General features: G+C 42.7%; 19 protein-coding genes, 1 long non-coding RNA gene and 1 other non-coding gene across 31 annotated transcripts in view; 11 read left to right on the forward strand and 10 right to left on the reverse strand.

Annotated features, from left to right (window-relative positions):
• Positions 1-14,667: 14,667 nt before the first annotated feature.
• Positions 14,668-20,032, reverse strand: LOC4325051 (protein S-acyltransferase 8). Of its 2 annotated transcripts, none has more exons than XM_066306190.1 (5): positions 19,763-20,032; positions 18,536-18,721; positions 18,150-18,443; positions 17,288-17,319; positions 14,668-15,627 (listed from the first exon to the last, which is right to left on the reverse strand). In XM_066306190.1, the coding sequence occupies exons 1-5, from the start codon at positions 19,823-19,825 to the stop codon at positions 15,561-15,563; spliced, it is 642 nt and encodes a 213-aa protein (XP_066162287.1). In that variant the 5' UTR covers positions 19,826-20,032; the 3' UTR covers positions 14,668-15,560. The 2 variants fall into 2 exon arrangements, with proteins under 2 accessions (XP_066162287.1, XP_015621925.1); XM_015766439.3 differs by having other exon boundaries at positions 17,288-17,521.
• Positions 20,033-23,790: 3,758 nt separating this feature from the next.
• LOC4325052 (DNA polymerase alpha catalytic subunit-like) lies at positions 23,791-34,063 on the reverse strand. Its single transcript, NM_001428175.1, has 31 exons — positions 32,865-34,063; positions 32,280-32,447; positions 32,115-32,198; positions 31,928-32,002; positions 31,794-31,858; positions 31,593-31,683; positions 31,289-31,474; positions 30,900-31,063; positions 30,701-30,815; positions 30,436-30,615; positions 30,250-30,363; positions 30,030-30,149; positions 29,645-29,956; positions 29,428-29,520; positions 28,272-28,390; positions 28,104-28,176; positions 27,934-27,990; positions 27,161-27,253; positions 26,680-26,799; positions 26,507-26,604; positions 26,382-26,427; positions 26,082-26,195; positions 25,897-25,977; positions 25,552-25,665; positions 25,380-25,469; positions 25,211-25,290; positions 24,909-25,131; positions 24,779-24,832; positions 24,505-24,624; positions 24,354-24,428; positions 23,791-24,266 (listed from the first exon to the last, which is right to left on the reverse strand). The coding sequence occupies exons 1-31, from the start codon at positions 33,996-33,998 to the stop codon at positions 24,120-24,122; spliced, it is 4,605 nt and encodes a 1,534-aa protein (NP_001415104.1). The 5' UTR covers positions 33,999-34,063; the 3' UTR covers positions 23,791-24,119.
• A 1,172-nt stretch (positions 34,064-35,235) lies between these two features.
• On the forward strand, positions 35,236-36,636 carry LOC112938796 (aspartic proteinase nepenthesin-2). The gene has a single exon (XM_026025217.1). It carries the CDS (start codon positions 35,236-35,238, stop codon positions 36,634-36,636), a length of 1,401 nt encoding a protein of 466 aa, XP_025881002.1.
• A 2,827-nt stretch (positions 36,637-39,463) lies between these two features.
• Positions 39,464-41,405, forward strand: LOC107276860 (aspartic proteinase nepenthesin-1). The gene has a single exon (XM_015778099.3). It carries the CDS (start codon positions 39,536-39,538, stop codon positions 41,000-41,002), a length of 1,467 nt encoding a protein of 488 aa, XP_015633585.1. The 5' UTR covers positions 39,464-39,535; the 3' UTR covers positions 41,003-41,405.
• A 3,577-nt stretch (positions 41,406-44,982) lies between these two features.
• On the forward strand, positions 44,983-47,361 carry LOC136355505 (subtilisin-like protease SBT3). The gene has a single exon (XM_066308168.1). The coding sequence runs from the start codon at positions 44,983-44,985 to the stop codon at positions 47,254-47,256; it is 2,274 nt and encodes a 757-aa protein (XP_066164265.1). The 3' UTR covers positions 47,257-47,361.
• A 2,350-nt stretch (positions 47,362-49,711) lies between these two features.
• On the forward strand, positions 49,712-52,391 carry LOC4324925 (subtilisin-like protease SBT3). The gene has a single exon (XM_026025231.2). The coding sequence runs from the start codon at positions 49,848-49,850 to the stop codon at positions 52,128-52,130; it is 2,283 nt and encodes a 760-aa protein (XP_025881016.2). The 5' UTR covers positions 49,712-49,847; the 3' UTR covers positions 52,131-52,391.
• A 1,015-nt stretch (positions 52,392-53,406) lies between these two features.
• Positions 53,407-59,238, reverse strand: LOC4324926 (uncharacterized). 3 transcript variants are annotated; one of them, XM_066310158.1, is made up of 13 exons: positions 58,862-59,007; positions 58,521-58,761; positions 58,338-58,391; positions 58,088-58,236; positions 57,811-57,958; positions 57,524-57,628; positions 57,236-57,393; positions 56,698-56,860; positions 56,134-56,270; positions 55,017-55,704; positions 54,659-54,771; positions 53,905-54,160; positions 53,407-53,818 (listed from the first exon to the last, which is right to left on the reverse strand). In XM_066310158.1, exons 4-13 carry the CDS (start codon positions 58,099-58,101, stop codon positions 53,486-53,488), a joined length of 2,115 nt encoding a protein of 704 aa, XP_066166255.1. In that variant the 5' UTR covers positions 58,102-58,236; positions 58,338-58,391; positions 58,521-58,761; positions 58,862-59,007; the 3' UTR covers positions 53,407-53,485. The 3 variants fall into 3 exon arrangements, with proteins under 3 accessions (XP_066166255.1, XP_025878143.1, XP_015621413.1); XM_026022358.2 differs by lacking the exon at positions 58,862-59,007 and having other exon boundaries at positions 58,088-58,227; positions 58,521-58,661; XM_015765927.3 differs by lacking the exons at positions 58,088-58,236; positions 58,338-58,391 and having other exon boundaries at positions 58,862-59,238.
• Positions 59,239-59,391: 153 nt separating this feature from the next.
• Positions 59,392-60,905, reverse strand: LOC107277444 (cadmium/zinc-transporting ATPase HMA3-like). Its single transcript, XM_066310163.1, has 3 exons — positions 60,430-60,905; positions 59,990-60,324; positions 59,392-59,903 (listed from the first exon to the last, which is right to left on the reverse strand). The coding sequence occupies exons 2-3, from the start codon at positions 60,077-60,079 to the stop codon at positions 59,742-59,744; spliced, it is 252 nt and encodes an 83-aa protein (XP_066166260.1). The 5' UTR covers positions 60,080-60,324; positions 60,430-60,905; the 3' UTR covers positions 59,392-59,741.
• Positions 60,906-62,093: 1,188 nt separating this feature from the next.
• Positions 62,094-65,135, forward strand: LOC4324927 (magnesium transporter MRS2-E-like). Its single transcript, NM_001396860.1, has 6 exons — positions 62,094-62,583; positions 62,780-62,959; positions 63,408-63,536; positions 63,641-63,789; positions 63,950-64,088; positions 64,674-65,135. Exons 1-6 carry the CDS (start codon positions 62,230-62,232, stop codon positions 64,977-64,979), a joined length of 1,257 nt encoding a protein of 418 aa, NP_001383789.1. The 5' UTR covers positions 62,094-62,229; the 3' UTR covers positions 64,980-65,135.
• Positions 65,136-65,292: 157 nt separating this feature from the next.
• On the reverse strand, positions 65,293-79,808 carry LOC4324928 (sister chromatid cohesion protein PDS5 homolog B). The gene is made up of 32 exons (XM_015766840.3): positions 79,580-79,808; positions 78,180-78,377; positions 77,777-77,958; positions 77,557-77,677; positions 77,189-77,401; positions 76,896-77,112; positions 76,661-76,806; positions 76,430-76,587; positions 76,203-76,352; positions 76,071-76,116; positions 75,809-76,000; positions 74,383-74,562; positions 73,901-74,052; positions 73,376-73,505; positions 72,276-72,422; positions 72,095-72,163; positions 71,496-71,620; positions 70,670-70,787; positions 70,281-70,415; positions 69,996-70,183; positions 69,730-69,886; positions 69,508-69,645; positions 69,342-69,416; positions 68,879-69,241; positions 68,691-68,755; positions 68,559-68,610; positions 67,724-67,810; positions 67,589-67,617; positions 66,313-66,399; positions 66,165-66,232; positions 65,766-65,860; positions 65,293-65,635 (listed from the first exon to the last, which is right to left on the reverse strand). The coding sequence occupies exons 1-32, from the start codon at positions 79,670-79,672 to the stop codon at positions 65,600-65,602; spliced, it is 4,212 nt and encodes a 1,403-aa protein (XP_015622326.1). The 5' UTR covers positions 79,673-79,808; the 3' UTR covers positions 65,293-65,599.
• Positions 79,809-80,353: 545 nt separating this feature from the next.
• Positions 80,354-82,138, reverse strand: LOC4324929 (UDP-glycosyltransferase 1). The gene has a single exon (XM_015766838.3). The coding sequence runs from the start codon at positions 82,028-82,030 to the stop codon at positions 80,498-80,500; it is 1,533 nt and encodes a 510-aa protein (XP_015622324.1). The 5' UTR covers positions 82,031-82,138; the 3' UTR covers positions 80,354-80,497.
• Positions 82,139-84,588: 2,450 nt separating this feature from the next.
• LOC4324930 (AUGMIN subunit 7) lies at positions 84,589-87,450 on the reverse strand. Its single transcript, XM_015772438.3, has 9 exons — positions 87,175-87,450; positions 86,940-87,025; positions 86,787-86,848; positions 86,545-86,636; positions 86,126-86,251; positions 85,910-86,000; positions 85,716-85,823; positions 85,453-85,551; positions 84,589-85,061 (listed from the first exon to the last, which is right to left on the reverse strand). Exons 1-9 carry the CDS (start codon positions 87,306-87,308, stop codon positions 84,864-84,866), a joined length of 996 nt encoding a protein of 331 aa, XP_015627924.1. The 5' UTR covers positions 87,309-87,450; the 3' UTR covers positions 84,589-84,863.
• A 673-nt stretch (positions 87,451-88,123) lies between these two features.
• Positions 88,124-91,072, forward strand: LOC4324931 (uncharacterized). Its single transcript, XM_015765682.3, has 3 exons — positions 88,124-88,627; positions 89,621-89,898; positions 90,570-91,072. The coding sequence occupies exons 1-3, from the start codon at positions 88,264-88,266 to the stop codon at positions 90,870-90,872; spliced, it is 945 nt and encodes a 314-aa protein (XP_015621168.2). The 5' UTR covers positions 88,124-88,263; the 3' UTR covers positions 90,873-91,072.
• A 482-nt stretch (positions 91,073-91,554) lies between these two features.
• On the reverse strand, positions 91,555-91,626 carry TRNAQ-UUG (transfer RNA glutamine (anticodon UUG)). The gene has a single exon. It is a non-coding gene; the product is annotated as a tRNA-Gln (tRNA).
• Positions 91,627-92,948: 1,322 nt separating this feature from the next.
• Positions 92,949-94,441, reverse strand: LOC112937602 (uncharacterized). The gene is made up of 2 exons (XR_003240240.2): positions 94,026-94,441; positions 92,949-93,145 (listed from the first exon to the last, which is right to left on the reverse strand). It is a non-coding gene; the product is annotated as an uncharacterized lncRNA (long non-coding RNA).
• A 233-nt stretch (positions 94,442-94,674) lies between these two features.
• On the forward strand, positions 94,675-97,537 carry LOC4324933 (photosystem II 22 kDa protein 1, chloroplastic). The gene is made up of 3 exons (XM_015765683.2): positions 94,675-95,270; positions 95,387-95,503; positions 96,883-97,537. The coding sequence occupies exons 1-3, from the start codon at positions 95,073-95,075 to the stop codon at positions 97,372-97,374; spliced, it is 807 nt and encodes a 268-aa protein (XP_015621169.1). The 5' UTR covers positions 94,675-95,072; the 3' UTR covers positions 97,375-97,537.
• Positions 97,538-108,272: 10,735 nt separating this feature from the next.
• On the forward strand, positions 108,273-112,914 carry LOC4324934 (serine/threonine-protein kinase SAPK4-like). The gene is made up of 9 exons (NM_001396862.1): positions 108,273-108,588; positions 108,743-108,817; positions 109,370-109,471; positions 109,564-109,617; positions 109,802-109,894; positions 109,987-110,079; positions 111,922-112,026; positions 112,128-112,226; positions 112,330-112,914. Exons 1-9 carry the CDS (start codon positions 108,469-108,471, stop codon positions 112,669-112,671), a joined length of 1,083 nt encoding a protein of 360 aa, NP_001383791.1. The 5' UTR covers positions 108,273-108,468; the 3' UTR covers positions 112,672-112,914.
• On the reverse strand, positions 112,888-118,683 carry LOC4324936 (probable ion channel POLLUX). The gene is made up of 13 exons (NM_001396863.1): positions 118,047-118,683; positions 117,873-117,941; positions 117,154-117,771; positions 116,503-116,685; positions 116,315-116,374; positions 116,036-116,239; positions 115,656-115,904; positions 115,437-115,535; positions 115,159-115,353; positions 114,675-114,767; positions 114,330-114,593; positions 113,939-114,149; positions 112,888-113,586 (listed from the first exon to the last, which is right to left on the reverse strand). The coding sequence occupies exons 1-13, from the start codon at positions 118,623-118,625 to the stop codon at positions 113,513-113,515; spliced, it is 2,898 nt and encodes a 965-aa protein (NP_001383792.1). The 5' UTR covers positions 118,626-118,683; the 3' UTR covers positions 112,888-113,512.
• Positions 118,684-120,334: 1,651 nt separating this feature from the next.
• LOC107276856 (uncharacterized) lies at positions 120,335-124,575 on the forward strand. The gene is made up of 14 exons (XM_066308171.1): positions 120,335-120,562; positions 120,681-120,728; positions 121,272-121,323; positions 121,474-121,518; positions 121,724-121,998; positions 122,172-122,330; positions 122,527-122,603; positions 122,706-122,953; positions 123,275-123,331; positions 123,404-123,572; positions 123,716-123,773; positions 123,882-123,967; positions 124,042-124,098; positions 124,309-124,575. Exons 1-14 carry the CDS (start codon positions 120,493-120,495, stop codon positions 124,381-124,383), a joined length of 1,476 nt encoding a protein of 491 aa, XP_066164268.1. The 5' UTR covers positions 120,335-120,492; the 3' UTR covers positions 124,384-124,575.
• Positions 124,576-125,452: 877 nt separating this feature from the next.
• LOC136351037 (DNA repair protein XRCC2 homolog) lies at positions 125,453-129,600 on the forward strand. Of its 6 annotated transcripts, none has more exons than XR_010741154.1 (6): positions 125,453-125,726; positions 126,272-126,419; positions 127,739-127,809; positions 128,837-128,974; positions 129,268-129,370; positions 129,564-129,600. XR_010741154.1 is itself a non-coding variant. In XM_066310178.1 (6 exons), the coding sequence occupies exons 1-5, from the start codon at positions 125,529-125,531 to the stop codon at positions 128,107-128,109; spliced, it is 621 nt and encodes a 206-aa protein (XP_066166275.1). In that variant the 5' UTR covers positions 125,453-125,528; the 3' UTR covers positions 128,110-128,130; positions 128,837-128,970. The 6 variants fall into 6 exon arrangements, 4 of the variants coding, with proteins under 4 accessions (XP_066166275.1, XP_066166277.1, XP_066166276.1 ...); XM_066310178.1 differs by lacking the exons at positions 129,268-129,370; positions 129,564-129,600 and adding exons at positions 126,712-126,854; positions 128,049-128,130 and having other exon boundaries at positions 128,837-128,970; XR_010741159.1 differs by lacking the exons at positions 129,268-129,370; positions 129,564-129,600 and adding an exon at positions 128,049-128,130 and having other exon boundaries at positions 128,837-128,970.
• Positions 129,601-129,957: 357 nt separating this feature from the next.
• Positions 129,958-134,932, forward strand: part of LOC4324937 (ammonium transporter 3 member 1-like) — a 5,903-nt gene continuing 928 nt past the window's right edge. The window contains exons 1-4 of one of the 3 annotated variants that reach the window (XM_066309680.1): positions 129,958-130,056; positions 130,981-131,051; positions 131,936-132,662; positions 132,849-134,268. In XM_066309680.1, the coding sequence (XP_066165777.1) occupies positions 133,311-134,268 (958 nt within the window). In that variant the 5' untranslated portion in view covers positions 129,958-130,056; positions 130,981-131,051; positions 131,936-132,662; positions 132,849-133,310. Of the gene's footprint in view, positions 130,057-130,980; positions 131,052-131,935; positions 132,663-132,848; positions 134,269-134,932 lie in introns of those variants that run through there. The other 2 variants (XM_066309704.1, NM_001396865.1) reach the window with 2 other exon arrangements.

Consider the following 134,932-nt stretch of genomic DNA (forward strand, 5'->3'; position numbering starts at 1 on the left):
TTTTCATTGAAGTTTATTTTTTCAGCCTTTTCTTTTTTATCACTAAGAACACGTATATAAAAGTTTTATTCACAAATTATTTTTAGTTTGCAAATATACCGTTTGGCTTATTAATGGGGACCTTCGTATTTTAAATTTTGGTTGTAATTGACAAGCTAATAAGGAGACGACAGGAAGCATAGTCTTTGGAAAAGAAAAAAAACGGTTTTACTGAGATGTGACAATGTGCTTGTCCATTTTGTGAAGGGCATGTGTCATGTGTGTCCCATGCACAGCAGCACATGTACTGGCGATGTACTACCTCCCATAGTCACACATTTGTTTCTTCTCCAGCTTAATTTAATTTAATTAGTTAGTGAGCTTGTGTGTCACATGCTTGTCACGCCAACAACTGTGGCTACCTAGATCTCATTGTGATTGTTATGTACCCACCATATCCATAACATGGAGAATTGGAGATCTTGCTTAACACACATTTGCCATGGATATGCATGCCTGTAACTGTAGTGATTACACACTTTATTAAAAAAAAAACATAGAGATATCTGATTTGAGACCAGAACTGCGGGGATCGTCGGAAGCGATATGGTGCAGAGAAGGAGAAGAACAAGACAAAGGAAACATAAATAGCAATGATTCCCAAAGGAAGATTTGATCTTCCCCCTGTGGAGTTTGACAGTGACATGTCATCGAGCAAGGACGGGAAAAGAGTGATCAGAGTGACCCCAAAGCGACTTCTTTTCTCTTCTTTTTTTACATAACCAGAAAATCGATCTCCAAATGATTGCAACCCGTGAAACTTCCCGGAAACACACACTTGTTAATCCCCTTATCCCATTAGTACTACTACAATCCAGCTGATCGATCACATATGGATCAGTGAGCATTCATCCATCCATTTATTCACTTGGTCCTCCACAAAGAGCGAAACACAGAGAGAGAGAGAGAGAGAGAGAGAGAGGGGCAGACATGGAGAGAGAAACAAGATGCAAAAATGCACGCGAACATATCCGATCGACCCAGATGATCCAAGGATAAGATCACGAGTAGATCACCCAGAATTGGCCTGCTTGTGCCTGGATAAAGATGGCAAAACGGAAGCAATACATGGCCCTACACACACAGCTATCGTCACGAGCTAAGCTTTCGTTTTAGGCACTTCTGGTGTAGTGATGGTGTGGTATCTAGTCCAGTATTTCATCTGTCAAAACAACGAATCTAGGATGACGTGATATATTCTAGTATAACAAATTTTTACGCTGTGTTTAGTTTTTAAAATTGGAGAGAAGTTTAGTAAAAGTTGGTAGTTTAGAAAAAAAGTTAGGAGTTTATATGAGTAGGAAAGTTTTGGATGTGATGTGATGTGATAAAAAGTTAGAAGTTTGAGAGAAGTTCGGTTTAAACTAAACAGGGCGATATCTCTCGAATGTGTCCTGTCCGACGCCGAGACGCCGTACGTGGGGCAGGCCGCGGACGCGTTTATCTTGTGCGCGATCGCGCGCGAGCGCCGCAATTGCGTTGGTAGGGCCGCGCCGTCCCGCCTCCAACCACGTCAGATGGGGGGGAGGAGGGGGTCTCGTCTCGTGACGAGCCAACGTCCTCTTGAGGGAATCCTTCCACCAACTGAACACTGGCTCAGTACAACGCTATCTTTCCTTGTTTTGTTCGTGTTTAGCTGTTGAGCTGCATTATTAGATTTGGGGTGGGGGTTTGAGGAAGAGAACTTCGACTTAAGCAGCGTAAATAGGGATTTGTTTTTCAAATTATTATTCATAACTTCATTTTATACTATCAAAGTCTAATTAGATCCTGACTTATCCAAACCAGGGTTCATTACATCATTTATCGTGCGGTTATCACGAATCGAAATCACCCACCTGGTGTATCAGTTAAGTTCAAAAAATTAAAAAAATAAAAAGAAATATCAGTTTTCGCCAGTTTTTGGTGGGAACCGTTCAGTTACCGCTGATACTGCTGAGTAGTGGTAACCTACCCTTATTAGGTAAGGCAAACATGACCCAAACAAGATGAACGTAGGTTGTTGTTGACGAAGAACGTGATCACGACCGGTAGCATCATCGGACCACCTATATCAAATAAATAGCGGAATAAAATAACACGCGAAGGAGTGACCTGACCTCTATTAGATTTGGGGTGTGTTTAGTTCACGCTAAAATTATAAGTTTGGTTGAAATTAGAACGATGTGACGAAAAAGTTGGAAGTTTGTGTGTAGGAAAGTTTTGATGTGATGGAAAGTTGAAAGTTTGAAGAAAAACTTTGGTTCCAAAGTTTTTTTCCAAACTTCCAACTTTCGATCACATCGAACCTTTCATACACACAACTTTTTAGACACATCATTCCAATTTCAACCAAACTTCTAAACTTCAGTGTGAACTAAACACATCCTAAACTTGGTCTTGGTACTACTCGTAGAATTCACTAAATGTGACAACCAAAGATTGCATTGCAAGGCAAGTGTGGGCACGCTGAGTTTGTACCAGTAACATGTTAGCATGGTCCCCTAGCTTCGCTAGCTAGCTCCCCCACCCCCGGCTTTACTGTACAAGACGATCTCCCTGATCTGTGCCTACCAGGAGCACAAGTTGCAAAAGTGGTCATCACCACTGGTGGTGACTGGTGAGAGATGCGTACGGTCAAAACTCGGAAGGGGGGCGCATCCATCCAATCCATCCTCGGATCGGTGCAGATCTCAATAGGACTTTCGCTGCTGCTGCGGCCGGCACGCGCGCCGGTGACGTTATGCTCGCTCGCGGGCGGCCACGTTCCTGCACAGTGGAGGGGAGAGCACATGGCAAAAGCTGCGTGATGAGGGAAAAATATGGTTCGATGTGCGTAGAGTGGAGCAGTACTAGTGTAAACTTAATTAGCAAATGTTTAGTTGGAAAAAAAATTTATCACTGCATGACTACATTAGATATACGGATAAATATTTGAAGTATTAAACGAGTCTAATAACAAAATAAATTACAGATTTCGTTAGAAAACTGCGAAACGAATTTATTAAGCCTAATTATTCTATTATTAGCAAATATTTACTGTAGCACCACATTATTAAATCATGGCACAATTAGGTTTAAAAGATTTGTCTCGTAATTTTCAGGTGCACTGTGTAATTGGTTTTTTTTCTACATTTAATATTTCATGTATATGTCCAAATATTTGATGTGACAGCGTGAAAAATTTTATTTGGGAACTAAACAAGTCTTTATTTCGTGCCAAAATAAACCAATCATGTACTAATATATATGTGTCCAGCTTAGTAAAATGTGTAATCTGTTGTACGAGATTTTATTCTGAGAGGAGGAAGTATTATCAGAAACCGCTTGGCATGCAGGATTACGCCATCATGGAGCACGCTTTCAGGTCTCGTTTCGTGATGATTGGGAAATATTGCGATGTTATGGTTTCACTGTTTCACACTTCAGGTTTCGTTTCATGATTGGCAGACGTTGTGTTGTGGCATTATGTTAATATGCATTCTGTTTTTTTTTTCATTCTAGAATATAAAAATTTCTGACTATATAAAACTTCCAAAAAAATATGTATAGACAAGTGCTATTTTAATGCATGGACAGTGTGTATATGGACAAGTGTTTTTTTTTTCATATGGAGTATTTAGAATGATAGAAATGCTTGTATTTTGAAACGGAGTTGGTAATATAATTATAGGGAAAAACCAAAAGTGTACTTAGTACGGTTGTATTTTCTTAGTGTAATTGGCTAACTTCCATAAATCTTTAATAATCTAAAAAATAATTACAGAATCATTAACCTTTCATTGTTTACATGTATACTTGTTAGCTTGTTAGCTATAACCAAAATTAAAATTTAAAATAAAAAGGTTTTGAGATGTTTTTGGTTTTTTTATCGTAGTTTACTTTTCAACATTAGCTTATAAACAGCTAATAACAGAAATATAAAAATTTTATTAATAAATTATTATTTTTTTGTTGTATCGTTTATTTTTCTACAGCTAGTAGAAACCTCACACAAAAAATGCAAGAAATTAAAAGTCCATCTCAATGTGTCCCAATTTGGAGTATAAAGATGTGAGAAACTTCAACTGACCTACAGCACAAGTAGGCCGAGTTTAGTTCCAAACCTTTTCTTCGAACTTTCAACTTTTCCACCACATCAAAATTTTCCTACATACAAACTTTTAACTTTTCCGTCACATCGTTCTAATTTCAACCAAATTTTCAATTTTGACGTGAACTAAACACACCTGTAACCATTTTATGGTCTAGTGGGAACTGGGAAGCCTGAAAGGCGAACAGACAAACGCCTAGGCAGATGGGAAAATTTCAGTTTGTGAAGGTCAAATTCCCTTTTGCCGAGGAGGCCTGCTGCCAAAGCAACGCAGCCACATTTTCAAACTGTTTGACATTCCTGGCTGCATGAATCAAATGTGCACATGACTAATTATAATACTGTAGTAAAACATGGCGAGAGAGAGAAACAATTCAAGAGCTGCAACCAAAAGCCAATGCAGAGGTTTGGCAGATCAGAGCCTTCGCTCGAAAAGGAAAGGCAAGAGTTGGCTTGGGTTAGTACTTCTGTTAGATTAGTATACTGTTAGAGCAAGTTTAATAGTATAGCACACTACTAGCTCTAAATCATCTATAGTCAATGTAATAGCCAATTCATACAATAATTGCTTACTATACTATTAATACTTGGTCCCACATGCCATACACACATTACGTCTTGGAGTCCGTGCTGCAGCTGGCTATAGATTTGTAGCCCGCTGCTCTTCTCTCTCTTCCTTTATCTCTTCAAAATATGTTTACAGCTGGCTTATAACCCGCTATTGTACCTGCTCTTAAGAGCATCTCCAGCGTGAATGTAAAATCGATTTAAGGTAGATAAAAGCGAACCATACACACTGTGGCAGCCGACTCATGGTGTCAGACAGAAAAATCGAACTCCAAGTTAAGTCGAACTCTAGAGAGTTAAAAAAATATTTGTTGTCTGCATAGAAAGTAGACACATTGATTGGTTGATGGATTCTTTTTGTGGGCCCCACAAATTGATTTCACACTGCAGCTATCGATTTCACTCTTCATTCGACTTCAACCAATACAATGGTCGAACCAAACACTGTGGTTGCTCTAATAACACTTCATTATCTAAAAGAACTAGTATAATAATACTTGGGAGCTGAAACTTGAGAAGCATAAGTACCAACCTTGAACCTTTTGGTCGTCAAACACGAGGAAAGATTCGACTCATTTTTCCTTGAAAAAATAACACAAAGCTTCTGCCAAACACATTACACAATTCATAAACACAGTTTGATCCTCTCAAAAGACGAACAAGAATCACGGTTTTGATCGTAAGCCATGATGAAAACTGAAAAAGCCAGAGTAAACAAGAATACGAACGATTTGTTTTTCATTTTCAGAGGACGGGAACTGTTGGGAAGTTGAAAATTTTGAGGCGATCGACGCCTCAAAAATTCAACGTTCCAAGCAGATGGATTGGATTTGAAGTCGCAACAAACGGAAAATTTCAAACACTGGCTGCCAGAGCAGTCTCGATCGTTTCTTGGTCCTCTCGTTTGCATGGCTCACGTCTCCCTTTTGACATTCAGGCGCTCCTGCTGCATCGCACGCTTGTCCTGCAATCTAATCTAAACTGAATCCGAGGCGTGATTTCTAGTGATATTTCGCGTTATCCCTGACACAGCCACATGTTTGATGCGTTCGTACGGATGTCAGGAAGGTGAAGATTTGTACACAAGCATTGGTCAAAATCTCAAAATTCATGGAGGCCTGCTAATGATAACTTGAGGCTCTGTTTTGGGACGGAGGGGGCTCTGTTTAGTTCAAAAAAAAACTTTTTGCGAAAACATCATATCAAATCTTTAGACATTTGTATAGAGCATTAAATATAGATAAAAAACTAATTACACAGTTTGCATATAAATCGCGAGACGAATATTTTGAGTCTAATTAGTTCATAATTAGTCATAAATGCTACAGTAACCACACATGTGCTAATGGTGGCTTAATTAGGCTTAAAATATTCGTCTCGCAGTTTTCAGGCGAGTTATGAAATTAGTTTTTTCATTCGTATCAAAAACCCCTTCCGATATCCGGTCAAACGTTCGATGTGACATCCAAAAATTTTTATTTCACCAACTAAACTTGAGGCAGCTGTTCAGGTCAAGTTTGTTCTTGCAAGGAGATCGATGATTATCGAGCCTCATCAGTTGACCAAATCGGTTTATTAGTGATAAAAATAATTTATAAATAATTTTTTTATATACATTTTTTTAACAAAATGGAAACCAAGCTATGTTAAAAAGAAATGTACGCTATGAACACAAGTTTTCATGTAGATACCATGCACACCAACTAATAAAATTTTTTTAAAAAATTAGAAAAATGTGCATGTACTTCCAAAAGCGTTGTACTTATATGTAAATCTTTACATCAAATTAATTATATTTTAGCCGTAATAAAATAAAATAAAATAAAATTTCTAACATTTTTAAGGATAAGGATATAAATCGATTTGATTTTTTTCTCCATTTATAGAATGGATTTGAAGATAAGATTTTACACATAAATATAAAATATGATACTATTAAAAGTACATGTACAAATTCTTTCTAAAATTTTTAGTGAAGTTTATTAGTTGATGTGCTTCGTGTGTACACGAGAATGCTGCTATGTATAAGATATGTTCCCCAATTAAAATACTTAAAATCATTTTTAAAAATTTAAATTTCGATAGCTGTTGAATCTTTTCGGGAACCGACGAGGCGCTGATGGCTTGCTGTTCATATTGGATTTTGGAACGTGGTCAGGATGCTGATGCTCTGCATATAGATCACGTCTGATGCACTTGCAAGTCTCTTCTTGTTCTCTCCTACACGTATACCACGTTTTTTATGCAAGGAAATAATATATCCCGGTTTATATATTTAGAGTTACCAGGTCCATTGTTATCATGCGTTTCTGTCTTCTAATCAACATCCATTTGCAGATTACCGGGGGGCAACATATTAGTTGCACGTGCAAAAGCACGCTGGTTGAAGAATGCAAGGTAAACATTTTGGGTGCCATATTAATAATAACTTTGCAATGTAAAAATGTACTACTATAAGAAAATAACGCAGGAAATCTTCTTGGTAAGATGCCTTCACATTATTTTCTTTTGACGAAAGTATTTTTTTTCCTTACCGTGACGAGCATTAATTCTATATCTATATACTCTTATAAAAACCCATAGTAGTGGTGGTGGGTTCACCCCTACCACCCCCAACTAACACGTGGATTTATGGATCCCACTTCTGTGATTTGCTTACTCTCTTCTCTTCAGTTTTCAGTCATTTGAAATTTGAGTAAGACGAGAAATTTCACTCTTTTACTTTTGCCTTTTCATATGAAAATCATTGTTTCATCCTAGGAGAGGTAAGATATTGTATTCTTACCAAGAGAACTCACAGTGTTATGTTTTATATTAAATAAATAGTTGCAATGTACGGGTATTCACAGCAATGTACGGGTATTAAATAAATAACATCACACAAGTTTTTTTTTTCTTTCATTTTTGCGATTGTCGTCCGCCTTCTTACGACACTCCTTTGAACCATGAAAAAGGGAATTCAGTTCACTGATAACGATTCATGAACCTCATGTTTGTCAGTTTAAATAGTATTCTCCTATTTTATTTATTATAGTTTTCTGCTGTAAATGTACAGTTTTTTTTTTGGTACAAAAGCTACGAGAAAACAAAAGGAGAGGTGCCCACGTACTACAGTACAACATGATTACCACCGGGACCATGCATGTATGGATGGTTCGTGGTGACCTGGATTTTTCACATTTTGGTTCTTTTGAAAAACTTATTTCGTAAATAGACCCTTGAAAAAACTTATCCCAGAAATTGTCCTTTTTTGGGCGCCAGAGTGGCTGGTGTCGTCATCCAACGGGACGGCGCCAGAGAGGCTGGCGCCGTCCTCCTGCCACCGTGGCGCACGCGAACCGACGTGGCAGGAGGAGGGCGCCAGCCATGCTGGCGCCGCCGCCTCCATTTCTGTTTCTCTGTATGGAGTTGCAACGGTGTCATTTTTATTTTATTTTTTCGGATGTTTTTTCACACTTAGGATCACGATACAACCAACCACAAAAAAAATTTAAACTCGAACTACCACTTAACTAAGTCTAAAAATAGCTAGCATACCACTTAGTCTACTTTGCACCTTCACTAAAATTAGACCATAATTCCTTTAGTAAAACCCTTTGATCAGCATGTTAAACACAATGCACTCTACCACTATATGAAATTACTTAATCTAATTCAAAATATAACCACATGAAATGACATATAAGTTAAACAGTACATAGAGATGCAATTTTTTTTATTTTTATTTCATTTTTTGATATTTTTTTCACACTTAGGAGAACATAGGAACCAACCGTATAAAAAATAATCTCAAACGGACAAAATATGTGACTTGTAGAATTTTCCAAAACTCTACCGAAACGGACAAAATATGTCATCTATTAAAATAGGCGTAACTTTCTCATACGGACTCGGAATCAGGCAAATAATATATGCACGGACATCTACAGAAAATGTTACATCCGATTCTCCCCCGCTTTGCCGGGTTCGGCGATATTAAAACCTCCAAATTCCGCTTGCAAGATTGTGTTTTCGAGGAGAGAAGTTTTTCGGTAGAACTTTGGAAAATTCCACATGCCACATATTTCGTCCGTTTGAGTTTATTTTTTACATGGTTGATTCCTGTGAGTTCCTAAGTGTGAAAAAAATATCAAAAAATAAAATAAAAATAAAAAAGTTGTACATCTCTCCTTTGCACTAGTTCGGAGAGAGGAGAGGAGAGGAAAAATTCTACAGGTCACATATTACGTCCATTTGAGTTCAATTTTTCTATGGTTGGTTCTCTAAGCGTGAAAAAAATATCAAACAAATAAAACAAAAATAAAAAATTTCCGGGGGGGCGCCAGCCACTCTGGCGCACTCCCTAGCCACCTCAGCATCGCCCCGCCACGTCAGCAGGGGGACGGCGCCAGAGAGGCTGGCGCCGTCCTGTTGGACGACGGCACCGGCCACTCTGGCGCCCCAAAAAGGACCATTTTTAGGATAAGTTTTTCTAGAGGTCTATTTGAGAAAATAAGTTTTTTAAAAGGACCAAAATATGAAAAATCCAGTCGTGGTGACCATGTGACAACTATAACCACACTAATTGAAGGCATCAACGGAGGTCAATCGGTCTGACCCTGCAGCGCCGCCCGCCTAGCTAGGCCACCGTCGCTTAATTTGCATCGCATATGCTGCATTCATGAATGCGTGCGCTCGTGGCTGCGTGTACCCTTTGCCTCTCTGCCCTGCCTGGTCGTGTTCAACGCCTACGACGACGTTTAATTTGATCAACGCACGGCAGTAGAGCTAATAAATACTAGTACGTGGGTCAGTGATGTATGTGTGGTGTATAGTAGTAGGAGTGTACGGCATCATTCGCTGTATGTACCGTAGGTTTGCTAAATGGACAGGCGTGGAAGTTACTCGATCGAGATTGAATTTCAATCGTTGAAAAGTTGAAAACAACCAGTGGCAGTTTACCCTCGTATCCCTACATTTATACGAGTACAACGTGTTTACAGGGGTATTATAAGATGTTTTGATTTTGATCAAAATCAAATTTATTTAAGTTTAATTAAGTTTGATGAACATTCATGTTAGCAAGATGAAGAAAAAAAACTAGAGCTCTATTCAGTTGCACCTTTTTTTTTTACTGTAGTGCAGCCAACAGGCACAATGTCTTGTATTTGTAGTTGCCGCAGCATGATGGTTGCATATAGTAGCCGAATATACCCAGGGTGCGGGATGGTTGCTGGGGCTCAACTTCGCTCCCTCCACTACCACCGCAACATATATATTTTGTGATAAATCTAGGCCAGTTACTACATATAAGTTGTAGAGTAGTTACAATATAATTATACTTTAATTATTTTAGTTACATTTGATTTTTTTAATAAAAAATTATCGCATGTTATATAGCTACTCCCGAAAAGAAATTTAAAAGAAAACCTCAACGTTCGCTAAAGTACATGTTTTGTCTGAACCAATATTTTGGTTTCAAATTTTCACAAGCTTAGCACCCAAGATTTGAAATTTGGTTCAAAATCACTAACTTTTGGATTTACAATGGGCTCCTGTAGGGAAAAAAGAAAAGTAAATTTATTTGAATTTTAAAAAAATGCAGGGTTTTCAACATTAAACTAACTTTTTGTCGAAATTTTTATTTTTCATCCCTGGAATCTGCTTCCTGAGATGTAAAATCTCGTAGAGCCCAGCTCGTAGCTAGTTTGAGTCAGAGTCATCCGGTCAGGTGGCTACCGGCAGGACTCGATACAAATGGATACAAATTACTAAATGAAAATAAATGAGAACTAAAGCTAAGTGCCTATTCTGTCGAAGGATTATGTATAAAACTGACTTCCGGCAATTATTCGAGTGCACAAAGGAATAAATTAAGCATTAAGAAGTTAAAAGGTTAATTGATTATTTTTTTTAAGAAATCTTAGTTAAAAAAGTTTTTGCAAATATATAGATAAAGAGCTTGGGTAACATGTCCCTGACCCTGATAACTCACGCGCCTCTACAACCTTTGGCTAGATGCTCCACTGTGGTGTTGGGCTGGTGGTACAGATGTTGCTCTTGTCTAGCAGCGGTCGTCGATCGTTCACACGTAGCGATGGTTGATTCGATGCTAGACTTTTTTTTCTTTGGTTATGTGTACATATTGTTGGTGCGTGGTGGTATTGTTTTGCCTTTTGTTTTTTTTTTCTCTTGTGTTTTTTCACACCCTAACTGGATTCAACGACGCTACTCCCTTGAGCAGCTTCACCGTGCACTGTCTACCAACGACGCCGTAATGAAATGTTTTAGTACTTCTACTTGGCAACGCAACAGAACACAAATGTATACTCCCTCCGTACGTGTAAAGAAATCATTTAGGACAATATTTAAGTCAAATCTTGAGAATATAAATCATGAATACTCCCTCTGGATTGATAATATTTATCGTTTTGAACAAGGACACAGTCTCCAAAAAAACAACTTTAACTATCATTTTTCATTATAATATATATAAAAGTGTTAACAAATATATGATATTACTAAAGTACTTTTTAAGACTAATATATATATATATATATATATATATATATATATATATATATATATATATATATATATATATATATATATATATATATATATATATATATATATATATATATATATAGTAAATTTGTTTGGTGCTCCATGGTGCCCGGGCACCATTGTTGAAATTGAGTATATACCTAATTCAAATGAGTATGAAACTTTTTCAATTACTTAGATATTAACATTAGCTACTTTACTAACTAGTTCAAAGCAAGTTTGAACTGAATTTGAACTTGTTTTTGTTAGATTTTGATTCTAGGTATATAGCATCCATACATATAATTAGTTAGGTATGTAATCATGGATTGTGAAATAAAGTTAAATTTGAGTTGTTTTGTTGATAGGTATAGGTATGAATCGAGTTATTATAACTAGGTATATACTCACAATTTGAAAATTTTGAAAAATTTGAGTGATTTTGTGTATTTGATACCATGGTGCCCCATATGAGTGTCCTGGGGCACCATGGTGCCCGGGCACCATGGTATCTAATGCACAAAATCACTCAAATTTTTCAAAATTTTCAAATTGTGAGTATATACCTAGTTATAATAATTTGATTCATACCTATACTTATCAACAAAACAACTCAAATTTAACTTTATTTCACAATCCATGATTACATACCTAACTAATTATATGTATGGATGCTATATACCTAGAATCAAAATCTAACAAAAACAAGTTCAAATTCAGTTCAAACTTGCTTTAAACTAGTTAGTAAAGTAGTTAATGTTAATACCTAGGTAATTGAAAAAGTTTCATACTCATTTGAATTGGGTATATACTCAATTTCAACAATGGTGCCCGGGCACCATGGAGCACCAAACAAATTTACTATATATATATATATATATATATATATATATATATATATGTAGTCACCATATTTGAAAGACAAATATTTTAAAAATGATTCATAATCAAATATTCTAAAGTTTGACCTTATCTTTGTCTAAAACGACAAGTATTATCAGTCCGGAGGGAGTAAATCTCAAGTTGTTGAGTTTGAAAATGTAAAAATTATATAAATAGATTTGGCTTGAAAAATACTTTCATAAAATAATGCATATATCATTTTTCAATAAATACTTTTATAGAAACAACAAATCAAAGTTGTGTTTTAGAGACTATGTCGCTGAGGGAGTATCCACATTCCACAAATGATCTTTTTTTTTTTTTTTGAGAACATACATTCCACAATGGTCGGCACGGTGAAAAGTCGTAGCCATCAGCCCGTCACCCATCAGTGCCCCATGCATCTCGCCTTTGCAACTTGGATTCCGGTGGAAGAAACACCCCCGGAACGGACAAGCGGCGACCGGGCGGGATCGTACGGCGAACCCAAACGCTCGCCGCCGCCGTGAAACATATTTGGCGGCTTCCCCGTGCGAGAGCGAGAGCGAGACCACCACCACCGCTATGGATTTGGATATTTGGATGGAGCGGCGGTGTCAACGCCTCGGGTGGCTGACCAAACCGCGTGATGAGTTTGCATCGCATATCGCAGCCACAGGACAAGAGGAAAAGGAGCGCGAGTTGCTGTGGCGGCAAGAGACTCTCCGAGTCCACCGGTTCACACGACCACGGGCGGGGGTGGGTCGGGGTCGTGGATGGATCAGTCGGCATCGGTCAAACCTGCTTCTGGTATGAGTATGATGATGACCACGGCGAGCAGCGGGGAGTTTTTTGTGGTTGGGTGTGCCATCGTCGCAGAGTTGGCACGATCTCAACATCTGCAGAGTACTTTATGGAATGTTTGTGTTTTTCACAGTTATACTGTGAGGGTGTTTTTGTTCACGAGAGCTAAAAGAGTTAGTAGTACTCTTTAAATATCGTGAAGATATATCGTTTCTTTGAATGTTTCTTTAGGTATGTTTGGGTGAGCTTTTAGCTGCTGCAGATTCTCCCAGAATCTCCAGCTCCCCCAAATAGTCCAGATTGTCAGCCAGATTCTGGGAATCTGTAGTTGTAGAATCCAAAAAATGAACTCACCAAGAAGCTGCTCCAGAATCTTAAGCTCCCAAACAGGGTCTTTGTAGTTTCGTCGAGCAGAAAATCTAGGACGCATTGATTCGCTCAGAAATGGAGTATTCATGATGTTAAGACCTCTTTGATTCAAAGGAAATTTATAGAAATTTTAGAGAATTTCATTCCTTCATGCGGTCCAATCAAACGGTCATTCCTACGTTTTTCCTATATTTTGCAATACTCTGTTTTACACTTAGGCATGGTTTATTTCGCAAATTTTTTCCCCAAAAACGTCACATCGAATCTTTGGACACATGCATGGAGCATTAAATATAGATAAAAACAAAAACTAATTGCACATTTTACAAATCGCGAGACAAATCTTAGATTAATTATGCTCAAAAGATTCGTATCGCGGTTTCCAGACGAGTTATGAAATTAGTTTTTTATTCGTGTCCGAAAACCCCTTCCAACATCCGGTCAAACATCCGATGTGACACCCAAAAAATTTCATTTCGCGAACTAAAAGGCCTTACATTCCTATCAGAATTCTATGTTTTTTCTATTACTTCGTTTTTTTCATTCATGAGATTCAAAGGGTCCTAAGGTATATTTCTGGAGTAGTGTTCTGTATTTGGGTTTTCTGGTCATCAAGATATACTGAGAACTACAGGTGTTAAATCTACGAGTGCTTTGCCCATGGAATTCAACCAACATGGATAAGGAAGCGAAGCAGAGAGCACGGTAAGACTCCTTACCTGCTCAAATTACACTCTGCTTTTTTTCTCTTCTTGTATTTTTTTTTAAAAGGAAGACAATGAAAGTGCACTCCACTGACTGACGCTCTAACGCATTATCACCAGCATACGCAATGTCAGCGTCAAATTGATATCCCATGCGACGCGACGACTCTTGGGTCAACATTCCATTTCTGACAGACAGCAATGGCGTTTTATCAGAGGCATCAAACGCTCCTGAAAATGCAGATAGTAACTGAGATGTCGTGGTCAAATTTTTGCACCAAACTGAACTTTGGTAACCACGAGACAATTAAGATATCTACAACATCACAGCTGCAAATTTTCTCTGGGTTGCAAAACCATACAGAGAAGACAACCTTAAGGTCTTCGGAGTTCGGCATTTACCAGGAGATGCTTCCAGTCTCAGCTAGAGTGAGTCCAATGCAGAAGTCTGAATCCAGAAGCCAACGAGAGGGATCGATGTCGCCATATCATTGATTACAGGATTCCAGTAGAACAACGGCACGACCAGCATTCAAAAGGCAGCTCTGAATCTGGTTGCGATGGCAACATGTCGGTGATGATGCCAATGTCCTCTGCATTGACCACCAGATGAGCCTGGAATGTCAAGTTGTAGAGGTAGAAAGACCTGTTGCTGACAATCCGAATTCAACAGCACAGCATATTGGAGAAATAGTACGGTATGTGAACAGAATTGTCCCACTAGAGTGGTCTCAAAATGGAACGAAGTGATGATTGCCCTATCAAGAAAATTGTATTGTTTGTAAGGGTACAAAATGGGGTTGCATTCTAGATGAAATCGACATCCTCCAGACGATATGAGGGTAAGAGTGTGCATGAGGAACGACAACTGATACGCGCACAGGAGAAATTCAGAGCAATAGAATTACAGGTAGCATCCTAAGTATCATGGATCAGTTTTTTTTTACAAAAAGAATCATCCTGGCACTATCAGATGAGACTAGCAGAAAAAAGACCCACAGCGAAGTAATCGCCCACTTCTTTGAAAACAGAGGTACATACATGAAAAATGGTGGAAAGCACTGATGAATGCCGTTGAAGTTCATGAAGGGCATTTGTTCCTGTCTGTGCAGATGTGACTTGAATGAATCAGTTCATCAGCTTAATGATCCATGCCACTGGCATCTATTCAGACTTCATAGAAACTGCCTAAAGAGCTTCTCTCCGAAATGGGAATGCAGGTTGGGAGACTGGAGCACTTGTTGTGATGCCTTCTGATGCGAGGTCCGAACTTCGACTTCTTTCACCCCGACTCGGGTGCTGTACCTCATCTTCCACTGTAGGAGCTTGTGCATCCGTCTTTGATATCAATTTGGAGTTTGAGACAGCCTCATTCCTACTATTTCTGTCTCCACCTCCCATTTCAATATCAATGCCATCATAATTATGTCGTTGTGAGATCTTCAAGAGATCACCACCTATGTCAAGGTCATCTTCCACTTTTGTCCGAGCACCAACCGGCTCTTCTTCTCTCTCCACAGCACGGTTAGCTGGTGGAGCTCGCGCTTCCTCTTGTATAGGTTCCCTGAACTTGTGTTTGGAAGGTGGAACCTTAGTATAGAAGACTTCTAGAAAGTTATTCATACATCCTCGATCATAGGCATTTGGTCTGCCATCTGCTCTGTACCGGAAATTTTCATATGTGGTCTGAAAAGCCAAAGCATCCGTATCAGAGATCATGCAATGTAAAAATATTTATGTTCAGGAGAAGAGGCATCTAAAAGGGGTTGTTTCAAATGCTTGGAATGCTTGCCCTTTGAATCGCAGGGTAGAAAAAACGGAGGAATAGGAAAAACATAGGATTCTGACAGGAATTGAAGTGTAAAACAGAGGATTGCAAAACACAGGAAAAACACAGGAATGGTCGTTTGATTGGAGCGCAGGAAAAACGCAGGAATCGGATGAGAGAGATAGACTCAAAGGAAATTTTCCAAGAGGTTGGAGCTCTTGCTAAATTTCCTCCAAAATCTACATGCAATGTGTCATTCCATAGGAATTTCATAGGATTTGGAAAGCTTCAATCCTTTGAATCAAAGGGCCAAATAGGAAAATTTCCTATAGGATTTGAATCCTATGAAATTCCTACATAAATCCTTTGATTCAAAGGGGCCCTAAGTATTATTTAGGAACTACTCCCTTCTTCCACAAATATAAGCATTCCAAGCATTTAAAATTTGTCAAAAGTATAAGGATTCCTAGAGTACTATTTTCCCCATCAATCACCTCTCATTCATTTTTTTTCCCATCTTACCCCCAACCATCCCTCATTTAATGAGGGGCACCAAAGTCATTTTTTCTTCTCCTTGTCTCTCCAAAAATGTTTATGAATGCTTGTATTTAAGGATGGAGTCCTGAGGCTGTTTGGATGGATTACTCACTTTACCAAACTTCTATGCCACAAGTGTGGTATGCCATAGTTTTTGTGGCACCAAAAAAGAAAGCCACACTTGTGGCAAATTTTTGTTAACAAGTGAGTGTATGACATGTGGGCCATGAGAGTAGAAAAGTGTGGCATGCCAAATCTTTGGCTTCAACCAAACATTTACACCCAAAAGTCAAACTTGCCTAACTATAGTGTGGCAATGTTTGGGAAGCAACCAAACAGCCCCTTGGAATTAGCTGCCTTTAGATCTACTTAGATAATCCAACGTTGTTTATATCTGTACATACAGTCCAGTAAATGCAGAAGCATAAATAAGCATTTTAAGGAATCCAATTTCTGCTCTAATCCCAACCCCTGAATCCTGATTAAAGGCCCATTTATGAGGCCCAATTTCTGGGGATTGGGCAGTGGGCCAAGATCCTGGCTTGGATTGGACCTCCAAAAAGGACCTAAATATGTATCATCAGCTTCCTCGATAGTTGTTTTCAAGATTTAAAATGTGTGCTTGAGACAAGGAAGCACGAAAAAAAGAGTTCCTGTAAGTGTAATACCTAAAGCCCTGAACTGAACTCATCGAATCAAAGGGTTTGTGCTTTCCCATGAGCAAAAGAATAGAAGCTGGCACCCTTAGTCCCTTACCCTCACAAATGCACACACACACTGACACCACAGTACTAAATTAAGAAGAGGAATCCCAGATTCAGACAAAAATAGTAATGGAGAAACTGAAAACGCCCTCTTTCCCAACCAATTAATCAAATAAATATTTTTTTTTCAAAATCTCTCATTATAAGCACTAAGCATAATATGACTAGATGATGTTGCGATGGTAGAAACAAACAGGCAAAAACATAAATCTTTGATCAGGAGCACAGGCAAATCAACTAGCAAAAAGAAAGATAAACTTCACATAAACAGGCTGACCTGGTTTGTGCTGATGAGATATGTATGAAATCCTGTGAGTCCACCAACAAACCAAAGACAGATGAAACAATATATTAGTAATGCAAGAGAAGCAGGGGAGTGTTTCAAAGCCTTCCACACTGTGGGATAGTCTCCATCCATGAGAATCTTTATGTACAATGCTGACATAGCAAATACATAAATGCATAGGATACTCGCCGAAGAAACAAATAGGAAAAAGTATCGGTAATTGCGCTGCACAATGGAAAAGTAGAAGGAAATTAAGATAAGCAACTAAAAAATGGAGCAACTCAATCAAAACATTTTTGACATTGGATGCTATCAATTGTAGATATGCCTATGAGAAACTCATATTTACACTATGGATGAATAATTTTCTTATAAATATCAAATTAACCAAAAAGGTTAAAACCAGGTAGCTCGTATGAATATATAGGAGCATTTTTAGTAAATATGAAACTGACAGTTTGCCTTTGCAATCACATTGTCTATAACATGAATATTGAGGGGTGTCAAGTCACCAACTACTGACTGGGAAGTGAATCAGTACAATTCCAGTGAATGCTACATGTACATTAGGTAGTGATTGCCTGTAACATTATGTTGAGCAACTCTGCTCTTAGATGACATTGCTGTCCAGCAATCAATAACCGTAGAAAGTTTACTTTGTTAAAAATAAGTTGATTAAAAGCAAGGAGATAATATCAGGGAAATCATGTAGACAAGCGGTATAAGTTTATTGCGGACAACTAAATACTCTGCCTTTAGATTTTAATCAAGCAGTTGCTGAATTTGCTGTAGTGTAAGAGTAATCATCTCACTACTTAATATTACTAGCTTATAACACACAAAAAAAAGTTACCTTTCCAATGCATTGCCCTACCCAGGGGCAATGATGGTCAAACCGTTCCACGCAATTGTTGCAAATGGAACAGTGCGAACACCGAGGAGGCCGAAAAACCATGCAAGTTTCACAGTACTTGACCTTCACAGGCACCCCATTTACCATAACATCTTTTACACGAGGGAAGACTAGTCTGCCAGGTGTGTCCGCAAGAGATAAATTGTCATAGTGAAACTCTTCTTCTGGTGGATGAGATGCACGAGGTACAATACCAGGATCCTGAGCTGCGGTGATGAAAAGTAACGAAAGCACCTGCAAGAAAAAGAATGCGCATTTGTTGTGTCATTAAATCTTAAAATGCCCAGTGTGAAAGATACCTACAAGAAATAGACCAAAATACTCACATAGATTGCCAACACTATTGCTACGGCAAGAATTGCGTACCCTGCATTGTATGCAGGAAATTGATGACGAAGATTCCGTGCTACAAACGCACAGAAGACCGCAACCGGGACAAAAATCAGTGCAACAGAAAAAAGCAGGGATTTAGCATCAGGTCCAAATATTAGCCGACCACCAAAGAAGAACCTCTGCAGATTAGAAGCATCGATCAGTTCACAACAATGAATCCATTCCACCATGAAGACATACAGAGTGCCACACACTTTCAAAGATGGAGCAAATTGCAGCTGAAGTAAAAAGGCCTAAGCAATGTATGTAAGCTTAAAAAAAATGTTATTAATGTTCTGGAGCATCAATTCCATAGACCATCAATTATCTAAAAAAAGACAACACAAATCAATCCGATTCAACTGACAGTATGGTGATTGCAGACAGGGTCGGTACGAGTGATGTCCCCATCACAGCCACTCTGACATTCGCATTCAGATTTTTTCGCATCCGTTATCTCCACGCCAAAAATGAAGCATAGTATTGCATTGGAACAACATAGGGCATTCCAAACAAGTAGTGATATCATAGTATACATTGCTTCTTAAAACTAGGCACTACTGAACTAATTAAACGAATCGACAAGTTCAAACAGCTAGGGCAACTCGATTCCACAAAGCCTACAAACTTGGCAGTAATCTGTGTTTGCTAGACTATATGTTATGATTAATGAAACAAATAGTATCACAACACACCTGAAAAGAAAAGGTATCACAGCGAGGCGCATGTGGCCGGAGGTGCTCATAGGGGTAGGGTGTGCGTGTGTGCGTTCATAGGGGTGAGTGTGCGTAAGTTGTGAGCGCATGCGTTTATACTGTGTTTCTCAAAAAAAAAAAAAAAGGGAAATCCCCGCAAGAGAAAAAAAATAAATGTTGATACAAAATGTAAAATTGGTAAGCTGAAGAAACAGCAAAACCTCACGAACGCTTCGAAATTCGAATCCTATAACGGAGCACAAACCTTCGAATCCTAGAACAGAGCACAAACCGATCCCCCTCCTAACCTAACAATAAAGAAAACTAGTATACAAACAACAATTTAAGAGGTAAAAATCCTAAAATCCTCCCAAGACCCTAAACGAGAACACCGATACGATCCCTAGAAACTGTAAAACCAACTCAATACCAGAAAGGGGAAGCGGAAACGAGACGAGTATACACGAGAGGAAGAACAATTCTCACATTATTCCCCTTCCAGGCTTCGTAGACGCGCTGCCGCTGCGACTGCGGCTGCGGCTGCGCCATGGGCAGCGGACTCCAGGCCCTCCCGAGGCTCTCCTCCAATCAACAACCCATCGAATCCGCGCGAGCCGGCGAGGAAGAAATCGATGCTCGCACGCAAGAAACTGAAGTGCACGAAATCGACGCGAAGAAGAGAGAGAGAGAAGGCAAGCAGCCGAGAGAGGAATCGATGGTGAATGAAAGCGGCTACTGTGAGCGAGAGTAGGGTACAAAAGAGGACTTTTTTTATTGTTCGTGGGAAGTATGGAGACTGGGGAGACCGGAAGTCCAGAACGCCCAAAATTCTCTCATTTTTTTATTTGTTTTTTAAGGAAGAACGCTGAAAATTATTAGAGCCTGTTTGGTATAGCTTCAACTCCTAAATTTAACTCCAAGATTTGAGTCTGGAGTGGAGTTGTGGAGCTGCCTAAACTCAGCTCCACAACTCTAGTTCATTTTGTGAGAGAGCTCCACCCAGCTCCACTCCCAGTTTTGGTGGAGCCGAAACTGTTTGGCTGAGCTCCAGCTCCAGAAGGGGTGAAGCTGGAGCTGGAGCTGTGCCAAACAGGCCCTTACTCTAGGCTGGAATGGTAGATGAGCCGGAAGAGGAGGGATATTTGTAAAAGGGACCCTGAGTTATAAAGTTACTATGTATCAGTACCTATGTAAACCGAGTAATCCGGTAGTATTTGCGTGTGTAAAACTGTAAATTGGGTAATTCTCCTCTAGTGTGAAAACTAGTCGGATTTCATATGTAATTTTGCACGGAGCTAGATTATCCAAAAGTCAAATTATATTTGATGTTTTGTTTCTAATTTTCTGTGAATACAAGTATGTTTTGTATATTAGTTGATATATAGTATAAATTTATAATCTGGATCTGACGAGCCACTATGAACATGGTTCTTTTTGTTCCTTTCAATTATTTATAGGTTCTTAGTATAATTGGTGCCTCATTTTAGCTTTTTTTAAAAAGTCTTTTGTCGATTACCTCATTATTTACATTCATATTGCACATATCCCATGCAGCTGTGGTCATGTCACACATAAGTACTCTTATTGTCGCTTGTGCTACAACCAAACTTTAGATGGTATTAGAGTGCACCACAAACTTTTGGTGGTATACAGCTAAAGTCGTGAAATTTCTATGACATGGAACCACTTTTTCCCAACTTTGAGTTTGTCGATTATCTTCAACTCTCGAATACTCTTATTGTCGCTTGTGCTACAACCAAACTTTACATGGTATTAGAGTGCATCACAAACTTTTTGGTGGTATACGGCTAAAGTCGTGAAATTTCTATGACATGGAACCACTTTTTTCCAGCTTTGAGTTTGTCGATTATCTTCAACTCTCTAAGCCGTTCATATTTCATCATTACACATCAATAAAGATAATTTTCAATGACGTGGTATCACCTATTGAACAAATCAAAATAAAGGATGAGTATAAGCGGAAAAGAAGGTGAAGAAGGCATGTGAATTTTTATATATTTTTTTCTTTTTTAATTGTTTATTATTATTTTTATGATGACATTATTACCCTTTATCCACGTAGGCTCCATATAAATGCCATGCCATAAAAAACAACTCCAGTTTTAACCAAGAGATGAAATACAAATCATTTTGATAGTCGAGGAGCTAAAAGTGAACGGTTTTTATAGCTTGAGGACCAAAGTCGAACCAGGACCTTAGTTGAGGGACTGAAGTTATATCTGTAACTGTGCGGCCGCTCACCGCTGCACCCGGTCTACTTGACTTGACGTTAACAACGGAGCAGGATGACCCACGGTGAAAAGTCGAAGGGAAGGCCTCGTAGGTCGCTTAGATCGGGCCCGGCCAGCGAAGATTTCCCAGCGAGAACTGAAAAGCGTGAAGCGGCAATCGGCAACGAAAGCGACGAGCCTAGCGCCTCTAGTAGTAGAAGAAGTAACAAAGCTTCCTTTACCGTGTGATGCTTTGATTCGATCATTCGATTAGGTATAGGTTAGGTGCATTAAGCTCCTAGCAGAAGCAAATTTTACCTCGGATCCCCTCACATTCAGACAATCAGATCCCTACTTTTGGGAGCAGGGAAGTGTGGGATGTTCAGCTGTTACTCCGTAGTAGATTATTAGAGAAAATAATCAAAATGTAATGTTCAGTCCTCAGGAGCACCTGAATGATAGCTGGTAAAAGCACGCAAAGAGAATAGTGCATATGATCCGTGCTACTACTATCTTGCTAGTTGCTGCGCCATTTATATATAGTTTGACTTGCAGACGATTTAAATTGGCAGACTGAAACTTAAAGAATGGTCCTGGGTTACTGTATTTTGCAGGAGATGACCCAAGAAGAGACGTACGGTATGTCTGTGGTCCAAATAGAAACGCAAAACCAATTTTAATGTGTTCCCTATAGTAAGAATGGTTAAATTGTGCAACAATTTATGTACATACTCCCTCTAGTTTTCAATTTAATTGACGTTTTGGACAATGACACGGTCTACAAGATATATCTTTAACCTTATTTTTCTATTATAATATATACAATAAATAAATGCACGTTTACTTTTATTATAGTGCTTTGAAAGACAAATTTATATATGTTGTTCTAGTTTCTTTAAACTAAATATTTTTAAAGTTTTCGATGGTCAAAGTAATAAAAGTTTGACCTTAACCTTTATTCAAAACGTCAATTAATATAGAACTGGAGAGAGCAGTTTTTTTTTCTTTTACCAACATCAGCCATGCAGGCTATTTGCGCAGTTGTTCATGGGCGTTATTATTTTTCCATAGGTAGCCGCCCGGGGTAACAGAACACATTTAAGAGTTCCAGTACGCTAGACTAGTAGAGCTGTCTTGCATGTTTGAACTGTAAAACAGTTTTCCTGAAAAACGATATGCAGAAGAAAATTGTTGCATCTATATCATGGTTTGACATTATAGAACAGCAGAAGAAAAATGACGGTTCCATGTCCTAAGCTTATCAGTATAAGCTAATTTAACTGTTTCTTGTTTGACTCACCAGATATGATCAACGCAAGAATATCTTATGGAAATGGTACTTGCGTAACAAGCTGGATTAGCAACGGCATCCAGAGTAAGAGGTCAATAAACTAGTGCCAAAACCTCGGTTAGGGGTAAAGAACATGCTTTATTAGAGAGAGGGCATATAAGAATAATATGATACGTAGTACGGACCTAGGCGACAGTATTCTAACTGGTGGTCCATCTTAGTACTAATCTCGCACATTCTGCTTGACCGCATATTTAACTAGCAGGTGGTGAAGTGGTAAGCCACCAAATCACCAATCAAATGTAATCAGTGAGTTGCTCACTTGCTCTACTGCAAATCTGAAACTTTCAAAAGACGCAAAGCTTAATGTATACAGAAGATTAGTGGATGAGATAAGGTTAAATATTAAAGCTTAATGTATACAGGAGATTAGTGGATAGATAAGGGTAAATATTGAAGAGGTTCGGGATACTAAGTACTAACCTTTTGCTGCTAGGGCAGCTTGGTCTTCAAGCACTAGCATGACTTTGCAGGGTTTAAGAGGTACTACCCACCATGCCAAGCTGGTTATTAACGTAAGACTAGATTTCAAGCCTTTTCAATGTAGCAGAACAAAGCTCTTAAACAGAAGTGCAAGGTTATGCACATAATTGATACAAACACCGTATTCTGTTTGATTGCAATGAATCAATTAATAGATAAAAGATGATAACGTAGATACGGGTCAGAGGATGGGTAGTAAACCTGAAGGTTCCAGGCAAACAGCATGCCTGGAACTAGAATGAAGTGTGCACTTTCCTTCTCAGTTTTATCTTTCAGAGCATTGGTGATCTGCCAGATACACTGAAACAAGAACGTATACTTGTTATGAATGTGATACTCAGGATAGCAACACTTTTACCTGACGATGATAACAGCAAGGGAAACATTTGATACTATGTTATACAAAGAATGTAGGTTAGTAGGGACAACGTACACGAAGTCAGATATCCTGGGATCTTATATTGCTACACCATATTTACAAGTTTAGCATGGTACATTCACTCACTAAAAACACTACGAAAGGTACTCATCTGGGTCTGCTCCCAAGCAACAGCTATAACATTTGAATTCAAATGAAATATACTACGAAAATTCTGTACTTTACAGGTTGAGAAACACCCTCACGGAACAGCCTACTATCTTGTAATTTGGATGTCTGCAACTCAGCATGTGATGTAGCTTCTACAACACAAGAACACAACGTTGCACGTCCTATGAGGAATTCTTAGCTCATTCACCGATATTTGAGGGTTGACGTTTACAAAGGACAAGGAATTCATCAGATTGATATTGCAAGATCCTTCAACTGAACCCAGCCAAATGCACATCTGTCTCGGATTTTCTGAACCTCCATTAATGCCAAGTTAATAGTTTGGCTTAATGCCGCAAATTCTTTCTCAAAAGGAAGCCGCGCCTTCTGGTCCAACTACATCCAGAAGGATAATCTTTACATCAGCTTGGATTAGACAAGAAAAAAGAGAAGAAAATTATTAGGCTGGGGTTAACATTTAACCTTCTCAAGACATCGAGTTGCATCAACTACATAGCAAAAGTATGACAATTGCCTGTATAGATCTGCCTCCGTATACTGTTATAACACAGATTTAGTTAGTCACACAAAGCACAAATGAACCCACTGTAAACTTAAGTCTTTATTAACAAACCTGTCTCACTAGGTGGCCATTGCAGCGTGGGTAGTTGGGGCAGATGGTTCCTCTCTCAGAGTCCCCCATCACTCTAAGGTTCACACTGTGCGTTGAGTATTTGCAACCCTCATCATCACACTGGTCCAAATAAAATCAACAGGTCAAGGACAGTGATGAACATGTTTTCTCCATAAAAGAAAATGGCACTATTTCTAGCACAGTAACTTGTCCCAAAATAGGCAGGAACTAAACACCTCAGAATTGTCAACACTAAAATTGGAAGTGTAATTACCATCAGTAAACCTTTATAATATAGATTGATGAAACTATCAGCCTGCCTTTTCATCTGCACATAGAGAAAATATAGTTCAGTTTTACAAGCAATCTGAATGCTCGATCATCTTACATTAATTGTTATTCACCTGGTTTGCAAGTACTGCAGGAGAAACTCTGGACTCATCAGTGTCATCTGGACATCTTGGGCACCGCATCCGACGCCAAAAATTAATGGAAGCATCATTTCCTTCATTTGGATTTGATACATTTCCAGAGCTAGAACCAATAATCAGACTAGACACAGGGGGGCAGTCAAAGGTAGTAGAACAGCTTGGGCATGATAATCGCAGGGGCTCACAACCACGATATCTGCAAATATTATTCAAGTCATTCTAACTAAAGTAACAGATCACAGTAATAAAAGCAAAATGCATACACTGTAATTTACCTCTCATCTTCATCATCAATTACAGACAAGAGCATGCTAGACGTATCTTGATTATCAGACTCAGTCAATCTTGATTGGAACTGATTCCATGAATTAAAAGGATCAAAAAACATCATAGCAGAAAATAGATCAATCATATAAAGATGAAAATAGATGAAGAATTTTTCACCTTGGATGAATCAAGCCCAAGGCATTCAGCCAGGCGAGCTGGGCTGGTGCCCTGGATCGAAGCACACAGACGGGAAACTACAGGATGAATCTGTAAACGGAATCCAGAATAAGAGAATATAGACATAGCATAACGAAATAAGCTTATATTTCTTTTTCTATGCAAAGGGAACCTGCTGCGATAAATAGTAGTCAATATCAATCATCCATTTGTCAGGGTTTCTTTTCAGCTCCTCTGGATGTCTAGCTCTTTGAGCTATTCCTCCTGAATGTGTACTCTCTGAATCCTGCTCACAATGGTCAGATGCAGCTCTAGGTTAGATAAAGTATGCTTCAAGCATAGCTTGAGATAAGTATTAATTGGCGACACTTTTTTTAGTGAATTATCATTTCAGGCAAACAAAAAAGGTTTTCAAAACTACCAATTAGTGTCAAAGTTATACAAGTTGGCGCTAACAACTTAACAAGGAGTATGAGGGCCCATGAATAAACCAATGGACCAGCAATGCATTTAATACCTGTTGAGAGCAAATTATATAGGGAACTGTATCACCTGCAGAGCACCCAGAATAACCATTTTGCTTCAGTCTTAAAGCAACCTGAGGAATCCAAGATAACAAAAGGTCATACAGCGTTCAGCTCACCAGATTTTCAGCTGTTACCCTCCTAAGTACTAGAGGAAAAAATGATATGTAAGTCTTGCCTGAACATGAGGTTGGTTTTTAGCATCTGGATAATCTTCTGGTGCTTTTGTTAAGCTCTTTGTAATGATATATTTTTCTAATTCTGTTTGGCCACCTCTCATCTGCTCTTGCACCTGCAATAAATAGCCAATGTTAGGTCAGCAATGAATTTATCATAGGGATGCCACCAATTCCTCTTTCAGTTGAAAGGTTACTGCAGAGTGCATGTAGCTTCCCAATTCAAAGCTCCCAAGATAAATGGAATGAGAAACTTAAAGAATTTTTTCTTATATATAAGAAAAAAAAGGTAGGTTCCTAACCTGCACGAGAGAACTATGGATTGACTCGATAACGTCATCACATGACCTGTTGAGAAACAATATCAACATGTATAAGGGGGGAAGAACATTTTGAGCAAAATAAAAATAGCAACTTCGATCCTTACCCTCCAGACAAAATTTGATTCAGGCAAAAATCTCCAATTTCTTTTGACAGCAAACTCCAGTCACGTCTGACCATATCAAGTCCCTTGCGCTCAATGTTCTGCATCAAGCATTCTTTAATTATCCCAGTTTTAGAAGATAAAATATAATTTTGGAAATCAGAACAACCACAGACCTCTCGTAAGCTACCATCTAATGCAACTTTAATGGCAGCATATTTCTTCTTTTTGAGAAGCAGCATTCTTTTGTATATACCATCAAGATCAATCTCCAGACAGCGGTATTTTTTATTCACCTGCATCAAAGCACTTATGTTAACTGGTCTTTCTCCACTGTGCATAGAATCCCTCTGTCCACAAATAAAAGCATTTCTAGGTTTTGTTTTTAGCAGAAATTAAGGTTAAGAAAAAAAGACTTTGGTTCCCCTTATTAAAAAGGGGGTGGGTGGGGGTGGGAGGGTGATTTGGGGTAAGATAGGAAGAAAACTGAATGAGGTGATTGACGGAACTAGTAATCTAGGAATCTTTATATTGTGGACAAATTTCAAACGCTTTGAATTCTTATATTTGTGGACAGAGGGAGTAGTTTAGAAGATAAAAACTGATCTTTCAGAATTGACAAAATCAAGATTTGTCCCTGCAGTTTAAAGATCCTACCTCCTGAATGACTTTTCCTGCAATTCCTTTTGCCCTGGAGATGTCATCCAGACCAGTATGTATCATTATAGAGTCTGTGTCACCGTAGATAACCTGCTCAGTAAAATGATAAGAAATATAGATAATGGTCATTTGCTAATAAACAAAACTGACTGTCAGACACTTGTTTTTAATAAACGATGCTGCTAAATGTTTCATGGGCTAAGATTATCAGAAGGCATAGCTGCTACCTTTGATTACAGATAGGCATGTAAATGATTTCAGAAGAAATAGAACATTCAGGAATATATACTTCATGTAACTTTAGTTCAGCCAAGTATACGCAATAGCAGGCTTGAATATGCACATGGAGAGAGGATTGTGTTGCAATTTGTGTGAAATATATCAGGTCCAAAAATGTATTGAAAAGTTACTGACTATAGAAGAAGAAAGATGAAAATGCCCAAAAGCTTATGATGCAGTTTGTTCTCAATAGACAAAGATGCTTTCAGAAAATATAAACTAGACATTTTATTTCAAAATTATATAAATTGTGCATGCCGAATTGTTTTTTGATGGATGCTCAAGGGACAATTTGTTTGTAAATTTGTTATTGAGAAATTTCCACATGTATATATAGTCCACATTTCCTTATATGGTAAAAGATAATATATGTGCGTTAGATTTCACTCTGGTATTAACATGGCTGCATGTCCCCTTAAAAAGTCATGTAGGTATTTTAGAAGCTTGCTTATCAGAGAAAATTATAGAATTAAATTAGCAGCTCTCCGTACCTCCAAATTTAAGTTATTCTGAACCAGATCAACAGTGTTTTGCAATATCTCTCTTCCCTGAAAGAGACATCATAGCACATATTAATCGCAACCAGCATACTTGTACAACATTTTTCTTTTTCTTTTTTCTTTTCGAATTTACTTCTGAGGAAGAGTAAAGATGTTCTCACTTGCAGTGTAATAAGCTCAGCAAGTGGCTTTGCATAAAACCTGGAATTGGAAAAGCCCAAGCAGCCATACATGCTGAACCATGAGAGTTAAAGGGTAGGTTAGCCTCACCAATTATTCTGGACAAATCCAAGTATAATAGCTAATGTTTGTCATAAATTTTCATTTACCTATTTGCGGTAAGCTTCAAAGCTTGCTGTTGGATGTCAAACTGCTGCCTTTTGAGACCAGAAGCAGTCTTAAGCCATGATTTAACCATTCTTCTCCTCTCCACCAAACTCTTTAGCAACTGGGTAATTAGCCATGATTGCAAACACATGTATCAGCAAATAGAAAAAATCATGCCCATATGAAAAATACATTTTGTACATAGATGATATGTGAATCATAAGAAAAAGTAAGACGTGCAAAACTGCATTACATAACTAAATGAAATATGATAAAAAGATAGACATGACATGGAGACAAGGTTAGCATGGAACTGCTTTAGCTTATGCTAAAGCCAACAGTAATTAGGGTGAGGTTTTATACTAGTTGGCTTTTAGATTGGACGCTGTCTTAAATTGCATCTTCTTTGTGCCCATGAAGAAACAAGTGTATTTCATGGCAATTGGCAAATCTAACAGATGAAGTGACTGAGCTGGCCTTTGGGTGTTCAACTGTATTGAAATTGCTACTGTACTAGTCGCGACAAAATGGACATCTGCATTGACAGAAGAGAGTCTATCAAAAGATCCCTTTATCATTAGGATACCAATGAAATGAAGAGGTTTCCTGTTGACCTTTATCATTAGAAACCCTCTCATTAGCAGGCCCACACTGATCATGTCTCCACAGTCTAGCCCAAAACCAAGGTTTCTCATAGCAGTCAAAAATCCATGCAAAACCAAATTATTAAAACTCTAGTTCAGCATAGTCACAGTTCACAAACTAGTTTTTAAGGACACTTGCCATTAATAATTGGTAACAAAGTAGAGTATCTCTACCTTTTCCACATAAAAAAGGAAAAAAGAAAAGTTTCATTTAAGGGTGACATACTTAGTTAACCCACAAAGAAGCTAGAATCGCATTAAACATGATTATGAAATTCCAAACTCCTAACCAAAAGTATAACATAACATGGTCAAGCAGAAACACAACACAAAAACCAACTCAACACGGACTTTTGGAAGGTAAATTTCTTTGTGATACACTCCATAGCAATTTTGCTGTTACTCATAGGGGCCTCGCTTATGGCATATTACCCTACTCCAACACAAAATCATGCAAAACATCTCCAAGTAAATAAAAACTCTCAAGCAGAATTGAACATCAGTAAGAAATTACCTCAGGCAAAACACCAGTGGTCTTTGAAGCGGGCAAATTAGGGACATTGCCATCAGCAGAACGGTCAACAGTAGTAAAGCAGATATTGTATTCCTTTGAAGATAAAGCCAACAATCAATAGAGCAGCATATTCATTCTTCATTTGTTTAATAATTTAATTATATGGAGACCAAGTCAAAAGTTATAGAAGCTGTAACTGTAAAAGTTGATTGTTCACCTGAATTATCGAAGGGTAAAGGCTGTTAAAGTCCAGAAGTAGCACATACTTGTCATATAGACCCTTTTTAGGCTCCAAAACCAAGCCACCAGCATATGAAGGACCTTTTTTCGTTTTACCTTGATCAACATGATGTCCCTCGTCATCAATTGAAGGATCAGCTTCATCAGGTCTTGCAGCCTCGGTATCAGGGTTCATTTTTCGTTTTGTAGAGTTAAACTCTTTACTGCGTGCAAACTTGTCCGGTACAATAAATTTTCTTGCATGGAATGCATGCAACAGCAGATACTCTACCCTTTGAGCTCTAGAACCCTACAAGCAATTTATGAGAGTGTCAAGACAACTTCCATTTTATACACGTAAGCTAACGATAATGATGGTCTACCTGGAGAGTTTTTCCCCACAGGTTACCGCTGATATTTGTCAATTGGCGTGTAAGCGGGAGAACACTCAAATGAAACATGAGCTCCAAAGCAAGACATGCATCAGTCTCGCCATATTCAACCTAGATGAGCAGGACAATTTGGCAAATAATGCTTCAGTTTGTAGTTTCTGAAGACATAAGCAATCTCATAAACAAAAGAAAGTTCCAAAAAAAACTGTACCAGCTTGAGAAGTGCTCCTGAAGATTGGAACATTGGGGGAATATCATGTGGAGAGACCTCTTTCCTCTCCTTTTTCAATTGTGTTTCTGCAAGTTGTGTCAAAGAATAACTCACCTGTGTACAAACAAATTCATTAGAGAATAAATATGGTAGTAAGAACAAACAAACAATTTAAATGCCATTTACCTCCTTCAGGAGATCGCGAGAGCATAAGTAGGTATCACAGAGGAGACGACCAGCAATGCAGGACATAATTCCTGGACTTGCCCCAGACCCATAAAGTGTGTTCCCTTTGGTGAGTCTGGGCATTACTGAGCGCCTAAGACGACCAATCTTGGACCACATATTGCTTGGTACTTTGCAAGTCTAACAACAAAAGGACAGTGTTTTCAAATGATTGAATTTAAATCGAAATAATAGTAATTAACATAGCGTAAAATGATAGAAAAACCTGTGCACGGTGCAAAAGGACGTCCAAGTCAAATCCAGAAATATTGTGTCCCACAAGTACATCGCAATCAAGTTTGCTAAGCTCGATCATCAAGCGGTTTAACAATGCACGTTCACTGATAGCAGAATCAAAAGGTTAGTGAATGCTACCACAGTTAGAGTTATTAACAGTTATAGAAAAGAAAGTTAGAAGTGTCCACCTGCTCTCGAGTGCCAGCACATTGCTACCAGCCTTCTGGTTCCTATCAGAGGATTCCTTGGAGAGGCCTATAGGAAATATACTGCCTTCAAGCTTGCGCATAACAGTAAAATGGCTGAGCATTCCCCGTTTCTGCCAATCTTCAGAACGCATTGGACTATCTATCTGAAATCGACCACCCAAAAAAGGATAAATTAGTTGGTAGGAGAAATGTTCTCCTTTTATAATATGCATATTCTATAATTGTTTTAGTGAAACCTGGAATGTGCTAGTTAGTTTTAAATATTCATCTCAGTCATGGAAAACCATTTAATCTGACAATTCATTGACAAAATTTATAAGTAAATACTATAGTAAAGTACTTCAAGTGCAAATGAAGAATATGCTTACTTTCACACGGTGACAGCATATGACTGATGCTGACACAATTTCATGCACATTGTGTTTCTCATTTATGATAGTTTTAAGATTAACTGCTGCAACCACGACAGGAGGAACTTCTAACGTGGTACTTGTCATCAAAACAGATATGTCTTTGGGACTATCAACTGTAACTTCAAATTTACACCAGCTGACCTGTGAAGAAGTCAAAAGGCATCACCATCAACATGGTGCAAAATAAAAGCAGATAGGAGCTATGAGGGCATCATAAACTAGAAACATGGCATGGAATAATAGGATATTTAGGATATACCCGCTGAGTAGCTGGACATGCCAAAAATTTGGAGATCGAAAGCCATGAAGGCCCCTTGATCTTCCTTTTGATGAGAAGCAATTCAAGAGCACTGGAAAGGTACGATGGTTAATATCAATGAAGATACTGAGCATGAAACAGCATATACACTGGTTTGTGTATGCTGTATAGCATGACCCCATGTATTTGATGGATCATTACCTATTGTTCGTCCCAAGTAATGCATGGAAATGTTGACCTCGAAGGTCTGTAGGTAGCGCCGGATCCTAAGAAAATATATGCAGTATAAGAAATAAGCAAATAGGAGTCAAAGATGCATTGCCCAATAGACATACCTTATATGGGTAATTTATCTTCAAGACATACTGCTCCCCATTTGGTAGATCAGTCCTCTCAAATGCATAGTTCCTCTATGGCATGCCAAATAGGAAAAAATAGTAAATTAGCTCAGCAAAAGAAAAAAAAAAGGAACTAAAAGATAAAAGTCACTGGATGCCTAGTATCAACTTTCCACCAACAGACCTTGACTGGAGTCATTGCAAAATTTGACACGTTGAAGTCTGACAACTTATCAGCTATTTCGCTCTTCAATCCTGATGCTAACTCCTGGCAAGAGAATTAGCATGTATAGATAAGTGGTGCATGCAAAGCATCACATTTACTTTCAAAAAAATCAATCATTCTCACATGTAGACTTGCTCGAAGTGATGGAGAAGAATCAGAAGTAGTGGAATTCTTCTCTAGCCTTGATATGGTGTCCCTTGGGAAGATTGAACTGCTTGGAATAGCATATATGCACCTTTGCATATTCTTTACAACCACACAACAACTGTGGAACCGCTTGCCTACTTCAACCTACAAAAGAAAGCAGCTTGTCGGGAGAATGGAAATAACCTCTGCAGGTAGAGCTGCAGGTGTGTCACTACTAAATTAATTACAGTTTCTGACAGAACACAGTAACTATCCAGCAGAGTTGATAACTGTTTTCATATCGCATAGTTGTAAGTAGAGCTTCTTTTAGAATGAAATTTTCTGACTAGTTTAAGAAATGCATGTGAGCCTTAAAATGTCAAAATGTATCAAGCACCATATCATTTAAGGCAAATCAATTATCCCACACTCCCACTAAGTTAAATAGTGCTTAAAGGACACAATATGATATAAACCCCATGCTTTTTTATATGAAATTGGTCATTAAGCAAAAACATTCTGCCACACAACAGTAACTAGAATCTGTGTACTTTACAAATGAACAGCTGAAATTTTCGTTACCTTTCCAAACAAATATACTGTGCCCGAATTAGCACCAAAAGGCTCCTCGTATGCATCCAATATGTAGAATGGCAGCGCTCCATCCTTCAGCTCAAATTCTGAGCTTTCATCCACGCCGGTGTTGCTGTTAGCAGCCACCGCTCCCTCACCTCCTGCATTGTCCCCATCCCCGCATATCTTCATCCACCCTGCTGTTGCACTAGCCATATCCCCATTCCGGCTGTCCTCCGTCTTAATCTTAGCATTCAGACGATGCACCTTCTCTATCTTAACCTCCCCATTAGCCTCCTGTTTCGGTTCCTCCAGGCTGTTACTATTATTCGCCAATTCAGCACTAGCACCAAGAGGTGTGTCCAATTTGGGCTCCATTTCCACGTCTGGCTTCAATTCCATATCCATATCATTTCCATGATCTGAAACCTCATGGGCCTCGAAAACATTATCCGATCTGAACGCCATTGCCGTATCGACTGCCACATTTTCAGCCTTGATGTGAGCAGTTGTTGTTGGCGCTGGCGCCGGGGCACAAACCCTACCAACGCGGCGGCGCCGCTCCTCGCGGTCATTGTCGTCGGGAGCGAACTCCGCGATGACGTCATCCACGATGCTGTCGGCCGCCAGCGACGAGTCCCTACCGCGGTCGCTGCCAGGCTTCCTAAACACGGAGGAGGTGAACATGGAAGAGAGTCGTTGCTTCCCCATCATGGCGGCGGCGGCAGAGAGGGACGCCGCGGCGGCGGACTGCTGAGGCGGGCGCTTCGACTGCGGACGCGGCTGCTTCCGCTTCCGGGGGGCGCCATCCTCGCCGTCGGAGCCCTCGTCGGAGGAGGAGTGGATGGTGCGGTGGGTCCAGTCCTCCTCCCGCCCGTCGTCGGCGTAGCCCAGGCCGTCGTCGTCGACGATGAAGGCCCCCGCGTCCTTCCGGCGGCGGGCGACGAGCGCGGCGTAGTCCTCCTCGGCGACGGTGTCGTAGATCGGGGCCTCAATCCTCACCTGGACGGCGGCGGCGGCGCGGGCGCCCCCATCGCGGATCGCGCGGAGGCGCTCGAGCGCCGCGGACCGCGCCACCGCCTCGGAGCCCCGGGCGCGCGAGCGGCGGCCGGAGGCGCCCGCATCCGCGGATCCCTCATCCATGGCTTCGCCTCTCGCTCTCCCTCCCCTTCCCTAACACACGCAGTGACACAAGGCAATGTCCCGATGCTTTCTCTTGCGGCGGAAAGGGGGAGATCTATTCTGGATTTGTGTACTGGTTGGATTGGGCGGGAAGGTGTTCGAGGGCTTGTGGCTTTTGGCGCGCAGAATTTGGGGAAATGGAGGTCTAGGGTTTCGCCTGGACCCGTTTAGTGAGCTAGCGGGTGGCGCAGGTGAGAACGAAGGACCCGGTAAGAGATTGGGCTGAGGAGTACGTGGGCATGACGTTCGGCTGCTAATTTAGCCCATCAGTTGTACACGTTGGGCTATTCTGTTGAGGAATAAGTCCACTTTAAGTCCCTAATTATACTTGCATCTAATTTGTATCCCTCAAAAGTCAAAACCATTAAGGGAGTCAAAATGTACCGGTTTTAATAGTTAAGAATTCAATATATATGGTATTGCAATTGAGGGATACGAATTAAATTGCACGTATATTTGTGGGAGTCCAAATGTACTTATTCATTCCGTCATTCCGTTGATGCTTTGGTTCGCTCGAGGATAGTATTTAAATGGTCTTGGGCCAAGATTAAATGGAAAAATTAGTTTGAGCAAATTGCAATTTTCTGTTGTTGACAGACAATAGGGGCTTACATATTTTGCAATTTTCTGTTCTTGACAGACAAGAGGGCTTACATATTCTATATGATCGTTCAACAACATATTTTTTTTTCCGAAAAAACATTGGTTATATTTTCAATTTTGTTTTCTCGTTCTCTGTCGTTTGTTGATGGCTTACCTTCTATAGTTGGAAACCCTGGAATGCCACCATATTGGAAAGTCAACTTCAAATACACTTATCAAAACTTTCGTGGATATGCTGTTCATTACACAATGACTTGTGATGTTTTAATTACTATGAACGTACCGAGTCTGTACAGTGAGCACAAATAGAAAATCAAACGTGGCCTCGCTGTTTGGCCCCGGGAAAACATTCTAGCCCCCGTTTAGTTTGACATATTCGTCGCATTATCATTTGGCAATCTCCGTAGAGAATCCATATGAGAACAAAGGCTATAAATAGTGGAATCTCAAGTCTACCGCAAACACATTCTAGCTCAGCCTTTGCTGGACTTGTTCCCGCCAAAAGTCAGGATCAAGTTAAAAGAAGCTGCCTCCAATGGCCGATCGAATCACCGTTCTTGCCATTGCCCTCCTCGTTCTGATCTTGTCGCCGCAAATGGCTGTCCAGGGCAAGCCTGCAGCTGGCAACACCGCGAGCCCAAGGCCGAAGCAGCAGCAACTCGGGAACTTCTTCAAGAAGCACGGGTCGGACATCGCCGGCCTCTTCCCGAGGCATCGCAACGGCGGATCATCAGGTAGCTACAGCGGCCAGGCCGTGCCGGCCGACGGCGGCGAAAACGGCGGTGGTGGCCAGAGCCAGGACCCGGCGACCAACACCGGCATGTACGTGTTGAGCTTCAGCGTCGGCACGCCGCCACAGGTCGTCACCGGCGTGCTCGACATCACCAGCGACTTCGTGTGGATGCAGTGCTCGGCGTGCGCCACCTGCGGCGCCGACGCGCCGGCGGCGACGTCCGCGCCGCCCTTCTACGCCTTCCTGTCGTCCACGATACGCGAGGTGAGATGCGCGAACCGCGGGTGCCAGCGGCTCGTCCCGCAGACGTGCAGCGCCGACGACTCCCCCTGCGGCTACTCGTACGTGTACGGCGGCGGCGCGGCCAACACCACCGCCGGGCTCCTCGCCGTCGACGCGTTCGCGTTCGCCACGGTCCGCGCCGACGGGGTGATCTTCGGGTGCGCCGTCGCCACCGAGGGCGACATCGGCGGCGTGATCGGACTCGGCAGAGGGGAGCTCTCCCCCGTCTCGCAGCTCCAGATCGGCAGGTTCTCCTACTACCTCGCCCCCGACGACGCCGTCGACGTCGGGAGCTTCATCCTCTTCCTTGACGACGCCAAGCCGCGGACCAGCCGCGCCGTCTCCACGCCGCTCGTCGCCAGCCGTGCATCGCGCAGCCTCTACTACGTCGAGCTCGCCGGCATCCGCGTCGACGGCGAGGACCTCGCGATCCCGCGTGGGACGTTCGATCTCCAGGCGGACGGCTCCGGCGGCGTGGTCCTGAGCATCACCATTCCGGTCACCTTCCTGGACGCCGGCGCGTACAAGGTTGTGAGGCAGGCGATGGCGAGCAAGATAGAGCTGCGCGCCGCCGACGGCTCGGAGCTCGGGCTTGACCTGTGCTACACCAGCGAGTCGCTGGCCACGGCGAAGGTGCCGTCCATGGCGCTCGTCTTCGCCGGCGGCGCCGTCATGGAGCTAGAGATGGGGAACTACTTCTACATGGACTCGACCACCGGGCTGGAGTGCCTGACGATCCTGCCGTCGCCGGCCGGCGACGGGTCGCTCCTCGGCAGCCTGATCCAGGTAGGCACGCACATGATCTACGACATCAGTGGCTCTAGGCTGGTGTTCGAATCGTTGGAGCAAGCGCCGCCGCCGCCGTCGGGTTCATCCCGACAGTCGTCACGGCGGCGCTCATCGTCAGCCCCGCCGCCGCTGACCTCGCCGGCAGTGGTCGTGATCCATTTAATGTTGGTCGTGGTATACATGTTCTTGTGAACTTCTACTCGACCTTGCGGTAATATCTGGAAGGTATCCTTATTGTCATGTCGCAGACGTGCAGATTTCACCAAGGTGGTTCATTTTGACAATGTCTGTAAGTAAAATGATGTATTCTGAATTTCTGATTGTTTTTTTTTCCAAATTACTACTCCAAATCAAAGCGTATACGTGTTGTATCGTTTTAAACCGTGTTGTCACATGTGGACTGATGATTGTCTGATTCTAGTTTTTAAGTGGTTAGTATCCTTTGCTGACGCTATAATTTCTAAGTGAAATGGCATATAGCCTAGTGGTTGCAGTGACCTGAGTAGCACCTTAAGATCCTGAGTTTAAATTTCGAGCGAATTTCGGATTGGATTATTTGAGGGCTAAGTTACCTATTTGATAGGCTAAATTTCTAATCTAAAAAGTTCAAATCTACATAGGAACGAATTTCGGATTGAATTATTTGATAGTTAAGTTTCCTATTTAATAGGCTAAGTTTTTAATCTAAAAAGACTACCTACATCCGGTTGGATAAAGGCCGGGTAAAAAATACCCTTCTACAAAAGAAAAAGGCAATGTGGTGATTTCAAAAGACAGAGAGTTGAGCAATAAACCATCATCAACGACAGCACATTTTTGGAGAAAATATTACCAATTTACCATCCCGTTGAGAGATAATTGTAGAACATTACGTGCTGATAAGTGACACAGCATGCATGCGACATGGTATGTCTCTAGCAAAACTAGCACCCATAATCTTGATGAAAATGTACCCATAACCCATAACTAGTTGGCTACTACACCTGTACACCAACTTATAATTAGTTTTTCATTTTTTTTTTGCGGCGACCAACTTATAATTAGTTGACACTGGAACATGTCTGATTCCCCTTCTTCAGTCTGTTTAGCGAACTAAATCCTGTTCTGAGTTCTTTTATTAGAACGTGCTTGTCTGTACTTTGAACCCAGAACACAGACTAAATTCTGTTATGGTCTGGATTTGTGCAGCGTCTGGATTGGGCGGGAAGTTGTTCACCGTTTGGCGCTCAGAATTTGGGGAGACGGGAGGTCTAGGGATTGCTTGGGAAGGACTAAATCTCGGCCCATCATGGGCTGCTAAAATGAACCGAAACTACACAGAGATGGGCTTTGTCAAACATGGACCAAGAGATTTACGAACAGGTTCAGGAGAAATTGGCCCTTGAACTCGGCCTACTAACTTAACCGAGCACCGCGCGATCACGTTGACGCTCTGGGTCAACCTGTTAGTTTACTTTGAAATGGTCTTCGGGTCGAAATTCGAAAATCACATGGGCATTTACTTTGAACAGATTGAGTTTTTCCAAGATAATCTTATTAAATGGAACAGACTGGATCACTGAACAGAGAGGAGGGGTCACATTCTCAGCGATCATTAACCACTGGTTACATAATCAGAAATTAATATTACTTGTTTTGTTTTTTTTCTCTCTCTGTCTCTGTCCTGTTTTTGTTGTGTGATTCCCAAACCAATGACTAGAATGGTATCCATAGCATTAAATAAGTTGTCACCTATGACAAAAAATGATGTAGCAAGTGAATAAATGAGGAAAGAGAAGAAAATCATGTCTTGCATGAGACATGGTTCCTACACAACATCTAAGATATAATGTGAGATAAGTAGCATTAAATTAAAGTATGGAATAATGATGTTTGTATTGGAAGACTAGTGTCTAGTACTAATTTTTTTTTTGATGATGTGGAGTTTATGGAAACCATGTCTAGTGTTATGGGTTAGGACTGCCCTAAGGGCATTCCCAACCCAATGACTAGGATGGTGTCCATAGCATTAAATAAGTTGCCACCTATGATAAAAAATGATGTGGCAAGTGAATAAACGATGAAAGAGAAGAAAACCATGTCTTGCATGAGACATGGTTTCTACACAATATCCAAGACATCATGTGAGATAAGTAGCATTAAATTGAAGTAATGAATAGTGGTGTTTGCATTAGAAGAGTAGTGTATAGTACAAACCATGTCTAGTGTTATGGGTTGGGACTGTCCTAAGGATTGGATTCCCCGCAGGACGTTGGTTGTTTCCATTTCCGTTTTTGCTATGGCAGACGCTGTCCTTCCATCAAAAAACATGGCAATTTCGTTATTGCTGAGAGATTAACTTACCTTAATCAAAGTTGATAGTTGCTACCATTTGTCAGTCAACACTAAATACTTTATTAGAAGGTGGGCATGTACACTGTTCATTGAGTACACAAGGCTTTGAGCGTTTACCGATCTTACTATAATCCACAAAATCAAACATGACCTGGCTGTTTAACTAGAAGAGAGTATTCTAAAGATCAATTGCTGCAAAAATATGAGTGTATTAACCGCGTTTGACACGATCTTGAGTCACCATGTTACCAGCTAGCATTCCACATGGTGATCTACGTAATGAGAGAGGAATTTAAACTCTCGATATGGTGTACACTCTTATTTACATAAAACTTAAATAGTTATAAAAAAGTGAAAAAAAATAAAAAGATGTATTAACATATAATATATCACTTCACAACCATGCAAGTTAAAATTTAACCTTCATAAGTCATAATAAAAAAAATAAGTTAAATTATAGCTAGTTAATGTATATTTATAGTAAAAAAAATCGTCGAAACATGTAGAAATTAAATTTGATTTTGCATGTTTATAGAACGATCTATCACATATTATACTATTTTGTTTAATATTTTATTTTTTATAACTATTTAAGTGACATACAAATAACGAGCGGATATCCCTCAAAAGTTTACTATGGTTTCCCTCTACGTACTGCTTCTTCAGAATAAATAGCAGTGTACATTCATCATAGAACCTCAGCTCAAGCTCTCCTCGCAACAAAAACTAGCAGCAAAGATCGAGGCTGCCACCTCCAATGGCGGATCGAAGCCATGCCCATGCCCTTGCCTTCCTCGTCCTCGCCGTCCTCATGCCGCAAATGGCGTCCCCGGGCAAGCTTCCACGCTTCACCATGGGCCCGAGGACGAATAAGCAGCTCCGGGACTTCTTCAAGAACCATGGGTCGGACATGGCCGACCTCGTCCCGTCGGGCCAGGGCGGCCATGAGCAGGGTGGAGGCAGCTCCTCCAACGGGCAGAGCCAGCAGGGCGGCGGCGACAGCGGCGGCGGCGGCGGTGGCGGCAACCAGGCCCCGGCCACCAACGCCGGCATGTACGTCTTCAGCTACGGCATCGGCACGCCACCGCAGCAAGTCTCCGGCGCGCTCGACATCTCCAGCGACCTCGTGTGGACCGCGTGCGGCGCCACGGCGCCCTTCAACCCGGTGCGCTCCACCACGGTGGCCGACGTGCCATGCACGGACGACGCGTGCCAGCAGTTCGCTCCGCAGACGTGCGGCGCCGGCGCCTCCGAGTGCGCCTACACCTACATGTACGGCGGCGGCGCCGCCAACACCACCGGGCTCCTCGGCACCGAGGCGTTCACGTTCGGCGACACCCGCATCGACGGCGTGGTCTTCGGGTGCGGACTCAAGAACGTCGGCGACTTCAGCGGCGTGTCCGGCGTGATCGGCCTCGGCAGGGGCAACCTCTCCCTCGTCTCGCAGCTCCAGGTCGACCGCTTCTCCTACCACTTCGCCCCCGACGACTCCGTCGACACCCAGAGCTTCATCCTCTTCGGCGACGACGCCACGCCGCAGACCAGCCACACCCTCTCCACCCGGCTCCTCGCCAGCGACGCCAACCCGAGCCTCTACTACGTCGAGCTCGCCGGCATCCAGGTCGACGGCAAGGACCTCGCCATCCCGAGCGGGACGTTCGATCTCCGGAATAAGGACGGCTCCGGCGGCGTGTTCCTGAGCATCACCGACCTCGTCACCGTCCTGGAGGAAGCAGCGTACAAGCCTCTGAGGCAGGCGGTGGCGAGCAAGATAGGGCTGCCCGCCGTCAACGGCTCGGCGCTCGGGCTCGACCTGTGCTACACCGGCGAGTCGCTGGCCAAGGCGAAGGTGCCGTCCATGGCGCTCGTCTTCGCCGGCGGCGCCGTCATGGAGCTGGAGTTGGGGAACTACTTCTACATGGACTCGACCACCGGGCTGGCGTGCCTGACGATCCTGCCGTCGTCGGCCGGCGACGGGTCGGTCCTCGGCAGCCTGATCCAGGTAGGCACGCACATGATGTACGACATCAATGGCTCGAAGCTGGTGTTCGAGTCGTTGGCGCAGGCGGCCGCGCCGCCGCCGTCGGGGTCATCCCAACAAACTTCGTCGAAGACGAACCAACAAGCGGGCGGGCGGCGCTCGGCGTCTGCCCCGCCACCGCTGATCTCGCCGGCGGTATTCGTGATCCATTTCATGTTGGTCGTGGTATACATGTTTTTCTGAACTTATACCTGACCGTTACATACTCCCTCCGTACCACTTAGTACAGTCTTTAAGACTATTTCTTGAATTTAAAATTTTCATATACTATAATATTTTTTAACAAAATCATAAGGTGAAAATAAATTTAAATGATAATTTAATGATATTATTAGTATCAAATAAAAATTAAATTATAATAAATTATTTATTGGTCAAATATTTAAAGAGTTGAATTTTAAAATGTCTACGAGTCTTTATAACTGAGGCGGAGAGAGTATGTTATAACACCGAGGTAATCTCTGGGAAATTATATATCCTACTTTATGTTGCAGACTTGTAGATTTCACCAAGGTGATTCATTTTGTCATTGTCAAAAAAACTGATGTATTCTGATTGTTTGTTCAAAGTTCTCCAAATTAGCGTATGCGTGTTGTATATATAATTATTGAGTGATGTTACGGTACAGCGGTCGGTACCAGTACCGCCCGGTACCAATATCATGACCGTTGGATCTGGCTTGATTGATCCAACGGCTGGTAGAGTTTGGTACCGGGCGGTACCAATTCTGCCCCTAGTGCAGTACCACGCGGAGAATTGAGGTGGAAGGGCAAAAACGTAACTTCGCGTGCAAGTCCTCTTCCGATCCGCCGTATTCCTCTTCCGCGTAACCCTAAAATCCCGATCTGCCGCCGCCGTATTCCTCTTCCGCGTCGCCGCCGTGTTTCTCTTCCGCTCCAGCGCCCTCGTGTTCCTCTTCCGCCCCGTCGTCGCCGTGTCCGCCACTGCCGTGTCCTCCTTCGGCGCCGTGAGATCAGCCTACGCATCGTCGGTGGCAGCGGAGGCAGAGGCGGATGAGCCAGCGGCGGAATATGCGGTTGCAGCGGCCGAGGATCCGCTCCGGTGGCGGCACCGAAGTAGGCCGTGGCTGAGGCGCGACGAAGGAGGAGACGACGGAGGAGGAGGAGGCACACCCATTTTCTCTCCCGATCCTACCCTTCTCAGATTCAACGGTTGGATGATTTTTGGTACCGACCGGTACTAGTACCGCTCGGTACATTCCGCTGGACGGTAAAAAATCTCATAATTATTTTGTGGGGAAAGTGCATTTAAATACTTTGTAAATATGCAAGTTTAAATTCGACTTTTACAGGTTGTAATAAAAATAGTTGTGATTTTATAGTAACTAATTTCAGTTTGACTTGTTTGTTTTATTACAACATTTGAAAATCAAATTTGACTTTGTATGTTTGTGGAGTGATATGTTGTAACGTCCCGCCTTCCCCCAGGCCGGGCCCACTTACATCTGATAGCTTTCATAGGTCATAGACTGCCTTCACAGACCAACACATATCTTTTCTGCACACTTTGTCCTCACTCGTGTGCACCCGGGAAGAATTTTCCGGTCGGTCACCCATCCCAAATTACTCCAGGCCAAGCACGCTTAACCCTGGAGTTGTTTGGAGATTGGCTTCCGGAAAAGAAGTTGCAACTTGTTGATATGAGTATTCTATTAATCCTATTAAGCCCTAAGCCGGGATGTTACATATGTCTCATATTAATATATCTTTTTTTATTTTTTAAATAACTTTTTAGGTGTCATTTTACAAAACCGGCCTGAAATAACCATAGAAACCAAACGCGGAAGAAACGCCATAAAAGATCAAAACATATATAATGATTGTCGACAGGGGATACCCGTAGACTGATTAAATAGGGTATTGGGGTATATTGGTACGAGGATCTACACGATATGATATCAAGCAAAACAAGAAGACAAGGATTATACTGGTTCGAACCCCTCATAAGGTAATAGCCATAATACAATTTATATGAGATTGATATGGAAAAAATCACAGATTACAATAGAAGACCAACGATCCCAAGTTTACTGGCGAGATCATTGTCGAGATGGTTTCGACGAGATCTTCCGGCGAGTAGGCTTCACGTCCTCCGGGTTGTAGACTATGGTGGTGGTGTTGGCGCTATGATTCAATACCTTGGGACCCTCTAGGGGGTGTGTCTTTATATCGCGAATCACCTTAATTTCTATCTAAGTAGAATTTGGAGATACCGAACCCAGCACGAGTAGGACTCTGTTGTTCACTTGCCCCTGAGAATTGTTTTCATAATATCTCGTCGATTTTCTTATCATATACGGAGACGTGTCGTACATACGAAGTTATGCCGTACCCGTATATTCCATGAGTCGTAGGATAGAAGGTATGCATTATCCATAACCATGACAATGATGACATTGAGGCATGATATTTGCTAACGGAGTTTAGCCGAAACCTACATATTGGGGCCCATTGATTATGAGCGTCTCTCTCCAATCCAACATATTACAACGTATCAAAGTTATAACGATCCTCGGCTGGATATCGCCGGCAATAGAACTCGATCTTTATTTAAGAGAGAGCATAGAAGAAAGTCCGGCTCTTACTATGTTCATAAAATCTACTAAAACTCTAAACTATAAACTGTAACCGACTATGTACATATATTCGATACAAAATCTAACATGATATGTAAGAAATGAGTAGATATCCACTCAAGCGATGAAAATCCATCTCCCTATCCCGTGTCTCTTGTGGACTTATTTTGATTTTTAGAATTTGTGAAATGGAGTGAATCGCAGTCACAGGTCTACTGGCAATTACTATATTATATTTCTTTTGTTATTGTGTACAATAGATGCATGTTTGAGGTGTAGGAATTAATAGATGCGCTAAGGCCTATTCGAAGATTAATTCTTTGGAAAATCACAAAAGCCCACCTCATGGTATGGCATGCATGTGGAGTTTAGTACCACCTTGCTTATTCTAGGAGAGGGGGACCTCCTTAAAAGGGAGGATGCCCTCCTAGCCACTTGAAGCATGTGTGGTGGAGAAAAGAGGGGGAACACACACGCGCGCTCGCTCGCCTGGCAGGCGGCGTACGCTTCGAATAGTCCGCAAAATTGGCTCCTCACCACAGTTTTGTTTTGCTGCAGGAAAATTCGGATTTGTTTTGTTTTGGAAACATTCCGAAAAATCCAGTGTCCGGATAAGTTACGCGCGACTTATCCGGTTCGGTTACGTGGAGTGGAGATCGTGCGGGCGCCCTGATCAAGTGACCTATCTCTATATAAACCGAGCCGCCGCCTTCACGCAAAACACACGAAATCAATCTAGGGTTTGCCTCCTCTTCTGTGCTGCGGCGTCGCTCGTAGACTACTCCATCCCGCTCACCGGCGTGCACCTGCGATCGGGAGAGCAGGTCTCCTTAACCTCTGCCTTCGACGTCTTGCACCGGGAGAAGGCGGCAATAAGGTTTTTGGGAAGCGCTTCGCGCGACTGCTCCCTGTTCGTCCGCGACGGCTCGCCTTCCTCTCCGCTCGCGTGTTGCGCGCCTTCGTCGAAGCTCGTAACCGCGAGTAGTTCCTGTCGAGCAACCGGTTTTTCCGCCACCTCGGTACGTGTTCGACATGTTGCGCATATTTGATCTGTTCATATTTTACTGTTTAGTTTACATGTGTAGATCTAATGATGCGTTAATACTAGTATAAATCTGTAATGTCATGATTTATTTATGGAATATATTAAATTATTATATTTCTATATTCTCGAACATGAGGTGCTGTTTGGTTTGGCCAAATTTAGCCCGTATCTGATCGCAGCGTAAACAGATGAAACAAAAGTTGGTAACTGTGCAGAAGCAATACAGGTCGCTCCCATGCACCATTTTTTGTCTGTGATAACTCATAACAGTAACATGCAAAGAAGTACTCCCATCTACCAGCTGAAATCAAGAGATTAACCTTGTTGTTGCAGCCGTAAAAACACACTACTAATCTGTCTGACTCTAATACCATCCGAAGAGATCAATGTGGTAATCTGGCTAATTGGCAATTGACGGTGCAACCGAGACGAGACACATCGTTTATAAGGATTACATAGAACACGAAACTCTAATCCCAAATCAACCTAGCTTGCTTGCACTATTACTGACCAGTGGTCAGCATGGCGACCAGCGCTTCACACGCGCGTGCACCGCTTCTCCTCCTGCTGCTGATGTGTTCGTGTTTGCTTCTCTCTCCCGTGGCGGCCGACCGGGCGGCGTACATCGTCCACATGGACAAGTCCGCCATGCCGGCGCATCACTCCGACCACCGCGAGTGGTACTCCGCCACCGTGGCGACTCTGACTCCCGGTGCGCCGCGCGGCGGCCGTGGCGGGCCGCGGATCGTGTACACCTACGACGAGGCGTTGCACGGGTTCGCGGCCACGCTCTCCGCCTCCGAGCTCGGCGCGCTCCGCCTCGCACCGGGCTTCGTCTCGGCTTACCCTGATCGCCGCGCCGATGTGCTTCATGACACCACGCACTCCACGGAGTTCCTCCGTCTCAGCCCGTTCGGTGGGCTGTGGCCGGCGGCGAGGTTCGGCGAGGGCGTCATCATCGGCGTGATCGACACGGGTGTCTGGCCGGAGAGCGCGAGCTTCGACGACGGCGGCATGCCGCCCGTGCCGTCGCGGTGGCGCGGCGAGTGCGAGGCTGGACAGGACTTCACGCTCGACATGTGTAACCGGAAGCTCATCGGAGCGCGCTACTTCAACAGGGGCCTGGTCGCCGCGAACCCGACCGTCACCGTCTCCATGAACTCGACGCGCGACACGCTAGGCCACGGGACGCACACGTCGTCCACCGCCGGCGGGAGCCCCGCGCCGTGCGCGTCCTTCTTCGGCTACGGGCGCGGCACGGCGAGCGGCGTGGCGCCGCGCGCGCACGTCGCCATGTACAAGGCCATGTGGCCCGAGGGCCGGTACGCGTCCGACGTGCTGGCCGCCATGGACGCGGCCATCGCGGACGGCGTCGACGTCATCTCCATCTCGAGCGGCTTCGACGGCGTGCCGCTGTACGAAGACCCCGTGGCGATCGCCGCGTTCGCCGCCATCGAGCGCGGCATCCTCGTCTCGGCCTCAGCTGGCAACGACGGCCCGAGGCTTGGCACCCTGCACAACGGCATCCCGTGGCTTCTCACCGTCGCCGCCGGCATGGTGGACCGGCAAATGTTCGCCGGATCCATCTACCTCGGCGACGACACGCGGAGCACCATCACCGGCATCACGAGGTATCCAGAGAACGCGTGGATAAAGGACATGAACTTGGTGTACAACGACACCATATCAGCGTGCAACTCGTCGACGTCGCTGGCAACCCTAGCACAAAGCATAGTCGTGTGCTATGACACTGGGATTCTGCTCGACCAGATGCGGACGGCGGCGGAGGCCGGCGTCAGCGCGGCCATCTTCATCTCGAACACCACCTTGATAACCCAGAGCGAGATGACCTTCCCGGCCATCGTCGTCAACCCGAGCGACGCGGCGAGCCTACTGAGCTACATCAACTCCAGCGCGCGGCCGACGGCGACGATCAAGTTCCAGCAGACGATCATCGGGACGAGGCCGGCGCCGGTGGTCGCCGCGTACTCCTCTCGTGGACCGTCGCGGAGCTACGAGGGCGTGCTCAAGCCGGACATCATGGCGCCGGGGGACAGTATACTCGCGGCGTGGGCACCCGTTGCTCCGCTGGCGCAGGTAGGAAGCACCGCCCTCGGCAGCGACTTCGCCGTCGAGTCCGGGACGTCGATGGCGTGCCCGCACGCCGCCGGCGTGGCGGCATTGCTGCGGGCGGCGCACCCGGACTGGAGCCCGGCCATGATCAAGTCGGCGATGATGACCACCGCGACCGCCGTCGACAACACGTTCCGGCCGATCGGTGACGCCGGCCACGGCGACGCCGCGGCGAGCCCGCTGGCGATAGGCGCCGGGCAGGTCGACCCGAACGCGGCCATGGACCCGGGGCTGGTGTACGACGCCGGGCCGGAGGACTTCGTGGAGCTCCTCTGCTCGACCAACTTCACCGCCGCGCAGATCATGGCGATCACGCGGTCCAAGGCGTACAACTGCTCCTTCTCCACCAACGACATGAACTACCCGTCCTTCATCGCCGTGTTCGGCGCGAACGACACCTCCGGCGACATGAGGTTCAGCAGGACGGTGACCAACGTCGGCGCAGGCGCCGCGACGTACAGGGCGTTCTCGGTGTCACCGAGCAACGTGGAGGTGACCGTGTCGCCGGAGACCCTGGTGTTCACCGAGGTGGGGCAGACGGCGTCGTTCTTGGTGGACCTCAACCTCACGGCGCCCACCGGCGGCGAGCCGGCGTTCGGGGCGGTGATCTGGGCCGATGTGAGCGGCAAGTACGAGGTGAGGACTCACTACGTCGTGCTATGACGGTCAACCTTGGTCTTCTAGTCATGTCGGACTTCTGTGTACTGGTCGGAATAATGTCGTGGAACAAACATCCATTCTTATGGATTGGGATCCTCTAACATGATATAAGAGGAACATGGTGATTGACATGTTGCCCCACCACTCATGGGCCCACCTGTCAGTGATCACGTCAGATAGCAGTTCATATTAAAGGATCCGGATCTCTATTTTACACGCCATTACGGTTACAAAAGGCTATTACACAAGCATTAAGTGAACCCCGTCACAAGCATTAAGTGAACCCCGTCACCCAACAATTTTCTTTAAGTTTATATAAACTTGAGTTTATTACAAGAGTTCTTATCGTCCTTTAGGGAAGGCAGTACTAAATCCAGGCCGTCTATCTCGCACAATCTAAGAGTTGGAATTGCTTTGTACCAGGTGGTACTACGTCCCCAAGAGAGGATTTCGAACTATGGGTGGGAGGGTAAAATTGTACTTTCGCGTATACACTCTCGTTTCTATCGGTTTATCTGACACAACCTCAGCGTACATCGCCGCCGCCGCAAATCGGGGATGAATGGAGACGCCTCAAATCCGGCTTGATGCTAGCTCATCGATGCATTCGGTGCCAATGCCCTACAGGCCGCTACCTATATCGTTCACGGGCTCAACCCAAATCGAAAGCCCCGCCATGAAGTTCGATGACGCGGACGGCCACCATCAGCACCGATGCCATGGACTGTGAGGACGCTACATATTCATGAGGAGTTATATGGCGGAATGGATTTTGATACCTCGAGGGGATGTTCCCTTATTGTGTGCATGCTACTCAAATGGTTATAGAAAAAAAATAAAAAAAATTGAGAAGATGTATTAACATGTGATATAGCACTCCACAAACATGCAAGTTCAAATTCAATTTTATATCTCACAACGAAAAAAATAAATTTAACTGTGAATATTTGTTAACTAGTTGTAGTTTAATTTGTTTTTTTCGTAACGAGATGTATAAGTTGAATTTGAATTTACATATTTATGGAGCGATGTATCACATGTTAGTATATGTTAGTACATGTTACATATTTTTTTAATTTTTTTCATAATCATTTGAGTGACATGCAACAAATGAGGGATATACCCACGAGGGATAAAAAGAGTTACCCTTAAATGACAACCGACTACTATCATCAGCGCTGAGATAGCGTGGATGCTGCCGATGCCCGGTATGCTCTTTTTTCTCCTCAATACTCGCGTATTCCACATTCATAAAAATAAAAACAAGGCTTCTAACGACACCAAACAATTCATAACAACGAATTCAAGACACTGCGGGCTATGATCGATCCATCGAGGAAACAAAGCATGAAAAACGTATATTTAGCACACTTGCACAGCCGCTTGCCTTTGCTGATCCCAGCCTAATGTGGCCTTATAAGCCTTAGGCCCAAATAGGTACGTTTTTTTTTTCTAGTTTTTCCCTATTTTGTGACATAAAAATAGATCGAAACTTTATATCCAAATTTTGTATTTAAAGACTTTGATTTCTTTTACTATTTTAGCCGTTTTAAATATTTTTAAATTCGAGTAAAATTTTGTATTAAGTAGGGCGAGACACCACCTCTCCCCCTAAGAACATGCGCGGATTAGCATCCCCGTACGAGGAATTGTTCAAGACCGCAAGCTAATCTAGTACTCCCTCAATACTCGTAAAGGAAGACGTTTAGGACAATGTTTAAGTCAAACCTTGGGAATATATATTATGAATAACTCTCAAGTTGTTGAGTTTGAAAATGTAAAAATTATATGAATAGATTTGTCTTGAAAAATACTTTTATAAAAGTATACATATATCACTTTTCAATGAATATTTTTATAGAAATAAGAAGTCAAAGTTGTGTTTTGGAGACCATGTCAATGTCCTAAACGACTTCCTTTGTGAGTATGAAGGGAGTACAGTTCATTTATGCGTCCAGGGATCAGTTACTACATCTGTCTTAAAATATAATAATTTTTTGCTATAAATCTGAACACATAATTATTTTGATTCATAGCTAAAAATATTTATATTTTAAGACGGATGAAGTATTAGTTAAGCTACCGCGCCGTGCATGGCAACACGACGAAACACCAGCAGCACCCCCGTGATTTTGGGTGTTCCCCGGTACGCCTCATGGCGAGACTTGATATAAGTGCATCTGTGCATGGCTCGCGAGACCTGAAAACCGTATATGTGGGCGTGTGGTTGAGAACTTGATTGGGATGATGATGAGACCCGGTGGGTCGAACAACAAGCGTACGTAGACGAGCCAACGCGCGTACGCCATTTTTCCCGGCCCTGCGTCACACGGCATTCTTGTCCCGTATCCGCGCCCCGCGTTCGCATCGATCGATCAACCGGCCAACCGCCCCAGATATGGCCTCTCGCGCGCGCGGGGACCCAAGCAACCACCGGGCAAATCCAACGCCCAATTCGTCGAGAGATTTTTCAGCTGGTGCGTAGACGTCGCTAACCCCCATCGCCTGCTAGTATAATAAGATGACGCCTACGTCGTTCCGTGCCTGAATCCGTGGCACAGCTACGTACGTACGTGCGTGCTCGTTACACGTATATGGCGGCGTCGCTGGCAATCGTTGCCGTGGTCGTCGCGCTGTGCGTGGCGGCTGCCGCGTCGGCCGAGACGGCGACGTACATCGTGCACATGGACAAGTCGGCAATGCCGAGCGGCGGCGGCGGCGGGAACGGGTCGACCAGCCTGGAGAGCTGGTACGCGGCTACGCTCCGGGCGGCGGCGCCGGGCGCCAGAATGATCTACGTGTACCGCAACGCCATGAGCGGGTTCGCCGCGAGGCTGTCCGCCGAGCAGCACGCGAGGCTGAGCCGGTCCCCGGGTTTCCTCTCGTCCTACCTCGACGCCCCCGTGACGCGGCGCGACACCACGCACACGCCGGAGTTCCTCGGGGTGAGCGGCGCGGGGGGCCTGTGGGAGACGGCCAGCTACGGCGACGGCGTCATCGTCGGCGTGGTGGACACCGGGGTGTGGCCCGAGAGCGGGAGCTACCGCGACGACGGGCTCCCGCCGGTGCCCGCGCGGTGGAAGGGCTACTGCGAGTCCGGCACGCGGTTCGACGGCGCCAAGGCGTGCAACCGGAAGCTCATCGGGGCGCGCAAGTTCAGCGCGGGCCTCGCCGCCGCGCTGGGGAGGCGGAACATCACGATCGCCGTGAACTCGCCGCGCGACACGGACGGCCACGGCACGCACACCTCGTCGACGGCCGCCGGCTCGCCCGTCCCGGGGGCGTCCTACTTCGGCTACGCTCCCGGGGTGGCACGGGGCATGGCGCCACGCGCCAGGGTGGCCGTGTACAAGGTCCTGTTCGACGAGGGCGGGTACACGACGGACATCGTCGCCGCCATAGACCAAGCCATCGCAGACGGCGTCGACGTGCTCTCCATCTCGCTGGGCCTCAACAACCGCCCGCTCCACACCGACCCTGTGGCCATCGGCTCGTTCGCCGCAATGCAGCACGGCATCTTCGTGTCCACCTCAGCCGGCAACGACGGCCCGGGCCTCTCCGTCCTCCACAACGGCGCGCCGTGGGCACTGACCGTCGCCGCTGGCACCGTGGACAGGGAGTTCTCCGGCATCGTCGAGCTCGGCGATGGCACCACCGTCATCGGCGAATCGCTGTACGCCGGCTCGCCGCCGATCACCCAGAGCACTCCACTCGTGTACCTCGACTCCTGCGACAACTTCACCGCCATCAGACGAAACCGCGACAAGATCGTGCTGTGTGATGCACAAGCTTCCTCCTTTGCTCTGCAGGTTGCAGTGCAGTTCGTGCAAGATGCCAACGCGGCCGGCGGGCTCTTCTTGACCAACGACCCGTTCAGGCTGCTGTTCGAGCAGTTCACGTTCCCGGGCGCCCTGCTGAGCCCGCACGACGGGCCGGCGATACTGCGGTACATCCAGAGGAGCGGCGCTCCGACGGCCAAGATCGCGTTCCGGGCGACGCTGCTGAACACGAAGCCGGCGCCGGAGGCGGCGGCGTACTCGTCGCGCGGGCCGGCGGTGAGCTGCCCGACGGTGCTCAAGCCGGACATCATGGCGCCTGGCTCGCTCGTGCTCGCGTCGTGGGCGGAGAGCGTGGCCGTGGTCGGGAACATGACGTCGCCGTTCAACATCATCTCCGGGACGTCGATGGCGACGCCGCACGCGGCGGGCGTCGCGGCGCTGCTCAGGGCGGTGCACCCGGAGTGGAGCCCGGCGGCCATCCGGTCGGCGATGATGACGACGGCCGCGACGCTGGACAACACCGGCAGGTCCATCAACGACATGGCCCGGGCGGGCCACGCCGCGACGCCGCTGGCGATGGGGTCCGGCCACATCGACCCGAACAGGGCGGCGGACCCGGGCCTCGTCTACGACGCCGTCCCGGGTGACTACGTCGAGCTCATGTGCGCCATGGGGTACAACCTCTCGGACATCAGGGCCGTGACGCAGTGGTCGACCTACGCCGTGAACTGCAGCGGCGCGTCGTCGCCGGACCTCAACTACCCGTCGTTCATCGCCTACTTCGACAGGCGCAGCGCCGCCGCCGCCGCCGCGGAGACCAAGACGTTCGTCAGGGTGGTCACCAACGTCGGCGCCGGCGCGGCGAGCTACAGGGCGAAGGTGAAGGGCAACCTGGGTGGGCTCGCCGTCAGCGTCACGCCGAGCAGGCTGGTGTTCGGGAAGAAGGGCGAGACGCAGAAGTACACGCTGGTGTTGCGCGGCAAGATCAAGGGCGCGGACAAGGTGCTGCACGGGTCGCTGACGTGGGTGGATGACGCCGGCAAGTACACGGTGAGGAGTCCGATTGTGGCAACGACTTTGAGCTCAACACGGCTGTAGACTCTTCTTTTCACTCTTGTGTACTGTAGCGTGCAAGTTGATTCACATATCTGAAGTTCTGAACATGTTGTTCGTCTCTAGCTGTTGGGCAAATAATGCTTTTGGTGGTTAGTTAGTGCAGTCCGTGAGTTTTGGTATATGCTGCTCGAATGCCCCAGTAATTGGCATAAGTATTTATGTTCTTGCTTTTGTTCAAAGGAACTGTTAGAAGCCCTAAAATATGTCCTCTATAGAGCTAAACTATTGGAATTATGTCAAAAATCACGTCTCCAACAGGTTTCCAAAGGTGCACCCAGTTTTTATGCACGTCCAGTCCTGATGCCCTCGTAAGTATAGACTTCAGGCACCTCGCGGCGCCTCATTTTGATGTCAACGTTAATATAAGAGGATATTTGGCCAGAAACAGTTGGAGAGGATTTGCCTACCCTGATGCCATATTTCTAAGTTTTTGAGAACCAATAATATGTGATCTCTTGAAGGAGGAGATGATTTTTGGACCCATGTTTTTTCACAGCCTCAATCCAAGATTATTGAAAGTTAAATTTTGGATCACTCTTGGAGGTACTTTAAGGCCCCATTTGAAATACAATAATAATAAACATATGAATAAGAAAAACTTAATGTTTTGATAGGAATACATATGAAAAACACAAAGAAATACAAAACAAAAGAATGACCATTTGAATAAACTAGAGGAAATATGTACTCCTAGGAATTAGACGGAATTAGACGAGAGAGAGAGAGACTAAGAATAATAGCTAGAGGTTAAAGCTCTTGCTATCTTTTTTTTAAAATTTACGCACAAAGCCATTCCTAAGAAATTTTGTAGGATTTATGAAGTTCCAATCTTTTGTTGCAAAGGGCCGAACAGAAAAAAATTCTATAAATTTAGATCCTCCAAAACACATCCACAAATCCCTTGAAAAGGAGGTCTAAGAATCGTTGCTACTGTGCTGAAACGGATTTGGCCCGTCATATCGTCAATCAACAAAGATGCCCAATGCCCGCATGCATGTCGTTCCGGATCCCCGTACAGGGTGCATGTGCATGTGTGGTCATAAGCAAACATGATTGTCGATAGAAAGAAACGAAATGAACGTGCTATTGCCAGCTTGTCACCTAAAGCAATAGAGCATGAAAAGTTCACCGATTGAAAGGGAAGGTGCTAATTGGATCTAATTCTTATTCTAAGCATCCTGGTATCTAGTCATTTTTCATCATGAGATAAATACCATAGAGATAATGCAAAATATATGCAGCTGGGATGAACTATACCTAATTCGAACTATATCTTTTTTTTTTGTGCAATATTGAAACTGTACAAAACTGTACATACCAGCAAAGCGCTCACAACTTCAAATATCAAGAGTGTAAGTTCCATTGCTTAAATTCATATACGTATCAGTAGATTGTACACTACCAGATTGTGTTTGCTGCGTAGATTTTGGTGGGAGTGTCTTGTTATGTTGTTCGCCACCGTCCTCATATGGTAACACGACCACAGGAGCAGCATGTATAGATTCCCACCGTTCCTTCATGAAGCTCATGAACGCCTTGACCATCTCCCTCCGGAATTCTAGTTCCCTCGTGAATTGATCAAACATAAAAAATGCAAGAACATATTTGAAAGGAACCACAAGAAGAACAGCAGATGATGCTAGAAGAACAAGAGCAACCTGAGTCGTTACCTGTCATATGATCAAACAAGAATTATCAAGAATTACTTACTCGTATTTGTTATTTTTAGTTGAGAATGAGATTTATTTCATCATACCTCAGGTTGGCCTGCTAAAAAGATTGTGCGTATTTTAAGAAGAGAGAGATTCAGGTTCTGAAGATAATTCTCCACTGAAGCCATTGCCTCTTTAAGAGCTATAATCTTTTGGATTGTGTTTGAAGGTGGTTGATCTTTTATTGTCACTTTGCCAAAAGATCTACCCAACCGACCTTGTTCTTTCAGCCCTTTCAGGGCAAGCATGGAAAGAGCCAACATCATCAAGGAAAATGGAAGAACATAAGAAAGCATGTTCCTACATATCATAATAAATACAGAGAAATGTTAGAAAAATGATGCTTGTACAATACTGGAAGACACAATATTTAGTTGGAAATAAAGATAAAACATGTAAATGAACCAGCAAATGATGATCAATGCCCTGCCAAGCATTTTGTCTATAATTGCTCAAAACTTTCATTTTGGATTAACTGTACACAGTTTGGATGCAGTTGGCAAATGTCCCAATCAGTGAAATTTGAAGATATTCAATTTATATGGCAGGGTGAATTTTCAAATATTGAGTATATTTTCCTATTAATGCAGCAATACTTTTGAATTATAATTTACAACCAGGCACAACAAAAAAAAAAAGAAGAGTCAAACACGATAACTACCTTAGCAAGGAAAACAATCTACACCCCTTTTCACAACACATATAATCCCTACTCTGAATTACTTTAAGTTGATATTCAATGCATTGGAGCAGTACAACAACTCAACAAGAAAAGGATACATGCGTTAAGTGAATTACCTGAAGATAATAGTATAAACCACAAGTAGAAAACAAGCGGTTGTACGAGAATTTTCCCAGCGTTTGAGCTTGTAGAATTTTTCACTCACTATTGCAAAAGGAAGTATAAGCTCCTGATTCATGAAACAAGAGATACATTATAAACATGAACCCCCTGCCTAAGAACAAGAGATTTCCAACTCAACTGAAAATAAATCGGTATTTTTTCTACCAAAACTTCAGCAAAGAAATAATATTTCCAAAGCTAAATCTCTGATTGAAATGAGAGTAACCATGCCAGGACAAACCACAAGTATAACGAAACCTAAATAAACCATATTGTTTTTGTAAGCCATGCAACTGGATGACAGACATGTACCTTGAAGAGGTCAATGTTGCTTGGAATACCTTCAATAGTAGCGGCAACAATTGTGGCCTGTGTCCTTTCAACTATTTTGCTCTTCTCTTTACAGGCAACCATAGCCTTTTCTACAAGATTTTTATCAGCTACAACTAAAGATTTGCTCAATATTACACCATGCTTAACTGAGGAGTTTCTCCAAAAGTTGGCCGAGTGGCTGGATGTCCAACTGGGAGATGTCATCCACTTGCGCAAGTATACACTACCATCTATGTCAAAAATATGAGCATGGGCGCTAGATGAGTCTTCTGAAGGTCTATGCCACTGAGATGCTCTTTGACTTGCTGCTTTGGAGTTCGTAACAAGTGGCCCGCCCCAGAACTTAACCGCTAAAGTCTGAAGCACAACATCACCAAAAGGTGCATTTGACAGGTATGAGAACTGTACTAACTTGGCTGGATCTTCATAAAGTCTACGTATAAATTGCAGAGACTGAAGCCTTGCAATACTATTTGCTGCACTACTTACAGCTCTTTTCTTGCCTCTGTGGGCACCATATACATGATGAATTGCTGGATCATCATCCCTTGGTCCATATTCATTAATGAACCTATACACAGAAATGATTTCACTAATGAATGCGAGCCATACATCTCGTCTCATCTCTCCACCAAAATCAACAAACTCCAATGTCCACTCATTTGACCTGTCAACAATCAATCAGTTACTTTGAGATTACACTAAATGCATTTTATCATTACAATTAAATAGCGCGGACAATATGCTAACACAAATCTACAATTTATAATACAACTACAAACCAATAGAATAATCAATATGTTTAACAATATTGCACCAATAGAGAAATGGTAACAAATCAAAGAAATAACAGATCCTCCTGACTATAGTGAAATGCCAAGTATTTGTTAGCTAATAGTGGCCAGCAGTGATTTCACAAATGGAGTACTATGGTGTAGTTTGGTATGGTTACACCAATCAATTTGGCAGTAATCAGTTCTAGTGTTCTCCTAGCAATTTGTAGATAGCAACTTAATAGTGAAAATGGTCACCGTGGGGTCATTTTTTTTTTCAATAGTGAAAATGGTTCCTCTAGAGAGTAACCAGGCATACTCACACTGAACCAGATGAAACAGATACGGCAGAGTCGAACAATCTGGATCCAAATGGTCCAACCTTTGCTTTCTCAACCCTTGAATTACGATCTGTAAGGTCAAGCTTCAATGGTTTATTGGTACTTGTCAGTCCAATGGCCTGCCAATATCAATGTAAAGGTGGAGGAGTTGGGCCCAAAGTCATCACATCTTGCGAAATTCCAAAAGAAGCCACAAGTAGAATTGTTAAAGGGGACCATGATTCACAAATTACATGATCAACAAAACTTTCATTTTTTAACTGACTTATTTGATGAAAGAAGATGTTCTATCATTGTACAGCTTATCTATTTATATTTACGTGAGTGTTAAAACAACATCAAGTGGTATTACAGAACATAGAACATTTTTTTCCTTTGCTATCATAACATGGGAAATATTAGAGAGAACCGAGATCAGTATGATGCTTAAGCATGCTTGACAAAAGGGCCATCTGTACGGATAGCAACAACAAGTGATGCATATTTTTAAATAACAGAGGAAATCACTCTTAAAAAAATACACACATTCCAAGTATTAATTCATACCTCAAAATAGAGTGCCTTGTTGGTCAAGGTTAAGTGTCCAGGCCACGCAGTGTTTTCTTCCCATTTCAGAACAGGTCTTTTTCTACTAGAGCCTATGCATAGGACTTGCTCATCGGACAAAAAATGATCTCCACTTTTATGTGTTTGCCTCCCATGATGAACTCTGCACAGGTACCAGTGATCACAGAAGCCAAACATTCAGCATATAGAGTAATACTCCCTAGGAGCATATGAAAATGATAGTTGAAATTGTGAACTATAATTAATAGTTCAAATTGGACACAGAATCTGACAACATGATCACGCTTTACCAGATTAAAGTGACATATAAATACATTATTATTTTGATTTATGATGGTGGTAAGAGCCATCAACAGCCAAGCAATCAAATTTCTTGCTGGCCTAAGATCTAAGCCAAAAGTCTAAATAAAGAGATGTATCATGTAACCTGAAGTTAGAAATACATTTCCTGAAACTTGAGAAGCTTAAGTGTGATTACAATCAGAAAAATCAGCCGAAGATGTAAAGGTGATCTTACTTCAGAAGTTCACCAAGGTATGTTGTCCATATATCTAAAGAAAGCCCCTTTTCAGAACCGACAAGGGCCCTGAAGAGATAATGAGCCGTTGAAACATCAGCTACACCTGCCACAGCAGGGGCAATTCGGACAAAGGCATCTTCTCCAACAAGTCTTCCCTACATGTTAACATACAAACTCAGAAATTCATTTCTTGTAATTCCAGTAAAGGAACTCAGTGATATTGCATGAATTTAAGTTTTCCACAAGGACAACAACGCGTACATATACAGATGAATTACACCTCACCAGTATAGAATAGTTATCTAGTGAAGACTCTGTGTCATCATCTTCACCATATGGATCTTCCCACGCAAGCATAGTCATAAATATTAGCCTTTGGAATGCAAGCTCCTGCCGAACAATTCAAGTAAAGGTACTTACCAAAAACTAGAACTGGCTAAAAAATAACAAGTGCAACAAGCATGCAATAATGTTGTGTTAACTGACAGGGAACTTGGCTTAAGGAGTGTGGAGCACTGTAGCACATATTACACTTCATCGAAACAACAATACTGAATTAGTAACTATTTTACCTTTAAACTTGGATGCAAATCAGAGTTATCTCTTGACAAATAGCGGAAGCAACAATACTCAACCAGATTTCGAGCATCATTCTGAACATGACTAGGAGCAAGAGCTTCAAAGATCCTCTGCACCTTCCTCCCCGTTAACCCATTCAACCTGAAAAAAAAATCATGTAAATGGGTGAAATTCAGGACAGATCCCAGACCATCCATGAGCTCATATTATATATATACTTCTCCAACTGCCCTTTTGAACTGTTACCAATTGAATCCATTTCTCACTTACCCAATCAGCAACATACACGAAATTTAGAATGACAAGACCATACATGGACCAATCAACCTGATTCCATATGTAAATTTGTGGGATGCAAGTTGCTAGGATCAAAGCCATGCCAGTGAGCATGGCTGCTCCTGTCATCCATGCTGCTAGTCCTTGTTCCACAGACAGCAAGGTAGGTATCTATCAAAATCTACCATCTGAATTTAGCCAAACCAAAAATTGACTGTCGCTACATACTAAGTCACATACTCACATTGATCATGGGATCTAGCAACTCTCAGACCATCATAAAGTAGGTGAAGCATAACTGTAATGATATACGAACTGATTGAGATAGGTCCACTCGTTTTTCTACAAATCTAGTCATTACTATTATCATCGTGGCTACAATGAACAATCAACCGTGGAAGCGCAATCGGAGATAACTTTTACCAACCTGGCAAACTGCTCGATGGTGACGACAGCGTCTAGCGAGAGCCAGCCACGACCGACCCGCCGTTCGACGGTGATCTCCGGCACCGCGACGAGCGCCTGCTCCTCCAGCGCCTCCTTCCGCCGCTTCTTCCTCCCCTCCGCCTCCTCCTTGCTCCTCCCCTTCTCCCGCGCCGCGTTCGCCGCGTCGGCGATGGCGCCCCTCGCCCGCGACAGCCACGACCGCACCCGCTCCTGCACCGCATCTGCCAGGCCCACCACACCACACCACACCAAACCCCAGCGATCAGCGCGGCGACCGACGCACACACAAACACACATGGTGGGGGTGGTGCGGGCGCTCACCTGCGTCGACGTCGGGGATCCGCCACTGGGAGCGGAGGGCGAGGGGCGGCGGGGGTGCCGCGGCGCGGCGGCGACGGTGGTGCCCCCCGCCAGCGACCCTGCGGCGGGGGAGCGGCGTGAAGCGCGGGGGCTGGAGCCGCAGCTGGAGCATGGTGGCGTCGCCGCCGCAGCCGCCGACGATCGGTGGGGGGGAGCTAGTGGTGGTACGGAGGCGGGCGTGCCAAACTTTCCCTCGATTCCATTGGCTGGGAGTGGGAGCTGCACGTTGTCTCGCACTGCTTGCTTGCTTGCTACAGTTTGGGAAGCGGACTAGCGGAGAGAGGCAGATGACGCTTCTGGACTCTGGACTCGGGTGTGTGGGGGAAGAAAAAGACTTTGCCCTCTTCTCGTCTTCTCCATGTGATATGGCTGCTTGTTTGGGCGTGGGCGGTGGGCCCCACCCGAGAGATTATCCAGACGAAATGAATGAGGCCGTCATCACAGCCTGTCAGGCCGTGTTCGGATGGGCCGAAATCTAAGACCGGTTCACGTGAGGAATAAGTTCACTGTAAGTCCCTTTATTTGTCGCCCAGCCTAATTTTCGTCCCTACAACACAAAACCGGATACAACGCATCCCCCAACTTACAAAACCGTGCAAATAAGGTCCCTCGGTGGTATAGTCCCTGATTTTAGCTGATGTGGCGCTCTTTGACTAGGTCTTTATCCAATGTGGCATCGACGTGGCGCTTACGTGGCAATTCGATCCGAAAAAAATAAAATCCATAGTATCCACATGTCAGTTACACATAAATAATAAAAGATGGTGGGACCCACATGGGAACTCTAAAACTGAGAGGAGAGATTTTTTTTTTGTTTGTTTGTTTACCGTCCGACCTCGCTCTAGCCGTCGACCACCACGCCGTCGACAGGGACGATCTCGCCGGCCCTGACCGCGACGACGTCGCCCACGCGGACGTCGCGCACGCTGACGACATCGCCCGTCGTCGCGAGGACCGCCTTCGCAGGTAGCATGCCCATCAACGACGACATCTCGGCACTCGCCTGCAACCTCGCAACGTGAGTGTTCGTCCAGGTTTGTGTAAGATCGCCATGGATTTGGTGAAGAAGACGATAACATTGACATGAACCTTTGTGCATGCCAGTGTCTCGAGCCATTCTGCGGTGGTGAAGAGGAAGACGATGGCGCGGCAGAGCGCGCCGGCGCCGGCGATGAGCATGAGGACGTTGATGTCGAGTTACAGCTGGCTCGCCGCGGCGAACCCACGGCGCACCATCGGCGGCGCGCCGGCGACGACGGCCGCCACGGCCAGGCACTGCAAGGGAGGGAAGAGCCACTCGAAGAAGGAGGCCATGAGGAGGACGCCAGAGGCGACGATGTACGGGCTCGGCCACCAGATGACCATGCCGCTGCTGCCGTAGGCCCACACCGACGCCTCGAGGCCGGCCTTGTTCAGCGCCTTCACTGGACTCCAGACAAAGACGGCGACGAGCCGACGACGACTCGATTCCGTGAGAATCTTGCGCGAGAATCGCATGGAGGATTAATGGCGCGCGCGCGGTGGCTTACCTATGGCGGACTCCGTGGCGGCGGCGGGGTCGTGCTCGACGACGGCGGCGCACGAAGCCGATAGGAGGAGTGGAGTGGGCGGCGGCGGGCGAAGCCGGCAGGCACACGGAGCAGCGACGGCGGGCGGAGCAGCCCGGTGGAGCTGAGCGGGCGGCGGCGCGCGAAGCCGACAGGAGGAGCGGAGCGGGCGGCGGCGGGCCACTGGCGGAGCTGAGGGCGGAGCAGCGACGGGCCGCGGGCGGCACCTCTCCTCCCGCCGGTCAGCGCCCCGCGCCCCTCCGGCCACTGCCGCAACTTCTCCCCCGCCGTCCGGCCGGCCGCTCCGCCCACGACACGCCGCCGCTCCTCTTCTCCCCCTTCTCCCCCGCCGCCGGTCCGGCCGCTGACCGGCCGTTCCGCCCACGACACGCCGTCGCTTCGGCCGGTGACCCGCCGCCGCCCGCCCCTCTCTGCCTCCGCCCCGCCGTCGCCCGCTCCGGCCGCGCCCACCCCACTCCGCCGGCTGGAGACAGAGAAGAGGGAGAGAGGGGTGACAGAGAGAAGAGGGTAGTGAAGATGACGTGTGGGTCCCACCATTTATTATTATTTGTGTGCAACATGTGGGTCCCATGGATTTTTTTTTTCCGAATCGAATTGCCACGTAAGCGCCACGTTGGACGAAGACCTAGTCAGAGGAGCGCCACGTCAGCCAAAACAAGGGACTATACCGCCGAGGGACGTTGTTTGCACGGTTTTGTAAGTTGGGGGATGCGTTGTATTCGGTTTTGTGCTGTAGGGATGAAAATTGAACTGGGCGACAAATAAAGGGACCTAAAGTGAACTTGTTCCTTCCCGTGAAACATCCACAAGGTTTGGGCCTCGTTTCTAAATGGGCCTGAATCCCGGCGTTGTTGTGTATGGGCTGTAATGTTAGTGGGCTGACACCTAAAGAAAGACCAGCGCCGGGGGGGGGGGGGGGGGGCATAGATTCCCCGAGGCCGCGACAAAGGAAGAACGCCACCATTCGTCCAGGTCCAAAGCAGATGCCAGTATGCCACCAACCAATTATTAACACAACAGATGCTTGTGCTAAATGGTTCTTTCCTCATGAAGACTCAGATTTTATTTCAATTTCCGTTAGCACGTTTTTCAAGCTACAAAGTTGCTTTAAAATGTTAAATTTATCCATTTATCATGTTTATAATAATTAAAATTTAATTAATTATGTGTTAATAGTTTTCTCATTTTCCTTTGAGCCAACCTTTTTTTAACGGAAAACAGCATTAGAGTGCTTTTTCATTGAATAGAGTAGGAGAAAATAAACACCTAATAATAAAAGAAAAAGATCACCGTAAGCTGTACATGAGCGCGGAGCCAACCTAATTTTTATCTCCATCAGTTTCAAACACCGGCGTTGTGGAATTTTTTTTTCCAAGTTCACTTGGCAAACGGAAGCACCTGTCGCTGCGTATCTGTGGAAAACGGCCCGGGGCCGGGGAAGGCGACGACTGAGGAGGGCGTAGCCGCGCCCGCGCGCAGAGGCGTCCATCTCACCCACGACAGCAGAGCACGGCATCGCGCCCATCGGAAGGCCACACAAGAAAAAACGGCCGCGAAAATCACCCTCCCTTCCTTCTCGAAGCGTTCGTAGAAAAATACCGTCTCTCGTCTCGTGTCGCGGTCGCGGATGCCGGGGTCAAAACCCTCCCCGCCTCGTTCCCGTTGAGCTCGCCGCCGCTAATATCCTAACGAACTAACTAACCATCTCATCCTCGAGGTATCCGGCCAAGCCGCCACCGGGGTCACCACCATCGAGCTCGTATGGAGCGGAGGGCGCAGCCGGTGTCGGCGGCGGTGGCGCCGGTGACGGGGAGGAGGAAGGGTGCGGCGGCGAGCCGGAAGTGGATGGTGGTGCCGGCGGTGGGGGAGGAGCGGAGGGTGGAGTTTGGGAAGCACCAGATCATGAAGATGACGGGGCTCCCCGGGCGCGACCTCCGGGTGCTCGACCCGGTCCTCTCCTACCCGTCCACCATCCTCGGCCGCGACCGCGCCATCGTCGTCAGGCTCCAGGGCGTCAAGGCCATCATCACCGCCACCGAGGTGCTCGTCCCCGACCACGACGACGTCCTCCTCGCCTCCTTCCTCCTCGACCTCCGCTCCCGCCTCTCCCTCCCGGTTGGTACACCGTACACCATCTCTTTTTCTCTTCTGTTTTCTCATCATCACCACATCCAGGTTCACTCTGTTGCATTGGTTGTACTAGCAGATTGCATCTGCAAACTGATATGACATTGAACTCTGGAATTTGATTCTGTTATCGTCGTCGTGATTGACTCTACTGAAACTCTGATGATGATTATTCTGGGTGAAGGATGCGGCGCCTAGCACGAATCCGGCGGCGGCTGATCGCGGGAACGGGACGGAGCAGGGCGATCAGGGGAGCGTGCCAGGTCTGGCGATCAGCGGTGCTGGCAACGCCAAGATCCCGCCCTTTGAGTTCAAGGTGCTCGAGGTCTGCCTCGAGCACGCATGCAAAGACTTGGAATCTCAGGTATACTGCCAGAAAATTTGTCTATTGCTGCTGATGATGAATCAAACCAATGGTAGTATATATTAAGGGGGTGTTTAGATCTAGAGGTATAAAGTTTTGGCGTGTCATTTCGGGCATTATATATGGTGTCGTATAGGGTATTCGGATACTAATAAAAAAATTAATTACATAATCCATCATTAAACCGCAAAACGAATTTATTAAGCATAATTAATCCATCATTAGCAAATGTTTACTATAGCACCACATTGTCAAATCATGGAGCAATTAGGCTTAAAAGATTCGTCTCGTAAATTAGTCGCAATCTGTGCAATTAGTTATTTTTTAACCTATATTAAATACTTCATACATGTATTCAAACGTTCGATGTGACAGGGTGAAAAATTTTGAGGTGTGATCTAAACAGGGCCTAATTCATGTTCATCTCTGTCTCTGCAAATGGTGTCAGACACGCTCTCTGGAGAAGGAGGCGTATCCGGCCTTGGACAAGCTGGGATCGAAGGTTAGCACGCTGAACCTGGATCACGTCAGGAATCTGAAGAGCCGCATGGTTGATCTCTCAGGGCGCGTGCAGAAGGTACGCAAGAACAGTGGACTCCGTTCGCTTGAGTCCGTTTAAGTTGCAGCTGAAAGCGATGGCACCTAAGCATTTTGGCCACCTGTTCTTGGTCTCGCATGCAGATTAGGGATGAGCTGGAGCACTTGCTGGATGACGACATGGACATGTCCGAGATGTACCTGACGAGGAAGCTGTCGTTCCAAGGGCTCAGCGGATCGCTGAGCAGAGCGGATTCACACAAGTACGCATCTGTTGATCATGACGACGATAGGTATGTCACCTGAATTTTGTTCTTTCTGGTTTTTGGCAGGATCGAAAGACTCGAAGTAGGAGTTGTTACCTGAATTCTTTAACCGGAAATGGATGTTGATTGTTGATAGATTGCCGATCCGTGGCTTTTGTTTTAATCTTTCATTTGCGCCTGTATTCAGGGAGGAGGAAGACCATGACGATGAGACAGAGAGTGGCCGTGAAAGTTCTGTTTATGTTAAGCCTGATATAGAAGAGTTGGAAATGCTTCTGGAAGCTTACTTTGTGCAGATCGATGGAACGCTGAATACCCTGTACCATGTATGTTCATCCTCCTCCTTTACTAAGGGCTTCATCTTTTGCCTATAATAAATCAGCCATTGCCAAATTTTAATATAAAAGTTAATTTTAGAGTTTATTTTGGGCACTTTTAACATAGTTTCTTTTTTAGCAATAGCTTTTAAATCACTAAAAACACGCATCTAAAAGTTTCACCTACAAACTATTTTTTGGTTGCTTTGTTTTATACATTTTTTAGTTGCTAATAAGCTGTTATGGTTTATAATCAGCTCTCGGTCAACTGATGAAGTTGAACATTGCCATGCTTAGATTGTTACTGAAATGGTTGTCATGCTAATATCAACTGTTTTAGTACAATTTAGTGATACTGTCCAGTTTGGAAGATAAACATGCGATATTTAGCATAACTTCTGTAAAAGTCTCTGCAGCCAAAATCTGACGAAATCTTGTTAATGTTTGCCATTGAAATCGACACTGGTTTTATCAAACAGTTAAAATGTATAGCCTGCATTGTCACGCACTTGCATCGCTCACTACTAGCAAATTCCATGCATTGCTTGATGTTTCATTGCCCCCCTGACATTTGCCTATTGACATGGAACAAAGATCCGTGAATACGCGGACGACACGGAGGATTACATCAACATAATGCTGGACGAGAAGCAGAACCAGCTGCTGCAGATGGGCGTGATGCTGACGACGGCGACGGTGGTGGTCACCGCGGGCATCGTGGTGGTGAGCCTGTTCGGCATGAACATCCACATCGACCTGATGAAAGACCCGGAGACCCCCGAGATGGTGAGGATGTCCAACATGCACTTTTGGGAGACCACCTTCGGCACGGTCGCCGGCTGCATCGCCATATACCTCCTGGCGATCTACGCTGGGAGGAAGAGCAAGATCCTGCAGTGATGCTTCCCAACAGAGGAAGCTAAGCGTCAGGTTGCGAGTTCTGCAGCCTGGCTGCGATTTTGCTGGGCAGTGGCGTAGTTGATAGGTTGTGTATGGATGTGATGCATTTTTGTTGATTTCGTATGGTGTGGGAGCAATAATAATCGAACGATCTCTCTCCATTTCCTGCTCTTATTAGAAGTTAGCACTTAGCACTACTATGTTAAATTTCGGCCAAAGGAACCACTATGTTAAATTTCGGCCAAAGGAACCCTTTCAGAAATGCTCTTGCCACATTTCGCATTCGAAGTAAATCCAAAAAAGGTACCAGTAATTCTCATTCAAAGTTAAAACACGTGCTCTGACTTTTACTGACTATGCTGAACGGCTGTGCCACTTTTTCCAGTGGCCGATCCAGAACAAAACGAAGTAACAAACCAGTGTTGCCTTTGTCAATGGCAAATCGCCTAAAGATCAACAAATGATATATATGCTCATCTGACTATCTATTTTGTATTTACAAGGTGATATGGTGATGCAAACAAGATTTTTTGTAAACGCCACAATACTCATTATCTGATGCACAACAGGTATTCCCGACCTGAGAATAAATATTCTACACAAATCAGCTATGTTTAGACTTACAGTTGCACCTTCCTTGATCTAGTACACCGAACCTGGCCAAAAAAGGGGAGTCATTGACGAACCAAAGAAGATGCTCGAGTTTTCAAAAAAAAAAAAAAAGCTCGAGAAGGTAAATAAAAGAACCAAAGAGGAATTCTGCGTATTCTTCTCAAATTGACTTACGTTATCTACCGGGTTAAAAGCAGTTAATCCAGAGCTGGTCTGTGCATTACTCGAATCCAACGCTCTCTTGCTGTTTTTCTTGAGGCCAGCGACTCCTAAAGAAATTGGAATCGATGGGTCAGTATCGATGTAAATATGAAAGGAGACAAAAGAACTTCCCAACTGGTCAGTGCTGACAACTTAATTGACTGTGCAGCATTGCCATTTCCAAATGAATGCTGATTGGAACATTTCTAACAATTCAAGGCTTCCTAGCTCAAAAATAAATTATGGAAATTGTTCTGAAAATGACAGATATTTATCACTTCAAAACATGCAGGCATTCCTAGAAAACCAAATTGGATAATGCCACTCTAAGTACTGTTTGCTTAGACATTGTATATAGAGTAACTCATTTACCTGTTCTGTTATTTGAAAAAGGCTGCTTCACAAAATTGTCGTCAATATCACCATCTTCATCAGGATCACTGTTACAAGCTGAGATGTGAGTACCCTGTGTTGCACGTTAGGCAAAGTTCCTAAATAAATGATACATAATATTTCTCACCAGACAATAGAAGAGCCAGGAAGCAACATCTCTTGCCTTTTGTTTTGAGAATCAGCTGAACCCTTCCCACGAACTCTCTTGAAAGAACTATTGAGGATTCAGGACAAGTATCACCATAAGTTGGATAAAACCTTGAAAGCAACGGCTCACTACAGTTCCAACAGCCATGCATCTTACTAGTGCTACATGCCTACATCACATTGTTGATTCTGCCAGTTTTGTACACCGTAAACAACAAGAGCAGTTTCTTATAGAATAAATTGAAAACCCCCTTTTGAAACTACCAAGCTATATATGCAATAGTGGAAGAATAATTTGTTATTTCATTTTAAAGGATGAAACAGATTGGTAGAGATGCACTTATAATGTTGTACACGAAAGTACCAACCAGCTTTCCAGAAACCTAGGCTTCTGAAGTTCACTCAATTTCGTTCTGGGTTCTAGCTATGCAGGCCAAGTCCAGATGAATGTGTCAAGTTTTTTTTTTTAATGTTAACTGAATGTGCCAAGTTGTTATTGCATGCTGCAAGTGCGTGCATATTGTATCTCTCCTTGTGTAAAGTGTTTTATGTAACCCAATCCTTTGTGCTATACCGCAATTCAAGTGTGTAAATGCTCATGCACTAAGACGAGCCATGCATGTTTAGATCAATTTTACCCATTTCTCCAATTACCGTGTAGACCCAATAACTGACATTTGCATAGTTAACTTACAATGGCAATGGAACTATTATACCACCACAAAAAAGATGAATGAAATCACACAGCAGGAAAAGGAAAAGGTCCCCTAACTAAGCAATTTTCAAATACTTCAACTAAGTTGTAACATGAATAGCCATTATTATTTAGGAAAGTTTTTTTATTTTGAGAGAGAAGGAAACAGGTAACAGAAATAGACAAATCCAGCCATTCAAGCAAACTTTGCATGATAGAATATCATCATCTGATGGGATACTCTTTACAGAACTAGCAAATCTAGATTTTCTTGAAGTAATATGATCAGCATAAACATGGTATCACAAGATAAGATATTATTCCCTCCGTTCCAAAATATATGGGATTTTGAATGGATGTGATATATCCTAGTACTACGAATCTCAACAGGGAATCCATCCAAATCCCTTATATTTTAGGATGGAAGGAGTATTTACAAAACATATTCAAGGCATTTGATGTCATCTTAATCATGTATAACACATGCAAATGTTGAATAATGCAGCACAGTGGAAAAACATCTCTGGAGAAGAAAAACATGTTAAACTGCTTGTCTGCTTACCAGCATCTGGGATGGGAGTTGGGAATGTCCTGAAAAAAATCAATATACATATATAAATGTTCATGTGCCAATCAGCATATAGTCCAATCGACCATCAAACTTAAAGGTTGATCACAGGCAATCACCAGGATTTACCTTTACTGTTGAAATTGTGTCACTAATGAATTCCCACTTCTGACATTCCAAGCGCACTAACTCCTTATCGCCGTTTTCATAGATAATCTTAGACACGATCATGCACAAATAATTAGATAGCTGGAAATATGAAAATATTTTCATATGGAGAACTTAAAGATTCCATTTAGCGTTTACAAATTGCTAAGCGTAAATTAATCAGGAAAGTTTCATGGAAGAGCTGTAGGCATAAAGTTTTCTACGTCAGGAACATCCACCCTAGCAGCAGCCAGCAATTATAAATCTCACAAATGAGATCTGCTGAATCAACTAGTAGATATCAAGTTGATGAAGCAAGTTTGAGTAGCACAGTTCTGTTCCATAGGAAAAATCACAACATTCAAATTGTCACATAAATTTACCGCAAACATAAGTTTGTAGTCACAAATAATCAGCAAACAATAGGTACTAAAAACTACGATTAAAGTCTTAAACTACAAATTTACAATTCTTGAAATTAACAAGAATAGCCAAGATTTAGGGAGAATTGTAAAACAAAGACTAGCTATACATTCTAGACAGATAATTTGCAGTCCAAAATAAAAATAATAGTACTATTTTGACATTGCAAAAAACGACAGTAATAACTACTCCATCCCAACACATAGCAACTTCTCCACCTATTTTCTCTTCTCAACCAAACACATCCTTCGCCATTTAATTTCCCCACCTACTTTCTTTTCTCAAATAATCATAACCCTCCCCCATTTAATTCCACCTACTTCCTTAATACCCATGCCCAACCCCCAAAATCCTTATATTTTAAGATGGAGGTAGTAATAAGTTATAACTGTACCTTGTGAAAGCCATTTGACTGATCATATGTCTCAACAGTTCCACAGATATAACTACATCAAGTCAGAACAGCATGTAAGAATATATTGATCAAACAGTTACAGTTTGCAATTTCCATAATCTGCAAGTTTACCACATATCACGTGCTGACCACAATCTAATGCGACACCCAACAAGCACCGTGCCTGTATCTTTCATCTGTAAATCGTATACATGTTAATTCACCAATAAAGTAACTCAAAAGAATATGGCCAAAAGCGCCTGCAAATATAGTCGAACATCACAAGAACTGAACCAACTGGTTAATAATTATATGCATACCACAGTTTCTCGGCGATTAGAATAGTTATGATCTGTCTCCGAAGCTCTAGTTTCCCCAGTGGAGCTTCTACTCTCTGGACGATTCTGGTTTTCTAAGAGAGAGATGCTGTCTATAGAATCAGCTTCCTTAGCTAAACCCAAAGAGGCTGGAGATGACAACTTCGTGCCAGCAGAACCACAAGATGACACCTTCTCTTTTTCCAAACTATGATTAGTAGTCTGATCCTGTTTTTTGTTCCTTTTGCCTTTATCATGACAACTTGCATTTTGTCCCACGATGTTGCTTAATGAGGAACGAGCTTCCTTGTCAGGAGCAACTTCTGTTGATACCCTCTCAGCATTATCAGAACATTTTGTATCATCCTGAAATACATTTTTTTTGTAGAGAACTATAAGACCATTCTTGACCAACGTGAAGCTAAAAATACAACAGAACATAGTTGGAATTGCAGATAGAATGTACCGGGTGTACTGGTCCATGAGCCCCAAGGATTCTCTTTACAAAACTGTCACTAATGAGATCTCCTTGACAGCATTCCTACATAAGAGAATGGTGGAATAGCTAATGCAGAAATAACTAAGCATCAGTTTCAAATGAAGTATAAGAACAATGAGGCAGAATAACTCACATCTGTTTTTCTTGCGCTACCAGACACTCTGAAATAAGATGAGGGCAAGGGAAAGTGACGTGGAGAATCTGACATCTTGCAGTGCTTATCAAGTTCTTTGACAATAAGCAACCCTATTCTTGAGAGAATATGCAGTTTCTGTGACAAGAGTTTAGGCATCAATGCTGGATGAAAATCTTGATATGCAAATGTGAAATATCAAAATAGTGGAAAGAAATATACATGAGTGATCCCACACTCAGCCAGATCCTCAGCCTCAGCTAAATCCCCAGCCATTTGAATAGCACGGAAGATCCCCATAAGAATGGGAACAGAACTGGTATTGTGACCATGCTCATCATCCATTTCAATGAGTGTTCTCAACATCATAACAAGTGGGCTGCCAATAGAACAAAGGAGAAAGTGATTAGAGCTTCAAAAACTCCCAAACACATGTACTAACTAAAAATCCGAAAAGTGTTATGCAAACATCTCAAACAAGAAAACACCTCCAAAATTCCGCAGAGATCTTGTTTTCACATAACTTCATGGGAAATTCCTTATCATATGCTAGGGTATGGGTCAAGAAAACCACGGCATACGCTGGATGGTCTACAAGTGACTCTTTCCTTTTTGTGTTATGATGAACAAATAATCTTCTTTGCTCCTTTAGCACTTCAGTTAAGTACCTTGTCGACTAGGGAAAATACAGGTCAAAAGAAAGAAGACACCTTAAAGCATACAATATGAGATTGTATAGTACGTTAATAGAAACAAGAACAGAAGACACCTACTTCAGTACGAACATCTCTGGAGCAATCTGTTGATGCCAGCGCAAAAGCACATGCATATTTAATAGGAATTGCATGTTCCATTATAAGGTCATGGAGTTTGCAGATGAATGACTTGCGAACAGTATATGAAGAATCCTGGATGCAACGCACAATAATATTAAGAAGAGTAAATACTAAAATATGGAACTGTGACAATTCTCTGAAGAATTAAATTTGACTTGTACAGTACAGTAGGTAATGAAAATGGCTCCTGCAAACAGGCATCTTTGGTTAAAACAGAACATTAAACCTCAAAATCAGTGGACTTCTAGAAGTAAGATTGTAAAATAGTTCTGGGAAAGTCTAGCAGGCACAAAAGTTAATCTTATTATGAAATAGATAGACGATACCCTTGCCATGAGAACTACACTGCGAAATAATTTTGGTGAAATTTGTGAATCCCATAATGCAGCCAGTTGTAGTACAGATTTCCCAGCAGCCAGTTTCAGATATGGCCTATCATTTTCACTGAATGCAAGAAAAGAGAAAATATAATAAGTGCTCAACTTGTATTAAGCAAGAAAAAAATATACATATAAAGATAATGATCGTCATCTAGTAGACTTCAGTTACAGGGATAATATACGGAATTTCTAGTGCAGCTTGTATAGCTTAAAAGTTTACAAACAATAATTCATACTAGTTAATCATAAACCCAAACTATGTGCTATCTAGTGTCTCCTTGATGCACTGCCAATTGATCCATATAATAAGACAAGAAAATTAATGGCTGATGTGAATATTATCCTGCAGACACAAAAACTAGATAACTATCTTGTACAACCAGCTATGCTAACTCGTTGTAACAAAGATAAAACAATAAAAGAAGCCTCATGAGTCATGGAAGCCACATGGAACTTAACTGTAGCACCTTAAGGCATCAGCCATGTCCATAATTGCTTTGATTTTACTTCTATTCTAAAGAAAGTTTTTAAATTTTCCAGAATCCATACTAAACTTGACATGCCACAAAAAACCATGTGTTTCAATAGTGCTCAAACATCTATCATAGAATAGAAAAGCTAATCAACAAATGCATCTCAGATTTCATACTCAGTAACAAGCAGTCAAGTATCATGGCAATCAATTAAGCCGCACATAGAAAGTTAGAATAGTGAAACAGCTATGCAGAAAAAAAAAACATAATAGAATGTGAGAGGGGAGAATAAAACAAACCATAGAGTAATGGCCTTGAACTTTTCAAGAATTATATCTAACAGAATCTTCAGAAAATGCTCAATTCTATCACGGACTGTGCTTCTTGGTAAACAACTTTTGACAAGAGTTTTAAGACAATAAATCTACAAAAAAACACAAAAGAGATCAGACCAGAACACAAATGATAAAGCCTTCCTATAAACATTCTGAAATCCTAGTGTATAACTCCCATCCTGAAGAATATCTAATGAATTCTAGGAAAGGTTAGTGATTTGTGCACAACATATTTAAGCATCCCACCAATATTTTTATTTGGGAACACAGTATTCTTAAGTAGAAACAAAAAAGGACAAATATCAGCGAATTAATTAACCCTAAAAGCATAGATTGGAATTATCTTTTTCTCCCGCTATATACAATGTTTTCTTGGTTGATTTTTTTTTTTTGGCGAGGAGTTCTTGGTTGAAACTCATGGGATGCTTGACAATACTTTTGAACCCTGCAATTGCCAGTTCTGTTCTACGAACATGTCAGTCCACTAGTGAATTCTATATGCATTTGGACCTACACTTCAAATCACCATGAGTTGAATCCTTCATTTTTCACAATGAACTTGCCTTCAGTTTGCAGGAGAAACTGCATGCAGAATTGTCGTCAGGTGACAACTGTCCAAGTGTTGAAATGAACTGCATAAAGCATAGCATAAGGTCATGACCATCTTTGTTGACATAATACACTGATGCAATAAACAATTTAGTCTACCACCATTCGTCAAGTTGCCATTAAAAAAATGCATACCTCAGTTGAACATAAAATATCCTGGACAAAATTCATAATTTTCTTGTCGTATAACTTATACATAGAAGGGGAATGCTCCAATATCAAGCCCAAAGACTGTAATAGTGTTGGTACATTGTAATTATCATCTAGAGCAGCAACAACTTTCTGCGGGGTAGAACAAAAAAGTTATATAACACACATGGCATCAACTAAAGAAAAGAAACATGCTAAACCAAGTAAGGAAATATCTGGTTTGGAAATAGTCTAAATGCAGTATACGTTCAGTATGGAAATAGTGAATCATATTAAATATTGTCCTTGATTACTCAATTCATACTTTTATCATGTCATGAAAACTTTTTTAGATGCGACTAGCATGGATATATAGATCATAACATGATACATCATCTGATACATTTTTCTTGAAGCCAAGAATCAAACATTTTAAAACCACATATCTCAGGCTCTCAGCTGGCAGTTTGAAGTTTACACAACAGAATAAAAGGGAGATAAATCCAGCATTATCATGGTGTGATAAAAACATATGCCAGCGTCATCCATTAAAAGAAAGCATAAATTTTGGAAAATGAGTAAGAATGTGGTCCTATTCTCTTGTGTGCTCAAGAAAAAAAAAAGAGTAAGAATGTGATCCTGAGCAAACTAGATAGGTATACAAGTAAAAAAACGGCCCATCGATTAATGACATTGTCAGCGAATGGCAAGATGTTTAAGCATGTTCTCCACCTTCATCTTGTCCAATATCTTGGAGGTTTGCTGCGAAATATAGGGTTCACAAAACCTTCTAGCACGATAACAAAATGACATTAGCTAGTACGAAACAAATTCAGAATTGACGTGCAGAACATTATGCAACAGTAGGAATTATCCAACTTGGAAGTCACGTAATGGCTTTTGTTAATGCAACAATTATAGGTCATAACACGAGCTAGCATCATTCATGTAACAGAACATAATATAAAAAGGTCAGTGCTTAGTTCTTTTTTAATCAGGTAACTTCAAACTTGAAACAAGAAAACAGATTGTAGATGCAGAACTGAGAGAATAGGAATACGGAATATAGTCAACCATCAAGAAGCACTACAGTAGCTAGCACCTACCTCACATAATCTGGCAAATTTTTCGTCATTTGGGGACTGGATTAGTGAATCAATTGCTGCGACAGCATACTTCGATTCAGCACGTGTTCCTTCTATACACTTTTGCTCCAGTAATGGGTAGACATCATCACTGGCAAGTAGAGGCAAAACCAGATTCACTTACACCATGTAACATAATGTTCATGTATAAAAGATAATAAAAAATAGGGACGGCCATGACATGGACAACTTATCTCAAGTAAAAAAAACCTGGAGTTTGCAAGTATGTGCTATTGGTCCATTGATTAAAATTTTCTAACAAATAATCCATTAAAATCTTCAGAAAAAGGCCATGTGATATCATAGAATTAGGGAACATGTTGCAAGGAAATGAAGAAGTGGTCCATCACAGGTTAAGACATACAGAAAATACTGATAAATCAAACATAAGCTGTTACAGATGAATTATCAACGAACAGACAAATCAAGAGAATCCACTTCAAGCACAATTTCCCTGCCAAAAAGAAATTCTCAACTGTATTTTACCTGAAATCAATAGATAAATGGCATCCTGATTTTGCCAAGTGTGCCAACATTTCCAGTGTCTTTTCATTTATCAAGACCGACTCTTCTGAGAACAGCTTTATCAAGTATTCCTCTGAGCCTTGGAATAATGATGGAAACACCTTTGAAACTAGCTGCATGTTTACATTTATGAGTGAGATATCCAAAAGATGAAAAGGCACATACAAAGTCAAAACGTTTTAAATTAAACTAGTGGATCTAAGAATAACAAGCCATGCTGCAGAACAGAAATGAAAAGCGTATCCCATGGAGATAAAGACAATTATTGTGCTTATGGGTTTTGGCTAGATGGTAGTCATTGCTGCAACTAAAGGGACGTGAGACAAGACTGCATCAAGCAAGGAGCAAGGATGAAGCTCTACGTAAAACAATTGCAGATTTCTAGCAAAGTGTAGAATCTGAAAAGAAACAATTAACCCAGTTCCTATTAAATATATACTTACCAGTAAAAGATCACATGCAGCCTCCACATGATTGGTTAATTCATTTCTGTGGGAGAAAAGAACCTCCAGAATGGCATAGATCATCTCCCAATTAAATATTGAATGTGAGCATTTTACAGACAGAACTTTGCAGAAATTGTAAAGTGGGTGTTTGTTACCAATTCTCTTAAGAAATAAATCCTGCAGCCATGAAATTAGGTATAAACAAAGAAAGAAGATTTATGGACTTCAACCAGTGTGAGGATAGAAATCTTGTACAAAAGAAGAAAAAAAACAATTACAATACCTCATACAGAGAAAAAGAGAAAAGGTTATAGATTTAAGTTGAATCCAATGGTGTGTATCCAAATGGCAATAGCTGTAATTATAAGGATAGGAACAGTAGTTGACTTGGTTGAGATATCAGGTTATTGGTCGGACCACATGCTATTATTAACTACATTCACTGAGCTTATATGATGTTCAAAACAGCTATGCAAGAACAAAAGTACAAAACTAATATTTCTAAGGCACCTAGCAAACCCAAGCAGGAGGTTATCATGTGTTGTCTTTAATACAGCTACAGAAGGTTCCAGGTTCAAAGCCTGGTGGGTGCGCTTTTTCATCCAATTTCTGTGAGGTATTATGGATAAACTTGGGTTGACCCAAGTTAATCAAATGCAGAAATAATCTGTTAACATCAGACCACCCAGGGTCTTGCGGCTTACAGAAATTGCAAAACTGACTGCTTTTCACATCTCGATCAAAATAACCACTCAGTATTTCAACAGAACAGGGAAAATCCACTTTACGTTGCTTGCTGACAAATATGCAAATATTGGACTCGTTGTATAAACTGCAGTCTTACTTATCTTACTCCATATGCACTTTAGGCTTACAGAGAAAGTATATAGATAGCCTATATATGTGTGGGTAAACATGCGGTGGAAACTCATGTAAACCCCAACCCAAAAGTCATCTAATTAACACAAAAAAAACACACATGTAGATGAGATGATGTTGCAGAACCATGTAAAAAATCTTGCCCAAACTTGACTTTCTTTGAGATACTATACTATAATAGAAAAATAGATATTAATGTAGCCCACCCACCCACCCCCCTCCCCTTTTTCCTCGTTGTACCAAACATTAGAACACTGAAGAGATTATCTTCCTGGTTTCCATGAGTGTTATTTGGTCCATTAGGAAGTCAGCACAGATATCAATGAAGCAGGATATGCCAATGTGGATTAGTATGTTGAATCACACTGGCTGATTGCACAGTGCATTTTAAAGTACAAACCAGAATGTCCCTTCCCCCTCCCTCTTTCATCCCAATAAGCTGATATTGATTGGATTTCCTAAAATATAAATGGAACAAAGCAATGGAGAAACTAAGCAGTATACAGCTTGTCAGCTTCAGAAATAAGAGCTAAAAGAATATTACTCTTATCGACTGGACTGTTGCAAAACTGCTGCCCTCATAACTTAATTCAGTCAAATCCTTAAATATGTTATTGTCTTTCAGCTGGTGCAAATTTTTTAAGCACTCTTCAACATTAGAGGCATCTGCAAAGGCAACAGACATATTTCTGAATGATGCACAAAATTTCTTCTGTATTTCATCTGAAGGCTCTTCCTGCAACACATGAAGAGTCAATTAAAGGTCAACTAATTGAACATTGCCTGCCTGTTGATGATTTACAAACCTTCTTTGCTCGAAGTGATAAATATGCCTGCATCTCCAGTTGCAACCTAAAAGTAATATTTTTCAGCATGACCATGAATAACAGAATCTACTGCATCTACATATTGTATGCTACGGATATGACTGTATGTACCTTCTTTTCAGAGAAAAGATGATGTGCAAAGCCTTAATATGCTGTGGTTTGAAATAAGAGAAGAACTCAACCCAGTGGATTGCTCTTTCTTTTGGAGAAAGTGATGAAGGGAAGAGTTCTTCAGCAAGTATAAGCTCCATGTTCTGTGGCCTGCCATAAAAAAGAGGTCAGAATCAGGAGAGTTTGATTAATGGCATGATCCTATTACAAAGTTACAAAGCACAAACCTGAATATTTCACTATCTTTATCAAAACAAAGTGTTAAAAGTTGAGCTGGGATTTGTTCATAGTGAAAATTAACTGTGGCAATCCCTTTTGAGCATTTCTTACAGTAATCTCGGTATAGGTCTAGCAACTTAAGCATTACATGCTTTCTGACAGATACCTACAAAAAAGGTTTAAGTGAGGCACCGTAATAAAACCTGCAGTAGTGACAAAATGCAATAGTTTATGCTGACCTTTTTATCACGTAGCCTCCCTGCTGCTTGCAATATTACCTTAGCAGGAAATGAGTTTAGATTTGATTTGGCCATATCGCAGACTGCAGCAACAGCTCGGATCCTCACTTTGTCATCAAAATCCAATAGCCTGCCTGCAAGTGATGCTGCCAAATACAATATTTTCATCAACGTGAAGAGGACTCTAATATAGAAATACGAATGTAATAGCAACAGATATAAATAGCAGACTTACTAAGAATATCTTCTGCTTCATTTCCAGATGATATAGCCATGTAACAGACTTTTGCTGCATCAATTGCAGCAATTCTTACTTCTGCAGATTTGTCAGAGAATCTCTTCAAGAATTCCTTAAAAATTAATTGGTTTTCTTGAGCAAACCGGAGATTAGATAATACAAGAAGCCTCCCAATCAGGTGAACTGCCTCCAGCCGGATATCAACACGGTCGCTCTAAGCAAGCAGAAAATACACGATCAAGGCTAATACACATGTAAAAGGATATCAAAGGAGACACGAAATAACATACCAAGAGCTCATGAGTTAAGTGTGGAATAACAGCAAAAAGCATCTGGGGTGCACACTGGAACATTTCCAGGATAATCTTATGATGTTGTTTCCTGGTTTCATTAGCTGGCACATCCTTGTTGAAAATGCACGAAGACAAGAAAGTACGAAGAACGGGCTCTAATTTCTCAGCACAGTTTTGGATGATGTCAACGGCCAGCTTGTGGGATGCTCCCTGCACAGGCAACAAGAAGCAAATTAGCATCAGCTTGTCAATAACAAGTAAAATAGGTGTCCAAATATCCAAGTTACTGACATGAAGAAGTACAGAACTACAGATTTAGAAAGCAACACTCTGCGCCAGTAATAAATGGGCAGTGAAAAGCTCACCTTGTCCTCTTTTACTAAATTGCGTAAAATCACATCCAGGAGAGGTTGAGTAACTTTTTCATTTAATATCTGGGTCATTATAGATAGCATAGCCTGGCATACACTCTGCTGAAGACCTTGCCTGTAAACAGTTCCATAATAAACTAAATAAAGATGTTATCCTAGAGGTTTTGTAAAAAATATAGGTGTACAGAAACCATGACAGTAGATTCAATCATACTTTACTGCTGAGAAGAAAATCCTGACCATGTCAAGAACCAAGTCCTGACAGCCAACGTCGAGCATAATTACAGAACATCTGAGTGCAGCAACATTTTCCAATATCAAAATCCTTCTTGGAAGGTATGGACTGCTAGTTTCAGCAAGGTCTGCAAATACACTGATAAAGAGCCTAAATATTTCCTGAGAAAAAGGAGTTAACAGAGTGTCAAGAGAGAATGGTCCTTGCTCAAAATTTTCTCTGCCACTAAATTAAATTAAATAAATCTAACATGATTACTGTTTCAGAAATCCTATTCAAAAATGGTCATTAGGTAGTACCTATCAGGTTGTCACTAAAGGAAATAATTGAAGAAGTCAGCAATAACCAATCATCAGTATTGAAGGTGGACTAGGTTAAATACCTTAAATATTTCATCACTAAAAGGTGGATCAGGTGCAAGGACACGCATAACTTCAATAAAGCAAACTGCAACAAGAAGTTTGACATCCTTGTCCCTATGGGTAAGTAATGTGGTCTGGACCAGAGATTTACTCAGAGGATGTAGAGCCTCCTGCAGAGAGGAGGACTGACTCAACTCTGATAAAGCACTTTCAGCTTGCTGCAGAAAAAAATATCAGAAGCAGTTATGGAAGTACAGAATAAACCTATTCAGAGAAAAGATAATGTAAAGAAGCAATCAGTTAACAGCAAATTGAAGCTGAGAACATCGACTCGTGTATTATTTGAAGCTATAATTGTTACAATGATGCCAGTTAAGTATTTGAATGTTCATCAGTAGCTCCAAAGTGCATTTGGCTGCACTACAAAGTTCAATTTTGGACTGTTGAGACGGTATCACAACGATTTGTCTAATAAGAGCAAGTGAATAGTTAAACAGAGTTTCAACTTTCAACAAAGTGTTTGAACATAGTCAGTGCCCTTGACCATCAATAAAATACAAAGACAAGTGACTAGAATTGGATTTGCCATAAGGCAAATAAAAATTAATTTAATCCCAGTAGATCTGCCAGAGAAACTATCATGTAAAATGGAAAAGGAAAAATAGATTGAACTGCTCAAGTGTGAATCACAATTTAAGGCAATGAATAGGTGTAAGTCTTGGTTATCATTCATTCCTTACCCACTAAGTTTACAATGGAGAGCAACTTTCTTCAACTCAGCAATTCAAAAGGCAGGAAAACTTGGGACAAACATGTAGTGGCACAACTGTTTAACCCAATCAAATATAAGAATTAACTGAAGTCTCTATGGCTACTTCGAATTCGCATGAACACAAAATTAAGCCATCGACTCCTCTACTGGATGCCAATCAGAAATATCCGCATACCAAAACTAATTTCGACAAATCAATTTTCTACAAACTACCGAGATGACCCTAAAACCCCTAAGTCAGAGACTTACTCGGAAGCTCTATTCATTCAAATTTTCAAACACAGGCATAGTGGATACACAACTTCCTCAGCACTACTACATTGTTACTGCAGTGTCGCGTGGACATGTGAGCGGATCAGCAGAATATCATTAGAAAATGCAGCATGGTACTCGAATTCGCCAAAGCGTCAACAAAAAAACTCATAACATTGGTAGTGGTAGCCACATATATAGAGGCTGAAGTGCCCCCCTGATCTCCAACTGAGAAATTACCAATACATGTAGCAAATACCGCTCTAGTTGGCAACACAGAACGCCCCTAACCAGTTCGAAAGCTCGAAAATCGAAACAACGTTCCACCGGAAATGGAAGCGCGGTTGATTTAGACCGATTTAAGCAAGACGAAACCAAGGATGCGACGCTGCTCGCCTTTAGAAGCTTGACGAGGGCGTCCTTGCCGAGGCGTGGCTGCGCGAGGCGCTTGCCGACCTCGCGCACGGCTTGCTCCGGCGAGGCGGGCATTGCGGCGGCACGGATCTCGGAACCCGAAACCCTAGGGAGGCTAGGCGGCGGAGGCGAAAGCGAGGGCGGAGGCGGAGGCGGAGGCCATGGAACGGAGTTGGGTAGCAGTGACGGTGGGTTTTGCCGAGGGTAAATTGGTCCTCTCGATCAACGTACTCAAGTATAAAGTTGTGCACGTTATTTTTCTTCGTTCTAAATACGGAAATTTATACGTGCACAGATGTATAAATACATCCTAGCCCATGTCTAAGATGTCTTTGCTCTACAGGAACAATGTGGATATAAAAGTAGTAGTGAATAAACACCTACACAAAATGTGCTTATAAGGTACTCTCTCCGTTTCACAATGTAAGACTTTCTAGCATTGAACGAATATGGACAATGCTAGAAAGTCTTACATTATGAAACATAGGAAGTAATAGTAAAAAGCGCCTATGCATTTTAATTGTAGGATAGAATTTAAACCCAAAAGAATCATTATCCTCTAGGTGATAGCATATACAGATTCATTATATTAGGATATGTCACATTTAGTATTGGTTTTTTTATGGGGGAGTAAAGATTAGAATGCATGTACCAGAAGTGCAATCGTATAAACGTATATTTTTTTAAGAGGAAAAGAGTTATATCTGCAGCCTACCATAGTGTTCTTTACAAATTACATTACTCCGCAATGCAATCTAGCTTATCCAAATTATCGGTTAATAATAATACAGTATACAAATTATACACGCAAAGTGGTCCCCCATCAAAATTGGTTTCCCGCCCAACGGGGCGCTCGAGCGGGAGAATGCCAAAAATAAACTGGGCCATATTGGGCCCATATTAGTCCAGTGGTAGCCCAATGCGTGCCACGACAATCTCGTGGAAGGCCCAAAGTAGTAAAGTCTCAACGGATCGAAGCTCGCGGCCGCCCACGTCCGACAAGAATCGCCGCAGCGCCGCGCGCGACGAGCCGGCGCCGGCGCCGCCGTCCTTCCTCCAGGCCACGGCGGCGGCCTCGCCGTGAGCCGCCACCGACGACCTGAGCCGCTCCCCTTCCTCGGACTCCATCACCAGCCTGATCTTCCCCTCGATCTCCTCCGCCATGACCAGCTCCCCGCGCTGCCAATGCCATCCGGCCACCTCGACGCCGACCCCCATCTCCTCCACCATGAACACCTTGTTCATCCTCTGCTCGGCGTAGAGCGGCCAGCAGAGCATCGGCACGCGCGCCGTGATCCCCTCCGACGCCGAGTTCCACCCGCAGTGCGTCACGAACGCGCCCGTGGACCTGTGGCGGAGCACGTCCGCCTGCGGCGCCCACCGCTCGACGACGAGGCCGTGGCCGCTGGTCCTGGTCCGCTCCAAGAACCCGTCCGGCAGGAGCGCGTCCAGGTCGTCGCCGCCGCCGCGAGGGGCTCGTACCACCCACATGAACCGGTGGCCGGAGTTCTCCAGCCCGGCGGCGATCTCCCTCATCTGCTCCGCCGAGTGGGTGACCGCCCCGGTGCCGCCGAAGCAGAGGAACACCACGCTGCGATCTGGCTGCTCGTCGAGCCACGCCAAGCACTCGTGCCTAGTGTTTTCTTTTCTCTCGTCGTCGTCGTCGTGTCCCACGACCAATGGCCCGACGCAGTACACCGGAGGCACCCTCCTCCTGGGCTCGCCGCCGCCGGTGGCGGGGAGAAACAGCGGGTCACCGAGAGCACCAACCGCCCGAGGCTCGAGCGAAGCGAACGTGTTCACCAGTATGCCGTCGGCGTCCAGCGTCGCGCGGAGCATGCTCACCGTCGCCCTGTACGTCTCGCTCTCCGGGTCCTCGAGCAACTCGGGCATGAGGTGCGACGCCGGCATGGGCGGGACGCCGGGGACGATGAGAGGGGCGTCCCCGAGCTCCTCGAAGCTCGCCGCGCGCGCGCGGAACCACGGGAGGTGGAGGAACACGGCGAGCGCGGAGGCAGTCGACGCGAAGAAGCTGTACGCCGGGATCCCGAGCTCCCTGGCGACGTCGAGCGCCTCGATCGACGGCGCGTCCACGACCACCGCGGCGATGCCGCCGCTTCGGCCTCGCACGCCGGAGCGGAGGAACTCACGGAGGCGCTCGTTGTAGCGTCGCACCATCTCCAGGTACCCGACGATCGTCGTAATGGCGGGAGGGTCATGGATGCGAGGGAGCTTGTGGAAGGTGACCGACGGCTTGGCGGCGGCGGCGACGCGGGCGACGGCGGCGGCGAAGGTGGCGTCTTCGTCCATGGTGACGTGGATGAGCGCGACGGCGACGGCGTAGCCGTGCTCCAGGAGGGCGTCGGCGAGCTGCATCATGGGGACGAAGTGGCTGACGTAGAGGCCCGGGTACAGAACGATGGTCTTGTCCATGGCAGCATGCCTTGCCTTCGATAGTTCGATCTCTAGTTAGCGGCAGGCGCAGTGCAGGACAGTGAACTGATTGCCCAAGTTCTTGCTTGCTGAGGACTGGATGGGAGAAGAATGTAGTACTAGTACTTCGGAGGAAAAGAGCCAAAGAAACGCTCGTCATGGCTGACGAAACAGTTGAAGGAATCAGGTGATTGATCGTGTTCGTGTATGATACACGGTGTATCTGGAATTCTGGATCCGGCTCCGACTCCGGCTCCTGTATCTGTATATGTCAAAAACTGGTGTAAACGAGATCCCTCGACGGTTTGAAAGACAGTTTTGGCTGACGTGATGCTTACGTTTTTTTATTATTTTTCCGGGATCAAATTGTCGCATATGCGCCATGTCAATGTTACGTGGGACGAAGTCCTAATCAAACCAGCCACGCAAACGTCACATCAGTCAAAATCGCCTTTCAAACCGTCGAGGGACTTCGTTTGCACAGATTTTGACAGTTCAGGGACCGGTTGCATCTGATTTTTGGTTTCTAAGAACGAAAATCGGATTTGGTGTAAAGTTAAGGGATCTGAAATGAACTTATTCATTTCTAATAGGGCACATCGCCTTCATTTCAAATGGGCCTCCATGTGCCAGGCCCATATTTCGATTCGAGTGTGGCCTCCATGGACCAATTGAGAAATAAGTTCACTTTAGGTCACTCGTATTGTTGGAGAGTCTAATATTCATTCCAGGACCAATTAAAGTGGCCCATATTGCGGACGCTGAAGCCCAAAGGAGTTGCTCCTATGGTGCGGTTGGAATGGTGGATGGCTGAAGATGCCTCGGAGGTAGAGTAGTATTCTCTCATTCCCAAAATAAACTGGAGTAAGAGCATCTCCAATAGATGACTAAAATTAAACTCCCAAAAATCATGTATTGGGGACAGCCAAAAACATATTTAGCCTAAAATACACCCCCTTCTCCAAGAGAGGACTAAAATTTGGGAGCGCTTCTAGTTGCCCAATATTTGGTTCAGGTTGGTCCTGGTTTTGGAGGTGGCTAAATTTTGGGACCATGCTTAGGAGTCTGTTGGAGGGCTGATTTTCACCAAATTCCTAAAATTTATGTTTTAGTAACCTGTTTAGCATTCTCTTGGAGATGCCCTAACTACCATCTTTAAGGGAGTATCTAAAACAGTGATAAGTTTTTTTTTAAAAAAAATTTAGATATAACTATAGTATAATTGATACGTAATTACATTGTAACTATATTGTAACATAACTATGATATTGGCATAGTTTGGTGGTTTAGTGGTACGTGAGCATTCGACAGATCGTGGGTTCTCAATCCTTGACCACTGCATGCATTGGTTAATTGTTACTCCCTCCGTCCATAAAAAAAACAACCTAGTACTGACACATCCTAATACTATGAATCTAGACATACATCTGTCCGGATTCGTTGTACTAGAATGTGTCACATCTAGTTCTAGAATTGTTTTTTAATGGGACGGAGGGAGTATATCTCCAATTGACGCACACATCTCAAAGCTCATCTAACTGTGAAAAAATCTAGCTGTTCCAATCTTAAATTTTGTCCTAGAGTAAATCAATATCTACCTTCTCATCTATTCTTAAACCGTAAATTGATAAATTTTATTCTTTCAATACTCTTTTCCTATCCACTCATCAATAGTAATAAATTTGTATTAACGTGACATTTTCTCTCTCTACTATTTGTGTACTGAAATTTTAGGGGTTGAGTTTTTTTAGGAAAGACGGAGTACTCCCTCCGTCCCAAAAAAAAGACAAATCCTGCTTTCCGTGCTCAACGTTTGACCGTCCGTCTTATTTGAAAAAATTATGAAAAAAATTAAAAAGACAAGTCACACATAAAATATTAATCATGTTTTATCATCTAACAACAATGAAAATACGAATTATAAAAATTTTCATATAAGACGGACAGTCAAAGTTAAAAAAAAACCCTAGGATTTGTCTTTTTTTTTTTTTTGACAGAGGGAGTAGGTGGTGGGTAGTCCATCGCCCTCAGCTCGTACAATCGTACGCCGGCGGCGTTGTGACGTCCAAAACTGAAACGTCGTGTGGCTGCGATCGGACTGGGAAATGCTTGGTCTTGAACTCTTGAAAGCAAATATGTCAAGCCTGATTATACGTACACAAACACAAGTGCGTGCATCGCTGTGGCTCTGTAGAAATGCAGGCTTTTCCCTTCGTTTATCAGAAGATTCAGAACCATGGTGTCAAGTTTTGAAGATCTGTACACTGAAATTGGCAACCGCCAAAAGATCAAGAAGAGCAAACACAACATACAAGTGTTGGACAATGGACAGTATTGATGAAGGCTAGCTCTTACGGCAGCAGCATCCGGAAAACGAAGCGCCGGGAAGTGGCTCAACGTGCAGGCTGTGACTTGATTCAATTCATCATTGATGTGTCAAATTTAGAACCGTTTTCAGGGGGAAAAAAGGTACATTTGCTTAGCGAAACTTACTACTGTCTAAAGAATCAAAGGGGGAAAAAAAGAAAAAAGAAAAAACATACAAGTACTGCACAAACTTGGGGCCTGTTACGGCTGCACTACTGCGGCTGCGGCCGCCTCGCACATTATTTTGTACAGCGTTGCAGCCGCTGCAACGTGCAGCCGTACACAGCCTTGAAAGAGAGCTCTCGGCATGATATTTCAATATAAGCTAATGTTAAAGTTTTCATCTATGCAGTTACGAACTACAGACACAAGAACACAACGACAATTGGCACAACGGCAATACTACAAGCCACAAAAAGCAAATGATCGACTTGCTACAAGGTTATTCAAGTATCCTGATATCAGGCTACTGTGAATTCAGAGTCTCACCCTGCTCCCGTGCCACAGAAGTTGAAAGGATGGAAAGGCTGTTATTTAAGAATGTAAGTGCAGATTCACAGTCGGAGATAATTTTGGTGACAGATGAAGGCTCATTAGATGCTGAAAGCGATCCTGCAGCCATTGCTGCATACGAATCCCGTAGGCTCCTCAAATTACTAAGGAACTGCACATCACAAATAGGCACTCAAGTCAAGCAATGTTTATATGCTCAGTTTACCAGACAGAAGACAGTAGACACAAGCAAGAAGACCGCACAGAGCTAATCAGTTAAAAAGAATATGAAGTAAAAGAACTCTAGAATTTTTCATTAGTTTAAATGAGAGATGGGTCTATCAATGAACTATCAGATATTATACCATACCATATTAGCATCTTGGTTATTCTGAAATAATCTGATAGCAATACAAGACATACATTGACCACCGGCTAATCAGCTCCTTTTATATTTGTTTTCACCAATTCAAATAACCAGATCATGACACATTGACCATAGAGGGAAGCAAAACTTGAAATGAGCAACAAAATGTCAAATAAACCAAATATTCCGCTAGTACCTTCAAAAGTGTGTTATATGCCTCCAACAAGCGATTAGCAGCTGGACCAAAACCATGCAATTGAGGGACCTCCATCATATGTGTCCAAGGATGAATTTCCTACAATGAAAAGCAATTCTATCATCTAACAAGTAAAACTCAAAACACATAAAGATGGCAACCGTTAGCAGAAAAAGATATCATGTCAAAAATATTTATCTGAACGTACAGCAGAAGTATGGGAAATTGGGAAGAAAAAAGAAACCATTGCATAAGATATTCACCTTAGTGTAGATCATATTGAAGGATTTTACTGTTTCTAGGAACGATTGCAAATGTTCCCTCAGTTTTAACTCTGTCTCGGCATAGTCTTCATTCGGATTATAGTCATACTGAGCAACAGCAATTGTACCATCAGTGTAAATAGCATAGAACATGCTACAGACTATCAAGGTTTATGTGGCTGTTAAGCGCATACCTTAGATGCTAACTCCTGAACCATCAGTTGCAAATTTGACATCTTTTTAGTATACTCGGAGAGCTTCAACTCCAGTTCTGTTATATCAGGCCTGCAAAATGAGAATGACTCAAGATTTGAAGCATACACAGCTGATTTTCAACATCTTACTTTTCCTCTTTTTCTTCAACTGGGAGTACTTACAACCAACAAAATTATCAGATAAGAAGTACTTACAAGGGGTAAATTGATTGTATCTGAACATCTGCAGGAAATAGTTTGCACTCTTCAGAAAATATTTGGGCTTGTTTCTCTGCAATTGAATCTACGAGCAGCACATCTTTTGCCAGCTGCTCATCAACACTACCAAAAAGCAATTTGTTAGGAATTATGTCTCCAATGCACTCATGTTGATCCTAATGGATTATTTGATGTATATGAAAGTTCAGTTTTCTTCAGATATACTTTTATTTTCTTACATGTTTTCTTCAGATATACTTTTATTTTCTTACATTGCTAGAAGCCTAGAACAAAAGTTTCATGAAAAAATAGTACTGAATTATCACAAACTGACAATGTTTATGACTATGTCCTGTATGAATAACATGAAGGGTATTATTTCGTTGCAAATAGAAATAGTCAAGCTTAAAGCCAACCTCCACTCTGGATTGTCAGCATAGCAGCTAGCTTCAACTAGATCAACAATGAGACAGAGAAGCTCTACACGCTCATCGTAGCTACCTCTACCCTGCAATTCGAACAGTTATGAGCACACCAAAGACAATTTAACCCCAAATATATTACTGCCATTCTCACAATTCATAGATCCTGTATAACAGCAGCTAAAATTCAACAACTGTTACCGTATGACACAAACAAGCACACCCATTTCTCTCACCTGAATTGCCTCCGTGTCAACCGAAGGCGTTATACCAAGGAAATTCGCAATCTCGGCCAGGTCTGCACAGTCCCCAGCATTTCAATGTCAGCACCGCACTTTGATCCCAAGAACAACAGCAGTAGTGAAATGTTTGAAACTAAAAAACCTTACGTTGGATCCTGCTGTTCTCCTCGTCGCGGTCGAGGCTATCCCCCTGCCAGTTCTGCTGCGTGAACGGCGATCTGTCGCCTAGGAGCCTCCGCAACAAAGAGAAAACGAAACCCTCAATTTCGAGTTGGGACTGTGAGGGGGAAAAAGAACGCGGACCAAATCTACCCGCAACTGTGCAGCAAGCCTTGCAGATTGAGATGCGGAAATAGGGAATGTGGCGTGGGTGGCCGCGTACCGGAAGAAGAGCCACTCGAGGAGGCGGTAGCGCTCGACGCCGGCGAAGAGGAGGGACTGGGCGGGGGCGTTGGCCCGCGGGTAGGCCAGCACCGCCAGCTTCCGCTGGATCTCCTCCATCTGCTTCGACGCCATGGCGAGAGCCCTCCCACTCTTCCTCGCTTCCCCACCTCGCCGCGCCGCGCCGGCCGAGGCTGCCGCTGCTGGTGGTGGTGGTGGGGATCGAGCCGCTCGCTTCGACGGAGACAACCCAACGAGCGAGATGGTGTCAAGATTTGCAAATTCTCAAAATCGAATTTGTTTTTATATTTCCCTTACTGTCGTTTCAAATTCTGAAGGTGTCTGGAACTTACCTGTAGCATTTGTAAATTTACCACTGTTTTTTAAAATTTATGAGCTGTTCAGATGGTATGCACTTTCAACCCTTCTAAAATTTGTCATTGTCAAATTTTAACACATTTTGGCACTATCAAATCAAATTTTGGTAGTGTTGGTTGTGTTTAGTTTGTTAACTTATCAAAATTTGTAAAACAATTTTTTAGGAGTAGAAACTTATCGAATTACCAAAATTTGGTAGGGTAGCATTGATAAGTATTTCTTCCGTTTCATATTATAAGTCGTTTGATTTTTTTTATTCAAACTTGGTTAAGTTTGGCTAAGTCTAAAAAAAAAGTTTTAGTAACATTTAAAATATCAAATTAATTTCATTAAATCTAACATTAAATATATTTTGATAAATATGTTTGTTTTAGGTTGAAAATACTGATATATTTTTCTATAAACTTAGTAAAACTTAAAAGAAGTTTAATTAAAAAAGAGTCAAACGACTTATAATATGAAACGAAGAGAGTATGTGTTTGGTTTATAGTCTAACCAAAACTTGACTCTTTTGGTGTAGTTAAAAGTGGCAACATAATAAACAAACCCTATAACGATGTCACTCGAATGATAATTCTAGGGATATTTTTATAATTTTCTAGTAACAATCTCTCAACAAGGATTTAAACCATTAGCAAATGTACAAATGCCTTAATTTATATACTTTGGGCTGGGGCCCACATGTCAGTGATAAGGCCAGCAATAATAAAAGATGCCGGCATCAACCGCGTGGGCCGCGCGTCTCGCCGAGGGAGGGGAAGAGGGAACGGAGTCTATCGTGCGGTGCGGTTCTCCGCTCGCCACGACGACGACGAGCCCCATGCCTCCTCCGCCCCATCGCGGCGGCGGCGGCGGCCGCGACACGAGCGCGTTCTTCGCGGCGACGCTGGTGCTGTGGGCGGTGTCGGTGGGGTTCGAGATCGGCGCGCGCGGGCGGCGGGAGCTGGCGCCCGTGGCCGCAGGGTTTGCCTTCTTCCAGGCCGCCAGCGCCGCCGTGCGCGCCGCCGTCTCCCGCGACCCGCTCTTCGTCAACACCGCCGTTTCGCTCCTGCACTCCTCGCTCACGTCGGCCTCCGGTCTGGCCTCTCCCTCACCCCCCAAACCCCCCACTTTTGGTTCCGTGGCTTTCCCTATTCCCGTGCTTAGGATCCATCGGATACACGAAATCGTACGCTCTGTTCCAACATTACGCTAGTTTGAGGACATAGACGCGCGTGGAGGATTAAACAGTAGGTAAACTAGATGATGTTGATGCTTGATGCTTTGGTTCAGTACTAGGGAACGGGAAGCAGCATGGAATATGTAATCCTACTGTATAGTGCTAGTTTTAGTGCTGCTTCTGTGGGCCAAAGTGGTAATGCAAAATCTACTAATTTGTCTTCATTTAAGCTCTTTTTGGTTGGAACTGTCCAAGATAGCTTACATCCCACATTACTTAGTATATGTTGATTCCAAGAGGTGGTGTGCTTCCAAGTAGCTGGCAGCCAACAGGCTTGGAAACATTTCCATTTCTTCACCAAAAAAACATCTTCTGTTTAACATAGGACTGTCTTTTCCCCCGTTTTGTATTGGAATATACTCAAACCTCTGCAACAATCTAATGTTACTCGAATGTGAAATTGAGTATAAGGAATGATATAAATTGTGGTCATCGTACCCTTTTGTATCAGCATATAGTCGCTTACGTTACCTCTGCAACAGCCTATGACTATGTTACTCTAATGTGAACTCGAGTATGTGGAATGATATAAATTGTGCTCAGCAAAGAAGGGGACTGGCTTGTCGTGGCCATGACTTGTGCGTACTAATTTATATGACAATAGCCGTCCTACTATTTTTTCATGACACTTCTTGGGCACATAATTATGACTAGCAAGGGTGTTGTACAAAACTGCTAGCCTCTAAACAAAAAAACTATACGTGTTAAAAAATACCATCTTATCTTGGTGAATACGTGGACTTAGTTTCATCCATTAACTCCACCAAATGTTATTTCTAATTCTTATGCCTGTAAATCAGCTTTATCCCGTATGTCTTCCATTCCTGACTGGATGCTGTTGTATTTGCAGTTATCTTTGTTCTTGTCAACCGATGGCATAATAAGGACCTCAAGAACATGTTTGAGCATGAAGAATTGTTTGGTGGCAGTTGGGTTGGAGCATATTCTGCTCTGTGCTTTTCTTGTGGCTATTTTGCTTATGATCAATTAGATATGCTTCGTTACCGACTGTACAGTGGACGGATTCCTGGAATTCTCATGCACCACCTGATTCTGCTCATTTGCTTTACACTAGCTCTGTATCGGAATGTGACGATCAACTACCTAATTCTAACTCTTGTATGCGAGGTACGCCTAGCTCTTCTCATTCTTGGGCACTCTAGTTGTGTAGACAAAGTTCATCTTTTTGGCAATTCAGACAAATTTTGAATTTTTGACCCCACCTTTTAACCAGGATAAACTAATTTGCTCACTTATCACTCAAAGGGATAGATTTGTGTTTCAGTATAAGGAGTCTCTATTGCACAAATTTTAGCCTTCATTACAACCAGGCAACCAGCTATCCATCTTGGTGGCAGCTTGTCTCAAGTGTGACATATTCAGTAGTTGTTTGTAAAAATCATTTTGTATCTCTGCCCTTTGCACAAAAGGTGCAAGCTCATGTAATACATATTTGATATAACCTTCATGTCTAACTAATTGTTACTGAGATTGAATTGATGGCGTGTAGGGTTGTATATGATATTAGAGGCTTAGAGCTGTTTTTGCAAAGAATACTTTGTTGGTAAATAACTGTACAGACTGTCTTTTACTCTATTAAGTTGCTAGAGAATATAAGGAAACTGTTCATGTCTTAAGAACATGGGAATAAGCCTCTATCAGAGTAAGTACTTCAGTTCATCTCTACTGCTGCAAGTATTGTTAATAATTATTTGTTTAGGGTGGTGGCGTTGTCTTTAGTTGTAATGACTTACCTGGAGTTAGTACACAGCACATACTGACCAAGTTTATGATTACAGCTGCACTCCGTATTTTTGCACATAAGGAAATTGAGGCGAATGGCTGGATTTCGGGATTACAACAGAAAAATTGTGAAACTGGAATGGGTCCTCAACTGGACTACATTTGTATCAGCAAGGGTGGCATGCCACATACTGATTACATACAAACTGATCATTGATGCCCACAAGTTTGATAGTGGAATTGAGCTTCCACTAGCTCTTTTTGGCATGGCAGGAATGAATCTGCTCAACATATTTTTAGGACTTGATCTATTAAAAGCTTACACGCTCGAGAGAAATCAGCAGACACATCAGGACTGAGTGTGCCTCTACTGATGTGGTACTCCAAAAGTTTTGGCAAGTTGTAGTCAAACAACAATTAATATAGATCAGCAGACAGAGGTATGTCAATGTGTTATTGGCCTCTACGTTCGGTAGAAACTAGTAATGATGTACTATATTATGTGTTCTGAACTCATTATAAGATCTCTACCAGCAAATGATTCTTTGCTATTGTGCTACTATTTGTATATTGCGTTTCATTTATCATCATATGCAGACAACCTGGATACAACATCGTTGCTCATATTACAGGTAGAAAACGAACAAAATTAAATGGCATTGTGTGCCATCCCGTTTTGTTTTAAAGCTTCGCCTAAATCCTAATGTATTTTAGTGTCTCGCTGTGATTGAATTGTTTCCACTAACTGTTGCATCATTTGCACTCTTGTAGTACTTCATGTACACTCTTCTCTTTAAAACGAGACTGAAATATACACTGATGTATCATATCCTTTTCTCCTGAATCTTGTTGACTCAAAGTAGCTCATTCTATCACGAGTACTTATCTTCAGCAAGAACATCTTTTCATTTTTCTTGTTCCTGGATGTAATTTGGAGCTAAATTGTTTTGAGTACTACTAATATTTACCAGGAACCATTTTTGTTACTCCTGAATCTGGTGGCTTGGGGGTAAATTGCATACATTAGCAATAAAAAAAAGTAGGTCCCACCGGGATTCGAACCCAGGTCGCCAGATTCAAAGTCTGGAGTGCTAACCACTACACCATGGAACCGGTTGTTGCATGTGGTCCGTCGATGGTGATACTTCTGTCTTTTACTGAAGATCAGTAACAAAGGGAAGTATACTAGTTGAAACCCACATGTTCATTTGTGGGCATCCATCTGCTAGGCACTTCAATTAAACAAAAACACGGGAATATCCAACGAATCCTCTTCTCCACATTCCCGTACTTTTTTGTGCTGAATCGAATTTCCTGACGCCATATAAAAAAACGAATTTCCTGACATATCTCAGGAAAAAAAAAAGGTAATACTCGAGAGTCGATAACATCCTCCTAGACTCCTACGGCGTGGCACACAGTTCACTAAAATCCAGGCAACACAAGTACACAACACGCAGAGTCACACATATGCTTGGAGTTGGAGCACTTTTCCAGGAGTCCGGCTCAGGTGCAGGGAACCCTGCACATAGTAATATACAGGCCAAATCAAATCGCGACACCTGTACACAAGGTAGGTCCACCCAATCAACCAAGTAACAATGTAAACGGAGGTTTAACCACGATCCCACAAAATCAGGTAACAGAACCATTCACCCGCGAAATACTTTGACGTCGCGCGCGACGCCGCACAGAGTTTCTTTCCTCTTTCTCTGTTCTTCTGTACTGCTAGATCTCTAAAATTAGATTGGTGATTCTTGATAGAGATCAGTGTCCTCGTGAAGCAAGACGCATGGCGGAAGCCCCAGTCCACCCTTCATCTTCAAAGAGTATGTTAATTGTCCATAAACTTGGCAAGACCCGATTAGTTTGTCTCAATCTCTGCCATAAGTTATCTGCTAATTGTTATTAAATTAGATTGGTTTCACCTATATATGGTGAATAGGATTTTATATTGTTCCTTGCATGTTAAACTAGCATATACACAATAATGATCACGTTATACTTATTCTTATATTTAGATCATGAAAAAGAAGACGTGGGAGACACGAATATAAGCAGTACTGATGATGCTTGTGTGCAAAAGTTAGAGCCAGTAATTGGCATGGAATTTGATGATGAAGATATAGCATATGAGTTCTACAATCGGTATGCTGGAGATGTTGGCTTTAGCATTAGAAAGTTTTGGCATGATAAATCTTCAACAAATGTGATTCGCACAAAAAAATTTGTGTGCTCAAGGGAGGGGTTCAATAAGAGGAATACTTCAGATGCATGCCAACGGAAGCGAGCTGATACAAGAGTTGGTTGTATGGCAGAGATGACCATTAAGATCACTCCTACTGGAAAATATGCTATAGCTAGCTTTTCTAACACGCATAACCATGAACTCATAACTCCTAGCAAGGCCCATTTGTTACGTTCTCAGAGAAGAATGACAGAAGCTCAAAAAGCTCAAATTGACATCTTGAATGATTCAGGTGTTAGACCCAAAGAAGGCCATGAGGTGATGAGTAGGCAAGCAGGTGGGCGGCAAAGTCTTACATTTACCAGAAAAGATTATAAAAATTATCTCCGATCAAAGCGCATGAAATCTATCCAAGAAGGGGATACGGGTGCCATTCTTCAGTACCTACAGGACAAGCAAATGGAAAACCCTTCATTCTTCTATGCAATACAAGTAGATGAAGATGAGATGATGACTAATATATTTTGGGCAGATGCAAGATCAGTATTGGATTTTGATTATTTGGGTGATGTCATATGCTTTGACACAACATACAGGACAAATAATTATGGTAGGCCATTTGCTCTTTTTGTTGGTGTAAACCATCACAAGCAAACAGTTGTTTTTGGAGCAGCGTTACTGTATGATGAAACAACATCAACATTTGAATGGTTATTTGAAACTTTCAAAAGAGCCATGTCAGGCAAAGAACCAAGGACAATATTAACTGATCAATGTGCAGCCATCATTAATGCTATTGGGACTGTCTTTCCCAACTCAACTCATCGTCTCTGCGTTTGGCATATGTACCAAAATGCTGCGGTACATTTGAGTCACATTTTCCAAGGTTCAAAAACATTTAAGAATGATTTTGGCAAGTGTGTTTTTGATTTTGAAGAAGTTGATTAGTTCATATCAGCATGGAACAAGATGATAGAGGAGTACAATTTGAATGATAACCAATGGTTACATCATTTATTTGAGATCAAGGAGAAGTGGGCTTTAGTTTATGGTCGGCAAACATTCTGTGCAGATATGAAATCCACACAGAGAAGTGAGAGTCTCAATGCCCTGCTGAAATATATGCAACATATGGATTGGTTCTTGAAATTTTCTTTTATTTATATAGAGCAAACACTCAGGCACAAAATTGGGCTTTTTTTACATCTCGATCTGCAGTTCAATGTCATTAATATTTCCATTTGCAATCTAAACAATATATCTATGCTTATGGTGTGTATACATTATAGTACAAGAAAAAATTATTAAGCAGTTAGACATTAACCTGTGACAGGCTTGGTCGATCCAGAGCAAGCCCAACCTAATCCATCAGGACTGCATGACCTCTCCCTGCTCTAAGTCTCCATGGCGACCACGGCTCCTTCCGCCGGCCACTCTCCCACGGTGAGCGATGCGACCTCCTCAGGACGCCCCACGGCAAGTGCGCAAGCCTGTAGTGGCACCCGGCAAGCACCGCCGCCCCACCCCGGCGGCCTGCCTCGAGACCGTCGTCCTCTTCGATGGCCCATGGTGAGCACCACTTCCCAGCCAACGGCAGGTGTGCAGGCACATTTGCAGCAGCTGGCAATGGCGTGGTAAGCATTGACCTCGCTCCCGACAGCTTGCCTTGAGAGTATGGCGCCATGTGCAAGATCTTTTGGATGTGCTTTCACTGCTTTGTGATGCAGTTCAGGAGTGGTTGAGGAAAGAGAAGGCTGGAGAGGAAAGGGGATTTTTTTATGGGAGTGAGAAGGGGATTACCAACAGGAAAGAGAAATCCAGATAACAGAAGTTAACGTGATGCCTTGTGCCGTTTAGTCCTCGTTAAACCTCCGTTGCATGCGTAATTAAGTAGGGCCACCCTGGACAGGTGTCGCAATTTGATTTGGCCTGTATATTATTATGTGCAGGGTTCCCTGCACCTGAGCCGGACTCCTTTTCCAGTGACGCGTGCAGTTTACCAACCACCTGCTCTTCTCGGCCAGTTCGCTGCGGACCTCCAAAACCCAAGCGGAGATGATCGCGCACCGTGTCAGCGCGTCGCGGCCATAGAAGGGATTCGGGGAGACGTGGCCGCCCGCGCGCCCGTCGCGCACCCTATCCTCGCCGCGCGCCCGCCGGCCAATCGCCACCCCTGAATCCACAGCCACGCCACGCGGCCCATGCCTACGCCTCCCACCCGCCACAGGATCTCCCTCTCACGCGCGCGCGATCTCATAAAAACCTCGCCACCTCGATCGGTGAGGTAGCACGAGGCGGCCTGAGCTGAACACCGCATCAGCAGCAGCAAGCAGCTAATCGCGCACGTACGCACACCGCGACCCGGGGCGAGATGGCGCAGTCGATGCTGGTGTCGGGAGCCAATGGCACGGTGGCCGCCGCGAGCACCAGCAGGCTGCAGCCCGTGCGGCCGACGCCGTTCTCGCGGCTCGTGCTGTCGCAGCCGTCGTCGTCGCTGGGGCGCGCGGTGTCCGTCAAGACGGTGGCGCTGTTCGGCAGGTCCAAGACCAAGGCCGCGCCCGCAAGAAAGGTTGGAATTTGGATGGATGAATGCAAGCTAAACTAAGCTAAGCTAAGCTCGCGTTTGTTTTAGTCTTATGTTTGATGGTGCTAACTATTTTGTAACGTGTCAACGTGTGTATGTAGGCTGAGCCGAAGCCAAAGTTCAAGACCGAGGACGGCATCTTCGGCACGTCCGGTGGGATCGGTTTCACCAAGGAGAACGAGCTGTTCGTCGGGCGTGTCGCCATGCTCGGGTTTGCCGTAAGTAGACCTTTCTTGGCCTTCTAGTTATTTGGTATGCATCATTTCTTGCCATCTTGGTACGTACCTGTGCGTTCGGGTTTGGGTTAGCTAGCTAGCAAGAGCACAAGCTTAAACGTCAAAAGTTTTGTGGTTAACGGAAGCACTTTACCCGGGAGCGTCATCCTTTATTCTATAAAGGGTCACATGTTGCATAGGTAGATTTGCTTCCAACTACTTTTTTTTAAAAAAAAATTATAGTTTTTGTCATATATTTTACTTTGAATTTTCTGTGCACATAAAAATGCTATATTTCTCCTTAGCAAATATTGCTACTTTTATTTTATTTTTCAGTCCGAGTTTTGACAGCGACATTGTTTAATCTAGGCCAGTTAGCAACTCACATGTATACCACACACATAACTAATGAATTATCTGGATTTAGTAATATAGGTATTGTAGGTTTTAAAAAATTCGTCTTTCGAGCAGATATATTGTTTAATGAGTAAATTTTAGAGAACTATAAATTTAGTGACTAAATTATCAGCTTGTTGTAACGTTAGTGACATATTATATTTCAGTTTAGGAAGAAGAGGGGATTTCTGAAAAAAAAAGAATGAATCTCCTTCCTGCAGCAATAACAAAGAAAATCATTATAAATCTACAACTACGTGAACAACCTAACGTTAATCCTGCTGAAACGCCGCTCAGTCGGTGCACCTGAGTCAAAACCTCATTCCAAGGTAGGGCAAATGGCCATTTCATCTTCCCCTTTGCCCTTTTTAGCTTGATGGGTTTTAACCTCGGTGCACCAACCGAGTGCGAGTAGCATTCTAGTCGGAACAAACGGAACAATTAGTTTCAGGCCGATTTTAGTTACAAACTTTTTCTTCAAACTTTTAACTTTTCTATCACATCAAAACTTTCCTATACAAATAATCTTACAACTTTTCCGTCACATCGTTCCAATTTCAACTATAAACTTTTAAGTTTAGCGTGAACTAAACACACCCCTAGTGGAGTCGAACCAAAGTGATGCACTTAGTTGTCGGCCGATGTGGCATGCTGCTACGATGCACATCTTGACATTGACGTGTCATGAAGACATGTTCCTCCATCTTGCCACACTATATACTACCTCTATGACACGCGATGTCCATGTATCAATAATATTACTAGGATGTATATGATGTTACAGATTTGTGATATTTTTTTTCTTTTATTACTGTAACAAACTAAAACTGGTTGTAAATGTTGTAGCACTTAGATAGTTTAGTCACTAAATTTACAGTGCTTTAAAATTTACTCTCGTTTAATAATTTGTATAGTGTACATGCATGACTAGCACAATCGATCGTTGAGTCATACCAACCTGATGCAAAAGCGCTCAAACTGTGCAGGCGTCGATCCTGGGTGAGGCCATCACCGGGAAGGGAATCCTGGCGCAGCTGAACCTGGAGACGGGGATCCCGATCTACGAGGCGGAGCCCCTCCTCCTCTTCTTCATCCTCTTCACCCTCCTCGGCGCCATCGGCGCGCTCGGCGACCGCGGCAGCTTCGTCGACGACCAGCCGGTGACGGGCCTCGACAAGGCCGTCATCGCCCCGGGCAAGGGCTTCCGCTCCGCGCTGGGCCTCAGCGAGGGCGGCCCGCTGTTCGGCTTCACCAAGGCCAACGAGCTGTTCGTCGGCCGGCTCGCGCAGCTCGGCATCGCCTTCTCCATCATCGGCGAGATCATCACCGGCAAGGGCGCCCTCGCGCAGCTCAACATCGAGACCGGCGTCCCCATCAACGAGATCGAGCCGCTCGTCCTCTTCAACGTCGTCTTCTTCTTCATCGCCGCCATCAACCCCGGCACCGGCAAGTTCGTCAGCGACGACGACGAAGAGTAGAATTACGAGGATCGATCGATCTACCGAGGTTTCGCCGCCATTGTTGTGCTTGCGCATCATTGAGACTTTCTTTCAAGTGTATATGTACTGTGTACGTGTAGGTGTAAAGACGTACCTTGTTTAATTAGTTGTTAATTAATGCCCATGGAGAAAATTAACGTGAGATTTAGCTACTTGCTGCGGTAAATCTAATTGGAGATGCCTCTCCAATTAGTCTTAACCAGAGACATCCAATTAGTCTTAACCAGAGACACCCATACTTTAGGAGTTTTGGTTGCTATTAATCCATTGAGCATCTATGCTTGAAATAAAATTATCTCTTAAATTACTCATCCGATTTACAATACGATTACACCGTTGTGTTCGTAATAATTAAATCTTTATAACAAGATCTCACATGATTATATTTTGATGAAAAATCACAAATTACTTTTATGATATGTCTAAATTACTTTTAAATTTCAATAAGTTATTTCTTAGACATATAAAAGTAAATTCAGTAAAGCCTAAAAGTAATTTACATATAGAAGTAACTTATAAGAAAAGAAAGTAACTTTAATTTATGCCTTTTTTCATTGAACGGATTTTATATATATATATATATATATATATATATATATATATATATATATATATATATATATATATATATATATATATATATATATATATATATATATATATTATATAAAAGTTACTTTTAGATTTGATTAAAATACTTTTTATACATTCATGATGCTCTGAGGTGATTACTTTCTAGATAGAGTCATGTTTTTATCTCTACAATAGATTTACTTCAAATGACATGCTAAAGTTACATTCGTTTTGTTCTAAGTTACTTCTATAATATATGTAAATTACTTTTAGATTTTACTGAATTTACTTTTATATATCCAAGAAGTATCTTAGTGAAATCTAAAAGTAATTTAAACATATCATAAAAGTAATTTGTGATTTTTCATCAAAATATAATCATGTGAGATCTTGTTGTAAAGATTTAATTGTTACGAACACAACGGTGTAATCGGATCGTAGATCGAATGAGTAGTTTAAGAGAAAATTGTATTTGAAGTATAGGTGGATGGTGCCTCTTATAGATAGAGTTGTAGTTGGCTTAGATAAACCAGCTACCACTAGTAGTTGTGTTAGTTGTGTAGTTACGTCCTATTTGCTGAGACTGATTAAACCCGTATGCGTGTGGTCTGAGACCACCGGCGTTCCGGTCGCCGGTGAACCTCGCCGGCGTTTCGGCCGATGGCACACATGGGCCCATATGCAGGCCGCAGCCCATTTAAGCCCAAGTAAAGAGGCCTCTTTTCTTTCTCCATTTTTGGGCCCAATCTGTTATTGCATAAACTTAACTTAAGCCCATACGTATTCCAATCAGAAAATTATTAGAGAAGAGAAATACTGGAACTGACGCGTCTTGCGTTGTCTTGGCTTCACAAATCAACAAAGATCGGCAGCTGCATCAACATGCCTGACACGGCACGCATGTTATTTTTGTTGGTTGCGATTAGATGTTAATTGATTTTTCTGCGATTGAATGTAATTACTTGACCCCGTCCGTATAATCACACGCACATAGAATAGAATGGTTATGCGTATACGAAGATGAGAAAGGAAGATACGGTCCAAAGAAATTCACAAGCAATTGAAAACAAACGAATATTTTTCAAGGAGCAGATCTCTGTTGCTTCCTTTTCTTCTCTGTTGAAAAGGGAAGGGAATGTTCTCTCTTTATGTCAACGCTTATCTGACGACAAAGTGGATTGGATATCAACACTAGCTCACGGCAAGGTTAACATAACATTTAATATATGTTTCACTCTTAGCTGATTAGGTAGTGTTTGGCTAATGGGTTTGAGAAATGATTTCCAACCCACCAAAAGACATCTTTAAATCCTAACCATTTATTTTCCCTTTTTCATTTAATCCTAACCCTTCATTCATTTCTCAATCCCAATCCCACTCCCCATTTCCTATTATCCAAACACACCCTTAGTGCTTTGAATAATATTAACCCTATCTAAAAGTGACCCTGTAGCTAGCTTAGCTAAAAGGAGGCCCTGATGAATCATTCCATTGCGAGCTGAGCTGAGCTGAAAAGATGTGTACCCGCTTTGATATATGCCATCCTGCTCCATGACACAATCAGAAATTATATCCATGCATATTCTAATACTCCTCCCGATTTCTTTTAGTTCAGGTCCAAACTGCCAAAAGAGAAAGACAGATCAAACTAATTCTTCATTTAATCAAATAAGAGGAAAGGCTTGTGGTGCACACATACTGCATAGCCCAACTGTTGCTTCGCTGTGGGTTAGCCTTTGAGAGGTTTCATTTTGCTTCCTTTCCCTCAGGTTTGGCTAAGGACCTGCTTGCTTTGTAGTTAGGGGATCTGATTGTCTAAGTGTATACCTAATGCATCACGTATGAATTGTGAAATTTAATTAATCGGGTATGTGTACGTACGATCCATGTCTCCAGGGCCTACTGATAGGTGATTGATGAGGATGCACGGCTCCTGCTCGTAAAGTATACTGATATTGCGACCGGTTGATAAGTTGGATACTTGGATCCAATTGTCCGCAGTTCGCAGAATGCAAACTAGTACTATCAATTAATTTAAACAGTAGTACTTACTTTGTAGTAGTAAGTTGTAACACTAGGTTTATTTCTTTTCAGCTACAGGCTAAGCTTATTGTGGATGTGTCTTTTAAATTGTTAAACGGCGTAAAAAAATATATAAGGTTCTAAAAAAACTAAATCATTTTTAAAATTTGTAATAGTTAATAACCATAACCTAATTAAGGAACCATACTGTTTCGCATACTCAAGCAAAACGTTGTTACGAATTCAGCCAAGCTCAAAAAATATGATCTACTTAGGATATTTGTTGTGTTACATAATACTCCCTCCATTCTAAAATATAACAACCTACTATAGAATAGAGCACATGATATTCAGATTCATAGTATTAGTATATATCCCATCCCGTACTACGTAGCTATATTTTGAGACAAAGGAAGCTAGTCTACCTTAAGGAAAAACAATATTTTTTGAGAAAATTATTTATGCACCATTGGAATTTCATCCAATCTATTTGCATTCCTTTGAGTTTTACTAACTCCTTATATACCCATGAATTTTGGTTTAGATCAGTGGCGAATCTAGAAAATCGATTCGTTGGTGTCATAACGTGTCTATCGGTATCATAGTATACTAATTATACTTAGATCATAGTATAATAATATATGGATAAGTAGTTTTGTTATAGGTTTTGCCGAAAGTCGTCGGTGTCGCTTGACACCGGCCCTATTACTGTAGCTCCGCCCCTGGTTTAGATCACTTTCGCACACTTTCCATTAGTCGACCGTCTTTAGATATAGAAAAACAAATTTGTGGAGCATATTGTTGGAGTGTAGAGATTGTTGTATGAGATTTGTAAATTTATGAGTTTGTTATGCGAAATATTACTTACCATACAAAATTTAGATGTGGCAGAAAAAATAATTCTATTTGTTTTTAGTTATTAAAAAATATATATGTACTCCCTCTGTTTCACAATGTAAGTCATTTTAGCATTTTCCACATTCATATTGATGTTAATGAATCTATCAATAAATCTGTCTAGATTCATTAACATCAATATGAATGTAGGAAATGCTAGAATGACTTACATTGTGAAACTGAGAAAGTAGCATATTTTCTTACACTAGTTGTATATTTTATTTAAAATATTGTTCTACAATGCTAATGGTTTCTTTTCCATTTCTTTAAAAAAATGCTACACATACTTTTCTCGAATATTATATTAAATTTTATATGTTCCCCCTTATGGATATTATAGTCAAACAACAAATTGCCGGCATTAGTTTTCTCAAATTTACATAGTCCTTGACATCAAATTGATTTTTTTTCAATATCCACTAAACAATCAACTAACAAAAAGGATACAAAAGAGATAAAAACTAAAATCCAGGGATATATAAGGGAATAATTAAAATTCAGGGCACTGAAGGATTGGCAAGCGATAAATCCCTTTTAGAAAGAAAATCCTACTAATAAGGAAAAATGACAAATTAAACACGAATTAAAGAGCCACCGTAATGCATGCCAAAACAGACCGTGATCTTGCCCTGACACACAATTAACAACAATAAGGAACTGTAGCTGTTATGCCATCGCGATCGTCCTGCATATGAGTTGTTAGCTGTGTGGACCCTGCATCACATGGCCGCGACAATATGGTGCATCCACGAATAATGGCCGCCCCTAGCTAAGATACGATTCACTAATCATATACCCGAACGAGGTGGCCGAAGCATTCCAAAGCATAACAACACACAGGCCTGGACTAAAAATTAAGGTTTCTTTTGCAGGAACCAGATAAAAGTTTGGGTATATAATACTATTGTTACTACTATATTAATAAAGTGCGTGATTTGACAAGGGAAATTAAAATACAAAGGACCCAGAGGCCGGATAATCTTTTGTACTGTACGTCAAATTTAGGCGTGCGCTTGCCACTGGGCTTTACACGCCGGACAGAATATCCTAACCCTTAATCTAATCTAATAATATACTCCCTCCATCCCTAAATATTTGACGCTATTGACTTTTTAAAATATATTTGACCGTTCGTCTTATTCAAAAAGTTTAAGTAATTATTAATTTTTTTCCTATCATTTAATTCATTGTTAAATATACTTTTATGTATATATATACATACACATATATGTATATATATATACATATATGTGTATGTATATATATACATATTTTACAAAAGTTTTTGAATAAGACGAACAGTCAAACATGTTTTAAAAAGTCAACGGCGTCAAATATTTAGGAAAGGAGGGAGTACTTATCTCGATGACATTGACAAGTAGTGTATGAAATTAACTAGGACCAACTAATTCGGCACGTAAGGATAACTACAGTTTCAGCTACTACTTACCCGTCAGTAACGTACACGTAGATAACGCTCTATCTAGATCTTTAGAAATTGCAAAGATCTCTTAAAAATACGAAAATTTTACAGGTTCTGAACAACATGATTTCCCCTCTAAAGAAAATATGAATATATACACACAAGCACACTTACCCTACAAACATACCCAATATTTTATCACAATAAACTCTTTCAAGAGACTAGTCGGTAATATCGTAGTTGGCAAGTACATCATGTCTACTCTTAATTAATATAAATACGAATAATTGTGCTAAGTCAAGGACATAATTTTGGTTGGTAAAGTAACGAACTCATCGTTCGCGAAGTGAACCAGAACAGAACACTTTTAGGTGAACCGTGCTAAAATTTTCTTTCAAGAAAAATCACACAAAACTACAAAATTACTAGTACCAAGTTGAGTTGCTTTCACTGTTCTGTCATGTGGTCTCCTTGTCCGCTCTGTGTATTTTCTGCCCCCTCCAGCGCGTTGGCGCCCAGCCCCCGCTAGTCGCACCAGTGCGTTGGCTCGATGGAATCCACGTCACCAAGACAAGGGTGCGTGTAGCCATCTAGACCGAGACACCGTCTCGTGTTACGTGGGGGCGGCTGCCACGTGGACGGGCCGGCGAAAATCGCGCGTTATCTCCCATTTCGTTCGTCTCGCGCCGCGCCACATGCGTATGGTTTTGAAGCTTGAAAGCTTAGCTATAGCTTAGCGCCTTAGGCCCTTATTGGTAGGGCTCCGAACTCCAACTACTAACTCTAAACTCCCACTTCAACGAGAGCTAGCTCTTGTAGAAGTAGATATCTATTGAAAAAGTGTTTGGCTAACTTTTTAGCTCCAGATCTGAAATTGCCTTAAAAAAAATCCCCAATCCCGTCCCCGGCGCGCCGCCCTTCCCCAGCCACACGCCGCCCTTCGCCGGCCACGCGCCGCCACCCGCCGTCGGCTGCCCTGTCCCCGCCCTTGCGTCTCCCGCGCGCCGCTGCCCTGTCCCCGCCCGCACGCCGTCCTCGCCAGTCGCCGCCCTGGACTCGCCGCGGCGACGGACGAGCGAGCTCCACGGCAATAGCGGACGAGCGAGCTCCGCCCTGTCCCCGCCCCCGCGTCATCCCTGCCAGTCGCCGCCCGTGCGCCGTCCGCTCGTCGTCCCCGCTCGCGCCGCCTGTGCGCCCGTGCGCTGTCCCGCCCACGCGCCGCCGCCCGCTGCCACCGACACCCACCACCGACGTCCGCCGCTGCCGCTGCCGACGCCGACGCCGGCCGCCGGTGTGAAGGGAGAAAGATGGGGAGGAGAGAGAACAGGAGATGGGGTAGACAGGGGTAGTTCAATGGCATTTTGGTGTAAATACCCTAAAAAATTAAAGGGTAGTGGGTCTTTTGGGGTGGAGTGGAGCTGTGGAGCAGCAAAAACCCAGCTCCACCCCTGTAGTACAAATTTGTGGAGCAGCTCTGCTAACTCCGCTCTAGAAAGTAGAGAATCTGTACCGTTTGGCACAGCTCCAGCTCTAGGTAAGTTGGAGTTGAGAGCTGGAGCTGCCTTAGCTTCAGTGCGAAGCCACCTGTGTAGATTAAGAGCAGGTACCATAGCAGGCTATAAGCCAGCTGTAAATATATTTTAAAAAAATAAATGATGAGAGAGAAGAGCAGCGGGCTACAGATTTGTAGCCAGCTGTAGCACGAACTCCAAGACGCAGTGTGTGTATGACTGGTGGGACCAGGTATTAATAGTGTAGTATGTAACTATTGTATGGATGAGCTATTAGATTGGCTATAGATGAATTGGAACTAGTAGTTGGCTGTACTGTTAAACTTGCTCTAGTAGTACTATCTCCGCCACAAAATAAGTGCAGCCGTGAAAATCCGTGTCCAATGTTTGACCGTACGTCTTATTTAAAAAATTCATGAAAAATTTTAAAAAAATTAATCATACATAAAGTACTATTTATATTTTATATCATCTAATAACAACAAAAATAGTAATCATAAAAAATTTTGAAATAAGATGATAAGTCAAACGTTGGAGATGAATAGTGTAAAACTGTATTTATTTTGGGACGGAGGGAGTAATAAGTTTATTAGTTGCAAAATTGGTCTTTTGATCATGTGCTTGTTTTATTTGTTTCATGTCCACTTGTGTACAGGAATTATTTGTGGTTCAATTCAAAGTGAACCATGGTCTTAATATGTTTTATTGGAAAAGAAAAAATAATGGCTAATTACTAGACGCTGGCGCTAATTGCTAATTAAGTTGTTGTTTCTCTTTCAAGTTTGACAACGGCGTCAAATCAAGCTGCATATTCACGCGTCGCGATCTTGTGATGTGGCAGCCGTTAGAATTATCTGATATTTGGATCTGTACGTAGTTCAGCCTTTTTTTTTCTTTGAAAACATAGTTCAGCCTAGCTAGCTGCCGTCAATAAATAAAGGATGAGAAGGGCACGCCGTGTAGCTTACAACAATAATGCTAATATATTTTTTGTACATCTTAATGTTGTCTTTTGCTACGATTTGGTAATATTAAGCTAATTAATTGCTTGTCCACGACATGCAGTATATTCTTGAGAAACGGAATGCTTTGACCAGAACTTAGTGGTTGTTTTTTTTTCTGATTAAGATATATATTATATTTGGGTTTCCATTAACATGTTTTCAAACTACTAAATGCTGCATTTCGTACCAAAATTTTCTATATAAAAGTTGTTTTAAGATATCACATAAATATACCTTTTAAGTTCATAATAATTAGAAATTAACAATGCGTTAATGATTTTCTTATTTTTCGTGGTCTAACTTTATCTTCAGTATAAACAAGCATCACTTATTATATGCAGGAGGCTTTGACATAGGGAGGCTGGACCAAGTTCCTGAAAATCGCCAGGTTCGGCCACTACGCACGTACGCACCACCATAGTCATCATATAATTGTTTTTGAAATGAGCAGCATTATTATTTGCTTAATCGATCTCCAAAGTCCAAATTATCTAGCATAGTTATATATCCTCCATGCGTTGCATGGCAAAGGCCAAACATGCCACGCTTGTGAAGGGGCAGGCCCTGTGCTGTGCTGCCAGTTTCTTTCCCTCGTATGATCAAAGGCTGGTTTGTTCAGGCATGCAAGAGAAAGGCAAGGGGGACTACATGAAACCAGAATACGGCATCGATCACATGCGTTTGTTCAGATTAGATACCTCGAAAGAAAGAACAGGGAGGGAAGATATGTAGCAGGGTTGGCAGCTTTGGCCGGTTCAGCATCAAATCTCTGTCTTTTGGCTCCATTTACCGTGATGATTGTTTAGTTTCGCAAGAATTATAAATTTTTAAGTTCCTCTCTTAGCTCCTTAACACTGATAGTCATGTTCAGAGTAATGTGTATTAGTACAACCTTTTGTGCTCAGTCTCGTAGAAATTAATCAGATTTTTTTATGTCCGAACCTGTTATATTCGACCAGCTCTTTCAGGGTAAAACAAGTGGGATTCATCATAGCAAATACAAAACGACACTACCAAGCGAATTCATATCCGCAGGCAATTTCTGTGTGACGCCATGCGTCGCATCGGTCGATTGGTCGGTGACTTGTGACCAGAAAACTCTCAGTTAATTACCTCTCAAAAAGGAAAGAAACGAAGAACTCAAGTTAACTGCCATGAACAGAAAGGCATGGCACGGCATGGGCATTGCATGCATCAAATCCATCAATGTATGATGTATCTCAGATTTTTTTGGACAACAGAGGCGAGAAATCTGGACGGTTTGACGGTCGCCACCGTTCCCTAGCAGTCGGCAAGTCACTCTCCTCGATACAAATGTACATGTATGTCTCTCTCCCTTAAACTGTAGTATAAATACGAAATAATAATGTAATATATACACGTACAAATTATCTTTTTTCTAAACCGTCCATAGTAGAGTCGCAATCGACATCTCTCGTCTTAATAACACCAGATATGCAAATCTCCTGTGTGTTCTCGATTGATCAATTAGCCTGGATTAGAAAAAAAATGACCAGAACCTGTTAAAAGGCCACCTGGCGTCCCACTGGTCATGACCAGTTTCGGAACTCGGAAGTATCGAATGAATAGAACATCTTTGTTTTTGTAGCGTAAAAACAGTACGGTTGATAGATCAGCCGCTGCTAATTGCCATTATGCTCTGCTGGTGCTGGACGTACACCTTCACATGGAGGCGAAATCAGAGCTAGCACCGCGCGGCGCCATGATTTTTGTACGGTGTCCATGTCTTCCGGGCAAGGAAAACAATAAGGAAAAGGTGTAGGAATACTTATGTAGGAGTAATCTCTTGTTTTATTTTGCCTATTGCTCTTTTTACTTTGTTTCTCCTTGGACAGCATATGGACTGTGGATGAACTGGGAGGAGTAGTGGAGTACCATGTTGTGCAGAGTGAAGAACACATGTGAGTCGATCAGAGATGGAGGATTGCAACAATTGATGATGAATGAGCACAACTTTAATTGATCGATTCAATGATTGTATAGAACAAAATTGTAGGTCCGCGTGAATATATTCTTAGAAGACGTATATAGGATGTACCATGCATATGTCTACCTATTTTTAGCGATAAATGGTTTACATGGACTCATCATAAAAAAAGTTACTATATGAAGAAGATTATAGGGTATCTTACATCAATTGTCAACTAATAAATCGAGTTTATTATGAAAATAACCAATATGTCAAGTTTATAATCCTCTCGTCTTATTCTTTCCCCTTACCATCGTTGCCTGTTTTGGCATAGTTTTTAATAGGGTTCTTCTTTTCTTCAACCATCCCAATTGCACGAAAAGTATGGGTTCACGAGGGCATACATAACATTCTACGTTAGTCATGATGTAGCCTCCTTATCCTATGACACGTCGTAGGGCCTAGCGATGCTGAGATATAGAGTGATAGTGTCCCGACGTATTGGGTTCTGTCTTTTAATACACCTCCTTTTCGTTAACAAATAGACAAGTGCCACCTCAGATAAGGATTTGTTACAACCAAGTATATATATAGTTGGGGACTTGAGGTGCTAAACTAACCTTTTAAGGGTGCAAATGAGCTATGTATAAATATTTTTAAAGGTGCAAATGAATCATTTACCCCCAAAATTACGGACAACCTGCCTAGAATGAACGTTCCAACGATATTTTCATCACCTTTAAGAGTGTGTGTATATAATCATTAAAGCAGAGTAAATATCCGCTCAAAAAAAAGCAGAGTAAACATATAACAACAAGTTTAAAGGTGGCTCCACAAATACTACTCGCTCCATTTTTAACAACAGAGGACTCCGTTGCTTGTCCATTTATCTTATTTAAAAAAGAATTACATAATTATCATTCATTTTTTAAGTTGTTTTATCATCGAAATTATTTTAATCATGATTTATATCTTATACATTTGTATACAAGTTTTGAACAACACGAATGGTTAAATGTGTGTTGAAAAATCAACAGCATCATCTATTAAAAGAATGGAGGGAGTACAAAAATATCCAAATGGATTTTTAAAAACCAGTTCAAAACAAAAACCGGTGCCAAAAGAAACCTCAAAACAAAACCGGCTTCAGTGCTTCACGCATCGAATCCAGCAGCGAATTAGAAAACCAGCCAGAGCCGAGGCGAGGCAAAGCCAAGCCAGCCCAGCCAGGGCCAGGGCAGCAGCATCTCCGTGGCCCACGTGGCCCCCCTCCTCCTCCTCCAGCCCCCGCGCGGTAGGCGACACGGACGCCGACGGTGGGGCCCACTCGACATCCCCAATTCCTTCCGCTTGGCTCCCTCGTGGGCCCCACCCCCACCACGCTGGCCTCCCTCCTCCCTCCCCCGCTATATATAAACCCACCCCCCCGACCCGCCTCACGCCCGCTCGCCCACCCACCCGCCCCCCCCCCCCCCCACCTCCCCCGCGCCCCGCCCGCCCGCCCGCGCGCCCCACACCGAGAGGCGCCGCGCCACCATCACCACCCACCCCGCTCCTCGCGCCGCCGACGCGCCACCCGCCGGCGACGGCGAGGACCGCGCCGCCGGTGTCATCGTGCCGTGCCGATCCCTCCCCCGGCGGATCCACGGGCTGAGCCGATCCCGTCCGTGGAGAGGAGAGGAGGAGGGGAGGGGGAAGGGGAGAGGGGGGGAGATGGAGAAGTACGAGGCGGTGAGGGACATCGGGTCGGGGAACTTCGGGGTGGCGCGGCTGATGCGCAACCGCGAGACCCGCGAGCTCGTCGCCGTCAAGTGCATCGAGCGCGGCCACCGGGTTGGTTTTTTTTGTTCGTTCGTTCCCCCTTTGATTTTACTTTTTTTTGGGGGGTTCTTTTTAAGGATTGAGGTGGGTTGATCGGTGGGTGGAGGATTGATTGCTGGGTTGGATTATGACGGGTTTTTTTTCTTCTGGGATCTGTGCGTGGCAGATAGATGAGAATGTGTACAGGGAGATCATCAACCACCGCTCGCTGCGCCACCCCAACATCATTCGCTTCAAGGAGGTTCGTTCGTGCCACGGATTTGCTTTTATCCCATTTTGAACGTTTTTTCCCCTGTTTTATATCAAAAGTTGCTTGATCCTAATTACAGAGTGGCTCCAAATGATGCAGATAAGGATGCACTTTTTTTTAATTCTGAGAACCGTTAAATTTTAGTTTGAGAGTTGCTGATTTCTCTAAACTTCATGCAGTGACGGAATCTTCTGAATTGATGTTAAACAGCTGCATTTTTGTTCCTTCCTTCCTTTTCCCCCTTTCATTTCTTTCGTTATAGTCTATCTTACCCTTGCGTCTCTGTACCATCTACACACGTATGAATGATTCTAGTGGCATGGTTGCATGTGCTTTGGGTTAGACACAGATTTATCTGTGTCTTTTTTTTTCTTTTGCACAATTTGAAACATAAACGCCAGGACATCTTTCTTTTTTCCAATGTAGGAGTAAATTGTGAAGGGACGAAGGAATCGTGTTGTCCTGTTGGCTTTACCTGTTCCTTCTTTCAGAAAAGAGGGGCACTCTGTTATTAATTGTTTTTTTTTGGGAAAAATCCTGCAGGTGATACTGACGCCAACGCATCTTATGATTGTCATGGAGTTCGCAGCAGGCGGGGAGCTGTTCGATCGAATCTGTGATCGTGGACGGTTCAGTGAGGATGAGGTCCCGTGATTTATTCCTGAGTTTTACTACTTTATAACCCTGTCTTATGTTGAACGAGCAATATTAATATTCTTTTATTCTGCTTGATGCAGGCCAGGTATTTCTTTCAGCAGCTGATCTGTGGAGTGAGCTACTGCCATCACATGGTATGCAACAAACAGTTAACTCATTCAAGAGGACCAATTCACCATCTCTAAGCAATAATTACTACTGTACCCTGTTTCAGTTTTATCATTCAGAGTGTTGGTAGTTTTCATTTGATTTTATAACTGAGCTAAATCTTTATGAGTTTCTAATTATATTATTCTGGTGTCAATCTTCCAACTACAGCAAATATGCCATAGAGATTTGAAGTTGGAGAATGTTCTCTTGGATGGCAGCCCAGCTCCACGGCTTAAGATATGTGATTTTGGCTACTCCAAGGTTTGTTGCCAAACCCACTGTCATTTTAGCAATCTTGGAGCTATTGGAATCTCTGTAGATTCTCAGAATAATGTCTTTCCGTTCTTGATCAGTCATCAGTATTGCATTCAAGACCCAAATCAGCAGTGGGGACGCCAGCATATATCGCACCAGAGGTGCTATCCCGCCGTGAGTATGATGGAAAGGTGAGTTATTTTGACCCCTTGTTGGTTTCTGACATGCATTTCATTTTGTTTCTTTTGAATGATTATTTGTTGATGGAAAGGTGAAAAGAACCCCTAGTAGGTAGTGAAATAGAGCGTTTATTTGTTTGGTGTCTGAAACAGAACTCCTTATCTGGACATGTTATGTGCAAATAATGCAAGTTGAACTAAAAAGTGTTTTTTGGTCAAACTGTGAGAGTAGCGAGGCATAATATTATCGGTTCTCCAAGCTTTTTTAGGTGAATAAAGTAGCCAATGCCTCTATTATAGTTTAACTTCTCCATCAAATCCACATAATAGATGCACCTCTTCCAATGATTGTGACATTCCATATATTCAGCTCCTAAATGGCTAAATTCGTTAGAAATCGGGTTGAATGATCCTTCACAAAATGAATGGGTTCCTTCATACAATTTACATGATCACTGAGAGTATCTTAATAAATATCCTACTTGTTAGTTACTCATTAACTTGGTTAATGTTCACTAGCTAATCAAACCATACTATTTATTATTGTTTTTTATTTTTTGATTATTAGTGGTTAGTCTGCAGATCTAGTACTAGTATATATGCAAAACCTCTTTTGCAACTGTTGGTGGACAGCCTTGTTTGGTCTAATTAGGTGGAATTCACAGCTATTCTTTGATAGTGCATTTCATAATTAGCTACAGTCACAAATATTGGACCAGTAGAGGATCTGAAATCGAGTGATGCTTCTGATTTGGATGAGTAGTCATTGTCTGCATGAGGTGCTCAAACATCTTCTGTTTGGTTTGTTGAGGCTTAATGTACCACAAAGGATGTAGAACCTTTGATTCAATAGTTCCACATGTTATTGCCTCCTTAATTGGTCCACAGGAATATATAGAGAATGTTTCACTGTGCTTCATGATAAAGCCAAAAATGACATTTTGATTCAACACACATGTTCAATTCAGTAAGTTTTCACTTGAAATATTACCCCTTGAATATTTGGGTAACTTCAACTTTTTTTTTATCCCTGGGAAGTGGGAACCCATGTGCTAAAACACCAGTTTTCAAGGTCAAACTCGAGATCATTTTGTACATTTGCTGAGTTTTTAAAAGGTGAAATAGAAACATTACCCTGAAACTGACCTACAATTTTTTTTCTTCTTCTTTTTATTCTTCTTTTTTTTTCTTTTTTTTTGGGGTGGTGACTTCTCAATTTTGAAGCAACTAAGTTTTCTTAGTTTTACTTGAACAAGGTCAACCAAAATGCATCATTTTGTATAACTAAACTGTCCTTTTTATATTATTGTACCTGACTAACTGCTTGGCTGACTATTGGGTTTCATGCATGTCATCCTACACTGGATGTGCTCCACATGTTCTTTAGTATTATCGCACTGACATCGATTATAAATAGTCTAAACCACCCATCAGAACTTATTGGCTGCTCTCAATTCATTACTATACTGTATATCATTCTTACTACAATACAAGGAACCTGTGTATCATTCTAAACTTCAATGCGACAGCAGAACAGAACTGCAACAAATAAAGGTGATCTGGTCAAACAAGCATACTCCTAAGTCCACTGAACACTGGTGTTGGCACCTCACTACCCTGAAGCCTAGCAACCTTGTGATAAAACCTTTTAACATAAATGGCATTAAGCCCAAACTGTGCTTTACTGTCACAACATGACCTATTCATCACTGAGTTCTGATAAAATCCTAGTAGTTCTGAACCTTTTCACTTATTTTCTCCTGAAGCATTTCACTTCATTCTACTGAATGTTAGTAGAATTACGATCAGAGAGTATGGTCCTACTCATTGGCAACAATGGGCTTGTTGATGTAGCTTGCAGATGTATGGTCCTGTGGTGTGACTCTTTACGTCATGCTTGTGGGAGCCTACCCATTTGAAGACCAGGACGACCCCAAGAACATTCGCAAAACCATTCAGGTGACAAGCTGAACCCTTAAGTCATTCATATCCATCCAATTTCTGCAGGTTTTCTTTTTGTGACTCGCTTCCTCATTCCAGTCGCTGTTGTTCATCCACAGAGAATAATGTCAGTGCAATATAAGATACCAGATTACGTCCACATATCTGCAGAATGCAAACAGCTTATTGCCCGCATTTTTGTCAACAATCCATTGAGGGTAATATAACTCAAATTTTATTTCCATTTTATTTTGAGGAAACCATGGTGTATCTGTCCTTAACCTAACATGTTATTAACACAATAATTTGAATGTTGTCCAGAGAATCACGATGAAGGAAATAAAGAGCCACCCGTGGTTCTTGAAGAACCTCCCCAGGGAGCTCACGGAGACTGCGCAAGCCATGTACTACAGGAGGGACAACTCCGTGCCTTCCTTCTCAGACCAGACCTCAGAAGAGATCATGAAGATTGTTCAAGAAGCAAGAACCATGCCGAAATCATCCAGGACAGGCTACTGGAGCGACGCGGGTTCAGACGAGGAGGAGAAGGAAGAGGAAGAGAGGCCAGAAGAGAACGAGGAAGAGGAGGAAGATGAGTACGATAAGAGGGTCAAAGAGGTCCATGCGAGCGGGGAGCTCCGTATGAGCTCACTGCGCATATGAAAAAGTTTGTGTGCAGCTATTGTGTAGATAATCCGGCTTACTATGGAACTGCGGTGTATGCAATTTTCGCTGTAAATTTGCTTCTGTTTGGCGTTTCTTCGTGTAACATAACTTACTTGGGGGCGCTTGGACTTCAATTGTCTGATTATGTTTTGTAAGTACCTACATATTAAGCGTATGCTATGTACTTGGTGAGAAACTTCTAGCACCACATGTCAGCAATTGTACAGTATATTATTGGAATACCGCAGCTTTGCCATTGCCTCCAAAACTGGCCCTATACATCTGTCCAACAAACTGCAATTCCACAAGCAACAGCCAAACATAGCAATTTGCAATTTTGCATTCCTTTAGCCATGCCAGCTCTATCCAGGATGACCTCATACAAGCCTGGGGGCCAGCTCTATCAGGATGACCTCATACAAGCCTGGGGGTAGAGCATTCATATAAGCCTGGGGGCCAGCTCTATCAGGATGACCTCATACAAGCCTGGGGGTAGAGCATTCATATGAACCTTGGATGAGAGTATCCAGGCAACCATTCCTTTAGCCCTCATACAAGCCTGGGGGTAGAGACCCTCATACAAGCCTGGGGGTAGAGCATTCATATGAACCTTGGATGAGAGTATCCAGGCAACCATTCCTTTAGCCATGCCAGCTCTATCCAGGATGACCTCATACAAGCCTGGGGGTGAGCATTCATATGAACCTTGGATGAGAGTATCCAGGCAACCAGACAGGCCAATGGCAAATTTAGGCCATCTATATTAGAGTTGCTGGAGCCTGGACCCACTAATTTAAATCGAAAAATAACAGCAAACGGAGGAGCAGAATTAGTCAAATTAAAATGTAGAAGAATACACAACTGGGTTAGACCGCATCACCGTGGTCTTCACAAAATATGTTGCATTGCCCGCTACAGAAGCATGAATTTCAATGATTAGCATGCTCTTCAAAATGAAACAGTAGTTACAATTTACAAATTATCTCTGCTGAATCGACGCACTGAAAATTTTGTAATGTCAATTAGTAACAACAGTTTCAAATGCTGATGTGTAATTATTTATGTTAAGATCAACTAAATGCTATGGAGATGGCAAATCAACATGTACAGAGCTAGCAACATATGAGATCAGAACTGTACTGTGACGTGTGTTTGCCTGGTTAGCAACTTAAAGCATTTCAGTTAGCATTGGTTAGCAGCACTAGTGTTAGAATATATACTTACTAACTCGAAAAAAGTGAGGTGCTATTGTAAAATTAGTCACCTTTTGAGATCACAACAAAAACATCGTCTAGCGACCACTTCCTAATCTCAGACTTCTGTTCTGGATTAATGATTGCCTGGTCATCGTTGGCAAGGCGGTAGCCAATGACAACCTCGTCTCTTTCACGAGCCCTGACCATTATATCAAAGAAACTCAATTCCTCTTGCTCATAGAGGTAAAACTCAGCTGAACGTATGCACATCTCGTTGCCCTGTAGCAAGCAAAGAATTACCCCAATCAGATGCAAGGCAAAACAATATGGGTAAACAACCGTCTTTGTGGAATGGAAAATCTATTACTCTATGTTAGCTGAACAAAGCAGTGTTTTGAGCATGGTTGTGAAAATGCATTTGCAATATTTTAAAAAAGCATGCTGTAATTTTTGTAGTACCTCCTCGGCAAAAAGTTCTTCAAGAACTCTGTTGATTTGTTTGTCCTCTGCTACCATTGCTAATGCCATGCTGACAAGTTCATTTGATAGAACATAGTCGCTGATTTTGGAGACAGATACAAGGTTTCTGGTTCTGGAATCCAGAATTTCACTGATAATTATTGATTTATCTGATGCGTGCTGCATCTCCCGAATCCAGGAGCTGTGACAGAAGCCATTGTAACGCAGAGGTGATTTTAGTTCCTTTGATGGAAGACGTTTAGACTGTAGAAGAAGGCACGCATTAGTAATGCGAATGTTGTGTATCAGTTATACACTTGTACTACCAGGCTTCTTGTTAATTACCTGAATGTCGCGAATTAGAAGAAGTGTAGCTAAAGAACGTGAATCAGAATGTACGATGGAATCCTCCACTGACTCATCTGCAAGAATTAAAATCTGTCGTTTCAAAGTTAGCACTGGGTTTATTTACAAAAACTGTAGATCAGAAAGGTGTCTATGACAGTACTTAAATTATACTATATGCAAAGAAACAGTAATAGGCTCCAGATTTTTAATTTCATTTATCTATAACAGATCTAAACATAAGATGCGATTATAATTTAGCAAATATAAAATTGATAAATGGTCTAATAGCATGCATATACGTTACTATGTAACATCAATAGTGAACACAGGATCATATTGGATTTGGGAACCTAAATACTGAGCAGTATAGGGCAATAATAGGTTGTTCAAACATTTTGAGTCACATGGGCCATTTCATCAATTATCTCATTTATTAAACAGAACTTATCAGAATGTTCCTATCTGTACAATATATACTCACAGAATCGAATGTCTCCAGAGGCAAACTTTCTAAGTGCCGCCTGATGACGGCATTCCCTTCTTTATGTACAAGTTTAATGTTTGTTAGTCCATAAATATCCATACCACCGTCAGTCAGTTTTCTCTCCCTCTCCTTCTCTGGCACCTCGTTAAACATCCATAATTCAGAACCTGGAGCGAGAAATGCTTCTAGAACCTGCACAACAGCACTGACATTCATTTCCAAAGAAGTGCTTAAACAGGACTCAACCATGGTAAAACAGTTCCAAATCAAATTACCATTATCATGTCATGAATGTCACGTCGCCAACCGCAGAACAAAATTTTCTCTGGGTATTTAGGAGGGGTTGGGATATTAGGTAGAAAACCCTTTCGCACCTGACAAGAGATACCACACAAGATTAAAAAATAATTTTAATCTGGGCAAGTATGACTTGCATAACAGTTGGTACAAGAGAAAATATTATACAACATCAAGTTAGAGTTCAGCGAATCCACCTGTGGTAGAGAGGCAGGAACATAAGTATCGTCATCTTCTGCTATAACAAGGACCTCATCACCTTCTTGCAAAACATAATCATTATCAGGATTCATTAAGATTTTTCCAGCTTTTGAAGCAATCTTTACTCCACATGGAACAGCGTCAGGAAATGAGATTAAGACATCCCCAAATCGCATGCCATCTAATTCTGGCCATCTTTTAATGTAGAACTCTGCGTTTTCAAACCCCAAAATATCCTCCCATATCTGTAAAAGCATATGATATTTGATGGGTTACCATCCTAAGATGAATAGCAGGACCATCTAACAGTGCATCTCAGAAGGAAGGTTCAAATTTCCTTCCCTTGTTTGAGAACAATGGTCAAATTGAAAGGTACCTGTGCCAGGCCTGGTTGGAGTGCACATTGTATCATCAAACGTCCAATCACATCATGGGCAACAACTGTTTCAATTAGTTCACCTCCAACCAGTTTCACCAAAGGCTCGTTGTCAAGGTCACTCATCTCTACAACAACATGTCCCCTTAAACCCTCTTTAACTCCAGTCAGGCTCAGGACCACACGTAAAGCCCGTGCATCACTCTATGTGCAACAAATAATGTAAGTATATAAGCATGTTAACTCCAAAACAGTAAGCTATTAGAAGAAAATACTAACTTGGTCTGCATTTTCATCGGATGCTAAAACAATAATAGCACGTGCTTTAGAAACAGAAACCTGTGTAAATAAAATAACGTGTTAGGCCTAATATAAGATATATTTATATGGTATTACAAGAAATCTTCCAAAGGGATAAATTTATAGAGCAAGCACAAGAAGACCAGAAGAGTTGCTTGAGCTGCTACCTTCTTCAAATCAGCTAGAATTAGAGGACTGCCACTTCTACATATTACAGATGTTCCCATAAAGTCAAACTCTAGCTTCCCAATGTCCATCTCCATTTCTTCCTTGTCTCTTTCTGCCAGAACAACAACGACACCACCACCAATACTCTTGTTTGCTATAGCTAGCTGCTTCAGGAGAGAGCCCTGGTCCAAGCAAACAAAGTTCAGTGCTCCCAGTCAGATTGGAGGAAATCAGGACGGAATACAAAATTTAACTACAGTGCATACAATGACTAAAACATTGCAAAAAAATGCCTTGGTATCTCCTGTCAATTAAAAAAAAAGGACCAAGTTGACTCCCAAAGCTCCTTCATCTAAAGATTTTGATATATAGGAATAATCGAAAAAATCCTGAACATAATGGGAGTTTAATATGTTGCAAGCTGGATTCCTAAAGTATGTCCACAACGCAAACATAAGATATCATTTCTTACAGGATCATCAGGTCCCAATCAGAACACACTAATTTAAGGTCTGCTTGACTAATTTATTTGATAATTTGGAATGGGGAACAAAAACTACCTAAGAATTCAATACATAGCTTATAAGATCATTGAACCTAAAAATCCAACGGCAATTTCACATGACTCCATCATAAGTTCAGAACATTACCAACTTGTCGCTCCATCCGAGGATTAGTATATGGTTGACCTCTATCACCTCACTTTTTCCCTTGCGCCAGGAATCTACCTTCTCTGATATTGCATCTGACACAAGCCCAAGCATTGTGGCAAACACCAGCATACCCCCAGAGCTAATCGACACGGACACAATCCTTGGGCCCAGGCCAACCTGATCAGCATGGTTTCCTGAATCTGCCACAAAAGTCCATGAAAGCCAAAGAGCCTCCAGGAATCCACTGCCGCTGACAACATAAAGCGCAATCCCGCCAGAAGCAATGAGGATTATTGTGGCTAACAGGAGCGCAAGAAGCTTTGCGTACGGGTGTCCTGAGAAGAACACATCAACCTTATAAGCAATCCTCTTCTTCAGAGGCACTTCTTCCTCGGTGCTTCTTAGCCTAATGGAATCTGTGTTCCTTCGTCGAAGCTGATCAATGTACTTAACCAAGAATACAGGTATCGCAAAAACAAGCATTCTGCTGCAGGAAGCTAAATTCCAGTCCGCGGAGTTGATAAAATCAGAACCATGCTGTCCGTTAATCTTGAACGCCTCAGTAGTTGTCTTACAGTCCACAGTACTAACACTACAGCATGATCTGATCTTTTCCTGCCAAAACATAATGACTTCTTATCTGTAAGCAAAATGAATTATATCCTAATGTAAACCGATTAGTGCAACCAATCTTCATAGACCAAAGAGATATATACCTGGAGTACGGTAGCTTTCATCCACTGCCATATAGCCAAGGAAAAACTTATGACAGTTACAACCAGCATCTGCAACAGTACCAACTTGGCAAGTTAGTACTGCATCGGTTGGTACAGCCAAAGCTAGCGTTTTAATGACCAAACATATATAGCACAGCAGCTAGCTTCACTTACTAGTACAAGATACGGGGAGAGATCAAATCGCGGGGCGCGCTGCTGCGGCGGCGGCGGCGAGAGCGATCTCCTCTCATCCAGCAGCATCGGCCGCTTCACCACGGAAGCGAGGCTCTTCTCCTCCTCCCGCTGCGAGACCGACGCCGTCTGCGGCGGCGCGGCGGGGGTAGGGCTCCGGCTGTCGGCAGCAGCAGCAGCCGTCGTCGTCGGCGTCTGCTGCTGCGACCGCGGCGGCCGCGGCCGCGAGGCGTGCGGGCCGAGGAACGACGGGTAGCACCAGTCGCGGTCGAGCATGGCCGCCCCGCCGTTGGGCGCCGCGTAGGAGGGCTCGTCCACGGCCACGGTGAGCAGCCCCCGCGGCGCCGCGCCCGGCGGGAGCGGCGCTGTGGAGGAGCGGCGAACTAGGATGCTGCTGCTGCTGTTGCTGGTGCCCCATCTGTCGAACGCGGACGCGGCGGAGCCGGAGATGGTGCGCGACTTGGTGAGCTGCGGCCGAGCCGGTGGCCGCCGGGGATCGGGGCTCCCCTCTCCGCCGCCGCCACCGCTCGGGCTAGCCTCGCCGCCATCGCTCTCCGCCATTAGCAGCGAGCTCAAGCTCCCTCAACGCCCCAAGATTAGCAAAGCTCAAAGCTCCACTACCAAATTCCGGTTCAACTCCACGATTAAGCTATCCGCGCCCCCACTCCAAGTGACACTGACCCGTGGGCCACCCCGTGCTCAGCCCCACCTGTCAGTGACTCCAAGGAGTCGGCTTGCCCCTTTGACCAACGGAAGGCAGCAGTAACCGTAACCGTAACACTGGAGCAAACGGTAGACGGTGACGGAGACGGCGGGAGACGGCGGGCGGCGGCGGCGATCGATCGCGTCACGTGCGGGCCGGCCGCAAAGGCAGCCGAGCCGAGCCAGGCCCAGGTGGGCCCAACGATGCCGTGATCTGCCGCCTCGCGTGGAACAGCGGACACCGTGTCAACGGCTCTCTGTATAAAGTCTGCGCGGTGGGGCCCATTTGTCAGTGGGTGGGATCGCTGTGCGGCTGTTTGATGGGGGGTGCAGGGGATGCGACGGGGGACGGGTCGGCGTGGGGGGCATGTGAGGTTTGGGGGATGATCTACGCCGTCGGATGGTCCACTTGGCGGAGGGAGGGTGGATCTCCGCCGTCGGTTTGGAATCGCAGGAGCTTTGGGTTAGCGCTGCCCATGTTACGCCACCACGCGTAGGATGAAACAGGAGTATAATAAGGTCATTAGCGAGTTAACTGCTCCAACTATGGATAAAATTATTATGCGTCGGCATCAGGAGATCGGGCGATGGTCATGTGCTCGTGCACTGGTTTAGTAGCCTGGGGACTAAGGGAGACCTTTATGTTTCATGATTATTGCAATATTTCTCTCTTGTGTATGAGTATGTCAGGACAAAAAAAATTTCATGTTGCAAGGCATTAGACAAAATTCATAGACATATCTACGATCTCGTTTAATTTTTATTTGTTTACTGTCATCTAGAAAGACGTACAATGATTTCCATTACAACTAACATATGTCAATTTTATGATTCTCGCACAATTCTTTTGTTGACATGCACAAACACCTTGATCATGAAGTAAAATAAATTTCTCAAGCGAATGTGTGTTATATGTCAGGGCACAGGCAAGTTAACCAATGACAAATGCACATTGACACCTGATAATCCAAACACGTGGTCGTTTTTATGCGTAAGACAAATTTAGCAAAAAAAATCATTTATTTTTAACCACTATTTCTCTCTTTTATTGTCAGTATGTACAAAATTAGGCCATGTTTTTCTCCTCTCTCTCTATCTCTGTAGTTTTCCTAACTGCGAAATTCACTTGAGTTTTTTCGCCTAAAATAGCCCGACGAAAATTTCAATCAAAACGATTTAATTAATTGGTCTAAACAAATTAATTGCACCACCATTTTTTCCATGTTTGTTAATTGGAGTTTATTTGGTTTCTATATGATTTTCGGAGTGGGGATCAATTCCTTGAATTTCCTTTCAAAATGGTCCAAAGGTTCGAATTTTCCCAAATTTCCTAAAAGTCCAAATTCCATTTTTTTTTCAGAAAAAGAAAAACCCCTATATCTTCTTTTCCTTCCCCGATGCTAGGCTGATGCTCCCCCTTCGCATCTCAGCCCAAGGAGCCCAAGCCCGAGCCGCCTCTGCTCAGCTGCACCCCAGCCTCCTCCCAACCGGCCCATCTCGGCCTGCTCCCTGCCGGCCCATCTCGGCTCACCATCGCCACCGGCCCGCCGCGAGCCGCCCCCGACTCCGCCGCCGCGCTCGGCCCTAACCGCTCCGCCTTCGCCGCCGCTTCAAGGCAGCCGCCGCCGGTGAGCACCTTCGCCATCCCCTTCTCGGCCTCCGCACTCGCCGGCAGCTGTATCCAGAGCCTCAGATCGGAGTTGCGGCAACGGCGGCGGCGGCCACGATGGCCATCCGACACTACTGGCCGATGGCCGCGGCGGCCGTCGGGTTCAGGCTCGTCCTCGTGCTCTTCGGTGGGGATCTCCACCTCGCCTCTCGCCCCTCCCTCTCCCCCCAACATCCTCCTCGCAGGCTCCAGTTGTGCCGTCTCCGTAATCGGACTGATCGTTTGGTTCCTTGTGTGTTTTGCAGTGGCGGAAGGGTACTGGCTGAAGCAGGCGTCCATGTCGCCATATTCCGGTACCACACCCATCAATCTTGCTTGCTTAGCCTTTTTTTTACTGTCTCATGTATTTGCATCTGAAGTCGTGAATTGTTGAGCTTGGGATAGGGATGGAATTACTAAGAACATGAACCTTTTAAAGTAATTGACTGGGTGTTACCTTTACTGGTAAGTGCCATTAAGCTGAAGTGCTGCGAAGCAGCACCTAGTGGGAGTGATGGAGCCAGAAATTATCAAAGTGTAAGGCTAAAATAGGGCTCAACTAATGAGATATTGGTTTTCTCAAAAAAATACGTGGTGGTTTAAGAGGATTTAAGCATGATTTTGGAGGCAAGCCTAGGGCTCAAGGCCAAGCTGCCCTAGGCTTGTCTCCGCTAAGTGGTGCGTGTTAAGAAATAATACACGCAGCTACTATACCATGCTTAACAAAACGTTGTGCAGGTGCTTATCATTATTATAGGTTTATCCACGATGTTTTAGTTCGATCTATTTGAAATTTGTTTTTCTTGTAGCATGAACTGGAAATGAGTATTCAGCATGTTGAATGTTTTGTCATTCAGGTTCAATGTACCATGGTTCCCCTTTGCTTCTATCGCTTCTTGGCCCGTTGACTAACAAAAGTTGATTGATCCGTTGGCTATGATGCTTCTCTGGTTGTGTGATTGGTTGCACTGCTGCAGCTATACCTTGATACTATTGGTTTATTTCATTAGACCAACGTTTGAAATACTAATAACATCCTTATATTTCATGCTATCACAGGTCTGCTGGACATCATGTTCATGTTTATTGCAGGCAAATAAGTTGGTATGTAATTTATTCATTACAACTAGTATCTATGACTCTAGCAGTATTAGTTACTTGATTTTCATAAATGAAAAAGATTTTTACGATGGTGTTTATTATTATGTTAGCATGTAACTATTCAAACCAAATTAAAAAAAATCAAGCGCTACCTTTTGACTTTTGTTGGAGATCTTGTAATTTATAATCACTTACGAATGCAAGACAGTTTGATTTTTGTGGCTGTAGATTTTATAGCTGCCATGCTCATCCGAGCAACTGGCCATAGACTCAACATAACACGCAATAGAAGCTTGAATTCACTTGAGCTCACTGAGGCAGTGAGTAATTCAGGTGCGTCCTATATTCAGAATGCAGAATATGTTTTATTGGATGCTGACATTATTGTGCTTAGTTTGCTGACACCACTTTTCTACTTGTTTTACCAATGTAGTATCATACAAAACTCCTGTCAAATTTACAATATCAAAGCTTCAAGAGTTCGTTAATTCATTGAACTGTTGTTATTTGTTAAGAGCGCCAATTTGTCCTGCCGTAATAAAGAGATAGATGGAACTGCTATGAAACAATTCATTGTCGGATTAATTGATCAGTGGTACTAGCATATTACAAGGCGCAAAAGGGAAACACTATATATGAATCAAATTAGTTCTAATATTCTTATGATACTGTTCCTGCAGTTAACATAAGTGCAGGAGATATTGCTTCCCTCATATACTTGTGGAACCCCTGGGCGATAGTTACTTGTGTGGGTTCATGTACATCACCAATCGAGAATTTAATGGTTGTGATAATGATCTACGGAGCCTGTTCACGTAAGTGCTCTAAAATATGTTTTTCTCTTCAACATTTTTCTGGTATTTTTTAAAATTTCAGTAGAATTATTATTGTTCTCATTTGTCAAAGCATCAGTAGCCACATTTTCATGAAGATGATATCTATCTTTGAGTAACATAGAATTGAAACAAGTTTTATTGCTGCTTAAAACTTGAAATGCCTATAATTTTGTAGGTCTTGCTCCCCTTGCTGCCTTTGGATATGTTATGTCTACACATCTTACTCTTTATCCTGCAATTCTCATTGTACCGGTTTGTGCCACAACCTTTGTTTGTAGTCTTGTATTCATCTATTTGATCATATCTGCTACTTATCCGTATAGTCGGCTACTGAAAACAAGATTCCTTTTCCAGATCATTCTTTTATTGGGATATGGTCCAGATACTCCTCCAGCAAAAGTATTTCGTCTAAAAATATCAAGTGCCAGTAAAACTGAGGTACCAGACAATGATAGATTCTCCACCTCGAGAGATGTTCAACAGTTCATGTGGAAACCAGTATTCTACTTTGTATTGTGGATGTTTTTCTGGTCATGTTATGTGTTGCTATTGAGCAGCATGATTCTCAATAAAGTGGATGGTCTTCAGGAGATGTTTGAAAAGTAAGATACTTAACTCTTCAGTAGAATATGCTTCTTTGGTAGTCATGAAATTTTCTGTCAGAGTGAGACTGTGTGCTAGATTATGTTACTTTCCCCAAGTCAAGATGATGAGTCTTTAAAGGAGGAATGAGGACAAGCTATCTTAAGGAATACTATTCCTAGTATTACCGTATTTGATCTTATCCTAGTAATGTCATATTGCTCTATCCGCTCCAACATGTCAACTTTGTTCTTGTGCCTTACTTTCTATTCTTTCCATTGGAATCAACTGGTTTTTATCTGTGACTTAATTACCCATTGACTTGTACTGTGTTTATGTAGGACTTATGGTTTTATCCTCACAGTTAAGGACCTATCACCAAATATTGGTGTATTATGGTGAGTCTTGATCAAAATTTATAATAAACTCAAAGAGATGTTTCATTTGTCTCATTAAAGGTAATTATGCAGGTACTTTTTTGCTGAAGTCTTTGACTCTTTTAGGAGCTTCTTCCTTATAGTCATCAATATGAACATTGTTTTTATGGTATTGCCGTTGGCAATTCGTCTAAAGCATCGTCCATGCTTCCTTGCCTTCGTTTACACAGCAATTGTTGCAATGTTGAAATCGTATCCATCTGTAAGTACATCTTACATGATAATACCTATAAATTTAGTCCCTCGGCTTTGTAAAATCTCATCATGTTGTTTTTGTTTGTTTGTTTGTGCTATCCTAACTTTTTTCACAAGTTCAATGATACTGTATTATGATTTATTTTGAAGGTTGGAGATTCAGCTCTCTATCTTGGTCTTCTGGGCCTATTTGCTACTGAATTAGCAGGTGCTTAACATTTCTTTTTAACATATTTAGAATGATCCCTAGTCTTCTGGACAATTAATAGTTTACGTTTACACTAGAAAGCTAATGGTTTATCTTTACATCTTGCAGAGATGAAGTTAACTTTTTTCTTGTTTTTTGGATATATCGGAGTCTCTCTCCTTAGCCCAGTCATGCACAACCTGTGGATCTGGAGGGTATCTTCCTCTCCCTCCCTTTCCCTCTCTTTGTCTCATGTGTAATGTTGACGCTAAAGTGACAATCGTTTCAGGGGACTGGTAATGCGAATTTTTACTTTGCCACCGGATTGGCTTATACCTGCATTCAGGTAACCAATATGACTTGTTTTATAGTTCTTTGTGGTGCTATGCCCTTGCCATGTGTCATTGCACTACTTATCTATAATCATTCTTGTGTTTTACAAGTTCTCTAGACCGTGCTCTGAGTGTTATCACATGATGAAAAAAAAATCTTGTCTAAGCTACACTTTCCTTCCTAAATCTTGAATGAAAAGTATTTTTTGCTTCTGTTTTTGCAGACCGTGTTGGTTGTCGAGAGTGTAAGTTCAATGATAAAGCATGACAGGAAGCTAAGACTGCTTGTTACGGCTTGATCTCATTCTTTATAAGTTCAACAACTCTGATGCTTTAGTTTCTTGATTGTCCTCTTGGATGCCAGAGTTTGGAGTAGATGTTGTTTATAGTTTTTGTTGTATCTTGTATTATACCTCCCATATATTTGTAAAATATGGACCACGAATCATGTAACAAAGACTAGGAAGACGCGAGGTTTAATTTCCCCTGAACTGTGTACTTGATCTAGCATGGTGAGTTTGGTCATTGGCAGAAGTTGTATGATCAATTTTGTCAGGTCGAGATGAATTAACATGGCATGGACAGACTTTGATACCCCTGTTTACTCGTTGCTAAGGTGCCCTAATGAATGGAAGTTGGTCTTGGTCTTCTTCAGGGCAATTTATACTTTATAAGCCCCTTACTAGAAAAATTTAGAGAACTTAAAAAATCCATAAACCCCCTCTGCCACATAGTCCTCCAAGATTTTAGTTCAAATTATAATATGTGAGCGAGCCTGCTTCCATTTCAGTTCAAACTATAATTTATAGCTGGAGCTAGAGACTAACAGTTTTATGGGTCTTTTAGGGTGGAGTGGAGCTATGGAGCAGAAAAACCCAGCTCCACCCTCGTAGTTCATTTTCTAGGAGTAGCTCTGCCAACTCCACTCCAAAAAAAATGGATTTGGACCGTTTGGCACAGCTTCGGCTCTAGGTAAGTTGAAGTTGGGAGCTAGAAACAGATCTTTAGCTTTACATAAAAAGGGAGTAGAACCTCTTGGATTACATAAAAAGAGAGTAGAACCTCTTGGAAACAGATACTATATATACATTACTACATATAATTGTTTCTGGGAAGTAGCTGGTTGTTAGTCACGTTAATCTAGAAACACTGGTTTTTCTGCTTCTAATTTCAGTTTATTTTATTTTTTTAATTCTACAACTACATATTCAAATATTCTGAGAATAAATGTAATATTCAGAAACTCCACCACCGCTACCTGAGAATGGAAGCTTGTCCGGTGAATGGCGCTACCGCAGTCCGCACTGGCCCAGCCAGCGCGCCAAACACAGATTCACATAAACCAAAGGCGCCAAACACGATCGAACCGAGCACTCAAAAAGCACTAAAAAAATTTGGTGAAAAGGAACGACGAGCCGGCGACGAGAGCTCCAGAACCCTAGCCATGGCGGGAGAGGCAGGGGGAGACCCCCGAGCGTGGCTTGCCGTCGACGAGACGGCGGCGGCCTTCCTCTCCCGCTCCCTCTCGGCGCGGCCCCCCATCCTCCTCCCGCCGCCGCTCCACCGCGCTCCGCTCCGCCCGGGCAACGTCGTCGAGATCGCTGGCCCGTCCAACTCCGGCAAGTCCCAGCTGCTTCTCACGGTAAGAGAATCCAAAGCTTTCTCCGCCTAAATGGTTAGCGAACATAAGGCATTTAGCCCTCACTTAGTCGTCCTTTCTACCAGAACTTCCCTTTAGCAAATGTCTTAAGAATTTCAGTATCTGCTGCAAGCTTTGATCGACCCCAATTTGTTATGAAGCTAATGATAGTGCATATCTGCATTCATAATCTCAATATGGGATTCAACACAACTTATGATAAGTGAAAGAAAAAGAGCAATGACCGAATGACACTATGCTGTGCGGGAGTTTTAGAAAATCGGAGATATTTCGTTAAATTACTGCTGTTTCTGGGAACACGGGACATAGGAGTAATTTACAAAGAGGGGGGGGGGGGGGGTTGGGAGGGGGATTACCTTGTGTGTTTGGTGAAAGGTACTAGTTTAGAATGCTATAATGCTTCATGCTTCATAAATCATAAGTGGATAAACTCAATGCCATTTTGACACCTATATATTTTTTTCAATGAAGCAATGTAAAAGTTAAGTGTGATCTGCTCAGTCACTGAGTTGTTATTACTATTGTAGGCTGCAGTACAATGCATATTACCGAAGGAGTGGAAGGGTACCTATTTTGGGGGCCTGGGTAAAGTGGTCATGTACTTGGATCTGGACTGCCGATTTGATGTGCTGCGGCTGGCTCAAATTCTGAGAAATCGCATTGGAGAGTGCTGTGGTACAGTTTTGCTTGCATTGTGAACTTTGCATTATTAAGTCATGCATCCTATCCAACTTAGAGCATGTTGAACATGATGCATGCTTTTATGGGTGCATAGAGCTGACTGATTAACTGTGCTGTCTTTTGTTCATAATGTTGTAGTTAGGAATTGATTTGTGTAAATCTTTTATAGGCTTAGGCTCCCTCCACTATTCTACACCTACATACCCCTCAATTCTTAGTGGAGAATAACTGTGCCATAAATAGACAAATTTTGATTCTTATTGTTTCCAATCCTCTGTAATTACAGGCTCCACAAATCCAACAAATGAAGAATTTGCAAAGGATGGCGCTACAAATAGTTTTTCCGAAAACACGCTATTTTCTGAGTGCATGAAGCGTTTCTTGTATGCCCGTTGTTACAATAGTTCAGATTTTATAGCAGCTTTGCAGGCAAGTTTTATCTGACAATATGTTTATACACGGGCACATTAGCATCCTCATTTGTGTCCTCCTTTTCTTTAACTGATGGCTGACATGAAATATGTAAAAGTATATAAACAGGGGGCTATATTAAATTATGCCTGACCCTTTGAACCACTGGATGAACAAGTTGGTTTCTTTAGGTTGTATACTTGTATAATTGCTGAGTATGCAAAAGGTTCCGTTGTTCCTTGTTTAGATACAGAAGAGTATAGGGCTATCATGTCAGTTTGCCTTTCTGGTACCAAATTAACCAACTGATCATTTGCTCAGGTGTTATGTTCTGACAGTTGACTTAGGCATTTGCAGTAACATTTCTTGAATATTCATAATGGTTTGACAAATTTTTTTTGTCCCATAGAAGACAAAAAAAAAAAACTTTTGCCACTCATGTCCAACAAAATTACTTCATTCACTCATGGACATCTGTTGATTTCTATCGTAATATATTTGTAAAACTCAATAAATGTATAATATTATGTAAGTACCTTTTGATCAATCATTAATCTCGACTTATGGTTTTCATGTATCTAAATATTTAAAAATATATTGATCCTGAAAGTTTTGAAAACACATAGAGAATACTGAGTTCTTGCTCATTCTCTGGAATCACCTTATATTTGTCATGGACCTAAGCTTAATCTTTATGAGATAATCATAAGATAGCTGTATTATTGAAAAACAGTCAGAACCATGAAATGCTTTTGTAGAATGAATTACAAAGAAGGCAACACATTCTGTTCCCCTTTTATTTTTGTAACAGTCTAGGAGTTATGCCATGTGTAGATAAGTTATATCTTAATGCGTATATAAGATACACGTTTTGTTATTATAACTGGTTGTTCATTTTACAGAATATACATTCCCAATCACCAGCAAAGAGCGAAGTTCTTGGTGTTGGCATATATTTCCTTATGATAGACAGGTATTCCTTTTCAAGGTTTCCTTTGTCTTTCTATTTGTTATGGTCACACTTATTGCATCTTTTGGTCTGCCGCTTGTATTGAAGTTGTGGCTACTTTCTCAAAATGCTGCATCATTCAAATTTTTTTAATGGTATTCTGCATTGTTCTCACATAACCATTTGGCCCTCCGGACTTTTCTTCTGTACTTTTTATTCTTGTAGTAACTGCTAAACATTTTGTAACATTATCCCTTTTCCAGCATTGGCTCATTCTACTGGATGGATCGTGATTCTCAACCTATCACAGAGAGTAAAGGGTGATTGCGAAAAACATTTCATGCAGTATTAGCTTCATATCCTCCTGATTTTGTCATGTGCATATATCACAATAACAATTAGCATAGATGTTTTAATTAATTATTGTCTCTTCTACACTTGTAAACATGTGAATAAAACAGGTTTAACTTAATACTTCATCTGCTAAAGGGTAGGATGGTACAATACTACAGTACATAGAAAGTATGCATCCTCTTGCTATCTCGCATACATAAATTAAAATAGAAGAGTTACAGCATGTTACACAGTCACACACACTCTGAATGCAATGGGTAGTCACTATCACTTAATAATTATCATTCAAAAGAAAATAAATGCTACTTGCATTTTCAACTAATATTAGATGCATCATTATTGCATATGCAACATTTACACAAAAAACATCATGAAATACAGTATGGAATACACATGTACTTGTAATGATAGTGCTCAGTGGCACAGTTCAAACTACAAAATATTACTACAACTTAGGTGAGAATAACTAGGTATGTTTCAATTGCAGTGTATTGCTTAGGAAAGAGGATTAAAATGCGTACTTGTGCATGGGAACACTGTACAAAAACATGTTAGACTTTGTTGGAAACATTTACAAAATTTTCCAACCTGAAAGTATCCAGCATTTTGGATTACAATTACTTCTGCCAATTCTGTAACTCTATCTCACTAGTATCTCTTTGCTTTTATGCTAACCCTTTCACAACTATTCATGCAGGAGAACTCTATCACTGCAGAGTATGACAGAAACAGTTGTCCAAAAATTACGCAATTTTTTGCAACTTCAACCTGTTTTGGTGATGGCCACCAAGGCACCCATATATGGCGAAGGATTCACTGGAAATGATTTCCAAAGGTAATATCACTACCAGCATGGACCCTTTTTACTGTTATCTGATGGATGCAAATATTTTACCTCTCAAAAGGATGATTAAGGTGTGATAAGGTGATTCATTCAGGAGGAAATGGCACAACTAATTGATCACTCTGATTTGTTTTACATATTTTTGCCACCATGCATTTGCTCTGTTTAAAATCAACATGCTTCCTTTTGTTGCATATGTCAAGTTCTTTTACTCAGGATCATGATCTTCCCATGTGAAGAAGCTGAAAACCTGAAGGATACTGGCTTTCTTTTTGGGTATTTAGGGGTACTTCAAAACAGATGTTAGAGGATTCAACAATGAGATGCATAGGTCAGGAGGAAGAGAAAAACATCTCATACCGTGAATTCATGCCGTCAGTATGGCAGGTCCGTGATCTTTATTCATTAAAATGTTAATTCTGATTTCGTACAAAGTATTACAGAACATGCTAACAGTAAGCTTCAATCGCCATTTGATTTGTTTGTTGTATGCATATATACATTGCCGTGTGGCCAGTATCTATTTATGAATCATAACCACATAACTGTCTAAAGGATTTCTGAATTTGTGTTCTTGCAGTCATTTGTTACACACAGGATAAAGCTACAAGATTTAGGTTGGTAAATGGTCTTTTTATGTGGTTCATGATTTTGTCCTTATTTTCATTGCATATGTTTATTTGATTTTTACAGGACAAGAAGCAGAACTTTTCTCTGGTCAGGAAAACAAGGAGCTACCTTTACGTACTTCTGAGTGGATGCAGCCTTCCCTCAACACAAAGGATAAGTTTTCTATTACAGATGTAAGCTACTTATATTTTTTTTCTTTTTGTAAGCTACTTGTTACCTTTCTTTCTGTTATCAATGTACTATTTTTTTTTACAGTCCCATGCATATTTTGATTTAGACACGTCCTTTTCCATGATCAGGATGGTGTTATTCTTATCCACTGAAGGTTATCAGGGTTTCCGCTGATGTACATATCCAACTTCCTGGCTGGATTATTGTAATCTGTGGAAAAACCTGTAAGAGATGCTAATACTCTGATAACACCTATGACTCAGAACCCTTAGGTGAGTGCAGAGTGAACCTCCCTGCTTTTACAGAATAAATGATCTTAAATTTTCTCAAACTAAGAAGCTAATCAAACCAACTAGCAAAGAATTCACACGTCTCTTACATGAAAGTCATTAAATCTATGATAAATCGAATGACGCAGAGAAAAGAGGCTTTGTGTTTGTACTGCAGAAAATATATCTAGATAACTGCAGAAAAGAGGCTTGTCCATGGTCTCTGTTAGAGAACTGGCTGTAGTTTATTGGGTTGTTTTATCTTCAAATATATCTAGCAAATAATCTGACTTAAGTAAAACATTTCTAAGGTTAATTGAAATTTTAGGAGGCGTCTAAAACAATTGCAGTACTATACATACCGAGGTATATTGTTTCTCACCATGAGCCCCTGATGCACTTTTCTGGATCACAGTACAAGGTGGTCTGTTTTTTTATGATACTTGAAAAGACTATTCAACGATGATAAAATAACTCATGTTTAATTTAATTACTGCAAATTTTTCACCATTATACTTGTTTTAATTTGTTAGAATGCAACTGTCATATTATTTTGAAGTTTACTGTGTTTTCTCACTTCCCTTGATGCACAGCTTCTGTTAGTCGATCTTACTTTGCTCTAATATATTATTTTCCATACTAAAGCCCAAACATAAACTCACAAAATATCATCAATGAAGCAATAGCAGAAAAATCATGCCATTTATAATACATGAATCTGACAGTGAAGCAAAATGATCAGGTCACCGTTTGTCTTGGCTTTTGATGTTTGGCACAGCATAGTTGGACTTGGAACTCTGTATTGATTGCTGGGAAAAAGCAAGCCAAGCTTCTTTATCTGGACTAATGGCTGCATTATACTAATGTCACGCAAGTTTGACTATTTTCTGATTTTTTAAAACACTTCTATTTCTGCGTGGCCATTAGGAAGTGGATGCCTGAAAACATTAGATGGGGGAATTAAAAGATATAATGCTTCAGAGTCACCAATTTATCAGGTAATTCCTTCATAGCCGTGCGGCAGCTGCAGCTCACATTATGCGAGCTGCTTTCTCTGTTAGATATAACTTATGTAGATTAAGGCTAATCTCAGTGCCAGAAAATGAGGGGTTTAGGTTTGAGGAATATGAGAATATTTATGTAGATTGGACATAAAATACGACCTAGATTTACTTGCTAGTTTATTCAAGGCCAGCTCAAATTCATGAAGGTTTGGAAATTAGTTCTGATTGTGCTTATGCTCTTTTTTTTTTCCCTGTTACTAGATGGCTTGTCTTATCTGTCACATTGTCAAGCACTATGAGAACTTTGTCTAACATCACATTTGATGTGAATCTTTGTGTGCCTGCTACATATGGATTTGTTCTTATTTTGTGAGTTTCTACTTGAGTTCCTAGCTGTCATTTTTATTCTTTTTTTTTGTTCCAGCTAGTGCTTGTCGCTCACTCATAGCAAGATACGCACCCTTCTTGGTGATCCCTAAGTATACCCAAACACTTTATTGCGTTATTGTAGTTGGTATAGTCATCTTCTTGTCCATGCTAGGTCGCTAGCATTGTGCTTTTTCCACTTCTTTTTATCAATTGTTGTTCGTCAATCGAGCATAGCAGCTGATGTACTAGTTTAACACAAACTATACAATTCCACGGATGAAGGTGAAATGGAAGATGTTAACGGCAATGGTTACTTTCTGCCGGCCTTGCAATTGACGAGTTGGTCCTCCAAATATGATTGTAGATGTCGCTTTTGTGTTTTATGTAATCATATGTGCAAATGATCTACCTGAGATGATGTTGACTAATGTTAATTTAGATGATAATGGTATATTCTTGCAGACGAGTTCTTTCCGACGCCCCTGATACATATCTGTTGTCTTGTACAGAGTACAGACTTTCCATGGCGGCATGAGTGTCTCGTGGTGTCGTGCAGTAGCCCTGAACTCTTTCTGAATCACGAACTGGATAAAGCTTGATTGAGAGAGTTGGCAAGGTTGCTGTTCACATTAATCTGTGACCCAAGGTGTAAACAAAGCTTTTGGAATGCACCATGGAGGTCAGGGTTCTCCAAACCCTTTTAATCTCGTGGAATGAAAAGCAATGGAGGACTCATATTTGCTGTAGCTTTCGACCGTGGAGCTCACAGAATCCTCGTGCAGAACTGGGTGTAGCACTCACTACACTCCATCCCGTGGGAGCTTTTGGTACGACAAAGTTTGCAGTCATCAAAGTGGCAGTGTAAAATGGTGGGAGACTTGGGGTGACGACCTTGTAATCTTGCTGGTGAATCTCCCCTTCTAAAATCCTGTAGCAGATGTCCAAGAATATTCAACCAACTGCTGAAAAGTGAAAACGACCTTGGATCCCATATTCTCATTGTATTGGAGAGGTCAGCAAGCTGCTAGTGCTGCAATATGGAAGCAGGACTGGAGGAGCAGAGGCGATGCGTTTCACCCAATGCACTACGAGGTCAGACAGCCATCTGCTGCCACGTGTACTGCTACGGTCAGCCGTATGCGAAGCAAACAACAACCCACTACTGGACAGCAAAAGGCCCAGTCTACTTGCCAATCATTCGTTGCTCGGCCGGTTCTGTACTTCTGACGATCGCAGGTACAACTCGTCGGCCTGAAATCCTGTATGCTTCTTTACATAGGATTTTTTTCCCCTTTATCATGCATTAATCCTCTCTCATTTGATACAAAATCGTGAAAGACTTGACACTTCGATAAACTCAGAATAGAGGATCCGAATGGAAATTTACTCCAATTTTTTTTAAAAAAATTAAAAATAAAATAGGGCAGTGGCTACCTAGGACAAGAGCATCCAGCCAGGCCGAGGAAAATCCTTTACCAGCCAAGCCAAAACATTCACAAGTCCAGAAGCACACAAGACTCGATCACTCGAGTCTCTACGTGAATCTTAGCGGAAGATAAGGGAGCATCAGTACAGCCCAGCCAATAGGACGCGTTCTCCTCCAATCCCAAAGCCGCGCGCTTGGATTCTTCCCTCGCCGATCTCGCGAGCCCCAGCTGTGCTCGTTCATCACTAGGCTCTCCCTCGTGTCACTCACCATTCTATTCGCTCTCGCCGCCAGCTGCCTCGCCGCCTCACCCTATATATATATCTCGCCGTAAGTTCCCCATAGCTTCACCATCGCCGTGCACCGACCGACCGATCTCCGGCCAGCCGGCCAGCCAGCCAGCCACCGTAGTCGATCGTCGTCGAGAGAGCCGCTACTACGTACGTACGCACGCCGCGATGTCGGGGGACGCGTTCAACATGTCGGTGGCGTACCAGCCGTCGGGGATGGCGGTGCCGGAGTGGCTGAACAAGGGCGACAACGCGTGGCAGATGATCTCGGCGACGCTGGTGGGGATGCAGAGCGTGCCGGGGCTGGTGATCCTGTACGGCAGCATCGTGAAGAAGAAGTGGGCGGTGAACTCGGCGTTCATGGCGCTCTACGCCTTCGCCGCCGTGTGGCTGTGCTGGGTCACCTGGGGCTACAACATGTCGTTCGGCCACAAGCTCCTCCCGTTCTGGGGCAAGGCGCGGCCGGCGCTGGGCCAGAGCTTCCTCCTCGCCCAGGCCGTGCTCCCGCAGACGACGCAGTTCTACAAGGGCGGCGGCGGCGCCGACGCCGTGGTGGAGACGCCATGGGTGAACCCGCTCTACCCGATGGCCACCATGGTGTACTTCCAGTGCGTGTTCGCCGCCATCACGCTCATCCTCCTCGCCGGCTCGCTGCTGGGGCGGATGAACATCAAGGCGTGGATGCTGTTCGTCCCGCTCTGGCTCACCTTCTCCTACACCGTCGGCGCCTTCTCGCTGTGGGGCGGCGGCTTCCTCTTCCACTGGGGGGTCATGGACTACTCCGGCGGCTACGTCATCCACCTCTCGTCGGGTGTCGCCGGCTTCACCGCGGCGTACTGGGTGGGGCCCAGGTCGACCAAGGACAGGGAGAGGTTCCCGCCAAACAACGTGCTGCTCATGCTCACCGGCGCCGGCATACTGTGGATGGGGTGGGCGGGGTTCAACGGCGGCGACCCGTACTCCGCCAACATCGACTCCTCGCTCGCCGTGCTCAACACCAACATCTGCGCCGCCACCAGCCTCCTCGTCTGGACTTGCCTCGACGTCATCTTCTTCAAGAAGCCGTCCGTCATCGGCGCCGTCCAGGGCATGATCACCGGCCTCGTCTGCATCACTCCCGGCGCAGGTACCATCACACTATATATGCATGCTCCTCATCGCTTGCACCAGTGCACCGCCCATGCTTAATCTACACACAGTACACTAGGTGATCTTCGATCGTTTATACTGAAAATGAATTTTGGGCGAAAAAAAAACATTAGACATGACTAATTGAGTTTTATACTTATTATTACTTTCTCCTTTTCATAATATAAATCGTTTTGGATGTTTTTTTAAAAAAAATCTTTTAAGTTTGAATAAGTTTATAAAATAATTTAGCAAACATCTACAAAATCATTAGTTTCACTAAATATAGCATTAGATATATTTTAATAATACATTTGTTTTGTATTGAAAAATATTATTATATTTTTTAGAGTGAATTTCACCTGACCCATATATTATGGTCATAAGTTGCACAAAATCACAAAGTTTCACAAAACCACACTCTTGATTATTTTGATTTTGGTCTACCATACTTTTGAGTTCTATAATCAAATTTCAAGTTTATGAGTTATTATCTATCATATAAATGTTACATCTATGTTAGTTAAACTTTTTAAAATTTTGATACAGGAGTTTGTCAATTTGGTTAATGGCGTAGTTTTGTGAAACTTTAGAACTATAATACCCGGGGTTACGTTCCACGTGCTATGGTTTTGCGTAAATTGGTCCATAATAGATGATGC

Source organism: Oryza sativa, chromosome 1 (genome assembly GCF_034140825.1).
Source record: "Oryza sativa Japonica Group chromosome 1, ASM3414082v1".
NCBI lineage: Eukaryota > Viridiplantae > Streptophyta > Magnoliopsida > Poales > Poaceae > Oryza > Oryza sativa.

What these genes read in the sequence shown, in the direction of transcription:
- LOC4324931 (XM_015765682.3), top strand. Translation starts at nt 88,264, where the DNA reads ATGCCGGCATCAACCGCGTGGGCCGCGCGTCTCGCCGAGGGAGGGGAA. An exon ending in CTCGCTCACGTCGGCCTCCG is followed by an intron (nt 88,628 to 89,620) that starts GTCTGGCCTCTC and finishes TTGTATTTGCAG; the next exon opens with TTATCTTTGTTCTTGTCAAC. An exon ending in TTCTAACTCTTGTATGCGAG is followed by an intron (nt 89,899 to 90,569) that starts GTACGCCTAGCT and finishes TTATGATTACAG; the next exon opens with CTGCACTCCGTATTTTTGCA.
- LOC4324934 (NM_001396862.1), top strand. Translation starts at nt 108,469, where the DNA reads ATGGAGAAGTACGAGGCGGTGAGGGACATCGGGTCGGGGAACTTCGGG. An exon ending in GCATCGAGCGCGGCCACCGG is followed by an intron (nt 108,589 to 108,742) that starts GTTGGTTTTTTT and finishes TGTGCGTGGCAG; the next exon opens with ATAGATGAGAATGTGTACAG. An exon ending in TGAGCTACTGCCATCACATG is followed by an intron (nt 109,618 to 109,801) that starts GTATGCAACAAA and finishes TTCCAACTACAG; the next exon opens with CAAATATGCCATAGAGATTT.
- LOC107277444 (XM_066310163.1), bottom strand. Translation starts at nt 60,079, where the DNA reads ATGCTCATCGCCGGCGCCGGCGCGCTCTGCCGCGCCATCGTCTTCCTC. An exon ending in AGACACTGGCATGCACAAAG is followed by an intron (nt 59,904 to 59,989) that starts GTTCATGTCAAT and finishes GCGAGGTTGCAG; the next exon opens with GCGAGTGCCGAGATGTCGTC.
- LOC4325051 (XM_015766439.3), bottom strand. Translation starts at nt 19,825, where the DNA reads ATGGCGCAGCCGCAGCCGCAGTCGCAGCGGCAGCGCGTCTACGAAGCC. An exon ending in AAGCCTGGAAGGGGAATAAT is followed by an intron (nt 18,722 to 19,762) that starts GTGAGAATTGTT and finishes TCTAATCTGCAG; the next exon opens with AGGTTCTTCTTTGGTGGTCG. An exon ending in ATCTCATCAGCACAAACCAG is followed by an intron (nt 15,628 to 17,287) that starts GTCAGCCTGTTT and finishes TTGGCTTTTCAG; the next exon opens with ACCACATATGAAAATTTCCG.
- LOC4324926 (XM_015765927.3), bottom strand. Translation starts at nt 59,012, where the DNA reads ATGCTCCAGCTGCGGCTCCAGCCCCCGCGCTTCACGCCGCTCCCCCGC. An exon ending in GCAACATTGACCTCTTCAAG is followed by an intron (nt 54,772 to 55,016) that starts GTACATGTCTGT and finishes TTCATGAATCAG; the next exon opens with GAGCTTATACTTCCTTTTGC. An exon ending in GTTTATACTATTATCTTCAG is followed by an intron (nt 54,161 to 54,658) that starts GTAATTCACTTA and finishes TATGATATGTAG; the next exon opens with GAACATGCTTTCTTATGTTC.
- LOC107276856 (XM_066308171.1), top strand. Translation starts at nt 120,493, where the DNA reads ATGGCCATCCGACACTACTGGCCGATGGCCGCGGCGGCCGTCGGGTTC. An exon ending in TCGCTTCTTGGCCCGTTGAC is followed by an intron (nt 121,324 to 121,473) that starts TAACAAAAGTTG and finishes ATGCTATCACAG; the next exon opens with GTCTGCTGGACATCATGTTC. An exon ending in ACAACCTGTGGATCTGGAGG is followed by an intron (nt 123,968 to 124,041) that starts GTATCTTCCTCT and finishes CAATCGTTTCAG; the next exon opens with GGGACTGGTAATGCGAATTT.
- LOC4325052 (NM_001428175.1), bottom strand. Translation starts at nt 33,998, where the DNA reads ATGGATGAGGGATCCGCGGATGCGGGCGCCTCCGGCCGCCGCTCGCGC. An exon ending in TATGCTGTCACCGTGTGAAA is followed by an intron (nt 31,064 to 31,288) that starts GTAAGCATATTC and finishes GGTCGATTTCAG; the next exon opens with ATAGATAGTCCAATGCGTTC. An exon ending in CAGGAAAAGTCATTCAGGAG is followed by an intron (nt 26,800 to 27,160) that starts GTAGGATCTTTA and finishes GCTTTGATGCAG; the next exon opens with GTGAATAAAAAATACCGCTG.
- LOC4324928 (XM_015766840.3), bottom strand. Translation starts at nt 79,672, where the DNA reads ATGCCCGCCTCGCCGGAGCAAGCCGTGCGCGAGGTCGGCAAGCGCCTC. An exon ending in TGAAGCAGAAGATATTCTTA is followed by an intron (nt 76,807 to 76,895) that starts GTAAGTCTGCTA and finishes TGTATTTGGCAG; the next exon opens with CATCACTTGCAGGCAGGCTA. An exon ending in AAAGATAGTGAAATATTCAG is followed by an intron (nt 76,353 to 76,429) that starts GTTTGTGCTTTG and finishes TTTTTATGGCAG; the next exon opens with GCCACAGAACATGGAGCTTA.
- LOC4324930 (XM_015772438.3), bottom strand. Translation starts at nt 87,308, where the DNA reads ATGGCGTCGAAGCAGATGGAGGAGATCCAGCGGAAGCTGGCGGTGCTG. An exon ending in GCTGACAATCCAGAGTGGAG is followed by an intron (nt 86,252 to 86,544) that starts GTTGGCTTTAAG and finishes GCTTTTTGGTAG; the next exon opens with TGTTGATGAGCAGCTGGCAA. An exon ending in CATATAACACACTTTTGAAG is followed by an intron (nt 85,062 to 85,452) that starts GTACTAGCGGAA and finishes TGTGATGTGCAG; the next exon opens with TTCCTTAGTAATTTGAGGAG.
- LOC112938796 (XM_026025217.1), top strand. Translation starts at nt 35,236, where the DNA reads ATGGCTGTCCAGGGCAAGCCTGCAGCTGGCAACACCGCGAGCCCAAGG.
- LOC136351037 (XM_066310178.1), top strand. Translation starts at nt 125,529, where the DNA reads ATGGCGGGAGAGGCAGGGGGAGACCCCCGAGCGTGGCTTGCCGTCGAC. An exon ending in ATTTTATAGCAGCTTTGCAG is followed by an intron (nt 126,855 to 127,738) that starts GCAAGTTTTATC and finishes TTCATTTTACAG; the next exon opens with AATATACATTCCCAATCACC. An exon ending in TATTTCCTTATGATAGACAG is followed by an intron (nt 127,810 to 128,048) that starts GTATTCCTTTTC and finishes TCCCTTTTCCAG; the next exon opens with CATTGGCTCATTCTACTGGA.
- LOC4324933 (XM_015765683.2), top strand. Translation starts at nt 95,073, where the DNA reads ATGGCGCAGTCGATGCTGGTGTCGGGAGCCAATGGCACGGTGGCCGCC. An exon ending in AGGCCGCGCCCGCAAGAAAG is followed by an intron (nt 95,271 to 95,386) that starts GTTGGAATTTGG and finishes GTGTGTATGTAG; the next exon opens with GCTGAGCCGAAGCCAAAGTT. An exon ending in TCGCCATGCTCGGGTTTGCC is followed by an intron (nt 95,504 to 96,882) that starts GTAAGTAGACCT and finishes CAAACTGTGCAG; the next exon opens with GCGTCGATCCTGGGTGAGGC.
- LOC4324929 (XM_015766838.3), bottom strand. Translation starts at nt 82,030, where the DNA reads ATGGACAAGACCATCGTTCTGTACCCGGGCCTCTACGTCAGCCACTTC.
- LOC4324936 (NM_001396863.1), bottom strand. Translation starts at nt 118,625, where the DNA reads ATGGCGGAGAGCGATGGCGGCGAGGCTAGCCCGAGCGGTGGCGGCGGC. An exon ending in TTCTAGCTGATTTGAAGAAG is followed by an intron (nt 116,375 to 116,502) that starts GTAGCAGCTCAA and finishes TTATTTACACAG; the next exon opens with GTTTCTGTTTCTAAAGCACG. An exon ending in CTCTGGAGACATTCGATTCT is followed by an intron (nt 114,768 to 115,158) that starts GTGAGTATATAT and finishes TTGAAACGACAG; the next exon opens with ATTTTAATTCTTGCAGATGA.
- LOC4324925 (XM_026025231.2), top strand. Translation starts at nt 49,848, where the DNA reads ATGGCGGCGTCGCTGGCAATCGTTGCCGTGGTCGTCGCGCTGTGCGTG.
- LOC4324927 (NM_001396860.1), top strand. Translation starts at nt 62,230, where the DNA reads ATGGAGCGGAGGGCGCAGCCGGTGTCGGCGGCGGTGGCGCCGGTGACG. An exon ending in GCTCCCGCCTCTCCCTCCCG is followed by an intron (nt 62,584 to 62,779) that starts GTTGGTACACCG and finishes TTCTGGGTGAAG; the next exon opens with GATGCGGCGCCTAGCACGAA. An exon ending in GTTGATCATGACGACGATAG is followed by an intron (nt 63,790 to 63,949) that starts GTATGTCACCTG and finishes GCCTGTATTCAG; the next exon opens with GGAGGAGGAAGACCATGACG.
- LOC107276860 (XM_015778099.3), top strand. Translation starts at nt 39,536, where the DNA reads ATGGCGGATCGAAGCCATGCCCATGCCCTTGCCTTCCTCGTCCTCGCC.
- LOC136355505 (XM_066308168.1), top strand. Translation starts at nt 44,983, where the DNA reads ATGGCGACCAGCGCTTCACACGCGCGTGCACCGCTTCTCCTCCTGCTG.